At 36.5% G+C, this 144,179-nt stretch overlaps 6 protein-coding genes and 1 pseudogene across 7 annotated transcripts; 3 read left to right on the forward strand and 4 right to left on the reverse strand.

Moving 5' to 3' along the window:
- Positions 1–18,603: 18,603 nt before the first annotated feature.
- Positions 18,604–27,585, reverse strand: LOC117330312 (ras-related protein Rab-1B-like). Its single transcript, XM_033888501.1, has 4 exons — positions 27,303–27,585; positions 21,628–21,811; positions 20,726–20,871; positions 18,604–20,018 (listed from the first exon to the last, which is right to left on the reverse strand). Exons 1-4 carry the CDS (start codon positions 27,471–27,473, stop codon positions 19,902–19,904), a joined length of 618 nt encoding a protein of 205 aa, XP_033744392.1. The 5' UTR covers positions 27,474–27,585; the 3' UTR covers positions 18,604–19,901.
- A 6,698-nt stretch (positions 27,586–34,283) lies between these two features.
- Positions 34,284–47,381, reverse strand: LOC117330313 (ras-related protein Rab-43-like). Its single transcript, XM_033888502.1, has 4 exons — positions 47,090–47,381; positions 44,663–44,846; positions 42,631–42,776; positions 34,284–40,678 (listed from the first exon to the last, which is right to left on the reverse strand). The coding sequence occupies exons 1-4, from the start codon at positions 47,285–47,287 to the stop codon at positions 40,565–40,567; spliced, it is 642 nt and encodes a 213-aa protein (XP_033744393.1). The 5' UTR covers positions 47,288–47,381; the 3' UTR covers positions 34,284–40,564.
- Positions 47,382–67,393: 20,012 nt separating this feature from the next.
- On the forward strand, positions 67,394–68,458 carry LOC117331136. Its single transcript, XM_033889731.1, has one exon. It carries the CDS (start codon positions 67,394–67,396, stop codon positions 68,456–68,458), a length of 1,065 nt encoding a protein of 354 aa, XP_033745622.1.
- Positions 68,459–72,358: 3,900 nt separating this feature from the next.
- On the forward strand, positions 72,359–74,266 carry LOC117331137. Its single transcript, XM_033889732.1, has one exon. The coding sequence runs from the start codon at positions 72,359–72,361 to the stop codon at positions 74,264–74,266; it is 1,908 nt and encodes a 635-aa protein (XP_033745623.1).
- Positions 74,267–108,341: 34,075 nt separating this feature from the next.
- LOC117330314 (venom allergen 5-like) lies at positions 108,342–121,157 on the forward strand. 2 transcript variants are annotated; one of them, XM_033888504.1, is made up of 9 exons: positions 108,344–108,495; positions 110,196–110,335; positions 112,543–112,761; positions 114,986–115,086; positions 115,386–115,474; positions 116,691–116,720; positions 116,843–116,944; positions 117,371–117,490; positions 120,419–121,157. In XM_033888504.1, the coding sequence occupies exons 1-9, from the start codon at positions 108,477–108,479 to the stop codon at positions 120,481–120,483; spliced, it is 885 nt and encodes a 294-aa protein (XP_033744395.1). In that variant the 5' UTR covers positions 108,344–108,476; the 3' UTR covers positions 120,484–121,157. The 2 variants fall into 2 exon arrangements, with proteins under 2 accessions (XP_033744396.1, XP_033744395.1); XM_033888505.1 differs by lacking the exon at positions 116,691–116,720 and having other exon boundaries at positions 108,342–108,495.
- An 11,365-nt stretch (positions 121,158–132,522) lies between these two features.
- LOC117331138 (glutenin, low molecular weight subunit-like) lies at positions 132,523–134,354 on the reverse strand. Its single transcript, XM_033889733.1, has 4 exons — positions 134,298–134,354; positions 133,644–133,909; positions 133,174–133,335; positions 132,523–132,532 (listed from the first exon to the last, which is right to left on the reverse strand). The coding sequence occupies exons 1-4, from the start codon at positions 134,352–134,354 to the stop codon at positions 132,523–132,525; spliced, it is 495 nt and encodes a 164-aa protein (XP_033745624.1).
- A 64-nt stretch (positions 134,355–134,418) lies between these two features.
- LOC117331139 lies at positions 134,419–137,063 on the reverse strand (annotated as a pseudogene).
- Between the last annotated feature and the right edge of the window lie 7,116 nt (positions 137,064–144,179).

The following is a 144,179-nucleotide window of genomic DNA, read 5'->3' on the forward strand; positions in this document are numbered from 1 at the left end:
ATTGATAATGAAGACATAATATGTGTTGAAAAGGTCATTTATTAATGACAAATCAATTTCAGATATAAAGATATACCCCCAAGTTATAAATTAGAGAAATTATGACTATAACAGCAAAGATGGGGTAAAAAATAGGCATGACATAATACCCAAACAGTACATCCATAATATATTTAAATCAATATAAAGATTATATAACCTCAAGATACCATTTTCAACATGATGAAAAGTTGGTATATGCATATTAGCAAGTATAAGGAGTCTAAAATTGACAGTTCAATACCTGTTACACTGGGAGGGCATAAGGGTGGGAAATCAAAAGTGTTAAAAAACTTCCATCTGTGGAGATAAACTTTTACACTTGATTTTCCCAATGGAGGTGACGCTACTGAGGGTCAATCTCCTCTGTGATAGGTCCGGTGGCTGGGCTACGTGGCTGCTGATTGGCTGACCAATCACACGCTTATATCCCTTAAGCCAAAATGACCAGAGGTCAGTCAAGTCCTGGGAATTTTCCATCACGTGGCCCAGACATGGACCTTCTTCTTGACCCCTCAATGTTAGCCCATTTACATAAAAACCAGAAACAATGGGAGATGCGAGTGGTGCCAATGCCCCTCTCAACATATAATAAACAAACAATTACAGACTGACATAAATGTATTTATTTATACAAATATAAATAAATGTTATTTATTAATGAACTTGAAAAAAGAGATAATTTTGGTTTTTGCCGTCAAAATAATAACGTGAACGAGTAGTGCTCACTATCCTGGTGTCAAATACACATGCAACGCTAACTATGTGAGGTTTTTCAGTTTATGAAAACATGAAATGGCTGCCCGGATCTATCACAGACTCACAGAGCCAGTATCACTTCTTGCAGCAGACAAACGTTGGAAAAACTATTAATAGAGTAATGGCTCATATAAACAGCGATTTTTAAGCTCACCTGGTCCGAAGGTTTCTCATTTAATTATTTTTTTAATCCGTACATGCACAATGGACAGTCATCGCTCCATTCTAGGAGACACGTTCCATAAGTGGAAGAATAAGTTTATATCGCAACGTCCGTTGACCGTTAACATTTCCTTTTAATCCCTTCTAGTCTCGGACTCCTGAATGTATTTTGATGAAATTTGGTCTGGAGCATTATTTTGAGAGGAGATCTAATGTTGCATAAACGGAGAGCTTGGCACTCTTGGGACATGAGAGAGAGATCTAATCGCGGAAATAGAGGTATATCCTTTAAGTCACCACTTTCCTGAAAGGATTTTAATGAAATTTGGTCTGGGCATTATTGTGCAAATGAGATCTATGTTGTATAAACCGGGGATGGGCACTCTCGAGGCGGGAGAGATATAACAAACAGGGGAAATAGAGGTATATCCATTAAATCACTACTATTCCTGAAAGACTTAATGGATTTTGATGAAATGTTGTCTGGAGCATCATTCAGAAAATGATATGTGATATATAAATGGAGGATGTCGCAATCTTGGGGCGAAAGAAAGGGGGCAAATAGAAGAAATGTATTTTAGATCCTTTTTCTAAAGAATGACTGGATTTGGTCCACCTGCAGTTTGAACCATTGTAGGAAGAGAGACATCAAAAGTAGGACAATTTCTGAAATACTGTTTAGATGAGAGTATTTTTACCATAAGTCCTGAAATACATAGTACCTAAGTGAGCGATGCAGGCCCTTTGAGGATCTTGGTCTTTATTGATCCAGATTGAATCAGGTGGCTGGTCGTTACGTTGGTCCTTCGTTTTTAGATAGTACTGACCTCTATTGGATATACCTAGAGTTGCAGCCATGCGTTTTATTTTGTCTTATCGGCGCATGTCAAAATGAATATAAGTTAAGGTTACATACAATAACATAATCAATAATTTCTCGGGATATAAAGAAGATTACGGGTAACCTTTGGTATTTCAGAGTACTGTTTCAGTTGAAATCGCTATCGCCTTGAAAGTCGTCATTTTTAGATATGGCATTTAAAGTTGGGCTTTACATTCCCATTCGCTCGCATCTTTCTTTTACAGTTTGTTATACTATTTCGAATTCCGAGTTTACGTTTAGCAACATTGTTTTTCATCTTTCAAAAAAATGTTTCAGGTTTGTCCTTATAATCATTAACTTTATTGGTAATTGTGAAAGCTTGCTATATCTTCTGACTGAAACTTTCGTACTTTACAATCTCAATAGCAACATTTGAAATATATAATTATACATGTACACGGTATACTTCAAAGTACATGTACAACGTAACACACTATGTTGTGTCCATAGCAACACACAAGTGACAAATGCATTTGGCTGTTCTAACACATTTTGTCGAGATTGATTTATGATCAAGGCGAATAATACTTTATTCGGGAGAGTAGTATACATTAATTATTACAACATCAAATAAACACAATCGGACGTCGTTCGTCATTGCATTGTATTCATTATTAATTGTGTCTATGTATACCACTAGCTTGTTATCAGAAAGCTGATGATAGTTCGCTAATGAGGACAGACTGAAGCATTGTTGCACAAAAGAGACACTGTATTCCATAGTAATTAGACAACAATATATAGCACCTACCTAGTACCTGGTAAAAATGTCATTCATTCTAGACATACGACACACCTCTATGTCATGTGTCACGATACATTGTGTTTCATGTTGCGGTGATTAAGGGTGTTGTTTATGGTCAGTAAACATAACCCTTTATTGTGTTTCAAAGCATACATATTTTCAAAGACTTCATTGTTCGGTGTCCTTGTTAGACCTTATATGGCCATATATGCTGATTGGCCTTCTTAGCAATGAATACGTCACAGCTGAATGTTATTTACTCATACAATCAACCCATTATCGGCGTTGTTGGAAAATAAATGAATTGTTCATTCATAGCAAGTAATGTTTTCTGGTCTGTAGAAACCATTTTATCACATTTACACCAATTAGTTACAAGTAATACGAAAAATGTGTCGTATGATGAGTCAAATTGCAGTGATCGATTGTATACTAGGCATATCAACATCGCCAGATGAGTACTCCTTGTATTTGCATTTTCAATTTAAAATCATCAAACATTACAATCTAATTAAAATCCAGATAGTCATTCTCACTACGTTACATGAACATCTAACAACATTAGAGCCAATGAATAGTTATAAACATCACAACAATTATGAATTGGTTCGCAAATTGCCTTTATGATTGCATGATCTTTATTTATGGTTATCTAAACTTATATTTCTTGGCGAGGTGACATAACCCAACGCCTTTCTAACGGAACGAACGCTCAACGAAAGGTTAAAATTGAGGCAGTGTCAAGGGAGACATTTGGAAGAATAAAATTGCTAGAAAGAAGAGAACTGATAATATCCCAAATTTAGTCGCCTATGATAATCAACAATGAGGCTTTTTCAGTCGAAAAACGGCTATAGAATATTGTGGATATATATTTGTAGTTTTTTAAAAACTTTTTATTTGCACCACTAATTCTCAGGGCAGCCTCAACATTACATCACAATTCATTGTCCGACAGAACAGGAAAGTGGGTTCTGATAAACGCACTTAAAGTCTGTTTTTAACATGTATATGTGTGGACCATCTTAATTCTCAGGGAAGCACCGACATCAGATCACAATCATTGTCTGAAACAATAGAAAAGGAACCCATATACATGGATAAAATTAACTGTTTTTATGTCAAACGCACTTAAATTCTGTTTTCAATGTGTGTACAATGTTTAAACCAGAATATACGGTAATGTGTGAACGTAACGTTGCCAAACGCGCATTTTAGTTCATGTAAATTGTAACTGAAATAAGTGTTCATGATTACGTTTCCATCCTATCTCGCAATGAATGATAAAAATCTTATAGTAGCCGAATAAAGACAAGAGGCCCGGAGGGCCTTTAACGCTCACCTCGATGATAATGGCAAAGCATCCACATTTAAGTTATTTTAAAACTTTACCCAATATTTAAGAGGATTTCCTATATTTCTCTATGGGACATTGCTCCTCAAGTCCTAGGGATAACATTTGTACAATTTTTAATCAACACCACACAGGAATGTTTTAGTCAAATATGAGTAATATTCAGTGCATATGAGTCTTTTATATAATGTAGCCACACAAACCCCTCTTCCTTTTTGCCCCGCCCTTCAGGCCACTGCTTGGTCAGTCGCACGATTTGTACCATATTTGGATCTCTAACACCAAGGAATGCTTCCTGTTAGTAAGGTATCACATTCTTAACGGCTCATCAACACTAAAGGTCAAACGAAACAACGTCAAAATCACGATATATCTAAAACATGTTAAAATATATTTGTACACTTTGGTATATACATAGTAAAATGGGGTACTCATGTATTGTGGAACCGACCGACATCTTTCAGATAATCCAAAATGTTCGGAAGCTTTAGACTTTTTATGCTATGATAGAAACTTTATCTGTTAGACTGTCGATCAACGCAATCAAAATGCAAATCAGTGGTTAAGAGGAAGTCGTTTGAAGAATATGTTGACTTCCTGACGATATGACAGGAACAGCGTTGTTTTTCGGACCAGCTAATATATAACAATATGAAGCACAGGTATCAGGTATCCCCGTTTCTTTGATTAAATGTTCGTTTTCCATATAAACCTGACTTCTTTTAAAGACTTAGTCTTCATGAAATTTCCAATTAGGGATTAGTTACTTGCCTAATGGGATTCTTTCCGTCTGTGATGCTTTTAGTAACTGCCATACGAATTAATTCAATAAAACCAAGTTGTCTAACAGATTTGGCATAATCCAAAAATTGACCCAGTTCTTCATGTAATTAGATCTGAAGACAAGATCCAAACATACCAGTGTACAAAAATGGGCATCCCTCTTTTTCATAGCCTTGGTAAGACATCGACTTTTATTGTCATTTTCGTTTTCCAAAACAATTTATCTACGTCGTTGTTAACGAAGCAATAAGTCCACAGGGTCATATAATTTAGTCGAGCATCTCTGAGGCATCAAATGTTGAGCTTACGAATGGGGCCGACATATCGTACTAGTAGATACATACATAAATCCACACCCACACGTCTCCTGCAGCAGTAAAGATTTGATTCAGAATCAGTGGGTTTCATCACTTGATAATGTTACCTCTGCTTTACTCAGAGGTATAAAGTATCACACTGCAACTGCGGTAGTGAATAAATTGCCCTTAAGAGACATTTATATGTTGAATTGGTTTTTTCTGGTCTAGACCGTTTTTGGAGACGTTTGAAATATGTACAGTTGTGAGATCACACAACGCACCAAAACATCGTTCGCACAAAGGTATTGTACTATTATGGAAATGGGAAACGAATCATTGCATGTGACCACTAATGTTGACCATCGCGCTTCAATAAGTAATGATGCGTTATGCATACATGACCCATCCTACATGTAATATGGCCAAGGACAACCTTGAGTCAACGACTGTCTCAATAACAAGGAGACAATTCACCAACTATATTGATTACATTAATTTTGCCATAGAGATGTTAAACATTAAGTGACAAATTGTTTAAAATCGGTAAAATGAAGTTTTGAATTGGTAGGTGGAATTCATAACGCCGTTTTTGCGCCGCGATCTGGGTTTTTTTTCATGAACGGGTGGCATATACTACAAGCTGAACTACACGCTATTGGTTTGTATCACAAAACTTATAGCCATCGCCACTTTTTGCTCCCCTGCCGTTTGAAAAACGTCGGGACTTTAGGTTAACCCTCCGTCCGTCCGTCTGTCACGCAACAGTTGTCCGGACAACTCCTCCTAAAGTACTACTCCGATCTTAATGAAACTTGGTATACATGATCAGTATAACATGTAGTTGTGCATCCCACTTTTTTTTGAAAAATCTATTTTTCAAAATGGCCACCGGCTTCTCATTGGTTGAGGCTTGTCCAGACAACTCCTCCTAAAGTACTACAACTTTAACGAAACTTGGTATACATGATCAGTATAACATGAAGTTATAAAAATGGGAAATAAATAGGTGCAGTCCTAGCTCAGGCAGGGGACTTTGTATTGCTGTTGCAATACTCTCCATCCTTGTTTCATTTTAAACTATACACAAGTGAAAAAAAATGTTCATAATTCTGTTGCCATGACCCTGTAAAATAGATAGAGAATCAGGATTGCTCTACTTTTTCACAACTCCCATTATCTGAAATCGAAATGAAACTAAATTAGCAAATAAAATGGTCACAAACGGTAAACGAACAGCCCGATATTCAACCTAAAGTGGGCACAAGTAGTAAACATAGAAGAAATCGTCGAGAGGAAGTCGCCCTCTAGTCTAAATATTGCATCTAGTTATATTTGACGAAAGTAAGACCGCAACCCCCTTTCTTTCAGCCTTCTAAAGTAAAGACTTTTATGATCGAATGCACATATTTCCAACAGATTCCTGAGACCCATTATAACATTACGTCTTTGAAGTGTTTATTCGATATCAACACTGTGTCGATAACCATAAAATCCGTATGTGTTTGCAACCAGTTTGATATCTACTATCTGTTTTTTAAGTTCGTTATCGATGGTTTAAAATAAGATATGTCAGTTGAATATCATTTTGCTCTAGGTTAAGAGCTGAATTAGAAGCCGTATCCGCTTTCTCATTTTGCAGTATTCCCGACATAGCCTGAAATCCAAAACAAGATTAAGTAAAAAGTAATTAAAATGTCATGGATGAAAAAAACAAAAACAAAAACACAGTTTGTGCTAGAATATTCTTATAATTTCTTTTTGAGTACCTACACAAAGTCCTAACAGACCACTGCTTTAGAAATATTGTTTATCTATTTCATCTAAAGCCAAATCAATTGCTACGGTTTCAGCTGTAACAAGTGAAACATTATTTGGTAAACGGTAACCGGATAATACAGTTACCTTCTCCTCTATACAAGATTTATCGGTAAATACACAGGCGATGGAGGTACATGCATCTTAGAAAAAGAGCTGTTACATCTGACCAGGACAGTACTTAATGTTTGTGTCAATATATAGTGATACATTTACGTCGAATTTATCAATGGTGCAAGTGCATCTAGTTTGTCCATTTCAATAAAAACAATCTTAATCTGCATTTTCAAGTAGTAGTTTGAGTCGGATGCCAAATGGAGTGATTTTTTGTTTTCATTTTGTTGAATATAGTTTTACGACCCAACGACAATTTGAGTCACTTTGGTCCAAACAACACATGACTTGAAGGACGTTTACAAAACAATATTCATATCAAACAAACTAGTTGCAAAACGCATTAACTTTCTTTGTAAAATTCGCACGATGACTGTCAAATGTACAATTAAATATAATATTGAAATCAAAAACAATGCCTTAAAATGCTTTTGAGGTCGTCAGGATGACCTAGATGATCGTGCTTCGTACGTTGTCGTCCGCCTTAAGCCATCCGTAAACTTTTCACATTTCAAACGTCTATTTAAGTTCCAAAGGTAGGATTCAAATATTAACTTACTTGAAATGATCCTGAGATGGTCTTAATAAATAGGGGATATTGAATTCAATTTTCTTTTTATTGTATTTTATATACTTTGAAACAAAACTAAACGCATCGACAAATTTCGATAGTGTCAAAAAGTGCGATAATCAGTAACATAATTCATGACGTAATCTCTTTGTGACGTTACTCAACGTCAACTTGACAGCGCCATTTTGAAAGGACTGATCAACGCAATCTAAGCGTTTTCGGCTGTTATCGGAGCTTCTGTGCATGGATAGCTAGCGTCAAGTAAGTACTTTGTCAAAAAGGAGTCTGAATATTTCAGAAATACAGTAGAATAACTATTTTATCTTTCTTCCCTTCGATTGGAAAAATTCGCTATGATTAGTCAAAAACGAAAAACTTATATTTTTTCTGCAAAATCTTGCTCATCGCTGCAGTGAAAATATAAGTTTTATCAGTTTCACAATTTACCATATTTCACTTGAAAAAAGGCAATAAAGTGTTATTTTCTTTTTCGTGTTTGTATTGAATTTTCGAAGAATAGCAAAATAGAGATGGTCGGCAGACACAGTGGTAACACACGCTTCTCTTTTACTTCATTGCGAGAGTGGCAGTTAACCACAATACACAGTCCTATTTAGTGTAATGCGAAAAGCACCTAACGCCAGACGAAGTACTAATAAGTAATATGATAACGAGTTCGTGTCTTCTTGATACCAGATACTATTTGGTTTGGTTTGATTTGTTTAACGCCCTATAAACAGCTGGATGCTGCGAGTAAGTGAAAAATATAAACAAATTACTGAAGACAAAACATAAACAACACCTCAACAAAAACATTGCAAGCACCAAATTATTTATATTGTATAGGAGGAAACTTCTGAGCGGTTCTAAAAAGAACCTTTGTGTAATGAATACATGGTAACATTCCTTAGATAAGTCTAGTCTGACTTTTGCAAAAACAATAATTTGTCCGGATTAATTATCGGTTACTCAAAACCGGAAATATAAGAATATGAGAAAAGTCTTATCCAGAAAGGGTTTCCCGTATCAACATAATCGCTTGTGACCATCCGTTTACAGTTTCAAATATCCTGAATAGTGCAGGTTTTTAAACAGATTGTATAGCGTTACAAGAATGAAAAGTTTGTTTGGTACAATTACTCTGCAATTAACGTTAATTATCTGTGTTGACTTACCCTTTACCAAAGAGTATGATTGTAGAAAAAATCTTTAAAACAAATACTTTGTTTTTCCTGATGAGGATTTGTAAGAATTGTTTTGTCTTGTGTACTCAAGCTTTTTTTCTTGGCCATCGATGACTTCAACTGTCGACGGCCCGTCAATACAAATTGAAAAACAAAACATCTGAGTTGAATTCAAAAATTCGAAGTACACGGGGAGTGCTCAGCAAAGAGTGCTCGTGATGGTCAAACTTGTTATGCAAACTGTGGTTGAAAACACCCGGCTTATTATAGAGAATGTTATGCTTGCCGCAGGGGAAAGGAAATCCTTCGCGAAAATGACACGAACAACATAACATCACCTTTCGCCAGTCGTGTCAAGACTGGATGATTCAAGTGCAGACCTGTGATTCTGCCACACAGACATGTGATTTGGGAAGGTTTTTGTATTGTTTAACGTGATATCAACAGCAAAGGATATTAAAAGACGGCCTTCTCTGTGGAAGATGCATGCGTGTGGTGAATGTTTGTGTTTTGGGAGCCTGTGGTATTATCATGTTCGTCACAATAACTTCACACATTCATCTCGCAAAGAGGGGAGGTCGTCCATTAATGACCTCTGTTGTCAAAAGGATTTTGAATACTAAAAAACCAAACCAGAATATCGTTTAGATTCGTGGTTGTGGGGCTTTAAAGTTGTTGTTTGCATTCGTTATTGTGTAGTAGCGTGTGGGTAGCAGCAAATGGACACGGCCCCGATGATAGTGGAATCATGAGTACTTCGCGTTGTGTTTTCATTTTGATCGTTCAATTGTCTATGTCCATTTCTCACCCAGCCCACGCTACCGTGGTTCATTATCCATTCCGGCGGGATGCCACGGGAAATAATACTAAAAGTAAATTTCAACATTTAATAAACTTCTTTCAAACTTAACATGTAACAAGATTATATATATACAAAAATAGGTAAGTGCTATATCTATTACACAATATTGGCTCATATCCCTTAGCTGAGAGTTGTGAGGCTTCTGCTACACTCCCAGTTATCGCCCTTTATAATCTGATCTAAAGGCGCGTTCGATTTATCACCAGTTAATTACTGTAGTTCCTACATTGAAACTATTTACACTTTGTACAAAATATACAAGGCTAACGTCTGGTACAATATTCCTGACTTTTTGCTACGCCAATAACCTGAGTCTGGTTTCAATGTTCTCCCTTCCCAACCCACTAGGTTGGCTGGGGGACAAACTACCCTAACTTTTCTCAACTTATATTTAACTTCTGGTCTGATCTGGGCAGTTCCGTTTGGATTGTTGTCCTTACATTATATTTTCTGAAATTAGTCTCTTCTCTGGTTTACGATTTTATTCCTATAAATTTCTGTTTTATACTATGAGCATCCTAATATATTGGAGCTGACATTGTTACTTGGGCTAGTAAGTACGGTTGCGATTAGCGGGCTATGGACGAATCCGAATCTACTTTCCACACCTCGTTCATACTTCGGTAAAATGGCCGATCCGGAAACGTGCCTGGCCTATGTGTAGAACATACATCTTCGATAATGCTAATTTAACGGCTGTGGCTACTGAACACCGTCATGATTCAAGTTGGTTTCATCTCCGCTAACTAGCGGACCTCGCTTAGGAGCTGACAACTCCCGGTAAGCATGCAATCTAACTCTATTTGTCGTCAGACCTGTGACCCAGTTTCGCTTACTGTAACCCCCCCCCCCCCCCCCCCCAAATACATAGCTTAATCCCGCTCCCGCTTAAACATGTCTTACTCCTAATAAGAATAGCACAAACGCTAAATTTCTATTCTATAACTTTTATGTATCAACACTGAATTAAGCACAATAGAAGCTTATATATGTGTAAACGACATATATCTGATTCCGTTATAAGCGTCACTAATAAAACAACCATAATGGAATTAATTCCAAAAAGTATAACAACTGTAAAATCAACAATTTACAAAAACTGTTTGTTTAAAAGTCCATTGAAAACAATAAAACACCGCTTCCGGGAGCCACCTACAAATTGTCACACATAATTGAACTGGTTGAAATCGAATTCTGGTACCTTGTAGAGAACTCCGCGCTCCACGGAAGACTTTTATCTCAGTGCTTCTCTAACAATGTACCCCCACACGTAAATATCGATGGTCTCTTCCTTATTCTGTTTGAATTCCGAGTCCCTTGGCGGCCAGAAGATGGTCGGCTTGGCCCTCCTGGCGGCTGCTGACGCGTCCCGTCGTTTATATATTGCCGCCGTCGGTCCCCGCAGCGGACTGCCTTCTGTACAAGAGAAGGTCCCTTCAGGGGTCATCATTCCGTAGTAATTAGTTTCCTCCCTAAATGGCGAGGCCACCGGTGATGGTGAGGCTTCAAACACCGGTCGCCAAACGACCTCCGGCTTTGACTTCTGCTTAGGTTTAGGAAGGCCTGGTGACGCCAGCGTTGGTGGTTCCCGTATTACTTAAGGCGGGGGCGTCGGTGAACTTAGCCCACTACTACCTGCTCTTCACCTCACTTCCCATGGAGTGGCGGATTTCCCCGGGTTCCGGAACAGTCTGTTAAGCACTTTAATCTTTCCCAGCCTAACGCCGTCCAACTTCCACTGTTTGTGGGTCCGGGCGTGGGCCATGGCTCTACCTGCCCAGGCAAACTGTCGTCGGAAAAACGGGCACTCATATAACATGACAGTTGGGAGATTGAATTTCCCCCAATGTCCCCGAAATCCCCTGAAGCTTATAAACACTGTCTGCTTGTCGCATCCATTCACCGTACACGGTATTGGCGTCTACAGTGCTCGAGACGAGTTTCTTTGTCGTTACGCGTTTTGCGTTCCATTTATTCTTCTCCTGTTTTTTTTGTTTTTGTTTTTTTTATCTTTTGTAATATCACGTTTCTTCTCTAATAGACTCCTGACTAAATTGTGGATGTGTTCACAGATGTCAGGGCTGGTATCCGACCTAATTATCTCTTTAATTGTTTTAATTTCCCTGTCTAAGCTGAGTTCACGGGATGTCCAATATTCAAATAGTGTTTTCTTTAATTCAATTCCGAAGTACATGTGGCCTTCCTCCCACCGGAGGTCAAAGTTAGTATCTGTACCCTGTATTTGCGGGGTCACTCTCACCCTAAGGCCTTTAGGGATAGTGCCCTGCTTGATACATCTCTCTAAAAAGTCAATGTGGCATTTGCATCTCTCCGACTGTACAGATGTTCTCCGATATACTTTGAACAGTGCTACGATGTTAGCCGGGATGGTGACTTTTTCAGTATGGTTATCTAATCTGGGTCTCTTCTTATCTTGGTTGTTTAATAGGCACTCTGTGGTAATTTCACTGGGGGGGGGGTTGAAAATAAAGTCAGGGCTCTTCTGGCGGATCCTGGTATCGGATGCCGGGGCTCCAACAGGAACAAGTAAACTACTCAAGATGAGGGAGGAGCCAACGTCAGATGGAAATTAGTGGGTCTTCTAAGTATTTTACTTCGCGTTGAGTATGGATACCATATAGGTATGCCGGACTGTTAGAGCGGATAACCTAATTATAAATCAGGGATAATAACCGCAACATACTCAAACGTATACTGTTAAGATTAAAATTTATTTGTCGACTAGTTTCGACCAAGTCGCGTGGTTTTCATCACGACAATGTTATACATGAAAGTCCCCCTGAAGTACTCTTCAGGAGGATAACAATCAATTGTTAATTATGACGTAATGCTATTTCCGGTTATACAAGGGCGACTACTCGCATATTTGATTGTTATCTGACAGTCTTTTTATGAATGAATAAATGAAGTTATTAATTATAAAAACTTCATAAAATTATATAAAAAAAACCTTATTAAAATGATGATGATTGATTTAACAGTGTCCATTAGTTATTTGTTGATTCTTCATTCTTTCTCGTCCTGACAAATGGTGTGTGTTGAGCTGGACATATAACCAAGATTCTTGTAGTCCCTCTTCTCTGTATTCTGTAGTTCCATATCATCATCGGACGAGTCCGATGATTCACTTAAATATAGATCCTGCTTGAGCCTATCCATGGCTTTGTGGTTGATCCTTCTTTTCTGTTTCGATGTTGCTTGCGCGGGATGAACTTGCGGTTACGCGTTTTGCGTTCCATTTATTCTTCTCCTGTTTTTTTTTTTTTTTTTTTTATCTTTTGTGTAATATCACGTTTCTTCTCTAATAGACTCCTGACTAAATTGTGGATGTGTTCACAGATGTCAGGGCTGGTATCCGACCTAATTTTCTCTTTAATTGTTTCAATTTCCCTGTCTATGCTGAGTTTACGGGATGTCCAATATTCAAATAGTGTTTTCGTTAATTCAATTCCGAAGTTCATGTGGCCTTCCTCCCACCGGAGGTCAATGGGGGTCAGGACCCCCCTCCCCTTTTTCGGAGGAGGAGTTTTTTATAGCCTTAAAAATGGGGAAAAAAATCGGCTCACGCCTACGGCGCTCGCATTGCCACTAAATTACTGGACACCCCCCTTTCGATCCGCGCCTGCGATACATGCCATCTTTCGCTTTCAACAACTACCCAAATGATGCAGCTGAAGAAAAGGAAACATGCTATATAATAAGTCTGAGATCTCACAAACGACGTCCTGAACATGCAACTGTAAAATAAAGTATGTCGAGATGACCCCAAAAAGTGCACCTGGTGACAGTTGATTATATAAACTCATGACCTTTCAACCCCGTATGTATATGAAGAATCTGGACAGGCTGAGAGAGCAGTTTGAAAAATGGTGTTTTGTTGGAGGAATTCGGCGATGTTTTTGCGGATTATTGTGTTTTGGATGTAACAATTCGTATTGATTGACACGGTAGGTTAAAGATGAATGTTTCTAGATTGCGGTAGTATATAGTATGCGCCGTGTCAGTTTGAATAAATGTGTTTTTAGTCGATTGAAGTGAGATGGGGTGCCGTTTCGCTCGTGGCGGAGTTGCCAACCTTGTACTTAACAGATTACACATAGCTCTACCACTGTCATATATATATAAAAAAATGAAAATCACATTTTCTATGCAAGCGCCTGTGGACACAACGGGTGTGTTCCAAACCCCTTCATGATATCCAGTTCCGTAAATGATCAATCTTCAATCAGTTTCGCCTCTGCCTGTGTAATACGGACCCTCATTTCTCGAGTCCTAATAAGTCCCCCGTCTGCCTGACGAACCCTATTACCCCATTCCCAATCTGCAATAAATTTACTACGTTCTGTTTTATTGATATCGGTAGGCGACCTCAAATTAGCACCTCGCCCTAGTCTCCCCTCCCGGTTCCTTTCCTATCTACGCGATACCGTCTCATAACCTTCCCACATTTCTGGTACCCTCATAACATAAACTCGTCTCCCCTCTGATACCTACGGAGCGATTGAAGGAGGGACGCCTGTCGCCTTCCCTATGTTCCCAATGAAGCGGGACCTGATAATCCGAATCATCATCATCTCCACCTTCCCTTCCACTCGTCTGGCATTCTACATCTTTTTTCATTCTCCTTTCCTGCCCTGCAGGTAGGGCGTAAGAATTGTATCTGCTGCCCCCATTGCATGATCGTAAGAGGCGACTAAATTTGGGATCTTATCTTTTCTCTTCTCTCTGAACAACTTTCTTCTTCCTAATGTCTCCCTTGACAATGCCTTACTTTTGGTCTTCAGTTGAGCATTCGCCCCTGTGAGGAAGGCTTTGAGTTCTGTCCCCTAGCCAAGACATACCAAAGTCTTTAAAAATGGTAGTTGCTACTCCTGCTTAGCGCTCAGCATATTTGGAGTGGAACGACTGGTTCGCCCGTTGTCAGTATAATGTGACCGGGTGGGGTGTGCTGCTGGGTGTCTCCGGCAGTATGCTTCAGTGAGGTAGCACTATAAATCGGCAAAAGTTCCGGCCTATCACAAGGAGACTTAACACGAACATACCGCAGCCTTCCAAATCACACATACGAACTCACCACACGCATGCATGTCGCACGCACGGGAGGCCGTCCTTAAATGACCTTAGCTGTTAATAGGACGTTAAACAAAATAAACCAAACCAAACCAGTAGTCCCGATCCATTGTGAAAGGAAAAACCGGCATGATTATGCCACCGGAATCAGAAACAAGAAATGTCTTTAAAAAAGATAAATGGCATAGTTTTTTATGCTGGTTGTTATAATGTAAAACTGTCGGTGAAGTAAATTAAGGAACTAATTTGTTTCAGCAGGGACAACAAAATTATATCAGTTTGATTCATCTTTGGTGATAATAAGACTGCATTTGAATCAGGAATATAATTTTATTAATGTGTCATTTGAAAAGATACACCCACTTATTCAGCTTGCATTCAATCTTGAGGCCGTCCTTAAATGACCTTAGCTGTTAATAGGACGTTAAACAAAATAAACCAAACCAAATCGTTTTTAAACGCAATTTGCATTTACCAATACACTGACCAATCACATACTTCATCTTGACCAGTAACGCCACCTGTCGCGTCATATCCGGGACCAAAAGAATGCTATACGTCTATGCCAAAAATAGTGATGTTAAGAACTGAATAAGAATCAAAGCAGGAAAAGGCACAATGATCGTAAGTAGTGGATACAAGTGAGAATCAATTAAATGTACAAAGGTATGAAGAAGAATTCACATTTGGAAGTTGTATACATTACATACGACTATTATTCTTTTTGATAATTAGATTTCTAGCGAACATTTCAACAATAAACATAAAATTATTATTATAAATATACATAACAAAACACCTTATATATGAGTTGATACACATCATTTGTAAGCTGAATTACCTCCATAACGGTAGTAGTGTAATGTTACCCAAATGTGCTAAGTACGTATATTAACACAGCTTTGCTAGTTTGGACGTCATCAACAATTTGGTGTCGTATTCGTCTATTATAGCACAACAAAGAAAGGAACTGAATTAGCGTATCCTCATTCACATTTCATAACAATGGGATAAAATGATGTTACATCCATAACGGTAGTGGTGTAATGTTACACAAATGTGCTAAGTACGTATATTAACACAGATTTGCTAGTTTGGACGTCATCAACAATTTGGTGTCGTATTCGTTAATCATAGCACAACAAAGAAAGGAACTGAATAAGCGTATCCTCATTCACATTTCATAACAATGGGATAAAATGATGTTTCTCTAAAATCAGTATCTGCAAAATTACCGGAATGATACATTTTTTGTCTGTCTGACTTTATGGATCTTGTTCAAGTACGTCAACATCTGTCTTTTATCCTTTTGTTTTCTTTTTATCTACATTACCAACCACTTACGGGCTCTAATGGCCCTTTTCTGTGTTGATGGGCCGTTCAGAGCAGTGCAATGATCATATGAAGATCAGTATCCTAATTTTGTTTTCAATTTATGAAATGAAGTGAAAGAATACCTTTAAAACCACTAATATTGTGTTTTGTTATGTTTGCTGAACGGACCAAACACTCCCAGCAGACTCTGTCTTCGTCGACATCATATTATAAGAAAATTAGCCTTACAATATATTTATTCTAATTTTCAGTTAATAAGACAGACAAAGCAGTGGGCGTCCTTTAATGACCTTAGCTGTCGATAGGACGTTAACCAAAACTAAACCGAACTGTGAACCTAGCAACCAGTCATGAATGTATTTTCTAGTTCTTAACCAAGAAAATGATATGAAGACACCAATTTTATCATTAAAATGCCTTTACATGCCTTGGTTTTGATATTTTTTTTCTGAAAAAGATTGTTGATGGCCATAGCTTTAGCGCCATTTTTCACGGGATAGGCTAAATAAAGATGCCCCAAAACTTTTTTTCAGTATGGCATGAAAAACATGCTGTATGAATATATCATTATTACCCCCAAATAAAAAAAAAGATCCCAAAGAAAGTGTCATATAATTATGATGACGCTTATTAGTACAAAGATGGCATATAAAGTAACATCTTGCATTAATTTTAAAAGCGGATAAACAGTTCTAATCTACCACCCTTTCTTAACAACTTTCTTCTTCCTAATGTCTCCCTTGACAATGCCTCACTTTTGGCCTTTAGTTGAGCGTTCGCCCCTTTGAGGAAGGCTTTTGGTTCTGTCCCCTGGCCAAGACATACCAGAGTCTTTAAAATGGTAGTTGCTACTCCTACTTAGCGCTCAGCATATTTGGAGTGGGAAGACTGGTTCGCCAATTGTCAGTATAATGTGATCGGGCGGGGTGTCCTGCTGGGTGTCTTCGGCAGTATGCTTCAGTGATGTAGCACTATAAATCGGCAAAAGTTCCGGCCAATCACAAGGAGACTTAACATGAACATACCGCAGCCTCCCAAAACACACATACGCACTCACCACCTGCATGTATGTCCAACGCACGGGAGACCGTCTTTAAATGACCTTAGCTGTTAATAGGACGTTAAACAAAATAAACCAAACCAAACCAAACGTTTAAGCCCATCATCATCAAAATATTTGTGTGACTTAGAATTATACCATGCTTCATCTTACCACAAAAAAGCTACATGTCCCAAGCAAACATTTTTGTTTGTATTTTACATGGCTATTTTTGTGCAAATGTTCAGATATTTATCCGTGTTTGAAATTCAACATTATTCTCCTATATAGATTACCCTTAAGAGAATCATAGATAATACAGAAATTATCGGTGATAAGCGAAGTACTGTTACATGAAATTGTACGTTGCCGTTGCATGTATTATAACATCATACATGTAATAGGTAAACATTTTAAATAAAGAATACGTGTACAACAGACATGCGATCCGTAATATCTGGAATGAATCTGAATCAAGAATATTTTTCGAATACATATAAATATCCATCTAAACCGCCATTTTATAGTATACTGAAGTGACGTGTGCATTTAAGCTTCAATGTTCTACAATGTGAGAGATTAATACTATCGCCGTTTAAATCAATCCAAATATGGCATCGTGTTAAACTATATCTAGCTAATATCTAGCATACTTCAATATTACATGATTTATAATCTTTACCCTCATTATATCGCCCGTTGTCAGTATAATGTGACCGGGTGGGTTGTCCTGCTGGGTGTCTTAGGCAGTATGCGTTAGTGAGGTAGCACTATTAATCGGCAAACGTTCCGGCCTATCACAAAGAGACTTCACACAAACATATACCATGCATATTGCACGCATGGGAGGCCGTCCTTAAATGACCTTAGCTGTTGAAAGGACGTAAAACAAATCAAACCAAACGAACCCTCATTATATATATTACTGAAGCACCCATTATCATCGGAAAAGAAGAAGACTTGAATCTGATTAACAAACGAAACAAAAGCTACTAGATAGAACTATTATTTCATGTCACGATTTGGTCGTATTTTACGATAGTGTCGTGTTTGAAATTGTTCTGGGTTTGTTATATTTTGTAATATTTGTATTATTTAACATATTAACAACTATGGTCATACAAGAACGATCTCCCAGTGTTCGAGATGCATGCATGTGGTGCGTGCGAGTGTTTTTTGGCGGCTGCGATATGTTTATATTCGTCTTCTAGTGATAGCAAGGAACTGACGCCGACTTCATAGTGCTACTTCACTGAAGCCTGCTTCACAAGACACCCCGTCGGTATCATCATATTCACAACGGCGAACCAGTTGTATAATTCCGGAGATGCTGAGCGCTATGCTGGAACAAAAATCACGTTTTGTATAGACGGTTATGTTTCGGCCAGGGGAGGGTCACTGATATTGTATTTTTCGGTAGTGACTTTCATTGGATTATATAGAGGATATCTTGAAGTGTCTTCAGTAGTACCAGCTAAATTTCACGAGTGTGACCAATACTTTGATATTTTTCACGAGTGCGCGTCACGAGCGAAAAAAAAATCACAATAATAGCCAAACGACTTAAGTATATTTTGAATACTGTAAGATATTGTTTATTATATTTCTATAGCAATATATACGAGTAAGCTTCTAATTTTCACCATTGTCGTTTGTAAGAAGCGTTTTGATTGGTCAAATCAGAAAAAAGTGTTTGGTATATAATTAATTTTCCATTGTTTGTACGCAGAATGCAGCTTTCTGATTGGTTGAGATTTTTTTTCATACCACTATGAAAATAATTCCGAGAATGGGGCGAAAAATGTGACCTCACAATACGACAATTGACGTGAGAAAAAGAATACCGCAATTAAACCAGTAAAATTGTACATAAAACATGTTTTAAATTAAAAAAATATTTTCAAAAATGAATTATAAGCGTTGATGGCAATTGTTTTTTAGTTTCATACTTCTGTACAAAATAGACCAAACCAAACCATGAGGCGTATTGCCGTATTTTACGATTTCAAGATCGTATAGGAAACGTATTGCTGTTTTATTTTACGGACTGATTTTTTTAGGCGAATTGATGTTTGAGGACAGAAGTGCCGCGTTTAGGATCGTTTAAGCGGGGTACTGACGTTCTTATCGGGAACGTAAAACTGAGCTGTCTTTTTTTTGGTCTTGTGAGAATGTCGAGTTAAGGTTATGTAAACGTTATGTTGAGTTCTAGTTTAAGGTATAGCACCACGTTTCCTTTGAATGAACATTACAGTAGATATACGGATTCAAATTATTAACACCTCGGGTATTGGTGTCGGCATTGGACAAGACGTCTATTCTACACAATCTTTAAGCTACAACGAATGCAGGGAATTTGATCGTCGGCGTATGGGATAGGCAAGTTTGCAACTCTAGAGCAACGTCGTGTAAATATGGACAATAAGTCGAACCGTGTAAATCACAGCCTCACATATTTAGTAACTGTTCAGGCCTACTGCTACTATCACCTGGGCTGACCACTCGTAATATCAATATATTATATAAGTAAGTGTGTAAGAACATCTTAACAGAATACCTCAAATATGGTATAAATGTAGCAACCCTAACGGTCAGTCGCAGATCAGGTCAATGAAAGCTGTCGGTCTGTACCACAAACTATGAGCAACAATTGTCACATTCCATTTAAAGTATACCATTATATCTCTATATATCGTTTGTTTGATGTTTTATGCCAATTTTTCTCAATATTTCGGCCCTCCTGACCTCACTTATGGGCCATTAATTGTGTGAATTTATGTAATTATAATAATGATATTGATATCTAAGATATCGGCACATTCCGAAAAGTCATCGGCACAGATATCATGATAATTGGCAAGATCTATCACGTGTACCCACAGCACGACCACCACGTGGGCTCGGGAGGAGTCCGATGCAGTAATATGCTGTCTTCTTGGTTAGATGTATTGTGGAAGGAAGCGCCAGTCCCCTGCACGAGTTCCTAAAATTAACAATTGAAATTTCACCACAAACATTTTTCTGAATACTTATAAAATAAAGGTGTTATTCAAATGAGAGGTAGATATGAAAATGCAGAGTAATATTATGTGCACATTTTCTCGACTAAAGAACAATCCACATGAACCATGGAGGTCATTTGGGGAACTTGTATAGTACATGAGGAATATTCAATAAAATATTTTGAAATTAAATGGAAATTAAGATTTCGAATGTTGATAGCATTATAGCAATATGTTTACATTGTCAACATTTATTTATCTTTAGATTTGATTATATTATCTACATCTGCATTAATTCAAAGTCTCTCCTTCATTAATGTTTGATTATCGACATGGAATTGCTACCATGTTTTTAGTTTTGTGAACGTCTTTTTACATTGGTGTTTTTCTCTAAATGACTCCATCAATCGATGGACCATAAATAAATACAATATAAATAGAATTGATTGCCTCACAGGTAAAATGCACAGTAAATGTATAGTGCTAGACGAATTATAACTATGTTTAAAGAGCGAATTTTACAAAATGAAGGATTTGTGTTTACTTTTGAATTATAGTGTGTGTAAACAATTTATGATACACATTACCCAGGTTATGTAATCACATACAAGTTTTATTTTTTAAGTGCATCTGTAAATGTTTATGTTTCGGTCTATTTCTCGGACTCGTATATACAGTATTGTTATACCTGTGCCATACTGTAAAATGCTGGAGTGATATTGGCGGAAGTCTTCGCACTTGTTTCTATAGGTCCAATCATCCCATATTGTGCAGCAAATGATTGGGCGTCTTGTATAGTGACCTGTCTTCTGTCGCTCAAGTCTGATTTATTACCTAAAACAGAATAACACGAATAAAGTAGCCTAAAGCCTGAACGGTAAAACATTGAATGAGCTTATGCCATACCCTGGCGTCCGTCGTCCGTCCGTAAACAATTGACTTTTGGGTCCTTTTGGCAATATTGATATTAATGACTTCTTCTCTGGAATAAAGCAATGTATGACATTGATCATTTCAATGATAACATCCCCATTAGGCTGGGATTAAGATTTATACAAGTAATGGGGCAGACACCACCTGGGGTCTGGGGTCTTTCCCCGCCCTTGAAGACTTATTTATTTTATTTTATCCTTGAAGCCATTCAGATCCATACCCCATAATCATATATAGGCTTGCTTGGCATCAAGGGATGAACACAATCCTGATGTAAAAATAGGCCCAGGGGTCTTTCCCCACCCCAAGGGAATTTCTTTAAATACAATCATGTTGAATCTTGACTTTGTTTCTGGGGCAGTTGAGATATAATATCATAAAGATAACATAATTACAATAAAGTTATTAGCAAATGGAACATAAACATTATTTGAGGTTTGCTGAAATAAACAAGGTGAGCGCTACAGGCCCACTGGACCTCATGTTTCTTTAATATTCTTCTTTTTTTTGGGGGGGGGGGGGGGGGGGGATGCAGGTTTGCGGGAGTCTTCTTTCTAGAGCAGTCGTTATGTACAGTTTTATGACTGATTGGCGCAGTATTTGTATATTTATGGTTGAATTCTACATTCAAGCTTGAATCTTCAGGATAATACTTACCAACAAGTAAGTTAACGGGAGTGTCACCACACACTCTCTTCACGTCATTAAGCCAACGCTCGGCCACTTCAAGAGACTCCTTGTTCGTAATGTCATACACCACCATAATCCCGTGGGCATTTCGGAAGTAGCTCGTCGTAATTGATCGAAACCTCTCTTGACCAGACGTATCCCAAATCTGGAGCTATTGAAATATCAAGGTATACATGACGATACAAGATATAGGATTACAGACACGGAAAAACAAAAAACAAAAAGAAATATGTTGCTAAAAATACCAGAAGATGTAGCATTAGATCGTGACGTGACAAGAGTTCAAAAGCTCGAGCTTCACGAACCTAGATGGCTGTCAGTTTTAGTATTTATAGTATGCTTTGCGATATGCTAAAGATTAACATATTACGAATCCTAATGTGTCCAGAATCGTGATCTTGTCATCAGCTTACTAATTACAAGTTTGTTTATCCGTTGTATGAAAAATGAAACTAATTAAACAACAAGAACAATCATCTTTCAAAACGAACAACTTCGATTTCACAATGACATATTTAATACATTCGTTATCGTGAGTTCTATAAAGAGTTATTTTTGAAGATGTAATTTAGAAACCTCAAGATATCATCAAATTGCGGAGGCTTTCCTTCAGACATTGAACAATTATTATGTTACATTTAAGTTTGAATGTCGGAGATGTCACGCAAGTAATTAATCTACAGGCAAAGGAGACCGATCATTATCACATTACAAATGTCCCCAGAGAAAGTATCACATTATTAACAAGCTACGGTTATATATAGTGCACCAGATGATAAAACGTGGAGGCAACCTAAATATGTGAAATGTTACATGGGTACAGGTCTAAAGCAGGTGGACAATGCAATGTTCCCAGGCTGGTTCCTGTGCACTCGGAATCGATCTCGTGTATTCAGTGATAAACCGTTATGATAGTGATATAACCTAATAATCTGACACACTTCAAACAATTCATTTCAATGATATCCACACTTTTTGGCGATAAATTGCAGGGAAATAACCACAAAATTAGGAAACCGTATTTCTTGTTTCCATAAAAAGATGGCAAAATGCGAACAAAATAAAATAAGACCTGGTGTTTCGGATGAGTAAGCGTATTTTGATTCATGCACCGTTTATTTCCAAACGTTCGATTTTCGACCCGACGTCCTTCATGTTTCGACTGATTCCTTTGAAACTTGGCGGACTTTGTAATATGATATCAAGTTATGTTGAATGAGTTTGTGACGGCTGTATTGGCCCCTGATTATTGGTATTCCTCTTACTGCAAGAACATTTAACAATGACTTAATTTGAAGCAAAAGGTGAGAGTAAGAGATGAAAATATTGATTCAATGCAAAATAGTAATAATACTATATACTGTACATTGTATATATGGCATACTGTTCAGCCTCGCTACATACTCTTGTTACGAAAGATTACATAACCCGTTTCTGTATTTTCAGATATTAAAACACATTCGTTTAGACTGTTGTACGGGTAATGTCTGTTGTCCCCATTGCATGATCGTACGAGGCGACTTAACTTGGGATCTTATCTTTCCTTTCCTCTTAACAACTTTTTATTCCTAATTTCTCCTTTGACACTGCCTCATTTTTGGCCTTTGGTTGAGCTTCCGCCCCTGGGAGAAGACTGAGTCACACTTAATAATAAATGTTAAAAACAATAAATAATAACAATTTTATGCAGTCTTCGATATTTTAATATTGTATCAATGATACGGACCGAACCTTTTTATCAACTAAGCACTTACACTTAAACTAACTCAGAAAAAAATGTAAAATAAGGGCCATAGTTTACAAAGACTAATGATGAAAGTATGTAAGCACATTTGTATATGTAGATATAAACTATTCTAAAGTACGACTGGAAGAACGTTAAACTATGTACGTGCAACTACACTATATAAATTATAGGGTTTTAAAATCACCGTTAAGGTATGTAAAAGTACGGTCATAAAGTTTGTTAATGACAAAGATTTTTGAACATGTTTAGAAAATAAAACGTCACTCACGGCTCTCCCAATGTTTTTTTAAAAGTTATTTGGAAGTTAAGCTATGGTAAGCTATAGCAGTTAGTATATATTTAATTGCACTCGAGTAGGAACGACTGGTTCACTCGTTGTCAACCCGCTAAATGTAGGTCCCCTGGAGAGTTGGGGATTTCTTCCTTGTGTAATATTAAGGGGACATTTAGAGACCAAAATAAATTTGTCCCCATCGCAACACTTAGGGTTTTAATCTTTCTTCACTGCTGTCTTTTTTTTTTACCGATTTCTTACTCCAGGTGTCTTCTTGACATCCGTCCTCATATAACCCTGGCTGTTGCGAGGACATAAATCGCTAAAAATTCAAAAACATCACCCGTTGTCAGTATGATATGACCGGGTAGGGTGCTTATTCCGCATTGTCGCTAATGTTCTCAAACAGGAAAAGCCGTCCTTATATAAGTATAACTGTTTAAAGTCATCAAGGCTCTACGATAAAATACGAAAAATATGTCCAGTTTTCAGAGAAACGATTCTCGCGTTGAATAAATGAAATGAAGAAAATACCTTACATTTCTTTTTCAGTCATAACCGTAATTCAGGAAATGTTGGCGCTTTTTCCCAATATCATAACGAGAATCACTTCTCAATAAACAAATTCCTTTTTTTCATTGCACATTTTATAGTTATAAGTTAAAAGGGCGATGCTTGTGTGAGAAAATGTCTTAGATCCGACGCGTTTAAACTAATTGTCAAAAGTCACAGCTGTGTGTCGTCGCCAGAATGAGACACACAACAGTCGTAAATAATTCCGCAAGGCTATTTACCAGCTAAGAACAATGACAGTATATATGTACTAAAACTAGAACCACAATCCCCTGTAACATTATAGATTAATTTCCTTGGGAATCCTAATTAAATTGTATGTCATGTATTTTCTTGTCCAGGGTCGGTCAGACAACTGTATTTCAATAATCTCTCGTGATGATTTGCAACACAAAGCCAAGTGATGGCCGCCTTAAACATGTGCAATGTTGCCCTTGGGTTCTATTTTAATCATATCCCAGAGGGTGTACATCGCCCAGCTCGGAGCGTCATAACAAAGATATATAAAGAACTGTCTATTGTGTTATTCCTCGGCATTTTATGGGTTTTTTTTTTATAATCAGAAACTGATAGGGTTAATGAAAATGATTGTGTTCATTTTTCCTCTTATTTTATAAGCATATACTTCGTGTATCATTAATAATCTTCGTCACAGTTTCAAGAGGTGCGTTAATTTTTATCTGTTTTGTTGTAGATTTGATGACGGATTTGGCTGTGTTCTTCAGTGAGAATACACTGTGTGTTACCAAGTGTAGTAGAGGAGTGCGAAACCCATGAGAAAACGAAAGAAACATTTGCCTGCTTTCAAACATTATTTACACATGGGCTCTATTAAATAAACAGAATTAGAACTATTTTGGCGAGCAACCGAAAATACGTTTCCTATGTCAGAATAAATACAACTGCATGTGTCAGCTGCCAAAGACATTAACATTTCTTAACATGTTCTTTAAATTCTCGTGCAAAGTAACGCAAGCCATCAGAATTGATTAATTCCACATATACATATATAGGTACTGTATCTTATTTGGAATGATTAGTCCGACACATTACGGAAATATACATGTACAATGAGAACGTCCCCCCTCACTGAGCCGTTTGGATTAAGATGTTTTACCATAGTGGCAGGTTTCCACTTTATTATATATCAAAAATAGTACAATGACAACAACAATAGGTACAACAGTCCTAAAATTACAGTTTAAGATTCATATCAGGGCGACAGATGTTACCGACAGGAAATAAGTTAAACAGATGTTTGATGGTATTGTGAAGCTACGATTATTATTCAAAGGCAATCATGAAAACTTTAGACGTGAGTGTATCAACATATTTTTATGTTTCGTCTTGCAAGCCAAGTTGTCATTTATTCGTGGAGCAATGTTGATCAAGTATTTTACCAAATTATATAAGATTTCTTATATGTTGATGAGATACATGTATCTTATATGTTTATAAGATATCTTATTTAAAATTTATAAGATATCTCATAAAATATATGATATCTTATATATTTTAAAAGATATCTTATCATTTTTCTTTATGAGATATTTTATAAAGTATATAAGATATCTCATAAAAGATATAAGATATCTTATATAAGATATTTTATTAAAAACAGTTAATAAGATATCTTATAAAGAACGAGACTCTCGTGAGATCGGCAAAACCTAAAAGTTCGAGAATGACTGCTTCCTCTATTAGGTAACTTCCGTTTTGTTTGAAGGCACGTGGATCATACACAATCAACCCTCTGTCGCGCCCACGATCGGCTAGGTACGGAGCAAATGTCGTGTTAGAGCAAACATAAATATATGCCAATTATAAATATGTTTCAAACCATTGTATATGTAGATTCAACTTCATCTCGACTCCTTCATCGAGTTAAGGAGAGTTCATTATCTCAAATTCAAATCTCGTTCTTTATAAGATATCTTATAATCGAAATATATAACATGTCTTATATACTTTCCCTTATAAGATATCTTATATACTATATAAGATATCTCATATAATGTATAAGATATCTCATGAAATATATAAGATACTGTATCTTATTTGATTTTCTTTATAAGGTATCTTATATCTTTTATGAGATATCTTATATATTATAAAAGATATCTTATAAAGTTTATAAGATATAAGATATCTTATATAATTTGGTAAAATCCTGGATCAACGTTGCTCCGTGTATTAATAAATGACAACTTTGCTTGCCATAGTTTCGTTCGGTTTATCAGGGACGTATAATAATGTATGTACGTCACTGTTAATTTTTTAATCGTCATTTCTTTATTGACCCCAAAGGCCTTTACAGAGTTGATTGGCCATTTAAAATGTATTGAGTAGATAAATCTAAGACAAATTCTGCTGCCTTAGCTGTGAATTTTAGGAAAACAAAAAATGTTTTAATGAAGAAATATTGCGTTAGGTGAAGGCAGATTTCGATATGCATAGGAAAATTCAGATTAGTCATATTTACTTTCATTTTTAAAAGTGTATAATAATTTCAAACGCAATGTAAGTTGATAGGGAAAATTCAAATTGGTCACATTTTACTTTCGTTTTTAGAAGTGTATAATATAATGTTAAAAGCAATTTGATAAACATTTTGAATCTCTCCAAGTCAGATGTCAGATATTTTTCGTATGCAAGTTTAAAGTAAAGAATGGTCAGGTAACCACATACAAATGTACAGATGTATTGTACTTTCGTTTTGAATGTAAAATATACATGTACTTGTAAATAAAAGCATATATACTTAGTAACTAAATAACGCAACGAGAAGTGTGAAGTAAAGTAAAACGATTTTTGATAAATAAAATGTATATGAATATATTTAACTCGCCTAAATACAGATGATAAGTATTGATGTTATTGTATGTGACCCAGTTTTACTCTGATATACAAATGTACAAGATTACACTGGTTTAGACATCATCTGACGGGGCGCTTTTTCCGGTCTTTGTCAAGTATAATGACTTATATATAAGAAGACCATAGATATGAAATGGTGAAATATATCTTTATGTGAGATCATTGGGTTACCTTAGCTTGTTTGTTGTCTATTTCTAATGTCTTAATGGCGAAGTCAACTCCTATGGTGGTTCTGTACGTAGTCTCGAATGTGTCATCACGGAACCTCTTCACTATGCTGGTCTTCCCCACATTGATATCGCCGATTAGGATGATCTTATACAGATAATCACAATCCTCCATTACAAAACAAAAAGAAATTATCGTCAGTGATATTTACGTTACGAATCCGGAAGCTACATCTAATATTATGATGTAAACAAATGCGAGTTGTCTCCCATGCTATTGGTATTTATAGATATGCGTCATCGTATTGTGATATGTGTATTACGGGATTTCCAAAGTTCGGTACATGTACGTATATATAATTATAACTCATGCTGACTTCTCTCCAAAATATTTTGATTTATTTTTGTATATTGACATTCTATAATATCATCCACACACGTATATTATATATACATTGGGTATATCTCTGCAAACTTCATTTGTAGTTTGTTAATTATTATTTCGAAGACATTGTAACATTGAAAGTAGATTAATAATAAACTTGAATATAAAACACAAAAAACAACTGATGGTTTATTATTTGAATACACAATCCGGTTTTTGTGACATAACTTCATATCACATAAAAATATATTAAAAAGGTAATTCATCTAAACTAATTTACTAATCACAAAAGTTCTGTGAAAATCCCCTTTAATTAATAGACTCTTTCTCTAAGAAATAATTATGCCGCTGTATCGAATTGCTATAAATATTTAAGCTAGTGCAAATGCTTAATTGTCACATGTGCAAGCAAGATTGAATTTAATCCGAAAGTTTATTCTATTGAATTATAAAAGAATATATTTTAAAACTCCTTTACCGTTAAATGAAATGGGGGACACGTACGTGACCTGTAACAGATATGGAAACACTAAAAAGTCCGATAATTGCAGACGAAGATGCGAGCTCGCGGCAAGTTTGATGCTTTTAAACTCATTTACTGTATCGATATCAACAATTTAATAAGTGCACGGGATCCGTAACACTTAATAGTTAATAAATATACACAAAAGACATCACTATATGGTGTAGTTATTGCAAACACTTTTACACCATTTCTCACAACACGCAAGATATGGAGAATACATCGTCCATAAGCATAACAAATATCATTCAAATAGTAATATTTAGCTGGTTAACTGCAGCCTAGGTTCTCTAGAGTAATCAAAATGGTAAAATAATATTATGGTATGATGTTAGTATCAATCGACAATTAAGCATTTACACTACCTTAAATACGTATAGCCATAACGTAAGAACTGACGTATCAGTTTGTAACAAGGCGGCCGTCGTAAGATTTCCTCCCACAGTATGACCTCTCGCACACTGCCATCCGGGTAAACAACATGTTATAATAGAATCTTTCAGAGCTCGTCTGTGCTGGTAGGGCCATTCAGAATGTTCACCTAACATTACAGACAACGTGACATGAAAGGTAAGCGTCGTCTGCCTCCTCGACGATATCTAAGACCTAGAAAAATATAGGTAATTACACGTTCTCATTACCAAAAGCGGAGTTGTACCAACGAAACCCTGAAGCAGACTTCATGTCGCGAAATGAAAATGTCACGTTTTAATTGATGTTTCAGACTCAAACCATAACTGACGATTCCTGTAAGATTGAAATTCCATACAAGACATTGTATAAATACAACGGATGGGGGATGATTCCTGTGACACTGCACATAATCTCGAGGTTTCAATTGTTTGTGTACAGTAATCATTGTGGCGGGATTGGATCCCCATCTAAGACTTTTGTGTCAATACTGATTAATTAACAACCGTCGTTTACTATAATAAACGGCCATATTCAAATCAGATCTGTTGTCCGAGTTTTATTATTAGTCTTACAAGCTTGCCATGGTGGATGCCCTGTATAAATACAAATTAAAACCTGTTTTAATGCTATTTATGCAGGCAGAACTCTGTATAGGATTCCTGTTTTTATTTAGAAACTTTACAGTAATTATTGAAAGAGGCAGTAAAGGGAGGAGTGAGATGGTCAAGCTAATCACTTTGCGCATTAATATTTTGCTAAATTTAGAACGCTATAAAAGCGCATGACGTAGCTGCCTTCACTCAGAGGCTGAAGATCCAAGATGGCAGAACAAGGTGCGTAATACGGTCAAGGTCAATTTTTATCTGTTTAAGTTATCTGCCTATTTTGATCTTCTATTTCTAGACCATATTTTTACCAAAGGTTTTGCCCACCTCCATCCCCTTTCTTGCCTCCTTTTATGATTGATATGTATATAATACTAAAAGTGTGTATATTTATTGTTTTTTGTCTATATACAAAGTTTGAATGGTATAATTACAGTTACTGTTCTTATAACTTTTTTATTGATGTTATTAAACTGATACGAGTTACTTTACTACATTTAGATGTACAATTTGTAAGTTTTGTATTTTCTATATAAGATGTAGGTATTATTTTCAGTAAGAGGTATAACTTTTGTTAATTCTACCATATGTTCTGTATATAATGTCCGATGTAGGACATATGATTTAGTTTCTAAGATGGATACCCAAGTTTATGTCTTGAAATTGATTACAATGTATGTTATGTTCATGAGATGGCGGGATTGGATCCCCATCTAAGACTTTTGTGTCAATACTGATTAATTAACAACCGTCGTTTACTATAATAAACGGCCATATTCAAATCAGATCTGTTGTCCGAGTTTTATTATTAGTCTTACAAGCTTGCCATGGTGGATGCCCTGTATAAAAACAGTTTAACTCAACTTGTACTGAAGGGTATTTCTTTCTCTTTTGAAAACATGACCGCGAGCGAAATAATCAGTCTGCCGGCAGATCAAACTCTAAAGGAAGTTAAAGATTCCGAATATCTTCAGTATATTTCATCTAAGTATTGGTCTTGTGTTTAACGATAAAATGTATTGCCAATAGCCATAATATTTGCTCTAACATTTGCCTTTGCTTGAACAAAATCGAATAATTGGAGAACGATGATTTTCCTAAAGATAGGAAAGAAGTAACCGTAGTTAATAGTGCGAAAAAAATATCTTTTTGAATTTCCATGTTGTTTGAAAATCCACATTCTATCAATTCCACAATACGAATGTGATCCTGATTTACAAATACAATATAACAAGTGTATACTAAGAATGACTCTGGAAAGATTGTCCAAAGGCGCTATTGAGCAACTCGCCGATCAAAAAATGCTACGAAATAGGCTAGTCGAATGCATATTTGTGTTGTTATGGTTTGCTTCAGATGCATGCTGTGACGAAATGGTTTGCTTCGAGGACATCGACAAATTGAGAATTCCCATTGACAGTGAAATACACACATCTCAAAGGTCACCCCGACGTGACCCCTTATGGAATGTTGTTTAAGAAATAATTAACGATGATTCGTGTATTGTTGCAGGATATACAACGAGGACGAGGACATTTTGCAATTAAATTAATAACGAAGGCCGCAGGCCTGAGTTATTAATTAAAATTGCGAAATATCCGAGTTCGAGTTGCATATCCTGCAACAATACACGAGTCAAAGTTGATTATTTCTATTCTACCATGTACTGTTTAGTTCTGAGATCGACCTCTTTCTAATAGAAAAACAGCAAAGAAACCCCGGGAAAACCTTGTAATTTATTTCTTGAGTATTGCATTATTTGTTGATGAAATATACATTTCTTTACAGACACTACAGTACTACGATCAAGAGCATCTATCATATGGCATTGATTTTGAAAATTAAAAAAGGGATAAAAAAGAAAGAAAAGAAAAAAAAAGGAAGGGGCCTCGTAGGATTCGAACTCGCGTCGTGATAAAAATTGAATGAAAGACTAACCCATTAGCCCACTCGGCTATAGTAACCTTACATATCGTGTGTAAATATTAGATATCTAAAATTGTAACAGCCTTGACTCACGAGCGTGTATTATTGGCACGAACGTGTATTATTGGAAGATAATACACTGTACATGGTTTTAAACCAATCAAAACTGGCGTTGCATAGCAAACATGGTAGAATAGATGTTCATGTAACGTAGTGAGAACAACCATCTAGATTTTAATTAGATTGTAAATAAACCAAAGTACGGAGGGAGGTGTTAGTTATAGATTAAAAGGTGATATTTGAAATAAAGCAAGAAAGAAATGAATATAATGTCAACATGATTGTTGATATATATTCAAGAGTGAGGTAAGTGTTTAAAGCCAACTGGACGAAATGGTTTCACAGTCTTGATGGCCGTACAGTGTAATGGTTGAAATTGTCATGATGAACATAAGGTTTTAACCGACCTGAAGTTTCAAACAAACTTCTGCTTAAGTAGTTAAATATTTCTACTTGAGTGTTTAGAGACAACTTTTACTTGTTTAACACTTTTGCTTATTGTTTAAAGCCAGCTTCCACTTTTTTTTTCATTCATGCATGACGTTGGTTTCTACTTACAATAAAATAAACGTAAAATATTCGATTGTTAACTGGGTACTAGGCCTACTACTGACCCAATACTTGTGTGCCTATGTGGATATATTTCGTTATAATTTATAATAGGCTCTGATGTCATTCAAATCCGATGTAAAATCAAATATATTTCTTTTCTTTCTCCCCCCTAGTTTAGCATCTTCAATTTTTAGACTGGTCGTTTGTTATCGCTATTTTTTCACGAGTTTCCCCTGTATATTCCCCATGGTACCTAGTTGTGCATGTCTCATTTTGAGAGTGATCAAAAAGAAAATTTAGCTGACAGGTTCTCCTTGGTCCATTTGCTGCATGTTTAAGATTTGCAAAGCAGATTCCTCTTTGTTTTCAAATGATTAAGATTAAAAGGAGAAAAGATCAGTCTGACAGAAAAATAAAGGTCATTCGATGGCTCGCACCAAGATATCTCTGTGATTTCTTGTTTTTCCTACTGTTATAACCGTAATTAAGGAACAATTGACGACGAGTTTCCGCTACTTCTTGCTCGTAGGTATAATATTTATTTACCTATTCTCAACATACAAAATCGCCTTATTGCATAATATTCAAGGTTACAACAGGTTCGTACGTTTTTCAAATACACATATATTTACAAATTAAAAAGATGATTCCTCTTTGAGGTAATATCGTAGATCCCAACTATAAAAAAGCCAGTTTGGTAATTTCGCAAGTAGGGAACACGCACATTCAGCAGTTGAAGATAGTTCTGCACCGTAAGCACAGATGTACCAAAACATCATTCCCCTGTAACATTTAGGATTACTTATTCTTGAGAATACTATATCATGTATTCACTTTGCAAAGGTCGGTCAAACAACTATGTTTCAATGGTCTCTCGTTGTAATTTGGAGCGCATGTCAATATCGATTGCAGCCTATACACGTGGACAAGTTCAAGGTTATGCTCGGGTTCTATATTATTCATAATCCGGCGACCGCGGCCGTCATTACACAGATCTATAAAGAATTTTCAGTGTTATTCCTAGACATTTTATGTTATATTTGACAAATCAGAAACGTGTATGGTTAATGCGGGACGACATAATTGCTCTACTGTCATCTGCTGCAATTAGATCGTGTTCATTTTCATTTTATGATCAGATACTTCGTGTATCATTAATAATCTTCGCGACCGTTTCAAGGGAGATGTGTTAATACTTTGAATATGAAGTAATTTCCCTATGTTTTGCTGAGATTTGATGACGAATGTGTTTGTATTCTTCAGTGTGAACACACTGCGTGTTACCAAGTGTAGAAGCGTAGAGTGAAAGAAAATAGAAAGCAGGATATATACCACCAAACTGTTATCCCAAGCTAATAATGTTAATCAGGTTAAAATGAATTCCAGTACAAATCCAACAAATGATAGTCAAAAATGTGATTTCCCCGTATAAACTATAGTAAAGTTTACCTCCTCCCCAGGGGCAAACGGGAGACCCCGGGGTCATGAAATTCACAATTTTGGTAAAGCACTACAAGACCTTTTCATCTATGAAAAGTATTTGATTCTATATTATATGGGTATTGAGATTTGACCCTTTTTTAGCCCCGCCCATCAGCCCCTGGGGGTCAGTCAGTGGCCAACAGGTGCATACCTTCAAACTGTTATCCCACGCTGATAATGTTAACCAGATTAGAATGAGTTCCAATACAAATCCAACAAATGATAGTCAAAAATGTGATTTCCCTACATAAACTATAGTAAAGTTTACCCCCTCCCCAGGGGCAAACGTGAGACCCCAGGGTCATGAAACTCACAATTTTGGTAAAACACCATAAGACCCTTCATATATGAAATGCATTTGATTCCATCATATCTGAGAGTAGAGAAGATTTTTGACATTTCAGTTAATTTGACATTTTTAAGCCCCGCCCATCAGACCCTTGGGTTCAGTCAGGGCCAACATGTGCATGCCATCAAACTGTCATCCCATGCTGATAATGTTAACCAATTTAGAATTCAATTTAGAATTAATTCCATTTGAAATCAAACAAATAAAAGTCAAAAATGTGATTTCCCTATATAAACTATAGTAAAGTTTACCCCTCCCCAGGGACAAACATGAGACGCCTAGGTCATGAAATTCACAATTTGGTAAAACACCTTAAGACCCTTCCATCTATGAAGAGTGTTTGATTCCACCATATTTGAGAGTAGAGAAGAAGATTTTTGAAGTTTTAGTCAATTTCTTTTTAGCCCCACCCCTCAGGCCCCTCGGGGGTAGGGACCATATAATTCACAATTTTGGTTGACCTTTGGCCATAGAAGCTTTCTGCCAAATTTCATTAAATTTGGTTTAGGGGTTTTTGAGAAGAAGTCGAAAATGTAAATTGTTTACGGACGCAAGACGCACGACGCACGCCGACGGACAAAAGGCGATTAGAATAGGTCACTTGAGACTTTGTCTCAGGGGACCTAAAAATGTCAGTTGAGAAAATCAATGTACGTTCTTCCAATGGCAACAAAAACCAGCAATTCTGATTATCGTAATCTGATCATTTTAATTAATTACTAGGCCAAGAAATTGAACATAAACGGCAACAGCTAGAATAAGGAGGACCTAGACCTACATTTCCATATATTAATCTGACATACAATGTACGCATCTGTATCAAAAACAATCATTATCAAATGACGGAATATGGATGACAGGCAATCTATTACGCCCACCAGGGGTGACGTATGCTAAAAACCACAATACATAGACCATTCCTTTGCATGATTTAATGTACACCAGCTATATTACAAGTCATTGTAATGGAGACCAGCTCAATCATACAACCACAGACTTGTATTTAGTCCGCGATATAATATAATATGCGTACCAAGTATATTCACATTTTCCCTCAATATAGTTTTATGAGCAAGTAATTGTTAATCAAATATTCTATATATGTTTACCTAAACCCAATATTAAAATTACATATGGTTAACAAACAACCGCATGACCTTTTGATGACATATCAATTCCAAAAACGTGTTCCAGTATTGCTCACACGATCTGCCTAAGAATTCGCACGACACCTAAGCTGTGAATATTAAAAGTAAATGTTGCTAATTAGCACATTTAAGGAACAGGCTAGCTCTGGCAGTATTAGGCGTCTCTCACTAACTCACAGAAATGATACAACATAATACGTGTCTATCTACTATACATTCTATATAATATTGAAAACTTGACAATTTGAATGTTCTCTATAGTCTCAATAGAACAACGTAACACGTGGGTAAAATTAACTTTTTCTTACAGGTTTTCTCATAATTACGCACATGTATGAGTATAAGGGTGCCAGGCGTGCTCCGTTCAAGAACGTATACGTCCCTGTTTCTTTGTAGTTTGCTGTGCAGACAATAACTAGGGCAAACTCCAAACATAAAAACATTATCTAACACAACAAAAGGGAGGAGGAAATCACCGTGTGTAATGTAATAAGTATCTTAAATAATCAACTATAACAATAGAGTACCGAAAACTCAAAATCAATTAAAACATCTTTTTAACACGGATAAGATTGCGTGTTCTGGAAGCATCAGCATTCGCCATGTAAGAGTCAAATTAAAGCTAACCACGTTATCAAAACAGGAATATGGGTAGTACAAGAAACAAAACATCAATTTATATTGGAAGATTTTGTTCTTCACAGTTTGGAAAATAACACATTTGATATAAACACTGGTGTTGGCAAGCTGTATAATAAAAGTCTAGAATTCATTAAGAAATATAAACAAGTATTATTACTTTAAAGCTGCAAAACTATTTCAGACTTTAAATTTCGGGTGAGCAAAAAATAATGATTTACCTTTTTTTCTAGATTAACTGACAAGTTATAAAAATGACTTATGCAAATTTTCTGTTAAATATATGCAAAGGTAATGTGATCATGAAAGATAATGAAATAAAATGAAAGACTAGGAAATATGTGTAGACATGTTCTAACAAATAATGTCTTAATCATGGAGAAATAACCCCTTAAATCTTACTGCCATCTACTCATTCAAATAAAGTCTAAATAAAAAACATCTAGATAATGCTGTGTTGTCATGGCAACATAGGTCCATATAAAAAACCCAGATAATGTTGTTATAGCAACATCATTCCACATAAAAAATAACAGATAATGCTGTGTTGTCATGACGACACATCAAATGCCCAGATAGCGTTATGATGTCTTGACAACTAACATCCTCTTAAAATACCTGAATGATTTTGTGTTAATCATCATTCCAACATAAGTCCAATGCTACACCTCAAGATAGCATAATGCTGACATGACATTATGATACAATGTAAGACAACTAGATAAAATTGTGTTGACATGGCAATGCCATATTAAACATGTACTATTTAAGATAGTATGTGTAACATTATGTGGAAATGGCAAAACACTGATAATATCCAATAGCCAATAAACACCTGAATATAGTCCCATTAGTTCAATCATTTTATGATGGTTTTTCTCTAGAAACAGGATCAAGAAATTAAGAATATTTGCATAATGGACCAACTTTGAAGTGTAATATGAACCTCTTGTGTAATAGAACAATAAGAGAAATTAACTGTATTGCAAGACCAATCAGTGTACTTCACAAAAAGCAAAAAAATCAATAGGAACCATCTCACTGAAAAAGTAATATGCCATGAATCCTGCTAATAAGCATTAAAATGTTGAACATTTTGGCTGTTTTTGCATTTGTAAGTCAAAATATTGAATTAATCAACATCAATATCAAACTGACTTTGTAGAAATACATTGCAATATGATTTGTCTGTTTTGTTTGGTTTCATCAAGTTGATTCCTGTGTTTTAGTTTCATACAGGAGAAATTTAACTTCAAAATATACGAAAAACCTGGAGTATTGACGTAGTCCAACAATATCATACAGTTACAGAAGACATATCAACATGCTTGCTTATAGTTCAAAACAAGTGGAAATGGTAAGCTAAAATGTTTTGGCTAGGTCATTTATGCTGCATCAAATGTGCAATGAAACTGAAACTCCAATTTTTCATTCATGCAATAGTTAAATACGGAGGATATGTGATGAAATGGTATGTAGGTAGATTTGTATATCTTCAATTCAAATTTATTTCTGAAAACATCCATTTTATGATAGCTTTACTGGAAAAATCATCTGCAAATCGGACACGATCTGTGTAAAAAAAAAGAAAAAAAGAAAAAAAGAAAAAAAAAGACTTGCCTTGTTTATAGATAATTGTTTCAGTGTTGAGGCAAAATTGCATAAGGTTAAGTTTTCACCATCAGAGCTTGAGCATATTTGTAAACTCATCTTACCAAAATGTGTACTTTGAATAAGTTGGCACATCTAAAATTACAGATCAAATGCATGTAAGCATTATGGTTGCCTTTTTTTTTTCAAATTACCCAATTCAATGTTCATATTACAAAACTAGGACTATTATTCAGTTTAGACATGAAATAACATCAAATCTCAGCTAATTAGTCCAATAAATGGTAAATATTTTTTTTTGTAAGGGATGTTTCATTTTTTCAGGTACATGTATTGATATAAGAAAAAAGTGTCATATTTTAAGAAGCTAAATATTTAAGCATTGAACAAGATAACAAACGAGACTATCCATAAATAGCCCGCAAACCTAACAATATGTGTAATTTACAACAGCTAGATATTTCTTGAATGACACAAAGATTTCCCTAATGCCATTTGTCAGAAAGAAGCTCATTGTCAGTTCAATTCCAATGATTCAATAGAAAGTGGCATATCTTAATGTCGGGCAATACCTATGCCAGACAGTATCAGACAATTGAGTAAAAATTATCAAAATCAATGTATTTTTGCAAGTGTATAACTTCATCAAAATATAGTTTGCACTTCATTATTCGGTCTATCACTTGACAAAATCAATTTTACCAAATGAATGAAAAAACACCATGCAAGAAAATTAAATTAGCATCACAAATTCTTGAAGTAACTGAACAGTATTTTCTTTATTTAGAAATAAATAAAAGCTGGTATAGTCAAGTTCAAAAAGCTTTTAAGTCATTTTGATAGTTCAATATTTTTTTCAATAGAATACCTCTGTTGTAACATTTTGGCAAATTTGTACAGTTACAGCTATAAGTGACTGAACTACATGTACATGGCAAACCCAGCCCAATATTCCTGAATATAATGTCATGGTAACGTATGACATAAGTCATTGTAAACACCAGACATTTGTGCTATGAACAACATGGTATATCGCCATGACAGCGTGTCTATATAAAAACAGATATGATGTCATGGCAATATCAACATAAAGGTTAGCAATGAAATCTCACCTAAAACCTGACCTATTATAATTGGTGTTATTAACACAGCTTCATAATTCTAGGTATGAACATAAAAATAGATCAAGACAGTTTATCAATAACCTCCGAGTCTCCTAACACAATAAAACTCTCTAAATCATTAAATACAACACATTATACTTATTTGATGTTATTTTAATCAACAGTGCTAAGATTAAATGTACATTTGTTTTCTATTTCTGTAACAAGTTCTTTTATAGTCTTAATTATATGTACCCAGGGTAATGTATATACATCCTTAAAATACTCTCATAAACATGACCAAATTAATCTTAATATACCTCCATGAAAACTGTTCCCATTGCCTGACATATCTTATTTTCCTTCTAACTATCAATGTGTTCCTGTAAACACAGTATGTGTTATATAATTTAAATTTCATCTTAGATTTAAACATTCTGGTGAACATACCACTTGTATTCCACCACACTGGCTATATGACACATTTCATGGGCAAATAGTCATGACACAAGTGTATACAATGTTGTATCGTTTCCTGAAAACCAATACATGCGAAGCCCATACTTTACTGGTCAATGTAACACTTCTAAAAGATAAACTCTGTATGAACATGCAGTGTCCTTCCTTTCACAATCATGTAAGCAGTGATATCTGATATGTTTACATATTAAGAAATCTACTGTGAATCAACTATCTGTTACATTGATATCTACCCCAAATCATTTCAAAAGACAATACCTTTATAATACATTTTTGAGCATATCTTTAATATATATATCTAAAGTAATGATACATTTTTTTCTTTTTGTGTAAATAAATATAACATATATTATATAGTTCAGTTCTGAGCATTAACTTTGGAATGTCAAGGTCTTAGAACACTATACATGTAATGTAATAATGTGTATTATAATGTACAACAAAACTGTGCATACAAACTTCATCTACAAAGAAAGTACTTACTATATAATTGTATGTTCAGTTTTGTGATTTGTTTTATTGTTTTATTTTGTTCAATGTCCTATTAACAGCCAGGGTCATTTAAGGACGCGCCAGGTTTGGAGGTGGAGGAAAGCCAGAGTACCTAGAGAAAAACCACCAACCTACGGTCAGTACCTGACAACTGCCCCACGTAGCTTTCGAACTCGCAACCCAGAGGTGGAGGGCTAGTGTTAAAGTGTCGGGACACTGTAAACTGAAGTTTATCAATTTCATAACATTAAAGCTACATACACGTCAATCACCTTACAAATAATACTAGTAGTACTGTATTAATTAGGATTTCTGGAAAAAAAGTCCTCTTTTCCGGGAAATCTAAAACTATACAGATAACATCCCAAATTGGTTTTAATCATCTATGGTGTGCTGACATGAACACAGAATGTTTTTTATTGATTTAGAAGGTGTATAACACATTTAGTGTGCAAATAATCATATAATACATATACCACTATCAAACAAGACAGTTTGATGCCAAGAATGCACAGATGCTGAATTCATGCAGTAACTAATGTTCAAAAATTGCATTTTGCAGTATTGATGTGAATGAATTCAGGCATATAATTCATTTTAGTAGCTAGGCAATATCAGAAATATCAGATTCAACACAAGTGAGACCTGCATGCCCAAAGTTAAAAATTCCAGTGACAAGTAGTGAAGGAGTCTTATACAGCTGAATGTTTTCTTTGATGTAGGTTAAACGTCAAAATATAAGTCTGAATAACCTACTTTTGGTACATGAGCACTACCTCAATTTGATGAACCCATCAACAAGTAGTATATACCGTGTAAGATATACAGCTGGAAACAAGATCCTTAACCCAATAACATTTAACATCTCAGTTTTTTTTACAATTCAAAATTGTAAAGAAAAAGAAAAAAAATTATCATTCTCATGCGTGGTTTTTAGAAGAAAATTCTTCATTTCCTCAGGAAGTTGGTTCAATTAAAATCAGAAAGTTTCATTTCCCCCGAGGGTCAGTGGATTAAAATTACTCATTTCTTCAGCAAGTTTTGAAAACATTACTCATTCTCTGTAATAAAATGAACAATTAGCTATGTAGATAACATGTTTATGAAAAAGTACACACTAAATGGCTGGTCTACATACAAACAACAGACAAGTTAAGGATAGGTGTTCTAACAATCAAGGTATGAATAAACCGAGATGTTGATATCATGATCATGAAGAAATGAAGTCAACAAACATATTTACTACACCAAAGATATAAAATTAAATACGATCCATTCACCTGTGTTGCTATCCTAACAAAAAAAATCAATAATATTCTAACCTCATATTTAACATAATACATGAACAATTTTGTATTGAGATGATCAAACCTCATAAAATATTCAATCTGATTAAAAAATAAATGTTGCCACCTTGTATTTCTTGAAATCTTTTCCATTACATATGTAACGTATTACTGTTTTGGCACCATATTGTTTCCTTGTAACTAGGGTTATCTAGCTGCCACAACATGACCAGTTTGTGCCAATTGTCCGTGTATTTAAATTTACTCTGCCTGAATCATCATTAGAGTCAAATGCTTGATCACCTCCATATCTTTTCTTTAATTCCTGCAATTTAAAACAACATCATACTTATTGAATATACATACATTTGTGTGATACAACTTGTGTATTATTATTTAAAAACCTTTCAACTTTGTAACCTTTTGATCTTGATGATTGACTCCTCTTTATTTCCAAACAATTTTGCTTCATCATGTAACAACAAAATATTTATCAGTGAAGAGATACAAAATTTGACTTTGATTTTTGACTTTAGCAAGTATTTTTGTGAACTGAACGAATATTATGACCCTGGGTCACTTTGTTATTGAGGAAAAGCTGTTTGATGATTTTAACACATTTAAACCTTGACCATGAAAGTAGGTCCAGATCTTTCATTTTAACAAAATCTGGTAATCCTTTACTCTAACATGCTACAAGCCCAATATCAGGTCCAAGGCCTCTTGGTTATTGAGAAGATGTTTAAAGGGAAAAGCTCACTTGCCCTTCAGGTTGGTTAGTTAAAAATTTAAAACAAGAGGCCCAGAAGGCCTGGATATTTCAGTAATCATGGCAAAAATATTTAAAGCTACATTTCAATTATTTGTCTGCCTTTTTTGCTGCATCTTCCAACTATGGTTTAAATTTCTTTTTCTTTTTTCTATTTTGTAACATTTCCCCTCTCAGGCCCCATCTCAACAGCCCTAAGTGACCCATACCCTTCATTTATACATTAGATCTCCTTAGGCAAATAATACTTCAGACTAAATTTCATCAAAATCCATCTATATAGTCATTTAGGACTTAAGTAGGGATCTAAAGGATTTATTGCAATTTCCCCTATTGGGCACCGCCCCTCTGGCCCCATAGGGTCAGATTCATCATTTATGCAAAATCTGTTCACCTTCTATCAAAGATATTTCTAACCATATTGGGTTCAAATCCATTCATAACTTTTATGACTTGTAGCAATTTAAATGAATAACGTCTATTTCCCCTTCCAGGCCCCGCCCCTTCGGCCCCTTAAGCAAAATTTCTTTGGCTTTCCATAAGGATGTTTCTGACCAAATTGGGCTCAAATCCATCAATAACTTTATGACAAAGCAGCAATTTAAAGAAATTAGCTCTATTTCCCCTATGAGGCCCTGCCCCTTTAGCCCCATGTGGATTAGAATTGTCATTAATGCAAAATCTGTTCTCGTTCCCCTAAGGATCTTTCTGACCAAATTTGGTTAAAATCTATTCAAAATTTTATGACTAGCAGTGATTTAAATCAAATGTTGACTCACGCCGTCAGGCCATGCCAGATGAGCTAAAAAAGGACATTTTTGTTTGTATCCCACTCCAAGGGAGCCTAGTCACAGGCATGATAATAAATTAAACTTGTTAAGATTATTAGATAACAATGTTTAGATGCAATATTCTATATGAAGGTTGGAACAGAGGTGATCATTGAAGTATAATCAACAAACATATAGTGGATAGTCCTCTCAAATGTATAAAGTTTGCAGAAGCAATTTTAAAAGTTTTTAGAGATATGATACTGAAACTGACTCTCAGTTTCCATGGTTACCTAAGAAATACCATATCTGAAAACTCCTCTATTACAGAAGGTACTACAAGACCACTCAATCGATGTGTATGGGAAGTTTTGTGGAATTATCTAAAACAATATTGCAAATAAGCTCTGGAGATACTTCAATCAGTGATTTTGACTATCTGTTTCCATGGTAACCAGAGAAGAAATATCTTAACTAGAAACTGCTCTATAGCAAAAGGCACTGCAAGACCAATGGATTGATTTTCTAGAGTTATCTTGAACAGCTCTGGAGATTAATCCACAAATACTGGAACAAGTGATTTGATTCCTTGTTTCTGTGGCAACCATTATATAGAAACTGAAAACTACTCAATAGCAAAAGGCACTACTACATTTGATTGATGTGTGTAGATAGTTTTGTGAAGTAACCAGTATTAGGCAAGTGATAACCAGTGTTAAGTAGAATATTCTTTTATACCTTTGCCATCCTCATAAATACTTCTTCAACATTTGTATTTTCTTTAGCACTTGTCTCTATGACATCTACCATGTTGTGATGATCTGCATATGCCCTGGATTCTCCGGTCTTGACCTCTCTCAGGTGTTCCAGGTCACTTTTGGTCCCTACAACATAAATATAAAGTATGTATACTTTTCTACTAATTACATGTATGTAATCAATTAATTAGGTAGTTGTAGACAACCATTAAAAAAACCTCTTTAATACAACATCTTTACTTGAGAGTGTTTTTTTTTATTGATTTCTACTACTTTAATTTACACTTTAAACTAATACAAGAGGCCCATGGGCCTTAACGGTCACCTGAGATTTGAAATATTTCAGTTTATTTAATTGACCCTTTTTGCCCCCCCCCCCCCCCCCCCCCCCATCAGCCCCTAGGGGTCAGTCAGGGCCAACATATGCATATTATCAAACTTTCATTCCATGCTGAAAATGTTAACCAGAATGAATTCCAATAGAAATCAAAACAAATCAGTGAAAATTTTGTGATTTCCCTATATAAACTATAGTAAAATTTACCCCCTCCCCAGGGGCAAACTTGACCCCAGGATCATGAAATTTAAAATTTCAATAAAGCACCATAAGACCCTTCAAACTATAAAGAGTATTTGATTCCACCTTATTTCAGTCTTGAGAAGAAGATTTTTGAAATTTCAGTCAATTTGAACCTTTTTAGCCCCGTCCATCAGCCCCAGGGGGGTCAGTCAGGGCCAACATGTGCATGCCATCAAACTGTCATCCCACGCTGACAATGTTTACAAAATTAGAATGAATTCCAAAACCAATAAAAGTCAAAAATGTTATTTCCCTATATAAACTATAGTAAAGTTTAGCCCCGCCCCAGGGGCAAACTTGAGACCCCAGGGTCATGAAATTCACAATTTTGGTAAAGAACCTTCAAACCCAGCCATCTATGAAGTGTATTTGATTCTATCATATCTGAGAGTAGAGAAGAAGATTTATGAAATTTCAGTCAATTTGGCCCTTTTTAACCCCGCCCATCAGCCCCTGGGGGTCAGTCAGGGCCAACAGGTGCATGCCATGAAACTGTCATCCCATGCTGACAATGTTTACAAAATTAGAATGAATTCCAATAGAAATAAAACAAATTAAAGTCAAAAATGTGATTTCCCTACATAAACTATAGTAAAGTTTAGCCCCGCCCCAGGGGCAAACTTGAGACCCCAGGGTCATGAAATTCACAATTTTGGTAAAGAACTTTCAAACCCAGCCATCTATGAAGTGTATTTGATTCTATCATATCTGAGAATAGAGAAGAAGATTTGTGAAATTTCAGTCAATTTGGCCCTTTTTAGCCCCGCCCATCAGCCCCTGGGGGTCAGTCAGGGCCAACATGTGCATGCCATCAAACTGTCATCCCATGCTGACAATGTTTACAAAATTAGAATGAATTCCAATTGAAATAAAACAAATTAAAGTCAAAAATGTGATTTCCCTATATAAACTATAGTAAAGTTTAGCCCCTCCCCAGGGGCAAACGTGAAACCCCTGGGTCATGAAATTTACAATTTTGGTAAAACACCTTAAGACCCTTCCATCTATGAAGAGTGTTTGGTTCCAGCATATCTGAGAGTAGAGAAGAAGATTTTTGAAGTTTTAGTCAATTTGACCCTTTGTGGCCCCGCCCCTCAGGCCCCTGGGGGGTGGGGACCATATAATTTACAATTTTGGTTGACCTTTAGCCATAGAAGTTTCCTGCCAAATTTCATAGAATTTGGTTTAGGGGTTTTGGAGAAGAAGTCGAAAATGTAAATTGTTTACGGACGCACGACGGACGACGGACGACGCACGACGACGGACAAAAGGGGATTAGAATAGGTCACTTGAGACTTTGTCTCAGGTGACCTAATAAAACTCATGCTCCACATTATTATGTATTAACACTGGTAAAAGATGTTCAAATCAAAATGTGTACGTGTATATATGGTGGTTCTTTAGTTTTATTAGTGGTATTTTCCATTCTTACCTATTAGACATTGCACTATATTTGTACCAGCATATCTTTTAACATCTTCAATCCAGCGTGATACGTTTTCAAATGAGGTCTTTTTAGTAATGTCATATGCTAAAATTACACCATTAGCACTCCTGTAGTAGCTCTGTGTTATAGTACGGAATCTTTCTTGGCCAGCAGTATCCCAGATTTGTAACTGAAAAAAAAACATAGGACAGGTAAATGGCACAGCCACAACATAAAGAACTGTCATGCTGATTGTAACTAATAACCCCCAATGACAAGTATCAAATTGAAAATTAACTTGTGCACCAACACATGAATCTTTTATATGCAGATTTTTAACAAAATCCATCCATTTCAAACAATATTGAAATTTCAGGCAATCTGTGGCCAATGTTTATTCAGTATCCCTAATTCATCTACCTATCAATTTTAGTTGTAATAAGGCAGTATCTAAATTTTAACCAATAATAGGCCAGTAGACAAGAGACTTTAAAGCTTCAGCTTTGTTGTCATAGAATAAAAAATATATACAGTGATGTTAAAAATCTCCAAATTCCTCTGCATAACAAATTTGGTAAAAATCTAAATTTTGACCAATTAGAAGTCATGATTGTGTTGCCATGGTATATTAGCTTCAGAAACAACTAATATGCCAAATTATAGGCTTTGTTTATTTACACCATTTTACCAAGGTTGTATAAAATTGGTCAAATGACTGGAGAGTTTTGGCCCTTTATCAGAAAACCTGTTTATAGTGAAGTTACTATGGCAACCAAAGATGAAATTACCAAAGCAACCAAAATTTCTAAACAAAAAAGTTGCATGCACATCTACATATAGTCCTTTATATTTGTGTGAAGTTTCATTGAAATTGGTTCACAAGTTAGGAGATTTTCTCCCGAACAACATTTGCCGACAATAGACAAAGTGACTCCAGTACACCTCCCCAACTTTTTTGCAAGGGTTGTAATGATAAAATATAATAGTCATATTTCATTAAACAATAGATTAAAGAGAGAACAATGCAATAACTTAATTTGAGTCTTTGGGATATATAGTAATGGATGGTCCTTGTAGCTAGGGTTGTCCCAATTACTTGAATATTATAATTTTTTCTTTGATAATTAGTAGATTCAACTAGTATGATTGATGTTTGTTTAAATGCCAGGAGTCATTTTTCTTTGCAGGGAGAATGTTGCAGCCGTCAAACTTTTATCCATCACATTTAATGTGTATCGATACTTGCACTGTGTGTTATGTGTTATATGTTGGTACACGTCCCTACCTTAAATAATGTCCTATGTACATGTGTATAGCTGTCATGCAATTGGTAGGTGTTCTTCATATTCTTTCACATTATAGATGTAACTCTGGTAAATACTAGCCCAATATACTGCTCCATTGGAAACTTTTTCTCTTTAGCTTGAAGATTAGTAAGCCAGAGGTCGCGGGTTTGATCCCTAGTAGAGGCATTGATTTAATTTGATTAATTATGCGCTCTGGTTGGCCATCTTCAAAAATATTTTGGTTTGCTGTAACCCAACCAGGGGGTTTTACATATAGGTATGTAGTAGGTAGTGCTGAACTTTTTTTTATTAAGATCTGAAAACAGATTTTCAACCTTCAATACAAAAACAAGCCAAAATATAAACTGTTTTGAAATCATTATTTATTTTGTGATCTTAAACAAAAGAAACACACACTGAGCTTATTTGGGTTTGCGAGACGTATTTTCAAACTTGCAAAGTACATAACTTCTGGACATAAATATCCGGAACGGTCTAGTCATTAAAAAAAAAGTTTAATTCTTCACAATAAACTTTTCTGAGAAGGCGCATTTTTTCTGAGTCGGGCAGGTTACGCCAATCCAACTTTATATTCATTTTGGCCTTACATAAAGGCCATCCTTTAAAGCTGAGAAGGGGCTTTGCGAAGAAAAATGTCAAATTTTCATTATTTAGAAATGATTTATTTATCTTTATGAACATTTTGAAAAGCACACATTTGTATGGTACAACGAATCAAAGAAATATATAGAAAAGTATGTACATGTATGTAGTTCAGTTTGCTAAACACTGATTCCTTGAAATGTACTATGTTGCTTGATAATCAAAGGAACAATTTTGAAAAGGTTGAATGATTCCTTGAAATGTACTATGTTGCTTGATAATCAAAGGAACAATTTTGAAAACATTGAAAAATTGCTTCTATCTTCATAATCATATTTTCAATCAAGTATAAAGACACACAGACACGTAGGCATATGAGTGAGTCTACAGATTGTATCTCATTGTTCAGAGTGTTTGATTTTCAGGACATAGTTTCATTTTACGTGTCACTGTGTATAAAAGTGATACAGTATACTGGTAGAATTGTAAGCATGTATTATACGTGTGTTTATTTTCTGATAAGTATATTTGTTGAACTTATTACCTTTATTAGTTTACCATCTATCTGCATTGTTTTCATCGTGAAATCAACCCCGATTGTGCTTCCATGTTTCTCGACATACGTGCCTGACTTGAACCTCTGCACTACACAGGTTTTACCAACACCAGCATCTCCTATCAACACAATCTTGAACAGGTAGTCAAATGCGTCGTCTGAATCTGTTGTATTGAAAGAAGCCATTGAAAGTTCATTTACTTTCGAAAATTCTGTCGCATATTACAGCATACTGATGATGCGTCATTCGAAATTCAGTTCAATTATACCGGAAGTTGAACACTCGCCACAAACTCTAAGACGAAATCTAAAGGGCGCATTCGATATGGAGGAAGTTTAATATTAACTTTGAGTCTTCCAACTCATCTTTGCCCTTTCTATCAAGTGCATAGTTTAGCAAATTACCCTAAAATGCGTACGGGAAGAGATTTTGAGATGTAATTCGACGGTAACTTATTCCTGGCGTACATTTACATTTTATAAGTTTGATAGGTGGCAAATTCTCTCTAGACGTAGATGTGATTAACGTTAACTGATTTAAATATTGTCATTTTCAAAATAAGTTCACGTACAATTGAGTGTAAGCTAGTGCACTACCTTTAAACTAGTAGTGCACTACATTTAGCTACAGGTAAACTAGAATTGCACTACGTCCAGTCAGGTGTGACCACAAATCCCCCTATACAGGTAATGGACAGTGCCACTGGACACCTGTGTTAGAAACCTGTAGTTACATATACAGACCTGTGTAAATTGACTGCCATATATCTGTCATCCTGACTTTACCAGGTATATTTAAATGTTGATAATTTTTTATCTAATATCAGAGACCTATATATAGGTATCTGCTAATATTAACTCAAAATATAATTGGCTGCGGTTCTTATATTATATATTGCACAAGAGGAATTAAAACTCTATCAATTAGATTTATAGTGGGTTTTTTTTATCATTATTTTTTTTAAAAGATTTTATTATAGTGTAAAATTAAGGTTTATCCTTCCTGATTTCAAAATTTTGATGCTTTTCATTTGTTCATTTTAGATGTAATTAATATAAATTTTATATTAATGATTAATTCTACCTTAGGCCTTGATGACTATTTGTAAATTTTTATTTCTCAAGTACACTCATATATGTACATATATTTTGATATTTACTATTTCATCAGACAAAAAAAATTCAATGTTACTTCACTAATACCTGTAAATTCAACCATGCAATAATTATATAGTACATAATCAAGAATCAGAAGTTTCGTATATTCTCATTTATAATATAATATAATATCTACACAAGTTATGTACATGTAACTATGTATAATTGGTACTCTCAGGACACGCCTGTTGTCATGGCCACCTGGGCGCCAGGGCCCAAACCCCACCTTACCACAACCTTATTATGGCCTCCATAACACCTTACCTATAAATATGTTTCCGTTATCCATTGTATATAACAAGGAAACTTAGAATGTTTAAATATTGGTTTAAATTGCTCAATACTGAAAATTGTATATTGAAATCGTGTTATGAAAATATGCTCCTATTTAATGACCAATGGGTCTGTGAAATCAAAGATGATTTGAATCGCTTAGGCTTAGGTTATATTTGGGACGCCCAGAATGGAAACGATTTTACTTTTGCAATAATTAAGGAAAGATTATTTGTAATTTTTAATCAAAATGGATATAGCGCTATTATAGATATGTCGAAAGGTTTGCTATACAGGGAATTAAATGATAAAATTCTATTACAATCGTATCTAACAAAATCAGTTAATATCAGCTATACCAAAGAAATTGCTCGGCTCAGACTGTCAGCTCACAAGTTGAATATTGAATCTGGGCGATATGTTGGCATTGATAGAAGTAACAGAGTTTGTACTCTATGTAATCTTAATGATAAAGAAGACAAATTTCATTTTGTTTTAGTTTGTACTAGGTATTCTGATTTAAGACAGAAGTATTTAAAATATTATTATAGAAATAATCCAAGTGTATATAAGCTTACTCAATTACTTAATACAAATAATGTTAAAGACTTGTGTAATCTTGGGAAATATCTGTTAGCGGCAAATAAGTGCCGATCACAAGCATGATATATATATATATATATATATATATTGTAATAATAGTATTGATTGATGTTACTATTATTTTATATTATTGCTTTGTTCATTCTCCTGTGGCCAATTTAACATTTTGTATATATGTAAATATACTGTATATCATATGTTTACACTGATGAGTCGTAAGACTTAAATAATAAATGAACTTGAACTTAACAGCTCATTCCCCGAACACCAACTCTGGTAAAGACAAAGGAAGGTGTTTATGTAGGAAGTTCTTTGAAGTTTAGTTATAGTCTGTTTCAATATGAAATACCAACTCAGGTAAAAAAAATAGGGTCAGCTCAGGTATATGAATCAGATATAGTTGTATAAATTCAAAGCACTATCATATGGAATATTTTACTAGTAATATTGAAATGACAATATTAAATCAATAAATATAGACTCTATATAAAATAAATAAATAATCAATCTTTAAAGCACTATGCCTAATTATATATTTTGCTATTTATAATGACAATATCAGATATAAATAAAAAAATAAAATAAAATTAGAAATTGTTTTCTAAATTCAAAGCACTAATTTTAGATGTTAACTATTAATAACAGATATCACAAGAAATATTACAATAGTTCTGAAGTTACTGATCTATATTGTGTTATATAATAACAAATATATAAAAAAAATCCAATACAATACAAATGTACATGTATAGCTATTCTAAGTAAGATAAAATATAAACAAAAATGTTACTGCTAACTAAATATAAACATGAAACAGATATAACTTTTAAAAGAATATTACAATAATTCTTCAATAACTTAACTATTTATACAAATCTGAAAAACATAAAGTTAATCAATAGGAAAAAAATACAAAGTCTAACTAATATTGCTTTAGAGTGAAAAAGTATGAATTTAAGATTCCGTAATAATGCCAATTTAAATGCCAATTTACACTAAATCTGAAAACAAACACAAATTAAATCAATACGACACAAAATTTAACAAAATGTTAAAGTTTGATCAAGGATCCAACGATACAATTGTTTTTGATAATTCAAATATAAAAGCAAAATATGATGATTTTCCAAAGTGTGCTTTAGTTTTATACACTATTTCTTAAACAGTTTGACGATCATCAATACAATAAAATGAAATACAATAATATTTTATCAGCAGCTAATGAGTTTCTGATCACCCAACAGGTGAGTTGATTTACCTGTGTCCTGATTTACCTGTGTTCTTACACTGAGGATATTTCTGGAACAGACTATAACTACCTATCAACACATCTTAACCCCTATGTAAACACCCCACCCTAACCAGAGTTGGTGTTCAGGGAAGACCCTGTTTTAACACCTGGCTATTGTTTTGTCAAGTCCCCAATTACCCCCCAAGGGTCAATTTATAGCATGCTGTGCCAGGCTCCTCTGCCTTACCTACCTGTCATTAGCATCTAACACTACCCATATAAAATATCTATCCATGGATTTTTTTTTCAAAAATGTATATATTTTTTTTTTGCGAATCATCAAAAAATAATTAATTTTTATATACATTTTTCTTCACAATAAAGTTATTCAATAAATATAATTTATATGCTGATTTTCTTTAATTAAAAGAAGAGGTAAAATCCCCATCAGTTATACATTTTAAGGTAGAGAACAATTAATACTTTTTAATGCAATAGGGAAACATGTAAATACTGATCAAAATGTATCCCAAAATTTTGTTTTTAAACAATATTGCAAAAAACATCTTAGCGTGAACTGTAAAAAAAACCTTTGGCTTAAGGTCCACATGATCCACATGTGTATATAATATATTTGTAATTTGTAAGCAGGTAACTTTATAGAAGAAAATTATGAAATTACAAATACAAGTGTTGTATGACAAGTACAGCTCCAGATACATGAACATGTATGTGTGTTATATAAGCTTAAAACTGTGGCCCTCCCCCTCCCCAAGTTTGCCAGTACATTTGTATATGTATTTCATAACAAAAATGACATTAATTGTTCCCTCAGGCCATTATCTCATTCTGTGTTACCTGTAACGGATACATGTACCAGGAATCGGATCCAATATGTTAGATCTTCAAAGTATTTGATACCTGCACACAGGTACATGTACAGAAATTTCAACTATTTCAGTAAAGGACGATGGAAGGTGTATTACAAGTAATTGTGTAGTTGTGCAAAACTTCTTGAGTAGGTCGGGAAGATTCGACTAATCATCACTTCCTATCCCTCCCCCCTTCTTTTCGTACTATTTTCCTATAATAAAAAAAACTTAATCCAAAATGCTCCATTTATCCATATAATATAAAAATGGTTTTTCTTCTAATCGATTAAGTATATTTGAATTCATTCCAAACATTTATATGTCGTGATCTTTCCCGATGCAGTCATTTAACTTTATATGTACCTATCTCCTCCTCCTTCCCGCCCCCCCCTCTCTCTCTCTCTCTCTCTCTCTCTCTCTCTCTCTCTCTCTCTCTCTCTCTCTCTCTCATTATATTTTCGTTTCTTTATCGAATTTCTGAATATTTGTATATGCCATCATGTGACTATGTTATTGTTAATTATTTTGTTATTATTATGGGAGAAGTCGTCTATAAGTTGGAAAAACTTACTGACTAATCCCTTTGTCATTATTATATGTCAATAAAATATGTTTAAACTAAACAAGTAACATATACCTTTATAAACTTAAAATGTAGAACTGTTATGATCACTTAATTACCAGAACATTCATATAATCTCTATTTTTTTTACATGTTTAATCAATGTTTTTAAATTAATTTCTTTATATGTTCAGGTTTCTGACTTTAAGCATTGGATCTATAGACATAGAATGTACAACATATATTATGGGCTGAATTAGGTTTTAATAAGCATAATATCGCATCAAAAATTGAAATTTTGAATATGCTGCTTAATTTAATCAGAAATTAAACTACAATATAAATTAAATGTATCAAATTGAAAGTGTTCAAGTAACGATAATTGTTTTCAAATGTTTTTGTTATATACTTTCATGTAATGAAAACAAAATTACTGGAATTAAACATGTGAAATATATAACTGATTAATCAATACAAAATACAGTGTCTCTAATGCCACGGTATATAAGTGTACAACTACAGTGTTTCTTATGTCACGACATATATATTTGTATAAATACAGTGTCTCTAATATCACGTTATATATGTGTATATATATGTGTATAAATTCAGTGTCCCTTATGTCACGGTATATATGTGTACAAATACAGTGTCTCTAATGTCACGCTATATATGTGTACAAATACAGTGTCTTATATGTCACGGTATATATGTGTCCAAATACAGTGTCTCTAATGTCACGGTATATATATGTACAAATACAGTGTCTCTAATGTCACGGTATATATGTGTACAAATACAATGTCTCTAATGTCAAAGTATATATGTGTACAAATACAGTGTCTCTAATGTCACGGTATGTATCTACAAATACAGTGTCTCTAATGTCACAGTATATATCTACAAATACAGTGTCTCTAATGTCACAGTATATATGTGTACAAATACAGTGTCTCTAATGTCACAGTATATATGTGTACAAATACAGTGTCTCTAATGTCACAGTATATATGTGTACAAATACAGTGTCTCTAATGTCACAGTATATATCTACAAATACAGTGTCTCTAATGTCACGGTATATATGTGTACAAATACAGTGTCTCTAATGTCACGGTATATAAGTTTACAAATACAGTGTCTCTTATGTCACGGTATATATGTGTACAAATACAGTGCCTCTAATGTCACAGTATATATGTGTACAAATACAGTGTCTCTAATGTCACATTATATATCTACAAATACAGTTTCTCTAATGACACAGTATATATGTGTACAAATACAGTGTCTCTAATGTCACAGTATATATGTGTACAAATACAGTGTCTCTAATGTCACAGTATATATCTACAAATACAGTGTCTCTAATGTCACGGTATATATGTGTACAAATACAGTGTCTCCAATGTCACAGTATATATGTGTACAAATACAGTGTCTCTAATGTCACAGTATATATTTACAAATACAGTGTCTCTAATATCACGGTATATATGTGTACAAATACAGTGTCTCTAATGTCACGGTATATAAGTTTACAAATACAGTGTCTCTTATGTCACGGTATACAAAATGTATATGTGTACAAATACAGTGTCTCTAATGTCACAGTATATATGTGTACAAATACAGTGTCTCTAATGTCACAGTATATATGTGTACAAATACAGTGTCTCTAATGTCACAGTATATATCTACAAATACAGTTTCTCTAATGTCACAGTATATATGTGTACAAATACAGTGTCTCTAATGTCACAGTATATATGTGTACAAATACAGTGTCTCTAATGTCACAGTATATATGTGTACAAATACAGTGTCTCTAATGTCAGAGTATATATGTGTACAAATACAGTGTCTCTAATGTCACAGTATATATGTGTACAAATACAGTGTCTCTAATGTCACAGTATATATGTGTACAAATACAGTGTCTCTTATGTCACGGTATATATGTGTACAAATACAGTGTCTCTAATGTCACGGTATGTATGTGGACAAATACTGGTCTCTAATGTCACAGTATATATGTGTACAAATACAGTGTCTCTTATGTCACGGTATATATGTGTACAAATACAGTGTCTCTAATGTCATAGTATATATCTACAAATACAGTGTCTCTAATATCACAGTATATATGTGTACAAATACAGTGTCTCTAATGTCACAGTATATATGTGTACAAATACAGTGTCTCTAATGTCACGGTATGTATGTGGACAAATACTGGTCTCTAATGTCACAGTATATATGGGTACAAATACAGTGTCTCTAATATCACGGTATATATGTGTATAAATACAGTGTATCTTATGTCACGGTGCCATGCACATAATTATACCAGAAAAGAATGTTATTTTTATGTCACCGTATATGAGTGTACACATGTAGTGTATATTATGTTACGGTCCATAAGTGTATATTGAATTGTTTTTCTTGCCTATTACAATTTACCCGACATTAAGACATCCCATAAGGTATAATCGCTAGATTTTTTCTCTCATCTTTTTCTGCCTAAAAAACGCCATTTCGTATATGCGCACCTACATGTATTTGTTATATCAATAATTATTCACTGATTTTCCTCCTGATCCATCCCATCTCCCACTTAAACATGTTTATGTTATGTCTAGTATTCTCTGTATCCCCTTTTGCACAAACTATTCCCTCTCCATTGTCCACATTCCCCTACCCCTCCCCTGTCACTCTCCTCCCAGACAGCTTGCCGTTCTTATTTATATGCAGTACGTTTCCTGGTATTGTTGAACTCGTCATTCCAGCACGTTTGGTATTAATCCCAAATTCTGGTGTTACCTAGCCAATGCCTGACTGTCTTCTTATGTATCGTGCTCGGATAGGCGCGTTCAACCAACACTATCAATCTGTACATCTTAAAACATTTATCAGCGTGCTTGATATCCTTTGTATAAGCCTGATGTTGTGTATAATTTGTCCTATAGTGATGAACATATATTCTAACATTCTGTCTTTAGGTACCTTTTCAGCGAGACATTCTCCCGCGCTTTTGCTATTTGTCGATTCATTAGCATTTTCTATTTCTGTTCTCCATGTAGTACTTTATGTTATAATGAAAATATACTTGTCAGGTGATATTGAATGTAACCCTGGCCCATTAAATGATACCACTGATTCTTCTTTAGAATCAAATATAAGTGAATGTTTAGATTATAGCAAATACTCATTTGTCCATCTAAATGTTCAAAGTTTGAAGCAAAATATTGATATTCTTTATACCGAATTATTCAGCCATACAATTTTATCGTTTACTGAGACATGGTTAACACCCAGTGATATAGGCTCCCCAGATTTATGTTTTCCTGGATTTTCTGACCCTTTTACTTCTGTAAGACCCGACAGAAATGGTGGAGGTGTTTCTATTTACGTTAAAGATTATATACCGGCAATACGTGGACCTGATCTTGAGATACCAACTATTGAATGCGTGTGGCTCGAAATTACTGTTTCTGGTGAAAAAATTCTATATGACACTTTTTATCGCCCCCCTAACTCACCTGCACAATCATGGGACCATATTGCCCAGTCTATAGACCTGGCACACAGCTGCGGAATTCCAAACATTATAGTAACTGGTGACTTTAATGCAAATTTGCTTTCTAATTCTAGCCAATCTGACAAATTAAGACAACTACTCCTAACTTATAATCTCACGCAAACTGTAAGCACGACCACATTTTTTACTGAAACATCCTCCTCCCTTCTTGACATTGTCTGCGTTAGTAATAAAAACCTTATCGACAAATGTACTGTAGGTGAGAGTTTCTTAGATCAACCCATCAGGTATCACTGCCCCACTTACTTTACTCTCAGCATTTCTATTACTCAGGGACAATGTTTTCAGCGACATATATGGTTATACAAATACGGCAATTACGAGCTTTACAGACAACGACTTTCCCTAATCGATTTCGACACTTTGACGAGTACTGACGACATAGACAAATGTGTGAACGATTTCACAGATATCCTTCTTTCAACAGCTAAGTCATGTATTCCGAACAAATTTATCACTGTCAGATCGAGTGATCCACCATGGATGACCAACGAAATAAGAAAATTGATACGTAAAAGACGACGGGTACACAATAAGGCAAAAATGACAAATAGAGCAAATTACTGGACAAAATTTAGACATATCAGAAACACTTGCATAAACACCATACGTCAATCCAAGCGGAAATACTTTGAGAAGTTATGTGAACAACTTCACGTTTCCCACTTTGCAGACTCCAAACAATGGTGGAGATCTATAAAGGCCTTTTTACCAAATTCTGGAAAATGCCCTATCCCTCCTATCTCTCACAATAATTTAACATTTGACGATGACATGGACAAAGCCAATATCTTTAACGACCATTTTTGTTCCCAGGCTAACGTTGATGACTCTAATGTTCAGCTTCCACACATACCTTTCGTAAATGACAAGCGTCTAGATGACATAAACATTTCTCCTAGAGACGTCAATGACATCATAAACACTCTTGACTGTTCCAAAGCTGTTGGACCTGACCTTATTAATGCAAGGTTATTAAAAGAGGCAGTGAATATTATTAGTTCCCCATTGAGTAAAATATTCAATAAATCCTTAACTTCTTCTATTTTCCCTACACTCTGGAAACAGGCAAATGTAACACCTGTTTTTAAGAAAGGTGATAAATCATCTCCATCGAATTACAGACCAATATCCCTACTTTCTATAATTGGTAAAATTATGGAAAGATGTGTCTTCAAATACGTATACAACTTTCTTCTTGAAAATTCTCTTCTATCACCACATCAGTCTGGCTTTAGAACTGGAGACTCGCCCCAAAACCAACTTCTCTCTATCATTCATGACATTACATCAGCGTTAGATATAGGCAAAGATATCCGTATGGTCTTCTGCGATATCAGCAAGGCCTTCGATAGAGTTTGGCACCGTGGTTTAGTTTTAAAATTATCTAGTTTTGGCATTAGTGGAAATTTATTGAAATGGTTTAAACATTACCTATCACATCGTACCCAGAGAACTGTTATAAATGGTAAAAGTCAAATTGGCGTAATATATCAGCTGGTGTACCACAAGGATCAATTTTAGGCCCTTTGATGTTCTTGATTTATATTAACGATATAGTAAATGATATAGAGGCCATTATTAAACTATTCGCTGATGACACTTCACTGTACACATTTGTTGACACTCCAGCAACAAGTGCAGATCTTATCAATAGAGACCTCGTTAAAATTTATTCTTGGTCAAAAAGATGGCTAGTTGATTTTAATCCTCAAAAAACCGAAAGTGTAACAATCAGTAGAAAAGGCGTACGAGTAGCTCATCCTCCGCTCTACATGAACAACATTCCTATTAATGAAGTTAGTCTCCACAAACATCTCGGTGTATACATATCTGACAACGGCTCATGGAAAGACCATGCTCATTATGTAATTGACAAAGCATCCTCCAAGCTTAATCTCCTAAGGAAATTCAAATTTTCTCTTGACCGGCAATCACTTCAAACTCTGTATTTTTCCTTCATTCGTCCAGTTTTAGAATACGCCGACATTGTGTGGGATAATCTTACAGTAGCCCATACAAATATTTTAGAAAGCTTAAATTTAGAGGCCGCTGGAATTGTAACGGGAGGGACAAAGCTTACGAGTAGATCTATGTTGTACAACGAAACGGGCTGGGAAACTCTTGAAAAAAGACGTCAGACTCATAAACTCATACAGTTTCATAAAATGGTTCATGGTATGGTTCCCCCTTTCTTACAAGACATCCTCCCAAATAGAAATTCCGATGTGCATACTCACCCTACTAGAGACGGAGGACATTTTCGTCCTCTTCTTTGTCATACTTCTTTGTTTCAGAATTCTTTCATTCCCTCTGTCTTAAAATGTTGGAACTCTCTTCCGTCTGATGTAAAAACGAATCCGTCATTGCGAAAACTTAAGAAACACTTGCAAGGACCTTCCACCAAAGTACCATTATATTTCTCCTCTGGAAGCAGACAAGGTCAGATCCTCCATGCGAGACTAAGAATGGAATGTAGCTCCCTAAATAGCCACCTTTACTCTAAAGGCTTAGTCGATAGTCCTCTCTGTTCATGCGGACTATCGAATGAAACAAATTTCCACTACCTTTTGCGATGCCCACTATACGTAAATCTCCGAACGCCATACTTTAATCAGATCAATCAGTATCATTTAACTGAAAGGTTGTTACTATTTGGAGACGAAAACCTCTCTTTCGTAGAAAATAAGGAATTGTTTACATGTGTCCAAAAGTTTATAATTGATACTAAACGCTTTTGATTTCTTACATAATATGTTCGTTACTTTCATCACTTTGGAAATTACTACCTCAGAGAAAATCATAATCATGAAAGATTTGATGTAGTTAAATTAAGCTGGCAAGCCCACTGCACTTTCACCTAACCCCTCCTCTCTGCACACCTTCCCCTTCTAGTTTAAAATATTAAGGATAATATATGATCATATCTTCTTTCTTTTTTCTCTTTCTCTCTCTCTTTCTCAGATTTCGTTTATTGCTGTCCATCTCAATAATGTAAATTCCAATTGAAGGAAGTGGACTAGTATAAGCTTTCAAGCTTGTTTCCATATCCTGTTTCTGTTTGTTGTTGTTATTAAATGCTGTCATATACTTTACCAAAAGAAACGAAATAAAGTTTACATCAATACAAAATATAAATACCAAAAGATAAATGAAACTTGGCTTGAACAATTTAACTTAGTTAAAGGATTTATAAAGTAAATCTGTCTTAACTTAGTTACAGTGTATACTTAACAAGAATAGAAAGGTTGAAATATAACATCAAACTAAACTTCCAAAACCTGTTTAATAACTCTTTGAATATAACTTGATGTTGATGTTGCAGGTTTAAAGTCTCGATTTAGGTTACAACCTCTACTCGCGACTCTAGGTCAGAACATTAGTCCGGGGTGACTGTTAGATGTTGTCAGTTGGTGATCCCCTCCTCCTTTCTCAATGCGGGCTTGGGACCGGCTACGGCGGAGTTATTAAAGTTCAAGTTCAAGTTCAAGTTCAATTTATTCGAAGGACCTATCGGCCCATAAGTGAAAATAACAACATGGAAATGCATAGATATACAATAAAACAGTTACATGGTCGGAGAGTGTTCAACATGATATTGTAAGCGTACATCTCATTAGTTTAACGAAATAATATTTAACTATTAACTTTTTCTGCCCTTTTTCTAAAAGCTAAATGGATAAATTTACCAGTTTTATTTAGTTCTTTTACATTATTCACACTTAATAATTTGACTAATTTGAAAACACTTGGCTTTCTGTAATAATAATTCTTAATATATTTTTGACGAAGATCAGAGCAAAATGGACATTGTAGTAAAAAATGATACTCGTCTTCAATTTCCTCTAAATTACAACAAGCGCACAATCTGTTAGCCATAGAAACATTATGTTTTCTGTCATACTCTATATTTAAATTATGTGACGAAAGTCTTAATTCAGCTAGACACTTTTTATAAATACTAACAATGGGCTTGCTTAGATAAAATTGTAAAGAAAAAATATCGACTAAATGTTTATATACTACTCCTCGTGATGTAGCATTAATTCCATTAATGATTTCTTGCTGATACACACCTTAATTCTATTTTCTATAACACTATAATTATAACAATCAGTTGCAGTATCATGCCAGAGATAAGAAAGTCCTACTTTATCAAGTTCATTTACAATGTTAATTATCCATTCATCATTCGACTCAATTCTCTGTTCCAAACATGCTTTTAATATACAATTTGAAGTACTTTTCAGTTTAAGCCAATACTTAAACGTTTTTAGTTTCCTGATAATATATAATGGGAATCTGCCCAACTCCAAATACAGAAAATAAGAATAAATGTAGATTTATTAACTCCAAGTAAACTTTTACAAAAGATGGTATGTACTTTTTCTATGTCTGGTGCTTTATGATGCCCGCATATTTCACTTGCATATCCTAAAATACTATTTATATATGTATCAAACACAGAACATTGTGTCTTAATATTAAATGAGTGACTTTTCAACTTACTATTTATGGCAAAGTAAGCTTTCCTACCTTAGTTAGCATTTTTTGAACTTTCCATTATAATTGAACAACATTCCAAGATAATTAAATTCATTAACTACTTCTATATCCACACTATTATAAAACCATTTTTCATTGTCAGCAGTCTACCTCCGTTCCTAAATATCATGATTTTAGTTTTATCAACATTAAGAGTTAATTTCCATTCATTATTATATAGATACAATGCATTTAACATTTCTTGGAGTGACTGAGGTGACTCTGCTATCAGAACGGTATCATCCGCATACATAACTAAAAATAGATTGATCAAACCAATTTCAACTGATCGGCAGTTCTCTCTAATAAAACACATTTTACAATCATTTACATATAAACTGTACAAAATAGGCGACAAAATTTCTCCTTGGAATAAACCAATCGTGTTTCTATAGTATTCTGACAATACTCCATTATGTTTGATGCAAGACTTTACATTATCATATAAAGATTGTATTATTTTTAACATCTTTCCATCAATTCCCTGTTTTATAAGTTTTGACAATAAACGGCTTCTATCAATTAAATCAAAAGCTTTTTAGCTCACCTGGTCCGAAGGACCAAGGTGAGCTTATGCCATACCGTTGCGTCCGTCGTCCGTCCGTCCGTCAACAATTGACTTCTTCATCATAACCACTGATCAGAATTTGACCAAATTTTGTCAGAAGCATCCCTATGGGGTATGGACTCAAATTGTACAAATGGTGGGGCTGACCCCCCAGGGGTCTGAGGGGCGGGGCCAAAAGGGGTCAATTTGGCTCTATTAATATAAACGACTTCTTCTCTGAAACTAAGCAAAGGATATCGCTCCTATTTGCCTGGTAGCATCACTATGGGGTGAGGATTCAAAATTGTACAAATGGTGGGGCTGACCCCTGGGGGCCTGAGGGGCGGGGCCAAAATGGGTCAATATACCTTTATTGATATTAACGACTTCTTCTCTGAAACCAAGCAATGGATATCGCTCATACTTGCCTGGTAGCATCACTATGGGGTGGGGATTTAAAATTGTACAAATGATGGGGCTGACCCCCTGGGGGCCTGATGGGCGGGGCCAAATGTGGTCAATTGGGCTATATTAATATAAACGACTTCTTCTCTGAAACCGAGCAATGGATATTGCTCATATTTGCCTGGTAGCATCACTATAGGGTGGGGATTCAAAATTGTACAAATGGTGAGGCTGACCCCAAGGGGGCCTGAAGGGTTGGGGCCAAGAGGGGTCAATTTGGCTAAATTTATATGAACAACTTCTCTTCTGAATCCAAGCAATTGATATTGCTCATATTTGACTGTGAGCATCACTATGGGTGGGGATTCAAAATTGTACAAATGGTGAGGCTGACCCCAAGGGGGCCTGAGGGGTGGGGCCAAGAGGGGTCAATTTGGCTAAATTGATATGAGCAACTTCTCTTCTGAAACCAAGCAATTGATATTGCTCATATTTGACTGTGAGCATCCCTTTGGAGTCGGGATTCAAAATTGTACAAATGGTGGGGCCCAACCCCTTGGGGCTGAGGGGCGGGGCCGAAAGGGGTTAATTTAGTTAAATTGATATAAACAACTTCTCTGAAACTAATCACTCACATTTGTATGGTAGCATGGTCATGGGGTTGGGATTCAAAATTGTACAAAAATTTAGGGTTGAGCCCACCAAGGGGCTAAGGGGTGGGGCCAAAAGGGGTCAATTTGGCTAAATTGATATGAGCAACTTCTCTTCTGAAACCAAGCAATTGATATTGCTCATATTTGACTGTGAGCATCCCTTTGGAGTCGGGATTCAAAATTGTACAAATGGTGGGGCCCAACCCCTTGGGGCTGAGGGGCGGGGCCGAAAGGGGTTAATTTAGTTAAATTGATATAAACAACTTCTCTGAAACTAATCACTCACATTTGTATGGTAGCATGGTCATGGGGTTGGGATTCAAAATTGTACAAAATTTAGGGTTGAGCCCACCAAGGGACTAAGGGGTGGGGCCAAAAGGGGTCAATTTGGCTAAATTGATATGAACAACTTCTTCTCTGAAACAGCTCATATTTGACTGGTATAAAGGAAGGAACTGACCTCCCGGGTGCAGAGGGCGGGGTCAAAAGGGGTCAATTGGTTTAAACAACTTCTTTTCAGAAACTAAGCAATGGATATCACTCACATTTGTGCGGTATCATCCCTAAGGGGTTGCGCCAAAAGTCGATTTCATTTCATTTCATAAATTAATGCATTTTTTGGCATACCTCACGTACCCATATAAAATGCCTATGATATATTGACATAACAATACCAGTGACAAATATACTTAATCATCATTCTTGTTTCATATATCATGAAATCCAGGTGAGCGATACAGGCCCTCTGGGCCTCTTGTTTATAATCTATAAAGCAGCAGTATAATCTTTTTTTTATTTTTCAATGTTTTGTTAACTAAAGTTTGCAGAACAAAAATTGCATCAACTGTAGAAAAACCAGGTTTAAGTCCAAACTGAGCATCCGTTATTACATTGTACTGTTTATCCCATTTCATCATTTATAAAACTGTTTTGTGTTATTTTTACGAATTAGATCTAACATATTACCTTCATGTTTGTTATATTGTCTTTTCAACCTGTTTTCAAGTCTTTTGTACAATGTCTTTTTTTCTATAAGGATACGATAATTTTCTTCTGACTTCGAGCAATTGAAGTTTCCCAATGCATGTTTATAGTCAAAATATTTTCCCTTACATTCATTTGTAAACCATGGCTTGTCATATGACCTTTTAGAGCTATGTTGAACATTCATATTGTCATTGTTGGCACACACTTTACGCACGTCACAATAAGGTAAAACACATGTATTAACAAGTTTACAAAAATCATCAATAACACCATTTACATCATTTTGTGAACTAACAATTCTATTCCCAATATCTATAAGATTATTTACATTAACACTAAGATTATTTCTAATAATATTTACGTTTTCATTTCTCCATTTAACAGACTCACTTGCAACTCTTGTTGTAGTGTTTATTTTAGCATTCTCTGGTTTATTTGTGTATTTCAACTTAACTTGAAACGACAGTGGTGAATGATCTGAAATCGTTAAAAACTTTCCGGACTTGAACAGGCTTATATATTTAAAATTGTCTAAAGTTGTTACCAAATAATCTATAGTGCTTTTCCCATTCTTACTGTAGTAGAAAGTGAAGCTTCCATCTCTGTCTCCTTCATGTCGACCATTAACAATTCTTATACCAGAAGATTTACATAGTGAAAACAAAATGGCTCATTCCCCGAACACTAACTCTGGTAAATACAAAGGAAGGTGTTTATGTAGGAAATTTTTTGAGTTATGTTATAGTCCGTTTCAATATGAAATACCAACTCAGGTAAAACAAAAATAGGGTCAGCTCAGGTATATGAATCAGATATAGTTGTCTAAATTCAAAGCACTATCATATGGAATATTTTACTAGTAATATTGAAATGACAATATTAAATCAATAAATATAGACTCTATATAAAATGAATAAATAATCAAATTTTTAAAGCACTATCCCTAATTATATATCTTGCTATTGATAATGACATAATCAGATTAAATATAGAAATAAAAAAAATAAATAAAATTAGAAATTGTTTTCTAAATTCAAAACACTAATTTTAGATGTTAACTATTAATAATGACAATATATGTTGACAATGAAGTTATAACGTTGACCTGTGCATTCGCCATTCCGCGTATGATAAACAAAAAATATTTTTATTTACTAAACCTGGAACAGATACACACAAGAATATTGTTCTGCAAGAACTGATCTATAAAGTAATTATATGATAATCTAAACAAATCTGGAAAAAAGCAATATATGTATAACTATTTGAAGAAAACCAGTACTAATTAAACATGAAACAGATATCACAAGAATATTACAATAGTCCTGCAGGTACTGATCTATATTGTGTTATATAATAACAAATATATAAAAAAAAATCTAATACAATACAAATGTACATGTATAGCTCTTCTAAGAAAGATAAAATATAAACAAAAATGTTACTGCTAACTAAATATAAACATGAAACAGATATAACTTTTAAAAGAATATTACAATAATTCTTCAATAACTTAACTATTTATACAAATCTGAAACACATAAAGTTAATCAATAGGAAAAAAATACACTGTCTAACTAATATTGCTTTAGAGTGAAAAAGTATGAATTTAAGAATCCGTAATAGTGCCAATTTAAATGCCAATTTACACTAAATCTGAAAACAAACACAAATTAAATCAATACGACACAAAATTTAACAAAATGTTAAAGTTTGATCAAGGATCCAACGATACAATTGTTTTTGATAATTCAAATATAAAAGCAAAATATGATGATTTTCCAAAGTGTGCTTCAGTTTGTTACATTATTTCTGAAACAGTTTGACAATCATCAATGTAATGAAATACAATAATATTTTATCAGCAGCTAATGCTTTTCTGATCACCCAACAGGTGAGTTGATTTCCCCGTGTTCTGATTTACCTGTGTTCTTACATTGAGGATATTTCTGTAACAGATTATAAGTCCCTATCAACACATCCTCACCCCTATGTAAACACCCCACCCTAACCAGAGATGGTGTTCGGGGAAGACCCCTTATGAATATATTGATTGATTGATTTATTGATTGATTGATGGGGCTTAACGTCCTTGTTCCGGTTATAACCGAGCCTAGGACACTCTTATGAATATAACTGCTAGATAGTCTTATATATACAGTACGGTAAAAATCACAGGTAGCCTTGGGTACTTCCCATTACCTGTATGGGGGTTTTGCTGTTCATCACCTCTTAGGGTGTAGTGCACTACTAGTTTACCTGTAGTTTAAATGTAGTGCACTACTAGTTTATACGTAGTGCATTAGGTGTAAAGGTTAGCTTACACTCAACTGTATGTGTTCCTTTCAATTTCGAGGGTGTGTAATTACTTTAATGTATGAATTACTATAGTAGGACGGCAATATTTCTTAAACTATTGAAGTATAAATGTTTGCAGAGTCATTTTCCCCTCTGGTTTATATGGAAGTATTTACCCCAGCACTTCACCCGGTGCTTAAATTCCATTGATTATGTAAGGAAACTTGAAATAAAGTGTTGATTACTAGAAATAGAATAGTAAAATGCGTGTTGTTAATGTTGACACACACAACTAGTTAGCCAGTTTGTGTATGTATTTTTTCCACATTTTGATCTTAATTGCATTTTGATAATACATTTGTATTTAATTATTGTTCCCAGCAGCTTTCTTTCTTGTGCCCCTTAAAACCATATTGCGCAAGCATGTAATTTACATTTCCTCTTTATCTATCCCAAGAAAGGATATAAAATGGGGCTCTTTTCCAATGTATAATTACATAAGATATAATAATTATATCAATATATCACATAATACTACAAATTTTAACGTTTTTATTTATATAACCCAACGAATGCTTTCCAAAATATTTGTTTTGTGTCTTAATTACGTTATTTCTAATCAAAAGGAACTAGAAAAGCGGTTTCATTTATTTAAACATTACCGGTCTCTGGTAAGTTTACAGGTCTCTAGTATGTTTACCGGTCTCTGGTAAGTTTACAGGTCTCTGATTTATCGGCCTCTAGTAAGTTTACAAGTCTCTGATTTACCGGCCTGTAGTAAGTTTACCGGTCTCTGGCGTGTTTACAGGTCTCTAGCATGTTTACAGGTCTCTAGCGTGTTTACCGGTCTCTAGTATGTTTACCGGTCTCTAGCATGTTTACATGTCTCTAGCGGGTTTACCGGTCTCCAGTATGTTTACAGGTCTCTGATTTATCGGCCTCTAGTAAGTTTACAGGTCTCTGATTTACCGTTTACCGGTCTCTAGTATGTTTATAGGTCTCTGGCAGTTTTACCGGTCTCTAGTATGTTTACAGGTCTCTGATTTATCGGTCTCCCGTAAGTTTACAGGTCTCTGATTTATCGGCCTCTAGTAAGTTTACAGGTCTCTGATTTACCGTTTACCGGTTTCTAGTATGTTTATAGGTCTCTGGCAGTTTTACCGGTCTGTACTATGTTTACAGGTCTCTGATTTATCGGTCTCTAGTAAGTTTACAGGTCTCTGATTTACCGTTTATCGGTCTCTAGTAAGTTTACAGGTCTCTGATTTACAGGTCTCTAGTAAGTTTACAGGTCTCTAGTAAGTTTACAGGTCTCTGATTTACCGTTTATCGGTCTCCAGTAATTTTACAGGCCTCTGATTTACCGTTTACCGGTTTCTAGTATGTTTATAGGTCTCTGGCAGTTTTACCGGTCTGTACTATGTTTACAGGTCTCTGATTTATCGGTCTCTAGTAAGTTTACACGTCTCTGATTAACCGGTCTCTAGTATGTTTACAGGTCTCTGGCGTGTTTACCGGCCTCTAGTATGTTTACCGGTCTCTAGCATGTTTACAGGTCTCTAGCGGGTTTACCGGTCTCCAGTATGTTTACAGGTCTCTGATTTATCGGCCTCTAGTAAGTTTACAGGCCTCTGATTTACCGTTTACCGGTCTCTAGTATGTTTACAGGTCTCTAGCGTGTTTACCGGTCTCTAGTATGTTTACCGGTCTCTAGTATGTTTACCGGTCTCTAGTATGTTTACCGGTCTCTAGTATGTTTACCGGTCTCTAGCATGTTTACTGGTCTCTAGCGTGTTTACCGGTCTCCAGTAAGTTTACAGGTCTCTGATTTATCGGCCTCTAGTAAGTTTACAGGCCTCTGATTTACCGGTCTCTAGTATGTTTACTGGTCTCTAGCGTGTTTACCGGTCTCCAGTAAGTTTACAGGCCTCTGATTTACCGTTTACCGGTCTCTAGTATGTTTACAGGTCTCTAGCGTGTTTACCGGTCTCTAGTATGTTTACCGGTCTCTAGCGTGTTTACAGGTCTCTAGCGGGTTTACCGGTCTCTAGTATGTTTACAGGTCTCTAGCGTGTTTACCGGTCTCTAGTATGTTTACCGGTCTCTGGCGTGTTTACAGGTCTCTAGCGTGTTTACAGGTCTCTAGCGGGTTTACCGGTCTCCAGTATGCTTACAGGTCTCTGATTTATCGGCCTCTAGTAAGTTTACAGGCCTCTAGCGTGTTTACCGGTCTCTAGTATGTTTACTGGTCTCTAGTATGTTTACCAGTCTCTAGTATGTTTACCAGTCTCTAGTAAGTTTACAGGTCTCTGAATCACCGGTCTCCTCTAGTAAGTTTACATGTCTCTGATTAACCTGTCTCTAGTATGTTTACAGGTCTCTAGTATTGTTGTGAATATGGCGCTATTTCTAATGTTATGATGACGTTGTAATATTTATAACGTCATACGATTGTAGATGGGCTCAGAGTTTAAAATAAAATCGAAGAAGAGTAGGCGTGTTATTCTTAGTTGTGTTCTACCACTTATCGACATTGGTGCCGTGACCAAAGGGAAGAATGAGTTCGAAACTCAAGGCAGTACGTGCGGGACACCGAAGTACAGTAACAAAACTGTTTAAGAAAATCAACGTAGAAGATTCAACGGAAGTGAAGGATATTCAGGAAATTGAGTCCGTGATTACACTGATAAAAAAGAAACAGACAATACTGGCAGATCTGGATAAAATCATCTTGGACCAGACATCGGAGGACGATATAGAAGATGAAATAGAGGAGGCAGATCGGTATGTATTGGAAATAGAATCCAAATTAGCGAGAATTACGAAACGCTTATGTACCATAACGTCAAGTTACCATTCCCCATCGAATGTAAACGTGTCAGTGTTAAATCCTAATGCAACGGAATTCCAACATTCAAATCCGTATCAATCAAGCTTTTCATCATCTTCCACAAGTTCTAGTCAATACCACAAGTTACCCAAACTTAGTCTACCCACTTTTGACGGAAATCTATTGAACTGGCAATCGTTTTGGGACTCATTCTTTAGAGCAATACACAACAATAGCATACTTAGTGATGTGCAGAAGTTTAATTACTTGCGATCTCAACTTCATGGCGAAGCTGTTCAATCTATATCGGGTTTACAAGTTACTGAAGCAAATTATGCCCTGGCAGTTGCCATTTTAAAGAAAAGATTTGGTCAACAACATAAGATCATCAATGCCTATATGCAAGGCCTTATCAATATCCAGGCGCCGTCAAACAATTTGCACAGCATTAAGTTGTTCTATGACATCATGGAGAGTCATATTCGGGGACTAGATTCAATGGGACATTATCAAAATTCCTATGGTAGCCTTTTGATACCGATCCTCATAAACAAACTTCCTAGATTTGTAAGACAAAATATGACACGGGAACATGGAAATGACGACTGGGACCTACCGTCTATTAGAATAGGACTACAGAGAGAAATATGCATTCTGGAAGCAGGTAACTCCCTGGACACGCATGTAGACTTACTACCCCCAACAGCAGTTTTTTTCACGGGCACAAAACCTCGCAGGCAATTTAAGCAAACCCCGAAACAAGACTTGTTTAACAAACCATGTGTCTTTTGAAAGGAAATACACGCGCCCGCGAAATGTACAAAGGTTCTAAATGTCGAGGAACAAACTGTGTTTTAACTGTTTAGGAAATCATAAAGTGTCAGAATGCAAATCAAAGCAAAATTGTAGGACATGCAGTCGTCGCCATCATTCAAGTATATGTAAAAAGAGCGACGTAAACGCTTGTACTGTTACGGAGACAAGGAGCGCAGAACACAACGCACATAATGAACACAACGCAGAAAACGGGAGCATAACGGCTGATGTATCAAGCATGCACTCGTCTACTATAAATGTAAGTTCCGACGTACTGCTGAAAACTGCCGTCGCAGCCGTGACTTCGGGTAACTGTCAACACGATGCAAACATACTTTTCGATGAAGGTGCGCAAAGATCTTTCATTACGCAGGAATTAGCAGAAAAACTAAAATTAAAACCAACGGGAAAAGAAACAATAAACATTTCCGGGTTCGGTGAAAATGACAGAAACGTGCGACATCTCTACAAGGCTAACATTTTCGTGATTACGGAATACGGAGAAAATCTGCCATTGAATGTACTTATTGTACCGAAAATTGCTGTACCGCTAAAAAACTACAGACGAGCTGTAGAAGGACTTCCGTATTTGAAAGGTGTGAAGTTAGCATGTCCACTGTCAGCTGAGGACAACTTCGAAATTTCTTTGTTAGTCGGTGCTGACTATTACTGGGATATTGTGCAAAATCGGGTCGTGCGCGGACAAGGCCCAACCGCCGTTCAATCCAAGATTGGATATTTGTTGTCGGGACCGATCTCAAACTCAAATCAGACAGAACACGTCACGTTGACGCCGCGATGATGAACATCATAGCGTTACATGCACAAGAAGAATGCGACTTGGAAAAGTTTTGGAAAATAGAGTCACTGGGTGTAAACGCAAACGACAGTAATGAAAATGACGATTGGATGACAAACTATCAAAAGACAAGCATTTCTCTTTGTGATCAGAAGTATTGTGCAAAATTACCATGGAAGGAGGAGCACAAACCGCTACCCAGTAATTATGTAGTAGCAAAGAAGAGAACCGAGAGCGTGATAAGGAGACTTAGCAAGGAGCCGTCGTTGTTGCGGAAATACGGCGAGATTATTTCAGAACAGTAGAGTCGTGGATTCGTTGAACGGGTCGACGAAAAAACTTCAACGAAAAATGTGCATTACATCCGCACCATCATGTGAAGAAGGATTCGTCAACAACGCCGATAAGGATTGTATATGACTGTAGCTGTCGCAGCTCTTCGGATGAACCAAGCCTCAATGACCAGGGCATAGGCTAAACACTCGTCCTCTCGGCCTGACCGAGTGGAAATTAAAAAGGACGAGTGGTATTTATAACAGCACCCATCCCTGTGCCGAGTGAATGTTACTGGGAACGATATGCTATATATGTAGCAAACACTAGATATTATATGAGGTATACATGTAGATCTACTGTACACAATTATTTTTGCTCCAATATGACAGCTTTTTTGTTCATCGGAGATCGATGAGACGTGTCTGGGTCAATCTGCCGCGAATCCAGTGTAAACACACTTCGATCTTCCGAATCACTTGAGCGTTTGATTCGGGGAGCCAATAACATGTCGTAACTGAACTGATTGGAAGCGTGTTTTTGACGCATGACATCGAGAAGCTCGACAACCTGTGTATCTAAGCTATGGCTGACAAAAAACTGCATCCCTTTTTCACCATACACAGCGGTAATTAATATATTTCATGAATGAAAAGCTAACATATATTGAAAAGCTATATGTGATGTTGCATTATATATCATCAAGATTTAAGTAGTAACGACACCCGGAGATTATGGGAGTAATTATTACAGGAGTTTTTTGACGATGTTATAGGACTTAATAGGCGTAATATTTACGCACGTCGTCCGATAAGCTTGAAGTTAATAATACAATAAACATTACAAAATCAATTTAATATGCAAATACTAGGCCTATGCAACCGAGATACAATCTAAACCTTTTTATATAAGTTGCTAAGCCGATTTTGGCAAATGTAACTGCATACGTTGAACTAAAATGGGCCAAGTTTATTTTCCATAATATGTTCACGTTTTCTAGACTATTGATACTGAATTAACAATAATATTTTCTTAAGAAATCAAAGACAACTTGCAACATTAATACTATTTTTTCAAGTTAGTAATGTCATTTTCCAATTCATGATGAAAATAGTAATTGTGAAGTGAAGAATGACAGTACTAGTGCCACATGAAAGTTTGTGTTATTAAATTCTCAAAATTAAATTATTTATGGCAGATCTCAGTCGCCAATTTCAGAATGATGAATTGTTCATCACAGATGTTACTGTAAAACTACAAACCTGTTTGCTTCGTTTGGAGGAACTGAAACACCGACCTGGTGATTTTCTCAAGAAGCTAAAGTCAAATCTTTCTGAAGATTTTGAACTTAAGACAGGAAAGGATCTGACAAGGAGGGTCAAGATCACTAAGAAATCTCCTATGAATTTTGACAGTACCATCAAGACATTTCTTGACAATGTTATTTAGTACGTCAACAAGAGGTTTCAAGCCATTCAGTCCCCTCCTGTCAGGTGTCTGTTTTCAGTGTTTGATCACGTGTCATGGCCACACTTTCCTTCACTGGTTCAGTTTGGAACCGAGCAGGTTGAAGACTTGGTGGAGTTCTTCAGACCACTGCTCAGTGAGGAGGAAGTAGAGGCAATTCCTGACCAATGGCTGGAGTTGAAGGTGAGGCTTAATAGGCAAAGGGAAGTAAGTCCATTTGCGACATACACCTCTCTTCTGGCTGCTAGACCTGACAGCTTGGAGGCAATCCTGCTCCTAGTTGAGATACTGTTTGCTCTATCTCCAAGCACTCCGAGCGCAGTTTCTCTGTCATGAAAAGGATCAAGACTAGTCTTAGAAGCAGTCTAAATCAGGACATTTTGGTTAACCTCATGCGAGTTGCCAACATGGATACATCTGTAACCGAGTTTGATCCTTCCCCAGCAATCAACCACTGGTTGTGCAATGCCAAGTTCAGACGTGTTGTTACTGAACAGCCAGCTGTCCGTGCAGGGGTTCAGCCACCAGTCATTGAACAGCCAAATGTTCTTCATATACCAGATATTCCACAGGCTCCTCCAGGTTTACTGGAAGCATACGAGTCCGACTCTGGTGATCATGAGGATTCTGAAGTGTCGGAGTGAAGTGAAATAGTTTATTAGAAATGTGAGTGTCAGTATGACAAACGAGAACATGTGGTTTCTGATTGTGAACTTTTAGTTTTAATGACTTTCGAGTTTAAAAAAAGAATTCAAATGAATGTACATCCTATTATTATGCAAAATCATAATCAAACTGTGTTCTTTCAATAAAGCTTAACAATCAATTTACTTTATCACATAGTTTGTTTTTAGTGCAATACGCCTACCGATAGTAAACAAAGTTTGAAGTAATCCTTGTCACAATAAGGCAACGAAAAATAACAATGTAGATATTTCTAATGGGATTTATTTTGTGTTGCAAATGTCCTGCAAGTTTCCAATATGACCTCTGAACATCCTTAAAGAAAAAGTAAAATTAGTCCATGATTTTGTATCAAAATGACTAAAAAGTTGTGACATGTTCATCCATTAATTTTATTTTGTTCTAAAAACAGTGATAATTTTTGGCATTTCTGAAATGCTGTGATTTCATGAAAATATGCTCAGAATGCAGCAGCAGCCCCCTCCCGCCTCCTCGCTCCGCTCGTCGGCTGGTGCCTTCGGCACCAGTTAGGAGGTGGTGTACAGTGATTTTTTCTGGTGCCAAGTGATTTTTTTCAGGTCACTAGGCACAGTGTCCCGTGCTCCCTGATTTTTAATCTGAGCCCTGATGACTGTCTACTAAATGTACCGCCTATGTTGAATGACATTACAACTATCTTGCTACGTTTTAGACTTCACAAATTTGCCGTAGCGACAGATATAGAGAAAGCTTTTCTCCAGATCGGATTAGAGGAGCAAGACAGGGACATGACAAGATTTTTCTGGTTGAGTGATATGGATAACCCTCAAAGTGAACTGATTACCTACAGATTCAAAGCGGTTTTGTTTGGAGCTATATGTTCACCTTTCATCTTGAATGCGACGCTTTTAAAGCACATTGGAGAAAATCCCAGCAGTGCGTCAGAAACCATGATGTCGGATTTATACGTCGACAATATTCTTTCAAGCTTCTCAACAGAAACAGATCTATCGGAGTACTACAGTTCAGCCCGCGCTTTGATGTCAAAAGCAGGTTTTAACTTACGTTCATGGGCATCAAACAGCAATCGCATCAAAGTTCTGGGGTTACGATGGAATGTGGAGTCAGATACGTTAACTTTTGGAACTACGCCAAAATTGGACACGCCTAGCCATTCACTTACAAAACGGGAGATACTCAGCGATTCTTCGAAAATCTTCGACCCATTAGGATTGTTGAGTCCTATTACCGTGCGTTGCAAGATATTAATGCAAAACCTATGGAGTCAGAAATTGGATTGGGATGAAAAAGTTGCAGAGGACATCAAACTGTGTTGGAGTGAAATCTGTAACGATTTAGGAAGTGTGGTTAAAACGGAAATTCCACGTTGCTACTTTGCAGTCAATTCTCACGAATCTACGGAACTACATGTGTTTGTAGATGCCAGCAAAAAGGCATATGGCGCTTGTGCGTATCTTGTCAACGGAAATAAAACTTCATTCGTGATGGCCAAAACGAGAGTGGCGCCTTTGAAAAATTCAACAATACCGCTATTAGAGCTCATGGCAGCAGTTATACGGGCTCGCCTAGCAAGTCACATTACCAGCAGTTTCAAGTCTTATCGTGTTATTTTATGGAGCGATAGTCAAATCACTCTTAGCTGGCTATCAAGTTCAAAACAGCTGAAGACTTTCGTCGCGAATCGTGTGAAGGAGATAAAATCTCTTACAGATGGCTATTCTTGGAGGTACTACCCAACAAAGGATAATCCAGCCGACATATTATCCCGCGGAATGTCAGGACAACAATTCAAGGATAACACATTATGGTTTAACGGACCTGAATGGCTCACCACTGAAGAACAGTGGCCACAGTGGAAGGAATCGGATTTGACTACCTTGACGACCGAATGTGAAACAGCTATACCTGAATCGACGCCTAGTGTCGTGGATACATTCTTAACGAGTTCATTGCATAAACTTGTGGACATAACAAAATACAGTTCATTCATCAAACTGGTGCGCGTAACAGCCTACGTTCTAAGGTTTATACGAAACTGTAGGAAACTTCAGAACGAAAAATTGAAAGGAACTGTAAGTGTACTGGAAATTCAGAATCATCATTGTGGCTTAGGCAGCACAATTACGTTATTACGACAAAGATTCTGGATACCTGCAATTCGCCAACTCGTCAACAGTGTACTACGGAAATGTGTGATTTGTCGCAAAGTGTCCGGCAAACCTTATACCGCCCCTGATCCACCACCTCTACCTAAAGACAGAGTAACTATGGATAGACCCTTCACAGTCACGGGAGTGGACTTCTCAGGGGCCTTATACATAAAAAGCGGAAAAGGAAGTGAAACTACAAAGGTTTATATTTGTCTTTTTACATGTGCAAACACAAGGGCTGTACATTTGGAGATTGTTCCAAACATGACAGAAGAATCTTTTCTTATGGCTTTTAGACGATTCATCAGTAAAAAGTCATTACCTAGGATTATGATTCCCGATAATGACTGCACATTTGTTGCCGCCGCGGAGGATATCAAACATCTTTTTTGCATCAGAAACCTTGCATAGTTCACTTACAAATTATGGAACTACATGGAAATTCATCGCTAAACGTGCACCCTGGTATAGTGGTTTCTGGGAACGACTTATTGGATAAACAAAGAACAGTCTGAACAAAGTGTTAGGCAGATCATGTGTCGACTATGAAACTCTTCAAACAATATTATCGGAAATCAAAGCTATGCTAAACAACCGTCCCTTGACCTACATCTCTTCTGATGTCCAGAACCTCTTACGCCGCCACATCTTCTATATGGGAAACCAACAACGTTATTGTCATACTCTTCGGATATTGAGAATGCTCACAATGTGACCGGAAACGGGCATCGAAAACTGAACACAGACAACTTCTTACGGATCAGTTTTGGAAGCGATGGAGTCAGGAGTACCTAACCTATTTTCATCGGGTTACCGGAACAAACACGCAAACTATCAAAGTTGGTGACATTGTGCAAATCCATGACGATTCTCCTAGAAACACTTGGAAAGTAGCCGTTATTGAAAGTTTAACGTACGGCAAAGACGGATTAGCACGATCGGCAATAATTCGTACCAATACAGGATTGACAAATCGACCCGTTGTGAAACTCTATCCATTGGAAGTAAACGAAAATTGTGACATGGGCAAAACCGTGAACACAACAATGGACGTTTGTGAAGAAACCGATGAACATGAATCTAGTATACGTAAATCTAAGGTCAAAGCAATCGAAAAAATTAGACAATGGACCAAGTGAAATATATTTGATTTTTGTGTGTTTATATAATTGATTCGTTTTTTTAAATTGCTCTCAGACTTTTATTGACATTATATTATATCATCTCCGAACTTTATCTAGTTGCTGGTGCCCCCAGGATGTTGTGAATATGGCGCCATTTCTAATGCTATGATGAAGTTGTAATATTTATGACGTCATACGATTGTAGACGGGCTCAGTTTAAAATAAAATCTTTGGTTTGGTTTGGTTTATTTTGTTTAACGTCCTATTAACAGCTAAGGTCATTTAAGGTCGGCCTCCCGTGCGTGCGACATGCATGCGTGTGGTGTGTGCGTATGTGTGTTTTGGGAGGCTGCGGTATGTTCGTGTTAAGTCTCCTTGTGATAGGCCGGAACTTTTGCCGATTTAAAAGTGCTACCTCACTGAAGCATACTGCCGAAGACACCCAGCAGCACACCCCACCCGGTCACATTATACTGACAACGGGCGAACCAGTCGTTCCACTCCAAATATGCTGAACGCAAAGCAGGAGTAGCAACTACCATTTTTAAAGACTTCGGTATGTCTCGGCCAGGGGACAGAACCCAAAGCCTTCCTCACAGAGGCGAACGCTCAACTAAAGGCCAAAAGTGAGGCATTGTCAAGGGAGACATTAGGAAGAAAGTTGTTCAGAAAGAAGAGAAAAGATAAGATCCCAAGTTTAGTCGCCTCTTACGATCATGCAATGGGGGCAGGTACAGTTCTTACGCCCTACCTGCAGGGCAGGAACATACTAGAAACCGGTAAACACGCTAGAGACCTGTAAACATACTAGAGACCGGCGAACATACTAGAGACCGGTAACATGCTAGAGACCTGTAAACATACTAGAGACCGGTAAACATGCTAGAGACCTGTAAACATACTAGAGACTGGTCCATACGCCAGAAACCCGTGGTCTTCATCAATCTGCAGCTCTCGAAGCATTGTGTTATTTATTTCTTTGTCGGTAGTCAACATCTGTTACAGAAATCGTAAGAAGGTAGGGGATACAGGGATGTTGATATCTAGAAGTCGAAAATGAACAATTGAGAAATTGAAATCATCACGCTCATCATGGTAAAATCTCGTTGTTTGGTTTGGTGAAGTATTGTTTAACGTCCTATCAAAAGTTAAGGTCACCAATTAGTTTCGTTTTAAGTAAATATCGAGGTAAGAGGCTAATGTTGGTTTAAAGTTCTATAGGAGATAAATATGAAAACTAATTTGAACATGAATAATTATTAACTGTAAAACTTAATTTGAATCAACGTTTTGCCAGTATATCTTGTATTTCCCCATTTCCATATTCAGGTTTCCACTTCACTATAATTTTCATTAACAGAAACTATAATTTATCTTTTTTTTTTTGACAAGGAACATATTCGTAAACGTATTCCTATCCAAACACTAAACTAAAAGATACATTTTGTGACAGCATATCATTGATGGAAACATTAAAGAGGTACTTTGGTAAAAGATACCAGGTAACATCAGGCAGATCAATTTATCTTATTCTATTCTCTAGCAGATAGAATCCCATAAATTTACTGCCATCATTTTCTTGAATCAATCATAAGATTTAAATTCAGTCCCTAGTATTACTGAATGAAAGTGTATATAAAGGTATAATAAAAAGGTAATATAGCAATTTTCTGCTTTCCCTCGGCTTTGGTCGGAGCATGAGAATGGTTTCATAAATACCGACCCTTTTTCTTATTTCATTATCGTACGATGTACATTATCTTAAAATAAGTACTCTATTATGAAGGGGAAGGTCGGTAGCTCGGGACACGCACGCAGCTAAAGGTCTGTCTGCTTTCTTATTATCAGTAAAACACCAGCAGAACGCAGTAACAATAGATGCTGGGAGTACAAGGTAAGTCTCCGGTTCTCTTAACATACCCTACACAGAATATAAAGCCTTAACTACAGTTAGCATAACGAAGTTACACATTCAATGTCTTTTAATCAAATATATGTATTAATATTTAAACATCAAACAGCAAAGATTTCTGTCTGTACTTTTTATGTAGTAGTTTTAATGTTATCTATAAATGCTACTATTTATAAACACTAACGTGAACAATAATTGCCTGATGTAAAACAATGAATTAATATGACTAGCGGTGCCAATGAGTTTTTACGAGCTGACGATTTTGCAATTGCTGAAGTTTGAAAGTGATCATGTAATGTAATGATACATGTAATGTATAAAGTTATGTTCCATGAGAGACATCAGTTTTAAACGTAAGTCTATATTTCAAGGAAGACTGTATTTTGATACATTTAGGTTATGTTTCACGGGAGACATCATTTTTATACAATGACATTATGTTTCATGGGGTATAGTAAGTGGGTTTTGCTTCACGAGAGACAGTACTTTTAGGCCAGTCTAAAAGTACTGTCTCTCGTGAAGCAAAAATGCCACTGCCCTGCAGGTAGGGCGTAAGAATTGTGCCTGCCGCCCCCATTGCATGATCGTAAGAGGCGACTAAATTTGGGATCTTATCTTTTCTCTTCTTTCTTGATAACTTTCCTCTTCCTAATGTCTCCCTTGACAATGCCTCACTTTTGGCATTTAGTTGAGCGTTCGCCCCTGTGAGGAAGGCTTTGGGTTCTGTCCCCTGGCCGAGACATACCAGAGTACTTAACACGAACATACGGCAGCCTCCCAAAGCACACATACCCACTCGCCACACGCATGCATGTCGCACACACGGGAGGCCGTCCTTAAATGACCTTAGCTGCTAATAGGACGTTAAACAAAATAAACCAAATCAAACCAAACCAAACTTTTAGGCCATCTGACCCAAAGAGTCAGAGCGATACATATCCATCGTGCCTCGTCCGTCGTCTTATTGAACATGTTTACTAGTTATTTAGCTACAACTTGCCTTGAATGATTGGTTTGGTTTGGTTTATTTTGTTTAACGTCCTATTAACAGCTAAGGTGCCTTGAATGATTCCATGATGGTCCTGAACAAGTCTTGCTATTTCATCGTGTTGGTTTGAAATCCAGTATGACCACCCTGTTACTGGTGTCAATGAGCTGAGCATTGGTTGAATATCAGGAAAGGCAAGTCAACAAACTGTGAACTCGACATGTTTTGTATTAGATCCGTTGCTCAAAAGGAGGAACATTTTGTTAGGACGGCTATGTCGTTAATGTTTATATAAAAAAATCAAATACAATAACACCCAACGGGAAAATCCTATCCTGTCCTATGGAGATGGATCATGAATATATTTCCATCAGTATATCCCCATTTTTATCTATACAACAACATGAACAGACCATTAATAGAAACATTAAAGTTAAGGCGCACGTGTATAACTAATTGGAAAAAAACGTTGTTGATATTGACGTCATTAACAGTCAAATATTGTGTAGAAACTACGAGAAAGAAATCATTAATGCCATTGCCAATTTAATTTGATTAAATTGTCTGACATTCTTAACGGCCCATCAACACTCTACAGGTCACTAGGGCCAATGAATGGTGAGCAAAAGGGTTCCAAACGAAAAAACAACATTAAAAAACTCACTACCAATTGTCACTAGGGCTTCAACAAACAATGAACGAGGAAGGAGTATGATGGTAGTATAGCCACAAGCTATTTTGATCGACCAAGCAAATATAAATGCCAATAAAGAAAGCAGTTATTTGTTCCCGTTGAAAACCATTTTCGTCGCTCCGCTAATATAACACACTGGTGATTTTATTATACATTAATGGCCCTCTTGGTAGGGGGATATGAAGGTTTGCCTACCAGAAGAAGCCGTACACTATTCCCACGAGGAGGTAGCCCGAAAGAAATTTGAAATTTGACTTCCGACGATAGACAAATCTTCTTATCCTCCTACCAAGAGGGCCATAATTCTTTCATAAAACCGAAAAAGGTATGTCATGTTCCATCAACAAATTAAATAGACCATTTAATTCAGTCAGTTTTTTTTTTACAAAGCTGGGATAGTTACAGTTTCTTTAATATTTGGAGTTTCTATTGGTAGTGATCTCTTTGTTACAAACCAAACTGACAGGAACGACAACTCTTGCGAGAGGGCACGCGCTCCAGGCAGATATGATGTTTACTTTCCCGGGCTCGTGATGCGTTTCCGCTTACCACAGGCACTGTTATAAACATGAGGCATCATAATCATTATTGTTTGATTAGGCATTCTGGTATACCTGGAATTTTTTTTTCGGGATTCTTGTTTGGTTTGGTTTATTTAGTTTAACGTCCTATTAACAGCTAAGGTCATTTAAGGACGGCCTCCCGTGTGTGCGACATCTGGTATACGTGTTAACTTTAGATGCATTCTAGTATACATGTGAATTATTACGGGATTCTTGGTATACCTGTAAAGGACCCACACCACTAAATCAGCCAATCAGCTGGTGTTACACCTGAAACAAATCCCCGAGGAAAATGTGTTTCTTAGGTTTGTAGCTGTTTTCCTAAGTCAATAACATATGAAATGGATACTTTCTACATACGAGAATAAAAAGTAGGGTCTTGAGATTTGGAAAATCAAACATATACACTCCTACTGAAAATGGAATAACGCAGGATTCGAGGTGTAAAAAGGCGGGAATTCCCCAGTGTACTGTAAATGGCCACTGTCTTTCGAGTACCCGTGTGCTCTTTTATGCCATTTAACCAATACAATAACGACATTTATCCGATAGAAAATACTTCAAACTTAAATTTGATATAAATTTCACATCATTTGAACTTCAATCGAGCGAATGAAGGGATGGGGTCACTAGTAATAAAATATAGTCAATTATTTAGCTGTGCGAGTCCTACACAACATAGGCATTCTGTTAACTATTAAGGCATTCTGGTATTACTGTGAACCATTAAGGCATTCTGGTATACATATGAAATATTTCGGGATTCTGGTATACCTGTAAACAACATAGACATTCTGTGAACTATTTAGGCATTCTGGTATACATGTAAACTACAACTGCATTTTGGTATACCTGTAAACTACGAAGGCATTCTGGTATACCTGCAAACTACATAGGCATGCATTCTTATATGCATTGTACCTTTAAACTACGAAGACATTCTGGTATACGTGTAAACTACATTGGCATTCTAGTATATCTTTGAACTGTTTTGGCATTCTTGTATATCTGGAACAATATGAACGGGAACTTGCCACGTGCACTACAGGTTAACCGTCCCGATTAAATGGTATTAGAATCCTCATTCTAAGCCTAAATGTAAGTGTCTGTCGTTACACTCTGAAGTTGATGACGACCTCTGTTGTTTACTTGCTGTCTATTTATAGGAATGCGATAATAAGAACGCTATATTTGAATTGCTAATCTCCATAAGTGTTGCGATATAAAGTCAAATTTCGAAATGTAATCGTCAACAGGTTTTAAATTATGTACATCCTGCCGTAGATACCAAAATAAACAGGTTGAGATTAAATTATGATATAACTGGAACGCTAACCCTATCTTACTTTACGTGGAGACTTAAGGCGATGGAATCTGATATAGAGTCGATATGTGGGTGTTTGAATCCTCCGATAATGTTATTGGACTAGTGCTATCACATACCGTGTTGGTGTCATTTATACATATAATATCTTTCAACACAAATAACTTTGGACTCTGTACGCAAAGCAACCCACAACAGCGGATGTGTAGACAATCTTAATTGAAATCGAGATGATCATTATCACTACATTACATGAACATATATCGACATCGCATCAGGGGTCACGTCAGGATGACCTTGTTGGATTAACAGATCAAATGACTACTTACAGAATCTTGAAAGTGAATTTCGTATGTGCGAAATAGCACGACTATAGTACATAGCTTGCATAATCTGTCAATTTGTTTCAAGTCATTTTGTCAAACGAAGCATATAGCTATATACATGCTGTACCGAAATGATTCAGATACATGATGTGACGAATGGGCGAGATTTGACTATTCGACCTAGCAGTGAAATACTGAGATAACAAAGGTCACCAGAACGTGACCCCTTTTGTGATGTCGTTAGATGTTCATGAAACGTAGTGAGAATGACCATCTGTATTTTGAATTAGATTGACATAATAACAAAATTGTAATTCAAATTCTATTTGAAAAACTAGAACTGTTGCCAGGATGGCTGACTAATACCCCCGCAATCTGCATGAGTCAGAGGTGAATTGGAACTGTTAATTAGAGGCTAACTAAGATAACCCGTGCATGCCGATATATCTGAAATTTGTTGAAATCAGTCCACAGGTTTTGGAAGAGTTGTCTGGACATTAAAACCCTGTTTACAGTGACGCGTTACCATAGCAAACATAATTTTGAGAAAAATAAAGTGAGATGCACAACTACACTTGATCATTAATGTTTGTGTGAAGTTTCAGAGAATCGGTCCTTCGGTTTAGGAAGAGTTGTCCGGAAAAAACTTATGGTTATGGTTCTTATCAGAAAACCTGTTTATATTGACCAGTTGCCATAGCAACCATAATTTTCAGAAAAAGAAAACTGCATGCACATCTACACATGGTCCTCTATATTTGTGTTAAGTTTCATTGGAATCGGTCCTTCGGTTTAGGAGAAGTTGTCCGGACAAACTTTAAGTTATGGTTCTTATCGGAAAACCTGTTTATAGTGACCAGTTGCCATAGCAACCAAAATTTTGAGAATAAGAAAGTGGCATGCACATCTACACATGGTCCTTTATATTTGTGTGAAGTTTCATTTAAATCGACCCTTCGGTTTAGGAGGAGTTGTCCAGTATACCCCCCTAACTTCGTTTCGGGGGTATACAAACCAATTGGGTTAAATCCAGTACGGCACTAGGAAAATAATACGAGCAGTGAGCACATATCTTCCTTTAAAATGAGACCGGTTGGGTAACGGTATAAGGGGGCTTAATAATCCGCCAGCATAAATACTACTCAATTATCACTAGCACTGTTAAAATAAACTAGTTAAGGATACAGCACTATGTCTTATTCCGAATAACAAAAGAAAAAAAATGCATCACAAAACACTGTTTCGTCCTTCTAGGACTTAATGCAACCTCCACAAAGTCTGTTTTGTTTTATGTTATTATTTTACTATCTTATTTTAAGGAAACATGTGGGAAGCGAAGAACAAATCGGATTAAAAAAATCATTTTAAATTGGATTCATTTTCACAGCATTTGTATTGTATATTTAGACCATTAAGATGAAAAGCGAGGTTAAAATAATATGAGATAACGAATTGGTTCTGTAGACTCTCTCTCTATATATATACACATGCATATTAAGTCAGATAGCGTACTTAGTTATTAGTTCTTAACGGCCCATCAACACCATTAAGGTCATTTGGGACAAAACAATTATTGATAAAATGTGGGGAAAAAAAAAAAAAAAAAAAAAACGACGTCAAACAAATGAAACAGAAATGTAAATACATATTAGTACACTAACAAGTTTAAAAACAGTAAGTAGCTATGACTATTCAGATCTTGTAATACAGTCCAACAGCTTTTAGATAGTTCAAGATTTTGTTTTTACTAACATACCCGAAAAGAGCCTTTAGACTTGATATGTGATTGTAAAAGCTATCTCTTGTTAGCTGCAGATCAACGTACATGTAGTCCAATTAAACAATGTTTAACGGAAAATGGCTCATTGCACGCAATGCACTGAGGCTGGTCCTAACGCTTCAACAGGTAGAAATGCGGTATATATGTATGGCCCATCCTAAGACGGACAAGAACAACCTCGTCTCGGCGGTTGTCCCAGTAGCAAGGCGACCATTCACCGATATTTTCCTTGATCGAGTCTGGATAATATCTCGATTCGGAAAAATACTGGTGTTACTACATAATCTCGCCTTAAATTGCCATCTTATATTTTTTGCTGGGTTTCTGGACAAATTTTGCCCCCCCCCCCCCCCCCCCCCTGAATACCGAAACGGGTGAGTATTTCATGCATAAAATAATGACCTACCCCATAAAGTATTGATCCCCCCCCCTAACTTGTGATGAAACAGTTTATATAAAAGCAAACTTAACAGCATTATTAAATCATCTGAGCTCTTATACCCAAGTCCTACAGGTCAGTCCTGCATTTAATACATAGGGGGTCATTCTCACAGCTGATGATGGGGCCAGGGGGCTAATCATAATCAGCTGTAAAGATGAGATTATGACCAGTTCCTATATAGGTGACCAGCACACAGGTGTGGCCTTCACCAGGCCTATACAATGTATAAAATATATGGTTAAAAAAACTTAGTGTTAATAATGTAGTATCAATTATTTAATCTATGTACATATAAACATGATATACATGTATACACGTACTATTTTTTTCTGATTTAAAAAAACAAGTATATCATATCAGAATTCTATATAACTGATTACATGTATATATATATATATATTAATTGATTCTTAAACGTGTACTTCAATACACGAAATGTAATGTCATATACACATGTATTTAAAATCAATATGTCAGAAGAAAATTTTATGTGAGTTTTGGGGTAAATCATACTTAACAACTTAAAACTATATCAGTTATGATGCATTAAGTGAAGATGTTTTAAACCCTACTTAAAACCTTGTGTTTTGTAATTATAAATACACAAGTATATCAGTTTTAAACCCTACTTAAAACCTTGTGTTTTGTAATTGTAAATACACAAGTATATCTTCATTGCTTACATGATGATATATATAATATTACTTTGATATATACCTTAACAAATAAGATAAATGCCTCAAATAAAATTCAGTTATAATAAAGGTGTGATCCTATGTTCACTAAAATTATGTAAACACTCAAGGCAGAATGTTTATTTTAACAGTTGAGTAATAACTACATGTACTACAGGCACCTTACCAGAACAGGTAAATTAAGGTCCCCGTTACCTGTACAAAAAATTACATCAACAGAGATCTATATTTATCTAACGATTATTTTTATAAATCTCTTGATATATTACTGTATATTTATATTCCCACTCAATTCAGACTAAATGAACCTACCACAGTTAACTCGAGTCATTTTTCAATGAACTATATCAAGTCCGACGTAGGAATACATTTGTCGAGCATGGACTATATTTTTTTAATTCCTTATCAAAAGTGATCATATTTATATGAAATAAATTCCATTAAAACTAATATTTGTTTTAATTCGCTATTAAGTTTGTTCACGAAAGAAATCCTGAAAGTATTAACCATATGTAGACGAAGAGTGATGACGTACATTTCGGTTAGTTCCGTGGTAGACTTGCAGTCCCTATTTGTCAAAGTTTTGTTTGGTTTGGTTTATTTTGTTTAACGTCCTATTAACAGCTATGGTCATTTAAGGACGGCCTCCCGTGCGTGCGAAATGTATGCGTGTGATGAGTGCGTATGTGTGCCCTGGGAGGCTGTGGTATGTTTGTGTTAAGTCTCCTTGTGATAGGCCGGATCTTTTGCCGATTTAGAGTGCTACCTCACTGAAGCATACTGCCGAAGACGCCCAGCAGCACACCCCACCCGGTCACATTATACTGACAATGGGCGAACCAGTCGTTCCACTCCTAATTTGCTGAGCGCTAAGCAGGAGCAGCAACTACCATTTTTAAAGACTCTGGTATGTCTCGGCCAGGGGACAGAACCCAAAGCCTTCCTCACAGGGGCGAACGCTCAACTAAAGGCTAAAAGTGAGGCATTGTCAAGGTAAAAACATTAGAAAGAAAAACGTTGTTGAGAAAGAAGAGAAAAGATAAGATCCCAAGTTTAGTCGCCTCTTACGATCGTGCAATGGGGGCAGCAGGTACAATTCTTGCGCCCTACCTGCAGGGAATATTTGTCAAAGACAAAGTATCGTACAAAATATCAAAAAAATATAAATATAAGGATTGAATAAAGTTATGTTAACATAACATTATTCAATCCTTAAATGAATACCTTACATTATACATTATGACCTTAGCTGTTAATAGGACGTTAAACAAAATAAACCAAACCAAACCAATCCTCTACTCATATTTAAATCAATTGAACATGTCTGTTACTTGTTTTGACATGAAAAATCTATATAATTTTACCAATTTTACTGTTAGTTAAGATACATATGACTAACTTTTATACATACATACAATTTGTGTAGAAAAAAATACTTCACATTGGTTTGATAAATAGGATGAATAATAGGGATCCCAACTGTTAAAATTCAGACTTTCTATATAGACAGTGTTGGCAAATATTTTGGGTGGATCAATATATTCAATTTACTCTTTTTTCTAAGTGATATATTACATTAGAGATCATGTTTGTAATGTGAATAAATTCATACCATCATCATCTTTATATATGCTCCTGACAGTCCTCAACAAAGAATTACCAACCTCTATCATACATCTTTCAAAAGTAACAACCTCTATCATGCATCTTCTTACAGTATGGTGGTCAAGAATTGTTTTGGGGGGGATCAATATTTTATGCATACAATAATGACCCGGGTCAGTATTTCATGGGGATAAAAATTTTATAGGACATCGGAATACCTGACAATTCTCACCTCCACAAACAGATTTTAAACTCTATTTTACCGACTTTAAACCATTTGTAGCTACATTTTTATTATATCAGTGTCAAAATGAATGTAATCAATATGCAGACAATAAACTACACTCGATCAAAGATGGTAAGGTAGGTAAAGGACATCAGAGTCTATAGAATTGATCGATGTCTTTCAAATAACTAAAAATGCCTTGGATTCCAAAGAACTGAATAGAGTTTTCCGATTTTGGACTCGACAGCATTTATTACGAATGTGCTTAAAGTCGGAACATTCTGTTAAAATATGTTTTTTTTAGTAAATGTCTCGAAAGACTAGCTTGAATAATAGCTATACTTTTGGTTTGGTTTGATTTGATTTGTTTAACGTCTTATCAACATATAAGGTCACTAAAGGAAGGCCTCCCGTTTGTCCGATATGCATGCGTGTGGTGAATGCGTATGTGTTTTTGGAGGCTGCGGTTTGTTCGTGTTTAGTTTCTATGTGATAGTCCGGAACTTTTGTCGATTTATAGTGCTACCTCACTGAGGCATACTGCCGAAAACACCCAGGACTCCCCATCCGATCACTTTGTACTGACAACGGGCAAACCAGTCGTCCTACTCCTAATATGCTGAGCTCTAAGCAAGAGTAGCAACTACCTACTCTGGTATGTCTCGACCAGAGGACAGAACCATACACAGTACAGCAGGCTGCAGGCACTCTCTCACCTTATTTACAATAATCTGTGTAAAGTTGTGTATGAGAAGAGTTTTCCGAAAGGATGATTAATCTCGCTCATGTAACGTAAAGCTAAAATCAGTTGTTTCATGCTGCATTCAGTCAACTTCATGTTCTTGAAGAATTGAAATTAGAAAACCAAATATTTGCAGTAGTTGATAGTTTTACATGCTTATATTTGGGTATTTTGGATTGAAAACTTGGAACAGTTATCCCTTAGATACACTTTATATGTGTATGAGAGAGACTTTCGAATGTGAAATAAGGCTTAAAAATTTTGTCGTTTCGACAGCAGAGGTTTTTGTGACATCAGGTGTAAGTTTTGGGTTATTGTGTGCAGTTTTAATAGATCGCGGAGCCTTTGCCCGCTTTAAAAAAAAACCCAACAAATTACTGTAGTTTTAAGCTATTCAATTAGCGTCTTAGAGCAGTTCCCCGATTATTGCATGTTTTAAAGGATTCTTCTGTGGTAAGCTGCTCGTTGCACATGTGTTGGAATTAGACCAGGTCTGCTTTGTAAAAAATATATCGGAACATTCTTCTTCAACTCTGGGTCTTACTTCTTTTATGACATTTTGTCCAACAAGCATAAAGTAATACAACAGTATACTTTATAAACACTGCTTAGCTATAGTCACTCACATACTGAATTAAAACTAAATTTAAATTAAATTAATCACTAGAAACATACGTTGGTAAAACTTAATTTTGATACATTGTATCTGGTCTAAAGTTTCAAACTAGGTCAGAAAATCAGCTACCTGAACCCATGGTTAGGCTTATAGCTAATAATGTGTATGTCTTATTAATACACTGTAAATCTTAACACAGGGAATTGAGGTGATGGGTTTGGGAGTTAGGAAGATAAACATGTTTGTCAATAATACCATGATAGTATGGTACCTTAATTATTGCTGAATGTGTTTACACTATATGTCGTCATTCTCTATATGTGGTGAGGTCAATACCGACAGTTTCCACAGCTTTTAGCAGGCTGTCCAACTATAAGTCTCAGATTCACCAGCAACAGTAAACTATCACATATAATATTACAATCATTTTACAGTCACCGTGATGTTCAGTCATCACGCTGTATGACGTAGGCGGTGTAGGCTGATACATCATTTAGTTTACTGGTACGTGACCGTGTCTTCACGTGGTAGCCTACTGAACTACTCACAAAGAATTGGTTTGATTTCTTGACAGTATCACAAGACAATGGTGCTCTCTTTTCTATTCAAGCTAATGTATCCATTTACTTCTTCTTTCGTGTGTTATCATATGTTACGATTTAGTTTTGGTTTTATTTATTTAACGTCCTATTAACAGCTAAGGTCATTTCAGGACGGTCTCCCGTGTCTGCGATATACATGCGTGTGGTGAGTGCGTATGTGTGTTTTGGGAGGCTGTGGTATGTACGTGTTAAGTCTCCTTGTGATAGGCCAGAGCTTTTGCCAATTGATAGTGCTACCTCACTGAAGCGCATACTTCCAAGGACACCCAGCAGGATACCCCATTCGGTCACATTATACTGACAACGGGCCAACCAGTCGTCCAACGTCCAAAATGCTGAGCGCTAAGCAGGAGTAGCAACTACCATTTTAAATGACTCTGGTATGTCTCGGCCAGGGTATAGAACCCAAAGCCTTCCTCACAGGGGCGAACGCTCAACTAAAGGCCAAAAATGAGGCATGGTCAAGGGAGGCGTTAGGAAGAAGAAAGTTGTTCAGAAAGAAAAGATAAGATCCCAAATTTAGTCGCCTCTTACGATCATGCAAGGGGGGCAGCAGGTACAATTACGCCCTACCTGCAGGGCAGCGCATGTTACAATTTGGTTTGGCTTATTTTGTTTAACGTCCTATTAACAGCTAAGGTCATTTAAGGACGGCCTCCCGTGCGTGCGATATGCATGTTTGTGTTGAGTGCGTATGTGTGTTTTGGGAGGCTGCGGTATGTTCGTGTTAAGTCTCCTTGTGATAGGCCGTAACTTTTGCCGATTTATAGTGCTACCTCACTGAAGCATACTGCCGAAGACACCCAGCAGGACACCCCACCCGGTCACATTATACTGACAACGGGCGAACCAGTCGTCCCACTCCGTGTATGCTGAGCGCTAAGCAGGAGCAGCAACTACCATTTTTAAAGACTCTGGTATGTCTCCGTTTTGGTTTGGTTTGGTTTATTTAGTTTAACGTCCTATTAACAGCTAAGGTCATTTAAGGACGGCCTCCCGTGCGTGCGACATGCATGCGTGTGGTGAGTGCGTATGTGTGTTTTGGGAGGCTTGGTATGTTCGTGTTTTCTCCTTGTGATAGGCCGGAACTTTTGCCGATGTATAGTGCTACCTTACTGAAGCATACTGTAACGCAGTTGCGTTTCGCTCGTTTATTTTTGGACTCATTCCGGAAAATTGTAACATCCGGTTACGCAAGATACCCGTGCTGCTCTGGGGTCAATCACTTTTCGTCCGGGTGTCAGCAGGGTAAGTGGTGTTGACTTTTAATCTGTTAAATTAATTAGATAACCGTCGCCCATCCTTTCCTAAATTTCATATTAAGTTGTCTGCTGGATATTATTTGCCACTATCGTACATGTATTGTTATTTTCACGTGTAGTATTTCGATGTATTTTCGATGTATAGAACTTTGTTTAATTTGAGTCTCGTGTGCCGGTGTCATGTCGGAAGTCAGGTTGTTGCTTGAAGGAGTTATTCCATTTTGAGAGCACTCGCGGAGTGGCTAGAGAATATTTCCGCCTCTCGGGCTGTTTCTATGCCGGTTAAGCGAGGGATGGTTGTTGGTAACCTCGTAAGTAGATACGGGAGAAAAGACGGGTGGTTAGCAAATGTTGTATTCTGACCGGACATGCCACGTGCTTGAGACTCGGGGTAAACTACATTTATTTCATTTATATGGTTAGTTGTGATTAAACGATGGTTGGCATGTGTTTTAGGCTAGACGTATATAATTGTGAATTCCTCACTGTGCCTCACGGGTATTATTTTGGTACTTTGTTATTTTTACACATGTTAATAAATTGTTGAACTTTATATGACGAGTCTATTTTCTTTCTCACCAGTTTACTAAATATTGTCTATTACTTGAAAATTCATTTGTATTTGGAATCTGCAAGCGAAAGCGGCAGTCGAACCCTGGGCAAAAACTTGGTAGCAGTCCGACACACGTGGCACCCCTGCGGTACACGTGCTGCGCGTTACAATTGGAACCTCCGGCGGGACCGGTTTATTTTTGTGATATTGCGGTCTCCCGTTTTGTAAAGTAAAGCAGTAGTTTTTTGAAGGAATAAATTTGGATGTAATATTGAGCTTGCAGGGATAATTTTTGGTTTAAAAAAAAAAAAATTTAAAAAAAATGGTGAGAATGTTTATGGAAGGTTCTGAAAGGATGGGCGACGGATTTATCGAGGGGAAGCCACTCGTTAGTAGTAGGGGGTGGGGGTAATAGATAATCCTTTGGAACATAAGCCGGAGTTTGAATTTATTGGGATGCCCAGCCCCTCGGACCGGGGGGACGTCGTAGGTGTCCGCCAACTGGATGAGGTCTGGGGCCTATGACCTCGCCTAATTACAATTTTCACTTCCTGTAGTGTAGGATATTTATCATGTGAGAATGTTTTTTAAGTCATAATTATACAACTAATAGATTGTTTGTTATTTACTTTCATGTAAAATCCTGTGTTGCTGGCACCCCCTCTGACCTGGGGGAGGGAACCACGGAAGAGGACCCAGGCCCCTGTGACCATATGGTGCTCCAACATGACCGCGCGCGGGATAGACCTGCCCAGACATAGACACTCAGCTTCCAGAGGTACCATGATCATGACCTTAGACAGCACATGGCGTTTGATCAACTGATGGTGCATGTGAAACAAAACCACATAGGAACTGCATACAAACTTTTGCAAAATACCTTGGACGGCCGTCAGGGTTGAGCTGTATGGTGGTGGATGTGAACACAGGACATTGGGGTAGTCAACTTTGCCCCCTGGTTGACCGTGACCCCCAACCACGCAGTGCTTTCTATATATTTGTGACTGGAAGGTCCATCCGAGGATATCCGGAATAACTTTCGTTTGGTTGAGTGAAGTTGTTCGCACGGGCAGGCAATTACAACATGGGCAGGGGCCTGGAGGACACTGGAGTCGACCCCTGGAATTCCTTCCCTTCCCCATGAGGTGTGTCGGTGACATTTTAGTGACAGTGATACCGTGGACAGTGATTATAGTTGTATTAATCTGGATGTGAGGAGTATGGTAATGCATTGAAGTGAATTCTATTGTATTGTGTATTAGGGGTTGAAAGCTTAGGTTTTAAGGGTGGGGGGGGGGTGTAGACATATACTGGAGGGGGGGGGGGGGAATAATTTTTCAAAAGTTGGTGTATGGGGTCAGTTTATTTGTAGTATTCTGTGTAGGTGATCACTAAATGTATTATTTACTAGATATTGGGAATCAATCAGAGATGACAGGGGGGGGGGGGGGGTTGTTGTTGTTCAGTAAGGGTATTGTAGATTAGGTTTTTTTTTCTTAGCTGGGAGGTCACCGGTTTGGGGTTGTCCCTTCGGTGGCTAGAGTTGATATGACCAACACTGAGAGGCAAACTTAACCAAGACACTCCCTCCCCTAAATTGTTCGGGTGGGTTTTCTTTGGCACATAGGTTAGTGTAACCGTTGCAGGAGCTCTGGTCCTTGTGGCTAGAGTTGATATGACCAACACAGGGTATGGGCGATTGCATGGTTATAGATAGGTTGGGTGGATATAGTCTGCTACTGTGTCAACTCTGATCGGGCAAAATATTTAGTTCAAGGAGGAAGTTAAAATTGTTTTAGAATGTCTAAAGTGGTTAATTATATATAATGGGAGTGGCTTCCCCAAATTTAGTCGGGGGGGGGGGGGGGGGGGGGGGGGGTTAAGTGCTGACACCGGACAAAAGTCCATGTTTTTTCATTTTTGGGTTTTTATGTTTGTATTGTAGTGTGTAATGTGTTATTTGTTTGGTGTAATATTTAGTTATGGAGGTGAACTACAGCTAAATCCCTGCAAACTAACAGTTGTTGCTGGACCCCTGACAAATGTGCTTACTCTACATTTGCGAAATTTATAAATAAATTAAATCCTTGAGGTTTCTCTCCAATTAAATTTAATGTCATTAAATGTTCTATAAGGAACACCTAGTTCTCCTAAAATTGATATTTGGCCACAGGGTTCCTGTAAGATAAAGAAATTACCAGTTATACCTATAATTTGATCTCTGCTAATGAAATAAGACACTTGTCTACCTATTATTGAGTATAACCCAGCATCAACTGTGAAAGTCTAGGTTTTTTTTTATTGTGTCGAGTTTTGTTGCACAGTGGAAAGTAACATGTGCAATTTGTTAATGTAATGTGTAACTTATTTTTTTATGTGACTAGATGTTATATGGTTACTATATCCCTATTGAATGACAGGCTGGAAAATAGAAAAGAAAAGAAAATGTCAATATTCATTTTTTTTGAATTTGAAATACTTATGTGCTCAGGAGTGAATCAAAATGCTCAAGGGTCAAATATTCAATGCTCAAAATGCTCAAGGCCCAAATATTGAATCTCAAAATGCTGAAAGCCAAATGTCAATGCTCCAGGCTTAAATACTAAACATATATTTTGTTTATACTTGAATCTCAATATGCTTGAGATCCAGAACTTTAATAGAAATGCTCAAGGTCTAAATAGTCCATGCTCAGAGTGCTTGAGGCCTAATTATCAATGCGAAACACATTTATGCATTGTTTTATACTGGGCCTAAGAAATGCTGCCAGGAAAAAAAAAAACAACAACAAAAATATTGTTTGATACTAGGCATAAGAAATGCTGAATCATGTAAACTGGCAAATATAATGGGCGAGCATGTTTTATATTAGGCATAAGAAATGCTGAATCATGTAAACTGGCAACTATAATGGGCGAGCATCTCGGATGTAAAATCATAATTTGGAAGAAAATTTATGTGAAAACAAAAGGATGTTGAGTATGTCCACTATACAGAATTGTGTAATCCGAAATGACACCTTGAACTAGATTATTCCCAGGAGCTTGAAAGAAAGAAACACTGTATAAAAAGCAGCTGAACCTTTAAAATTTAACATTCTCTGAATAGACATTTTATGGAAAGTTTGTCATTTTGTACAATTTTTGATGATCATGACTTAGGGTGCTATGATCACCCCTGTACTAATTGCCTGTAAAACTAACTTTGTCCTTGTAGATTGACAATACAAAGGAAATATAGGTATAATTATTGATCATGAATTGATATTGTGTTAACTACAATGCATAAGAATCTAATTTAAATGATACAAATGTATATGTGTTGATATAACTAAAGTTGTGTGATTGTAAAACCTGATTGCAGGGAGTCGCCTCCATTTTTTTTTCAATATGTTGTACCAGTTGTTATCTGGTGTATTTTTGTGAAAAATGAAATGTATCGTGGGCCAGTGAGGTACTTCTTCTCTTGTGAACTTAATTTTGTTTTCCTGGTAGGCAGTTAGGTAACATGTTGATGTGGCAACTGATGTCCAGCATTTTCACCTATAGCTAGATTATCTCCCTTTGGCTGTTTGTAAATTATCTCCCCTTTGACTGTTACCGGCTACGGGTCGTAGCCTATTCAGGTGGTTGGGGGGTATGTAACGCAGTTGCGTTTCGCTCGTTTATTTTTGGACTCATTCCGGAAAATTGTAACATCCGGTTACGCAAGATACCCGTGCTGCTCTGGGGTCAATCACTTTTCGTCCGGGTGTCAGCAGGGTAAGTGGTGTTGACTTTTAATCTGTTAAATTAATTAGATAACCGTCGCCCATCCTTTCCTAAATTTCATATTAAGTTGTCTGCTGGATATTATTTGCCACTATCGTACATGTATTGTTATTTTCACGTGTAGTATTTCGATGTATTTTCGATGTATAGAACTTTGTTTAATTTGAGTCTCGTGTGCCGGTGTCATGTCGGAAGTCAGGTTGTTGCTTGAAGGAGTTATTCCATTTTGAGAGCACTCGCGGAGTGGCTAGAGAATATTTCCGCCTCTCGGGCTGTTTCTATACCGGTTAAGCGAGGGATGGTTGTTGGTAACCTCGTAAGTAGATACGGGAGAAAAGACGGGTGGTTAGCAAATGTTGTATTCTGACCGGACATGCCACGTGCTTGAGACTCGGGGTAAACTACATTTATTTCATTTATATGGTTAGTTGTGATTAAACGATGGTTGGCATGTGTTTTAGGCTAGACGTATATAATTGTGAATTCCTCACTGTGCCTCAGGGGTATTATTTTGGTACTTTGTTATTTTTACACATGTTAATAAATTGTTGAACTTTATATGACGAGTCTATTTTCTTTCTCACCAGTTTACTAAATATTGTCTATTACTTGAAAATTCATTTGTATTTGGAATCTGCAAGCGAAAGCGGCAGTCGAACCCTGGGCAAAAACTTGGTAGCAGTCCGACACACGTGGCACCCCTGCAGTACACGTGCTGCGCGTTACAATACTGTCGAAGACACCCAGCAGCACACCCCACCCGGTCACATTATACTGACAACGGGCGAGGTCAGGGGACAGAACCCAAAGCCTTCCTCCCGGGGCGAACGCTCGACTAAAGGCCAAAAGTGAGGCAGTGTCAAGGAAGACGTTAGGAAGAAGAAAGTTATTGAGAAAGAAGAGAAAAGATAAGTTCCCAAATTTAGTCGCCTCTTACGATCATGCAATGGGGGCAACAGGTACAATTCTTACGCCCTACCACAATACATTACCGTAAACTAAGTCATTCAAGTAACATCAACTACATTTAACAGCTGCGTAGCTCTTAAACTTTACTCAAATGCTAACAACTATCATAATTAGTCATTCTTAACAGGTTTATATTGTTTTATTCATTTTTTTGATATATAGGACAACCTTTCCCAATATCCTTATAAAATTTACGTGATTGTGGTTCCCCTGACACGTATTCGTTCACATCACAAGAAAACACCCTTATTTTATTTGTTATTATTACCTACAACTTAATTCTTCACCTTTTGCATCAATTGATTAATGGCATGGCATTACTTCTATTGAAAGTGTAGACGTTTTGTTTGCCTGCAAAAGTTTTCGATTGGCATTCTCGGTATTTTATACTGATATACTAGTACTGTATACCTTGTTTAATTCCCCGAATACTTTATATATCTAGAAACAGCAATTTCCGTAGGATATAATTGGTGTCATTTCCGTTCTCTATAAGATGTTTCGTCAGAATGTTAATACCCTCATACACAACCTTCGCATCTATGCGCACTGTTTGTTTATACCATACCGAAGGGCAAAGTCGTGTGTATAAGCGGTGAATATATCGCGAGGTTAACAATACACACATAACCTACAGGTCACCGATGCATCCGGCTTTACGCCTGTATAAATATACACAATACATTAATTACCGCTACCCCAAGGGTAGCTGCTTCCTCTTTCACACATTTGTTAAGCTCTGAAAATATGGCCAAGCTATTTACGTCTTTACAAATGTAAAACCCTTCCCTGCTGCTGACTCAATTATCAAAATGTTGCTTCTACAATAACATCCAAGTCTAAAGAGGCGTTTACTAGCACAAAAATGTTATGATATTAATATGGCTGGTGCATCATCTGACACTATTTTGTTATGTCAATTCGGCAAATGTCTCCTAGTACTGGTTGGTTATCCTCGCATACGTGATGGTTTGGTTTGGTTTGTTTTTGTTTAACGTCCTATTAACAGCCAGGGTCATTTAACGACGTGCCAGGTTTTGGACGGTGGAGGAAAGCCGGAGTACCCGGAGAAAAACCACCGGCCTACGGTCAGTACCTGGCAACTGCCCCACGTAGGTTTCGAACTCGCAACCCAGAGGTGGAGGTCAAGTGTTAAAGTGTCGGTACACCTTAATCACTCGGCCACTTATTCTGATGGTGTCAATATAGTTGGTGGCAAAATATTGGTTTGGTTTGGTTCATTCTGTTTAACGTCCCATTAACAGCTAAGGTCATTTAAGGACGGCCTCCCGTGCGTGCGACATGCATACGTTTGATGAGTGCGTATGTATGTCTGGGAGGCTGCGGTATGTTCGTGTTAAGTCATTGTACTGACAACGGGCCAACCAGTCGTCCAACTCCCAAAATGCTGAGCGCTAAGCAGGAGTAGCAACTACCATTTTTTATGACTCTGGTATGTCTCGGCCAGGGAACAGAACCCAAAGCCTTCCTCATAGGGGCGAACGCTCAACTGAAGACCAAAAGTGAGGCATTGTCAAGGGAGACATTAAGAAGAAAGTTGGTAAGAAAGAAGAGAAAAGATAGCATCCCAAATTTAGTCGCCTCTTACGATCATGCACCGGGGCCAGCAGGTACAATCCTTACGTCCTACCTGCAGGACAGCTCTTCTTTCTAAACAACTTTCTTCTTCCTATTGTATCCCTTGACAATGCCTCACTTTTGGCTTTCAGATGAGCTACTCCTGCTTAGTGCCCAGCAAATATTTTAGGGAGTCTAACGACTGCTTTGCCTATTGTCAGTATGGTGTCGCCTTGCGTATTCCATAGTTGCATGTTTTCGATAGGCTTCGTAAACCCGGAAGTACTAATCACGCGAGCACGCGCTGCACTGATTTACTGCATAAGTTAATAAACCGAGAGGTCCTGTCGATCTATCTCTGGTTCCAAACTCTGCAAGCATGCGCCAGAAGCAGGTAAGATGTGCAATTTTTGTTTTTCATGTGGAAAAAACATATTTCTGCTATTCCTTTTTATAGAAAACGATAAAAATTGAGTTTCATAAAAAAAAAGTCATCGAAATCAAGTCTGACTGCATCGTCTGCAAGCTCTGCCTTCCCAGCATCCCCCGAGGTCATGTTTTGGGTTGACGAGGTGAAGGTCAAATCAAAATAATGAGGCACAATATGGATGGTCTCTTAGCTTGTTTATTAAAAAAGCATGTATTTTAAAAATATACTTTATAAAACATAATTAGTACTTTACATAGAAATCGTGGGTATTTAGCTTATATATATATGGAGGAATAATACAATATTGATAAATACGTGTGTAGCCAGGTGTAACACACAGGTGAGCACAACCTGCGCGCGCATATCACACATTGCACGAGACGTGAAATGTGAAAATGAGTTTGAGAGAAAGACTGGTGCCCCATGATGTATCTATATATATACATATCAAATGTCATTAAAATCAGACAGACAATATATTTTAATTTGGACCAATTAAAGACCAGGAGATGACAACCATTTTGTTACAGAAGTTAAAGTGAGGTTATAAGAGTAACCGGTGACCAATAATGTACCTACATACCAAAATTGATTGCAATCGAACAATTTCTAAATTTGGACAAATATCCTCGAAAAATTGGGATTAACTCATTCAGATAGGAATATCCAGGATTTGAGGGGAATTTGCTCGCCCCAATATTAATCTGGGAGAAAATTGTTAATAAATCACACTTGCATGAGGAAAATCCCATTTTTGAATTAATTCCCCAGTGGAACATAATGATACAAATGAGAGAAGGGAAATTGTTTCTTTGTTTGAAATAGCCATTTCATTAAAATGGTATTTCGAGACTTTCCCTATAGTTCAAAGTCAGTATCAGTGTATTTGTCAGACAATGTCAGAGGTCCATGTTGAGCAGATTCGGAAATTGTTTATAACATTATTTTTTATTTGAAAATTTTGCAACTTCTTCAGTAGTGTTGGGAATCACTTTTGAGTTCATGATCGATCATCATCATATCGATAATTGATCGATCATGAATAGAACTTAAGGGAAATGTCTGGAAAAGCATTTAATTATTATGAATGATACATTATAATTAATCAAATATCAAGAACGGGTTAGCGAGTTATCTCCCTTTTTCTATCACAGATGAAAATAAGGTCATTTAGCAAGTTTTGAATCATTTTATGTGAATTTGAACAATAATTTATGTAAGCTTAACCATGCATAATAAATCATGTTTTTATTTGTCAATACCTTTTATCAGGTAGCAGTGTACACCAGTTTGCCCAGTTTCTGAAAATTAAGTGGCAATTATCTCTTACTCTTACATATATTTGCTTTGTTAGCTTGGTTTATCACCCTGTGAATAGCCAGAGTCAGTTTGAGGCTGGGTCTCCTTGTAGTAGTTAGTGACTACCTCTGAACAACATGCAGGAAGCCTGTCTGTCCACATTCCATCCAGGAAATGGAACAATAATTTCTGAAAATGAAGTTTACCAAGCAAAAAAAATCTTTCTTTTTTTTCAAATAAATGTTTTAAACTTCTTATAAGGTAGCAGTGTAGGCCAGTTTGCCTGGTTTCTGAAAAATCAGTAGCATCTCTTAGTCTGTAGCTGGGTCTCATTGTGCCCTGCAGGTAGGGCGTAAGAATTGTACCTGCTGCCCCCATTGCATGATCGTAAAAGGCGACTAAACTTGGGATCTTATCTTTTCTCTTCTTTCTTAACAACTTTCTTCTTCCTAATGTCTCCCTTGACAATGCCTCACTTTTGGCCTTTAGTTGAGCGTTCGCCCCTGTGAGGAAGGCTTTGGGTTCTGTCCCCTGGCCGAGACATACCAGAGTCTTTAAAAATTGTAGTTGCTGCTCCTGCTTAGCGCTCAGCAAATTAGGAGTGGGACGACTGGTTTGCCCGTTGTCAGTATAATGTGACCGGGTGGGGTGTGATGCTGTGTGTCTTCGGCAGTATGCTTCAGTGAGGTAGCAGTCTAAATCGGCAAAAGATCCGGCCTATCACAAGGAGACTTAACACAAACATTCCGCAGCCTCCCAAAACACACATACGCACTCATCACACGCATGCATGTCGCACGCACAGGAGGCCGTCCTTAAATGACCTTAGCTGTTAATAGGACGTTAACCAAAATAAACAAAACCAAATCAAATAGAAAGAAGATAACAGATAATATAACATATTTACTCGCCTCTTACGATCATGCAATGGATACAGCAGGTACAATTCTTTCGCCCTGCCTGCAGGGCATGGGCATTTCCCAGTCCATTGTTAACTTCCCCAGTATTGCGTAAATATCAGGGTTACTGTCTTCCAAGTACTGGTGTGTTCTGATATGCCATTAAACCTATCTAATAACATCATTATTTGTTGGGAAATCTTCGAACTTTAATAACATTTGAACTTCAAATGAGCGATTTAGGGAATGGAGTCTTTGCTTATACCAATTTGTTTGGTTTGGTTTTATTTGATTAATGTCCTATTAACATTTGAGGTCATTATAACAATATAAGTAAAATAATTGGTTGTATGAGACCTAAACGGCCTATCAGGACTGAAAAGGTCATTATAGAAAATTATTTAAAAAACTAATAAATAAAAATATAAAAATGGCAATAAAACGAAACATCAAACAAGCGAAATACATAAAATATGAAAGAATACACTCACCCATATAGCGTAAATAAATCAATGCGGTTATGATTCCTCATATCTTTTGGTACAGGCTAACATTTTTTAGATTGTTCAAAATTGTATATATGTAAACAGTTTAGTAAAGATGTTTCAGACTGGTTATACTGCTATATCAAATTCACTTGTAGCTTGTAGATCAAAACAATCCAATTAAATGTGTATCAGAATATCGTATAACAGCAGCGCTTTACACATTATTACCTTTAAATCCTTCTTAAATTCTTCACTTTCATATATCCCCATATTGCTGACTATAGAATGGCGACATTCAATTTCATATGTACTGCTGTATAAAGGTCGGGGGTCGAACACGCGTTTGGCAATAAAAAGAGTTGGAAAATCTGAATTTCATTTCTGTGTTGGGCAATTGATAACAGGCAATACATTTATTTCATTGAATTACAAAACTAATAATGTGCCGTCAAGGACTTTACCTTTGGTACGACTACTGTATACGAAACGTAACGTTACTTTGTTAAACAAAATTGTCTGGCTTATTTAAGTCCTGTCAACTGTGTTTTATTTATCTTTGACTCACCTGACTCCGAATAATTGTCTCAAAAAACTAACCATTCGCGAATTGACAGTCATTTTTAGATCAGCATTCGTGAAATCATGTATTCGCAAAATCTATGTGATTTACAGTATGGAATATATTTAACCTTGTTCACGTTCAGTTTTCAATAAGTATTTGAATATTAGTTGTGAAAATAAAAAGAAATATGCTAGGATAACATATGAAATCCAATGAATTATATGAACTATGGTACATAATTTTGTTTTACCTGTCTTTTAAACATCTTTTTTGTAATTGATTGCCTAGTAAAACGTAGACTCTGATCCTTTTCAGGATTCTAACGAACATAGGGTTAACAATAATAGGTTTTATTGATTGATTAATAAAATTTGTAACGACCAATCAACATCTTTGATCATTTAGGACTTAAAAGAATAAAAAAGGACATCAAACAAAAACGTAGACTTAAACAAGAGGCCCATGGGCCTTAACGGTCACCTGAGATTTGAAATATTTCAGTTAATTTAAATGGCCCTTTTTGGCCCCTTCCATCATCCCCTAGGGGTCAATCAGGACCAACATGTGCATACCATTAAGCTGTCATCCCATGCTGATTATTTTAACAAAGTTATAATGAATTCCAATAGAAAGTTATAGTCAAAAATGTGAGTTCCCTATATAAACTATAGTAAAATGTACACCCTCCCCAGGGGCAAACTTGTGACCCTATTGTCATGAAATTCATAATTTTAGTAAAGTACCATATATGAAGAGTATTCGAGTCTACCTTATTTGGGTCTTTGAGAAAAAAGATTTTTGAAATTTCAGTCAATTTGACCCTTTTAGCCCCGCCCATCAGCCCCTGGGGTCAGCCAGGGCCAACATGTGCATACCATCAAACTGCCATCACAAGCTAATAATGTTAACCAAGTTAGAATTAATTCCAATAGAAATCAAACAAATTATAGTCAAAAATGTGATTTCCCTATATGAACTATAGTAAAGTTTAACCCCTGCCCAGGGGCAAACGCGAGACCCCTGGGTCATGAAATTCACAATTTGGTAAAGCACCGTAAGACCTTTCCATCTATGAAGAGTATTTGATTCCATCATATCTGAGAGTATAGAGAAGATTTTTGAAATTTCAGTCAATTTGACCTTTTTTAGCCCCGCCCATCAGCCCCTGGGGGTCAGTCAGGGTCAACATGTGCATACCATTAATCTGTCAACCCATGCTGATAATGTTAACAAAATTAGATTGAATTCCATTGCAAATCCAACAAATAAAAGTTAAAGATGTGATTTCCCTATATAAACTATTGTAAGGTTAACCTCCTCCCCAGGGGCAAACTTGAGTCCCCTGGGTCATGAAATTCACAATTTTCGTTAAGCATCTTCAGACCCTTCCATCTATGAAGAGTGTTTGATTCCACCATATCTGAGAGTAGAGAAGTAGATTTTTGAAGTTTTAGTCAATTTGACCCTTTTTAGCCCCGTCCCTCAGGCCCCTGTGGGGTGGGGACCATATAATTCACAATTTTGGTTGACCTTTAGCTATAGAAGCTTCCTGCCAAATTTCCTTGAATTTGGTTTAGGGGTTTTTGGAGAAGAAGTCGAAAATGTGAATTGTTTACGGACGCACGACGACGGACAAAAGGCGACTAGAATAAAATATACACTTACAACCAGATTTGATCACACAAACCACATTCTGTAAGATACTTAAATATGATGAAAATATTTCTGTTTTCAAATAGGTTTTTTTTATATCAATTCCGTACATGTAGAATATATTCCACGGAAATGCTAAAAATCAATACAATCTATCTCGAAGTGCATACATGAAATGGATGAAATGGTTTCCACATGTAACGCAATCATGTTGATATTCTCCCTTTAACAGGATTTATCTCAGATATGAGCGACCCAGTTTAACGCGGGCGAGAACGACATCATCTCGCCTGATTTCGTTGTAATCAGGACATGTGCCATTTAGAAATGGTATTGTTGAAAAAGATGTCATTAATTCTCAGGACATGTATTTCATTCTTCTTGCCATGATTTTCTTTTAAATAAGATACAACAATTAGTACGTTGAATGACACAGTCCTTCCCTACTGTTTCCTAAATAGTAAATTCTACAATTAGAGTAAAGGTAAACATCCACCGGGTTTTTCAGTTTGTACACAAGTGTGATATTCAATAGCATGCGTGTTTCAAGGACGCAGTTTAAGTCATGAAACGATTGATTTACGCCAAAACATTTCTTTGACATGTTTTAGACTCGCTGTCGTTGTTAGTGATCATGTACTTATAGAAATACGACTAAATGTCTTAACAAAGCAGTTCGTTTATTCAGAAATGTGGTTGTATTTAGAATAAACTCTTTAACAGTGACATTTGCCCTGCTGATCCATTTCCATTGAAAAATTTAAAGGGTTATCTAGACTGCCTGAGCGATCATCGGTATGAATGGCAGTAAACCACTCGAGTTTATGTCCCGAGGACTGATAACCGGCATAGTTCAGTACAGAAAGGTGAACATAATCTCATTGGTGCTTGCTATCGAACACTTAACCTTCACTTGACAAATAAAAACACCATCCCGTATTAATATAGCCACATTTGGTTGTTCGGACCCTCAGAGTAGCTGTGTCATCACTGGATTTTACTAAAGGTAAGTTTACAGTTTCATGCGCGTATAAATGAATGATTATGAAGATGTTTACGTAGTTACATGTATATATGAAATGTATAATGCATCGCATGAAGTAAGCTTATACTGAATCACTTTATTTTAAACTATGTCATTTCTAACAAACTGTTTGCGTTTTTACAACAAATCTTACGATGATTCAGACAATAGTATGAATAGCTTTTGATGAAGTAGATACGAATGTACCGTATAATAAAACGAGAGATGCCTGGTAGCGACATCAATTTCCTGTTTGCCGTATTGCCTCACTAGGGGCTAAAACTAATTGTGAAACCGTTATAAATCAAGCATCTTCTTATTAGCCTCCTGCTGAGGTTGTCATTATGTTATCAAGTAGTAGCATTACTTGACCTGCATTAAAATAAGACAAGTATACGTTATTCTGTTATCCGTTTACTCATTTTGTGTGGTCATGCCGACATAGTGCTTTTACGATGATCAAAATGCAAAAATATAAAGCGAGATACTCATCTGTATTTTGACAGTAAAATAAGTGTGTATCCGGTGAAACAGTTTTTTTTCTACACTAGAAAGGGACATGAACACTTCCGGTCAAGAACAGCATTGATATAATTTCTTTTAAATCTTCGGTGAAGTGGTGTCAGTTAAAATATCTAATCACCGGTTAAACATATCAGTTGATAAGTTCTGATGTGAAATTGATCTTTTATGATATGTATGATAAAAATACGCTTAACTTTATTACAGGTTTCTGAATAATTCAAGATGAGATTCCGCCTGATAGCCATAATTGCATTAATGTTGACAATGGCAGCAGGATGCAGACGGCGTCCAATGAGGGAGATTATTCACCGAGAAAACTGTCAACCAAAGTCGGTATTGGATTTCGTTTGTGACGGAAGCTGTCCCGGTGAGGACCATGGCATTTGTAATGTTATTAGAACAGTGGAAAGCCGTATTAGATTACGGTGTTACAACGAAAACAGCGATAGCTGGGTATCGCATCATGTGACGAAAACTGTTCCAACATCATGTTCATGCAGACAGACACAAGGATATAGTCTACCATCACTTCATCACTCTAACTATCGACGACATCGTGGAAGCATCGATAGTAACAGACGTCTTAGACTAGTTGAAAGACTTCGTTCGAGACGGCCTTCACACGCTGTTAATGATGAGCACAGCTGAACTATATGATATAGACACACTGTAATAATATTATTACATGTCATATATACTTATCTACCTCAATAGATAACAAACACGCGTTCGAACTCGCGAATTCCATCGGCAACAAATTTGCTGATGCGTTGCTATGAAGAAGAAACCGTGTGATATTCAAAAGAAACAGCAGGCATGCAATAAACACATTTTGGAAACAGTTTAGCCGCGGCAGATTGACAAGACGAATCAAAATTTGTTTTAGAACAATTACACACAAACCTGATATTCCGAAATTTTGTATTGGAAATTGGAACCAGACAGCATACGCAAGCAATATTTGTGCTGCCTGCTGTACCACCTGTAAAGTTGAATATTTTCACAAAACACGTCAATACTCAAATGCAACTTAACGAGTTCATGGTGTACACTAGGAGTAATTTGACATAACTGGATACATTTGTATCATGAGAAATCAGACAAAATGTGTTTCAGCTGTACCATGTGAACAATTTAACAGACCTTTCTCCTAATGTGAAAAAATGACACGGTTCATGTTGTAATGCATTTATATGCGAATTATTTTTCTCTCTTGTAGAGTGCTTACTGTTTTTGTGATTGTGCACTTCTTCCTACGTATTGTGTAGCCAGAAGACGGACTCTGTGCATAACCAAATTGTTAATTAGGGTACTCAAACTTATATCATCTGTAAATCATATTCACTGCTATTGTATACAATATAAGCCGGGACGTTTTGTACTCAATGTGTTTAATATGTAAATGTAACATTTAAATATATATTTTGAATTCATTATAAGGGATAAACAGGAATCTCATCGCTAGGTGTCTACATTAGGCCCCAGATCGTTTCCACTGCCCTTAACAGGTTGTCGACAAAGTTTACAAGTGTTCAAATAGTATTCGATTGCTAAATAATAGTAGGAAGTCCTTTAATTATTTGGTTATATATTCATAAATATACATATGATTTAAATTGTATCAAATGTCAATATGCAACCGTAAATCTCTTTGCAAATGATAATAAAAATGTAAAATGTAACATATCATCATTGTGTTCTTGTAAAACAAGCGTTACGATATCCCCATCTTGTATTTTACCTTTTCAACCTGTCGATGTGTCTATAGTACAATAGCTATACGTCACTGCAAACAAGCGAATGGTTCATGCTAAAATATCCATATCCTGTAAATGTAACTTCGATGCTGCAATAGAATCAGCTGTTGTGAAAAAACCCTTGTGACGAATAATAATCGAAAACAAGCGAGTAAATAGAAAGTGCTCAACAACCTTACAAGACCAAAATCTCAAAGGATTAGTCAGGTATTTGTTTGTCTGCCCTGCAGGTAGGGCGTAAGAATTGTACCTGCTGCCCCCATTGCATGATCGTAAGAGGCGAATAAATTTGGGATCTTATCTTTTCTCTTCTTTCTTAACAACTTTCTTCTTCCTAATGTCTCCCTTGACAATGCCTCACTTTTGGCCTTTAGTTGAGCGTTCGCCCCTGTGAGGAAGGCTTTGGGTTCTGTCCCCTAGACGAGACATACCAGAGTCTTTAAAAATGGTAGTTGCTACTCCTGCTTAGCGCTCAGCATATTTGGAGTGGGACGACTGGTTCGCCCGTTGTCAGTATAATGTGACCGGGTGGGGTGTGCTGCTGGGTGTCTTCGGCAGTATGCTTCAGTGAGGTAGCACTATAAATCGGCAAAAGTTCCGGCCTATCACAAGGAGACTTAACACGAACATACCGCAGCCTTCCAAAACACACATACGCACTCACCACACGCATGCATGTCGCACGCCTTAAATGACCTTATCTGTTATGTATAATTTAGTATAAATTTAATTTTATAATGTGGAACAATGATTACCTCCCCTTGGGAGCTCTTCTTGTACTCGCGTGCTTGACAGCACCATGGCGGCATCGCGTAGCCATCAGGCTCTACTATTTTAATATGTACAGCTTACGACCGAGAAAATTAATTCCTCAATCAAGAAGGCTTGGTTCTCCAAAATTGACTGTTTATCCATATAGAAGAATGGCTACGGTAGACGAGGCATCTTTGGATGAAATGGATACTACGGGCCACACTGAAGGGCAGGGGCCTGAAAGGCTTGGTTTTCCCGCCACGAGAAGCACAACACCCAGATCTATACCGCGCCCACCAAGGACAGTTACAGATATACCACAGCTGGAACATGAATTGTTACAATTACAAGAGGAACAAAGGAGACTCGAGCTGCTGTCACAGATTAAAAAGACAAAAGAAAATATCGTCAGTCTACAAACGGAGAGTTTTGCCGCCGAGACGACCCCCGAATATACACCGGAAAGATCACGTGGCCAAGCTGGGGGAAATGTAAACATCTTGTCCGATCTAAAAGGTCTGTTCGGCACACCAGCACCCACGAAAGATAAGCCATATCATCTTAACGATTTCGTGTGGGAGGAACCTTCTATTGAGAAAAGAGACACTGTCACGATTGATTCTGATGGCATTAAGTTCAATAAAGTACGCACCGATGTTTACAACCTGTCAATCGAGCAATGGGGGTATTCGAGTTTGGCTATTTTACTCAAGTTTATGGATCAACAAGACATAGACATGGAGGGTATAAAGGACTATCTTCGCTATACTCAGGATGTATTTCGCTTCTTTCATCGAAATATTAAAGGCAGTGTTATTCTGTACGACAAGGAATACCGTGAACTCCAACACAAGGAGAAATTTCGTTGGGGGTCGTCTCGGCGTGACTTGCAAGATTTTCAGCTTATTCCAAAACCCAATAGCCATACGTCCCAGATTCTGTCGGACAACGGTAAAAACAAATCAACTAATGCCTCGTTTGACAATACCCGTCGTCGAAGGGGTCCCTTCCTTCCTAATGGTAAGGAAATATGTAAATATGTAGACGTTATAATGCAGAAAACTGTGATGTCCTATCATGCAGATTAGCTCACAATTGTAGCTTATGCTTTTCACCTGACCACCCAGCAAACAAACATGCGGTCCCAAAAAAGGTGGCTCTCATTCCTCAGGACATTTAATGGTACACGATTGATACAAGATCCTAGACCAATCACATCAATTCAGACTGACGCGTGCAACACAGGGGCAGGTGGTTATTATGAAGGTGACTGTTTCTATATAAATTGGAAGATTGACAACACCCTCATTCGCATGTTTACACATCAATGTAAAGGAACTTCTAGCAGTTTATTTCTCTGTCTGCCGTTGGTGTTCAATATTGACAGATAGGCAAATCATCATATATACTGACAATAAATCAACAGCAGCATGGGTAAACAAAGGATGTTTTCGAGATAAATTTGCTATGATGATACTACGTGTACTATTCTGGATATGTGCTTTCTTCAATGTTTCCTTAAAAGCTATTTACTTGCCAGGAACTCGTAACCTTATTGCGGATACTTGTTCTAGACTCCAGGAACCAGAGAAGTTAAGCCTATTGTATAACCTCATACCTTCTTTGTCATGTGAACCTTTTGCATTACGGAACTTGAATTATCATATGTCACGAACTTTCATATCTTCCAGATGGGGATACAGAGACTCGTCTTATGTCCACTGTGGGGGAATTCAAGCGACAGCCGTGGGCTAAGTCTACCTCAGCTACCTATGCATCACACTTGAAGTGTTACACCCATTTTTGTGCAAAATTGAACTACGCGGCAGTACCAGCTTCATCTCAATTAATACAACTGTACGTTGCCTACTTGGCATCGGTTAGGAGTTATCATTACAGTACAGTTCGTCAGTATCTCACCATTATAAGTCATCTTCATAAACTCGGTGGCTACCCAGACCCAGTTAAGGATGATTACAGTTTAACTCTCATGCTGCGAGGGGTTAAAAGGGTGTTAGGCACAGCCCAAACCCCGGTCGATGCTATCACCCCAGAAGTGCTCATAAAAATGTATAATGAGTTGAACCTTTCCCAAATAAGTGTACGTTCATTTTGGTGTGCTTGTCTCGTGACTTTCTATGGCTTACTACGTCCAGGCAATGTAGTAGTGCACACAGTCTTCGACAAATCTCGTGACTTGCGTCGTATTGATATATCCCCATGTTCCTGGGGTTTTCTTCTCTGTTTTCGCTGGTCTTAAACTATTCAGTACAGAGAGAAAGTAATGGAGGTGTTTTTGCCGAGATTATCCACAAATCATGTACTGTGCCCTATTAGTCCACATTGTTCATTGTTAGCCTAGAGCTTCATTTGCCAGTTTGCCAGCATTACTTATAAACATACATATATATGCATACCTGCTATTATTGTAGCAATTTTCTATCCATTCAGTAATTTTTTTATTTTTATTTTATATTTTTTTCCCACAACACCTTTCTATTACTGGCCTGGGGAAGTTATCCTCCTTATAATTTGATATTATTGTGTTCTTATGTCAATAAATGTTTTGCCCAGTCAGTGACTGTCATTGTTATTACAGTTAAATTGATAATTTAGTACAAAATTTTATAATGTGGAACAATGATTACCTCCCCTTGGGAGCTCTTCTTGTACTCGCGTGCTTGACAGCACCATGGCGGCATCGCGCAGCCATCAGGCTCTACTATTTTAAATCCACCCTTGCCCACCCTCAATAATTTTCATAGAGGGTTGCTCTCATGCTATAGTCATACTATAAGTAGCATTTCTTGGTATTTACTATCAATACACTGCCTTATGGGCCCTGCATGGGTCCCCTACTATTAATTGTATGTATTTATTGTTTTGTTGTGTGGGGAAGTTATCCTCCTTATAATTTGATATTATTGTGTTCTTATGTCAATAAACGTTTTGCCCAGTCAGTGACTGTTATTGTTCTTACAGTTAAAATAGGACGTTAAAAAAAATAAACCTAACAAAATCTGTCTCAAATATTTTGTATGCCCCATAGAGACATGTCTGATACATTCACTTTGTAAGAAATAAATCTATAAACCAGTTTATTGATATTTGAAATGTAATACATTGATGCCCTTATTGAAATTTCATCATGATTTCACTTGATACCTATTATTACTTTGATGTTCAGCTTGTACACATGAGAAACAACGACGTGTGATTCGTCATCGAGGTTTCTCCCGACACGCTGCTAATTGGGCAGCAATGATGGATATAGAACTCGCGTCCACTTGCGCTTTGAATGACTAGTGTGCTCAGCGATACCTAGCCACCCACGTAAATTGTTACCGCTGTTTCCCATATAAATGGCAAGCCATAAAGGCCGAGTTCTAGAAAACTTGTTTAATCAAGCTGAGGTTATTTGGTGACATCATCGCCATTTTGATACAGGGATTAAACCAGAATGAACGTGTTTAGATCAGGTAAGACACAGATGCATTTTGCTACTTTAGTAAACCCTAAATAGGAAAACAACTGACATGTATACAAATACGGCATAAGATAGCATACTTATGCAAACACCTGATCGTTCTTTAACACTATTTGATCGATCGTGTTGTTAATTCTTTTTTTGTATCTAACAAAGATATTCCAAATCATGCATGCATTCTCCTATAATTCTTTATTAATCTTTTTGACATGACATTGTTTTAATGATAATGAAAATACTTCTAAATTATTTCATTAGTGAAATAGAATAAATAAATGTATATTTCCTATCTGTTCGCCATCCATCATTGTATAACAAGACGTGATTATTTTAGATGTCTAATTAACCAATATTTGGTAAGTATCACAATACCCGAATTATGTGTTTTTCAGCTTTTAAAATAACGTATTCTTTCCTTGTTTCCTTTCCATTCAGGGAAATCAAATATTTAAGCTATAAGCATCCCCGATGAGTCGTGAACTAGAGAGCAACTGCATCAATTCCCTATTCGGCATATGCTATATATCGTATGTCAAGTCGTTACTTTCTTGTCTGTCGTACAATCGTTTTGACTGAAGGACATTTTTTATCTTCAATTAGTATTATTACATTCTTAACGGCCCATCAACGCTGAAAAAGTGGATAATATGATGGTATTACCGGTGATAAAAATATAACCTTAAAATATAAAATTATTGATACGTTTATTTGAGATACTAGTACCCAATATAAAAAAAATATTTATTTAATAATGAAATTAGCTAACACTTTAGTATTATAATAGATACAAATTACGACTTGAGAAGCATCAATAAGATATAACATACATAATTATGTTACATAAGTCAGTTGGTTAAAATAAAATAGTACATGTAACAGTCTGATTATTGAAATATGGATTTATTTGATTTTCATATTGTTTTGCGACAAATCGAAATTAAGTCATTTAGGGCCAAACAAAAAACAAAATGAAATTGTAAAATATACTTTTAAAATACTGGGTTAAGTAACAAAGGTGCATTATTCAGTCGTCTACTGCGATCCTTACTTACTGCGTCAGCCTGCAGTTATGAAAACCAGTACACATATGGAAAACTTAATTATCTACATGTAAAGTAATAACCTACGGTTAGATGTTAAATACTACAGAAAGCTATTGTTATAAATGTTGAAATTATGTTATATATTTTTTTTAAATACATGAATACTTATGGACCTAACATGTGCGTTAAGCCTCGACGCTTAATTATGCAACTGTCTAGACGAATTTCGACGTTTTGTACTAAGGATATTTATATCATTATTGCGTATATACAATTGGATGGGTACATTTGCGGGGCTATGGAATGCACACGGTATTTACGATATAGATATTGATGATATATAGACGATATAGATATTGATGATATATAGATATAGGATTTTCGTGTATGCAATATGCAAATACACTGGTGTCCTAGCCTATATGAATTTCCAGAGTCAATGCTATGGGTAATTGATATCATTTTTCAGATATGTTCTGGCATTCACGTACACTTACGGACCGAACATATGCGTACGATCTTGACGCTACGAACATTTGTATAATTTCAAGTTATCTAAGGGTATATCTTCCTGAAATAATGCTAACGAACACTGAATATTTTGGTAAATTAATGTTATCAATTGGTGTATAAATATTTTTCATTTCAGTATACATACTCACAAGCTTAACATATGCCTATGGTCTCGATGCTATGGACATTGATATAATTTTGCAAACGCACAATGACTTCAGACGGAATTTTGCAAATGGATTATATGGCTCATTTGCAGCAAACATGAAGAAGTTGGTAAGTGTTTTCTTATTTCTCCTTTTTGCAATCATGCTTTGACTCACTAACTCACATAAAAAATGTCCAATATATTGTATTTTATCAATGGCTATTATATGAACTCGAACAAAAATCTGTGTTTCTCGTTAAATAATTACTGTTTCAAATTTTTGCTCGAGCCGATTATGAGTTTCCATTGGTTACAGATGGTAAATAAACTGTGCGATGTTCAACTAATTTGGACACATGTGATAAAAGAGGAACAAATCATTGTTTGTGCTCTTGAGTTTGCCCATTGGCCATACATATATAACCCACTATTATATGATATATTTTGGCATACTTGGAACCATCCTCTTACTGTCAATTAGTTCCCTTTGCATTGCCCGCGAGCTAAACGTTTTTAAACATTTTAAAATGCCTTCTATGGGCTTTTTCACAAAATGTCTTCCAGAAATCGTCAAAAAACTGTTGACTATAGAATACTTGTCCAATACATGTTATCTTTTTTGTTTCCTATACTATCGGCTACCGACATTTTATACATCAAACTGTGCGTGAATATATATATCAAGTAAGCGGTAGATTGCCCTGATAGTGGGAACTTGTACTCTTTTATGTAGTAGAAAACTCGCAGACAATGCACCGGAACGGGATTACTGCAGACGTTTTAAAATGACTATTTTGCCTTATGCGGACAATTTACAGGAAATAGCAGCAAGTATGGCATCTTGTCTTTTCTCTTCTTTAAAATGGTAGTTGTTACTTCTGCTTAGCACAAAGCATTTTGGGAGTGAGACGACTGATTTTCCCGTTATCATAATGTGCTAGGGAGAGGTGTCGGGCTGGTTGTGTTTGGCAGTATGCTTCATTCAGATAGCACTAAAACCGGCAAAACTTCCGGACTGTCACAAGCAGACTTAACAAGTTATCGCAGACTCCCAAAACACACCCTCTCACCACACGCACGGGAGACCATCATCAAATGATCTTAGCTGTTGGTAGTACGTTAAACAATTATAAAGCAAATCTTTCTTTCTCATGTCTCCGTTCATACTTCCCAACGTTTAGCCTTTAGTTGCGCGTTCGCCTCTGTTAGAAAGATTTCGGTCATGTTCGTTGGCCAAGACATATCAAAATCTGAGGATGTTTGTTAGTGGGACGGCTGATTCATCCGTTGTCGGTATACCATGACCGGATGGGGTATTCTTCTGGGTGGCTTAGGTATAATGATTCAGTAACGTAACACTATAAATTCGGAATCAGTTCCACATTACAATAAAGAGACAAACACATACACCATACGCGTGCATTTCGCACGCACGGAATGCCGCCCTCAATTGCCCGAGATGTTAACAATACTTAACCGAACCGAACATATTTTATGAGACTTTTTTTAAAGGTTATGTCTGAACTCTTTGTTCAAAACAATTTCTTTTTCATTAGTTATATTTGCTTATTTACATGCAATGAAACTATATCATAAACTATGTTTTACCAACGGTTGGTTTGAAAGCAGTCATTTTCTATTTTTATCCTTTAACATTTTAGCATTAGTTTGAGTTTGATATGTTTCTGTTAATGAACGTCCTTCTAGTCTGGTGTTTGGCCCTGAATGACTCTGAATTGTGGATGGGTTGGTTTGGCTTTATTTGCTTAACGTCCCATCAACAGCTAAGGTCATTTATGTATGAGTGTGGTGAGTGCGAATTTGTGTTTTAGGAGGCTGCGATAAATTCGTTTTGAGTCTCCTTGTGATAGTCCGGATTTTTGCCGATTTATAGTGCTATCGCACTGAAGCATACTGCCGAAGACACCCAGCATGACACCCAATCCGCTCACATTATACTAACAACGGGCGGACCAGTTGTACCTCTCCTAATATGCTTATCACTAAGCAGGAGTAGCAACTACTATTTTTTAAAGACACTTGTATGTCTCAGCTAGGAAACAGAACTCAAAGTTTTCCTCACAGGAGCGAACACTGAAAAAAAGGCCAAAAGTTTGGCATTGTCAAGGGAGACATTACAAAGAGGAAAGTAAGTAAGAAATGAAAAGATAAGATTCCAAATCAAATCGCCTCTTACGATCATGTAATGGAGGCAGCAGGTTCAATTTTACGCCCTACCTGCAGGGCAGGAATTATGGATTGTTCGTAAACACTACAATGCATACATATTGAAGCGAACCATATTGGAATAATGCATATTTATATTTTGTTTAAGGACTGGTCAACAGATCTACAGCTTCAGGCTCTACTCTCACTGGAATGTGCGTTAGCTATCACCCAGCCATCTGGGCCATTCAATACCCATACTAATATCGGCGTTAGCTCTAAAGGAAATATCACAAATATGATGAGGTCATGGATGTTAGAAAGTCGATACTTCAACCCACAGATCAACAGTTGCAATAATATTCAACATTGCAAGAATTTCTTGACGGTGAGCATACCCATTTCTTCCTGTATAAGAACATCTGGATAGTACGGTTCGAAACATTGACAAACATATGTACTGACGTTAGATGTCGCCCATAAGATTTAAAACGTTTAGATGATTTTCATTCATGTGAGCTATAATTCTTTATATGGCTAGGTTTAGAAAATTTGGAACTATAAGAATATATTTTATCTTTTATCGAGCAAAGTTTCCCGTCATAATTTTGATTCCCGGTCACTGTGGGACATTGAAACGTAAACGTCAATAAGGCTGCTAAGACACGAGAAATAACTGTATAGTAGGGTTTTTATTTCCGCTATATTCGCATTTCCATTAAAATCCGCAAATCTAAACATCAACAAAAGATTTAGCCAAACACAATCTAATTAAAATCTAGATGGTCATTCTCACTACGTAACATGAACGTTCATGTAACGTAGTAATAATGACCATCTAGATTTTAATTAGATTGAGCCAAACACTGACTCTATGGAAATGTGTCATAGTACCGTATCGGTAAATATAACTCAGCAAACATAACATATCTTTAAAGTACATGTTAATCAAACATAGAAATAAAAATGGGATGTGTAATATATTCCCATACTGAATACATGATATCCCTGACCTGCTCACAGTTGCCCTTTTCACAATAGATCCGTATTTTTGTCGTGCGTCAAGAGACACGATGTAATTGCAGTTCCGAATACTACATACATCTGTCCAGTAAAAACAACATAATCATCCATGTTCTAATTATTGGCTAGAAAAAATATTGAAACCAGACTAATGTTATTTATTGCAACTCACTACTGTTATGTATGTTGCATCTTACAAGGTACATGTGATTTTTTTTAAGTGAAATCACTAGTGCATGACGGCAGGCGGGACGGTGTATACTTAGCATAGGATTTTCATGCACATCGATGAGTTGTGTAGCCATGTCAAACGATTATACAAAAATCCATTGCAAATAGATAGGAAGCGGTGTACAGCGAAATTTAACCCCCGCTAATATGTTCCGAAAACGAAACCGAAAGGTATTCACCAGCGATTTGAAAGCGCTATACAGATTATGATGTGCACCTCAACCAGTCATTTAATACAAATAACGGGCGAACCTGTCGTCCCACTGCCAAAGTACTACCACTTTTATGAATTCTGGTATGTCTGGTAAGAGGCGTATAATCAGTTAGACAAGAAAAACATACATATAAGAAATAGGGACCAACCAACCAATTGTTTTTCCATAGACTTTAGTGCTAACGTTTTGGAGTATATCATTAAAATTCAATATGGCAATTATGGTTTATAACAAAAGTTAAGGGTCTCATATAACACGTAATAAAAAAAAAGTTTGGTCCTTCAGCTCGAATTTTTTCCAGGGTAGCCATTTTGAAAATGGGTGAATTTCGCAGTAGAAATTCTCAAAATTCTGAAATGTTTACCTGTTAAATATTATGATCTGAACTTTTGGGAAAAAAATCAATCGGACTTACGAAATTTATTTCAACATTTTTTATGGACAGTGACCTATCAGGCCACATATCTATTTTGTTACTTACATACTGGCCAATCAGTGACTGCCAGACATTTACACTGAGGTAACGTGAGGGAAACCAAACTACATCCAGTCCACGTTACATTTACTCCCTTCTTCAGTAATGAGCAATTTATCGTTAAACGCATTTCATTGAATTGCATTGACCTGCAACCTTAAAGAGATTTTAAAACAATATAACAAGTCTAAAACGTCCAATCTGTTAACATATACAAAATTCTGAACTTTTCCAAAGCTGTCGGTCTGTACCACAAGAAACAATATCGACATTTTTCTTTTTGGTTATTTACTAAACATTTTATAACCTATTTAATTTGTTTGATGTTGTTTCGGTTAATACACTTTTTCTGGCCCTAATAACCTTTTCAGTATTGACTGGCCGAAAAGAATGTAAAGCTAAGCATGATTTCAACCACCGTTTTGTCAGTGTTACTTACATATATCTTAACTCTGATAATTTACCGCCTCGTACCTGTTATTTATATATTGTACGATCGTCACTAATGATCTGAAACGCTGAGGTAGCAGTCGATTTAACACTATTTAAATACAGTAAATTTTCAATCAAAATGCAGAACCATTTTCTAAGAATATACACGATATAAGATTACTATGGCGACAAGTCTAGTCCCTGTCTAATCATATCATTATAACGAAATCTTCTAGATGGTGCACGGTCAGCACAGAACCGTTGGATGTGCATTCACGGACCGCTGTCGTTTCAGTAATGCTCGTGTGAATTTGCTCGTTTGCAAGTATGGCGGAAGGTTTGTATTCTTGATTGAGATGACAATTTCTACTTCTACTATTAATTCAAACTTATCGATAGATAATAATCTACCCTTTAATCTTATCTTAAATCTACTTCAATGACATGTTGGCATATCGATTTTGTATGGTGACAACCCATTTTGTCATGCCGAGCGATTCTTACTTCACTTAAACAATATAGAATATTAAATTGATTGACGAAGACGGGTACGATATTCTAAAATAAATATATATCAATAATAGTTTGTACGTCGGTAGGCAATTGCTAATGAAATCTAATTGAAATTTGTGTCAGCGAGGATGCGATGGTGCCTTTCTTTAAACCCGGACTCCCATGTACAAAATGTAATGGCGACACATCATTTTGTGACCATGGTCTTTGTGGTAAGTTATTTGAATACTATCATTTGTATACATTAAAGCTAAAGCGGTTATGGCATTTTATTTTAAATCTTCACATATGTTGTAGAAAAATATATGACGCTTTCAATTAAATTAACACGTGTATAAAGAAAGAGACAAAGAATGTATTAAAAACATGATTTACAATAGGTAGGGTATACTATTTTTTTAACATATCCTGGAAACTTGCATTGATATAAACGTTACTGTGTTGTACCTTCTCAATTAAAATGGAGCGCTATATGTGACCTTTTGTGAAAAAGTTCGCTTTTGTGTAGACGTAGATGGCGGTGATTGTGTTATCAATTTTATCATGGCGGCATTGCCAGGGCATTTTTCTGGTGTGTAATTCTATAAGTCATTCAAGGGCAATGTCAACGGATATTTTTCTACATAAGGAGAAAGGTTCTGAAAAACTTTGAGATCATTTTTAACATCCCAGTTTGATTATATTACTTTTAAATGAAAGATGAAATTAGTTGACAATGTATATACTCTAAAAAAAAACGAATTTCGGCTAATCATCCAATTGATTTGTTTCCTGTTTTATTAGCTTTCTAAAACGCTAACCTTCAAAATCAGAACGAGAAAAAGATAATTCGAATCTGGTCGTCACTTCTCTGTAGTGGCGTGCTAAAATGATACCAACTAGAATTGTCATCCTGATGATAGGTTATACCCCCGCATATTCTGGTTATATATCAACTGTTTTACTTTGCGAGTGGATTCAATATGTTATGCATGACCTTGAATTTCCCTAAACATGTACCATTTCCACCAACTAGAACTATCACCCTGAGGATAGGTTTTACCCCACATAAAACCTATTTGCAGTGACCATGGCAACGAAAATTTTGTAGAAAAGATATTGCATGCACATCTACATATGATCCTTTATATTTGTGTGGACTTTCATTGAAATAGGTTCTTAAGTTAGGGAGGAAGGATTTCGAGACAATATTTGCGGACGACAGACCGACATGAAACTGTGTTGAGGGGGTATAATGATTAGTATTGCTTTATTGATAAAGACCCAGGTATAGAAGCGCGAAGTATTTATAATATTGGAAGTCGAACTATTAAACTTTTAGTCTGTTTAATGGTTTGGCAATAGGTTTCGTAGAAGAAGATAAAGTTTTCCTTTACTTTTCCGAAATTCTGTCCTGAACTTATCTCTTGTTTATGTCTTTTAATGCAGTTCCCTGCACAAAAACACCTTCTGAATGCGGTAAGTACAATTCTGTAATAAAATTAATATTAGTTAAACTGTTTCGTTTCATTACAAATTGGGATACTTTTTACCAATTTGAAAAAAGGACAATATTTCATTGTTTAAATCTATCCTTTTAGACTGTCGAAAGACGTGTAACAAACCCAACATTGGTGTTGGTTCTCTTGACAACATAACATGTTCCTGCTCCTGTTCATATGGATTGGGACCTAACTGCGATGGTATGTATATTTATTTACATATCATGAATATTTTTACATGGTACTACTTTTCAAAATACGCATCCTCGTTTTCCATGTACCAATTAATTCTATTCTATTCAATCAAAATGACGTCGTCAATATTCATCACATTTTCATTTCTTTGATATTGTGCTGCTAGCCCAATGTAAAAAAACAAACTCAGACATTATAAGAAACGTGTAATTATAACTCGACATAGAACGGAAAACACACATACACACGCGTTAACGTATGGAAACCCTTTAAAATGCCAGATATTCCAGAATGGCAAGAGTCTTCTGGTAAATAAAATGAATTACGCCCCGATCTTAGAAATAATACTCGTTTTAGGTGTATTAGCATGATTTTTTTTTCGCATATTGTACATCTTCTCCCATAACAAATAAGTTGTTTTCAAATAAACAGAGGATTGTGTGAACCCCGAAATGTACGAGGACTGGGACATATGCTCTGAAATCACGGAGCAAGATTGCCGAATTGATAGGGCTATGCTCGAGGAGATGTGTCCCGTACAGTGCGCATGCAGTACGTATAAAACATATTATGGATATATAAAGTTTGCATATATACATGAATCAACAAAAATGTGACTCTGAGTTCTATATTTACATGTTTTATAATTTCGATAACCATGATTATATTCAAATGTTTTCTAAGGTTTATTTAAACTACAAATAAGACCTTTCAAAAACACGCATTTGAAAGCTCTGGTTCCAATACGTCCCCTTACTACGAAAGCCGGTTGGGACCATTTTCGTAGAAGAAAATAAAAAAAAAATTCGCGTTATTACGCGAAACTAACGCGTTATATCGCGAAACTTACGCGTAATTACGCGAAACTAACGCGTTATATCGCGAAACTTTCGCGTAATTACGCGAAACTAACGCGTTATTACGCGAAACTAACGCGATATATCGCGAAACTTTCGCGTAATTACGCGAAACTAACGCGTTATATCGCGAAACTTTCGCGTAATTACGCGAAACTAACGCGTATTAGGCTATGATATGACTGTGATATTCCCCCTTTCCTGATTAGCCAATTCTAAACATTCTCACTTTGCACAAATATTATTATCAACCCCGAAGCCGTGCTACAGTGTAGGACAAAACACCCCGACCCCAACCCCCGGACTTTAGCCCCCCAATCACGGACAAAAGCCCCGTCTATATAAATTTAGTTGGTATACTTTATATACTATTAGTAAATCTGTATTTTTAATAGTAAATAGTGATGTTATAATACAAGTAGTATTTCATCAATAATCGCCGATTACATGGTGCCAACAGGTTCCTAAAACATCTCCTTTTTCAGTATCTGTGTCTCAAATTATAATATAATTATTGTAATTTTAGGAAATCATAGAAATAATATAAAAATAAATTAATACAACAGTTCAATAAGTTGTTGTTTGGAGCGGTTGTTTATATTGCAGAAGCCACTGGTGACTGAAGTCACTTTTACATATTGGTATATATAACACTTAATTTAACTCAATATAACCATTGCTAAAATCAGACAATGAATATTTTTTTCAAATCAATAAAAAATATTTATTTTTATAAAGGGGCTTTTGTCTACTTTTTGATTAGTGTGAAGGGGCTTTTGTCCTAGAGGCTAATGTCCACGGGGGCTTTTGTCCGTGACCCCTCACCAAATAGTAAAGTACGTACCCAAATATAATAACAGGGCCTATTTCGCAATCCTTGACGTCAAATCCAGGGTGACATAACAATCCAACAACTCGATTACGCACCCAGATATAGTAACAAGGGAATTTCCAACTATCCATGTCGTCAAAAATGTATGCTTACATGTACATGTAGGTACGTGCTCCCGGACAGAGTTTAATAGACTGAATTCTTAAATGTTTTAGTTTTTACATTTTGTTGAATTTTAAGTAACAATAAACAATATAGTTAAAATTCATTGTTGACTTTGACTTATTTATTGTCATTTTGAACTTTTCTCCGGTCGATCACTATTATTTTTTCAATCCTATGACAGGTAATGATAATCATTCTGTAATATGAAAATGTATCAGTTTTGTCATATAATAAAGCAGTCACGACCTGTTTTCAGGTGAACACGATGACCTTCGGCCTCGGGAAATATCATTTTCTCGAGTTTATCAATCATAATATTCACCTGAAAACAGGTCGATAATTGTATAATATCACGAAAGTTTTGCTTTATTATGCGCAGCAGGTTCTTTAAGACTATGAAATGGTTTCAGAGAATCAGATAATGACTCTAAAGATGGAGGGCGAGAACGAAGTTGTTTTTCTGTCCAGAATTTTGTAATTCATTGAGAATGAATAATGCAACATCGGATATATCCGAGAACTAATTTCCCTATTGTTAAACACTATCGTTTCAAATATCGTTTAAGTGTTGAATTGCTGAAAACAACACTATCCACTTTTGTTAAAAAAACTCAAAATTTAAGCTTGGGATAGGCCAAGCTCAAAATAAAACCTCACTAAACTGTCGTGCCTCATGTCAATACTCTTCAAAAGTAGTCGATACTTCTTATAGCTATCTATATATATTCGTGATATAACACGTAAGTGTCGCGATATAACGCGTTAGTTTCGCGTTATTACGCGATACTTTCGCGTAATAACGCGAAAGTTTCGCGATATAACGCACGCGAAAGTTTCGCGATATAACGCGTTAGTTTCGCGTAATAACGCGAAAGTTTCGCGATATAACGCGTTAGTTTCGCGTAATAACGCGAACAAATTTTTATTTTCTTCTACGAAAATGGTCTCAACCGGCTTTCGTACCTTACTGATATTACTTATATTAACACTGATTTTATTTTGACCTTGAAATACAAATGGCGGATGCGAGTAATATCACACAATTATGGTATACAAGAAGGTATTTGAAACGTCAAAAATGCTCTTATTATATACTATAAAGAACTTTTAGACATTCTTACTATAATCAGATGTCTTAAAAGTATGATATAAAAGCATTTTTAATGGCTGAAAAGCCTCCCTTTATGCCATATTTGTGTAATATCATCCACAGCCGCCATTTGCATTTCAAGGTCAAAACAAAATATTTGTTTATACCTACATCAAGTCAAATCCGGTCAAACAAATGCTCCTACCCTGTGCTATAGAGCATGACAGCTGGGCTATTTTTCAGCTTTGGTTATTTTTGTGACTAAGAATTATTCCATGCTACAACTTACCACAAAGTAACTCTATAGAAGAAACTGTAAGCATTTAATATCAAATTATTTGTAATTTTAAGACACTACATGTCCAAACAAACATTTTGGTATATTACATGACTATTTTTGTGCAAATCTTAAGATATGTATTAGTGTTTGAAATTCAACATTATTCTGCTATATTGCGACAAATATTATGACAATTACATTTCAATACCTGTTTGTACATCTCTTAATTATCTTCCGCCACGTTATTTTAAATCAGGACGCCATCCCAACGCAGGTGTGGCTGATATGGACTCTACCTCCCCTTCCGAAAATGATGTGTGATTTCTAAATCAAGAGTTGATATTTTCTGGCGTGGTTTTAGGGGGACGACTGAACATCAACGAAGGATAACCCCAATTGTACAACAAAACAAGTAAAAATGATATCGGCGTGTGATTGCATAATTTAAGTAGTATGATCTGTCGGATATGAAGTTCATGAACACGAACAAAGAAACTGTGATAACGGAAGGTAAATAGTTTTTAATATCGTTTCACTTCATGTGTGAGTTCAGATTCCAGCTTTATTGTAAATGTTGTGCATGGTGCTTATTGTAGGAGAAACAGTTATGGCAAGCATTTTGTAAACCCTAATGATCAACTGTTATGGGTTCTTGTAGATAGAATATGGTATAAACAAGCCATACCTTTTTAAATGTCTTTTTAGAGAGTTACAAATATATTTTTGAACATTTGTATTTCAACAAGAGATCTATTATATGACGTGCATATTTTCTTGATTGACAACGTTCAGAAGCGTGCCAGGATGTTTAGACTGCACATTTGAGTTAACAATACTACATTCTGTATCTAGTTGTAGTTTCACACCGACAAGCGGTCTACCAGACCACATGGAACTTTCGTAAATAACCGCCAGGTTGTTAGTATTTGATTATTGAATATTTGCTTTTATGAAATTGACCATTTCCACACGTGTAATAAAGCTTATTAACTGTCTAATCAGTGTTTGTTCTGATATCAATTCTCTAATTTGTCGGCAAGTAGATATTATAATATGACTCGTATGTAACCAAATGACGTCATTGGTCTACCGTCTTCATTGCTGATACAATTGTCCTGAAAAGTCACTATAACGCCTCACGTGTACCTTTTTTGTACGACTTTTTATTTAAATCACCTAGGTCAAAATAGAGTCACTGTTACTATAAATGGATATTAAATGTCTTTGCCCTACCGACTTAAAACCTCAATACAAAATTGGTAATTTCACTACACTATCTTGTCTCAAAATTTAATATTATATTTTACTAGGTTCCTGGACATACCAAAATACCCGGCAATGAGAAGCAAATCACGCCGCAAAAGCGTCATTTTCACTTCCATTTGATTTTAAACTTTATTTAACTTATGTTAAACCATTTGTCTAAAGTTTTAGTATCAAAATGGCAAAGCGAATGCGAATATGGATGAATAGTCTCCTTTCTACAGAAAATCGCCACGACAAGACTACTTGCCCGTCTTAGGATGAGCTATATATATAACGGATTTAAGCGCGAGGGCCAGCTTCAGTGCATCGCACTGATCTGCATCCTACAAGAGAAAGATTTTGTAACAACAAAGCAAGTCCATTTTGTTTTTTTAACTGTTAACGTATACATAATTTAGATATATATATATTGGCTAAATGACCTTTATAGTATTGATGGACCGTTAAGAATCAATAACAAACTCAACCGACTTCATTAATGATCCTACTCACAACCATCTTTTGTTCTATACTGACAGGAATGAAGGCGATTATCAATATGATATTCTTCACGGCCCATCGATAGGCGTTTTACATACAAAACATGGCGGCGATTTCCGTCGTTGAACGTCGTCATTTTTAGGACATTTTTTGTGGAAATCAAACATCATTAATGGGAAAACTACTCAGATATTATGTTCTACATATTGAGTCGTTTGCAGTTGAAATACTACATTTCAATCACTAGTAACATCAAAAGTTAATACCGCGACAATTCCACCCGTGAAATGTTTACAAACGCATACGGAAAAAGTTAACGAAACGTCAACGAACTGAAAGTTCCTGGTATTGTATATATGCATATCATCAGCAGCACTTTCGTTGAAATTATAATATATATACATGTTAATATCGTTGTAAGTAATACAAAGAGAAAATGTCCAGACCCGTCGGAAGCAAATTTAGCTAATGGCGTTGGTCCTCGCATCTTATATTCAAACATATCACCAGCAGTATAGCTATATTAAGAGGAAAATGCTTCGTGTGCAGTTGATTAACCCCACAGGCACAGGTATAAGCTTAGGTTTTAAATATTTCAATAAACACATTTCACATTTCTACATCCCTTAAATGCACACAGGTTCTAGTATCCAGAATTCCTCTGCAATGCAATTAATCCAATTTTGACCTATGGTCATCCAAAAGCAGCCCGAGATCCTCTGGCTCTGACACCATGTCTTGTGTAGGTACGGTGTCAAGGCCAGAGGAAACTTCGACTACTCCAAAGGTAAACAACAAGAGCGGTGTCCTGTAAACTCGTATTACCTTCTTTGAAATATCTCCTGAATTTGCAAAAGAAAAAAGAAAAAAAAAATACATGTCAAAATAAAAAAAATAAACAGAAATAATGCATTTAGTCTCATTTGTACCCTTCTCACCCACTCCCAACTGATCTCTTGATCCACAACCTGCCAAAAGTTTTATGTCACATATTATATAACATGAAAGTCCTTGTTTATATTACTTATCAAATATGAATATGATAGAATAGAATACTTTTATAAATACATGATAATAAGTTAATTTACAACTGATATTGAACTAAAAGTGTTTATCAAAAGTTTCTGCTAATACCTCATATTTAAACTGTTTATGGCTGGTATGTGGATATGTTCCCCATGATAACAACAAATTAAAATGTAAAAAAGCTATATTTATCAAATCTAACATAATTATTATATGACAAAGCACAACAATATACAGTAGGAAGAGAACATATATTCAAAGTGTTACAAAGGAGGCAGTTACACATGTGTTGTACAGTAAAGTAAAGCTCATAGTTATTGAACTGCGGATCACTACCATTATGGTGAAGTGAACCCCTATTTGGTGAAATTAAATTGCCTTATGTATTTTTTGTTTTCAGCTGATTTTTCTTTCCTTATTTTTATCCACTTATTTTCTTCTTCATTGGCCTCTTGTTTTAACTTATCTTTTAACCAACCCATAATCTAAAGATTGATGAACAAAGTTTCTCAGCAAGAAAAAAGAGAAATTTTGCCATTGATGCCCAGCCTAAACTGCCAGACCCTAGACATATTTTTGCTGTTTTTGTGTTCAAAGGAGGGAATCGTGTGTGACGTAGAAAATTTTTGGTGAAAAAAAAGTTAATTTGTAAGAAAAACCAGTAGACAGGAAAGAAAGGGAAAATATGCCACAAATCTCGATATGCAAATTTGATGGTAACTAGATTTCTCTATGACAAATTAAAGATTTTAGTCCTGATTTGACTCCTGGTAGGGGATTTGTTTGCTTGCATGATTTATTGCCCTGTCAACAGCCAGGGTCATTTTAACAGGGGGGGGGGTGTCTCCTTGTTGTAGTTGGTGACTACCTTACTAAACAACATACAGAACAGTTAAAGTGAAGTGTCTTCCCCAAGGGCACAACCACGACTGGTTACTTGGCTGGCACTCTAACCAACTGAGCTATCGCAGCATCTGGTAATTGTAAGGGAAGAAAACTCATTCTTTACACATACAAAATTTTCAATTACTAGGTATATACCTTTCACTTCAATTCCACATTAGTTTGCATGTTGATGAAACAAATTACAATACAACTGTTGTAGAACACATGTCAGTCTCCTTATCATTAATTTATCATTAATTAAGCAAATACATATCAGTGATGATTACAAATTATGTATAATTTCTTTCATAAACTAGATTTTACGTATGTTTTCTAATGAATTTCACTGAATTCTACCCCAAAATAGGCAATGGCTTGTTCAATAATATTCCAATCCTCATTTTCCATCATTTGCATAGAACTATCTCTGTCACTGAGCAGAAATAAAGTATCAATATTTGGGGAAGGTATTTAGATTGTCAAAATACAGACATGTGAGAAATAAAGTTATATCTTCAGATGGTTCTGTACATGTATATTATGGTTTTGGGGGAAAGGCTATTGATTTTAATGAACATCCTTCTCAAACAAGCACAGCAGGAAAAGACAAATACAACTTAGACTTGAACTTGAACAGGACCTCTGAACTTGAGCTGCATGATGCCTGCTTTGCAGATTTCAAGATCTTATAGGTCATTCAGAGTCTGGAACACAATAACAGCAATATATATTTTCACATGAAGGATTCAAATCTGATCTATCTATACAAGTTTTTCTAAAAACTTAGAAAATGAACAATACACAAAAAATAAGACCTTTTATTTTTGTACTACTAGGATAATGTACAGGATAATTTATTTTGAATGTATAATATTGACGAATTTGGCACATATATTAATGCATACAAATAAATAATGATACTGGTACGTTGCATGCTAATACCTCGGAATACATTGAAAGGATGTTTATTTTTGCTATCATTTAATTTGAGAAAGTGTTCTTAAAGTTAAAAATAAGATTGAAAAAAATGAGTATGGTATGATAATGGAATGCTTTTAAAGGACAAAATATGTATCAATATAAATGAGTCTGTTTTCGAATAAAATTTTATTAGCACTTTTAATTACAAATGTAATTTGATGGTGAATAATGAACAGAAATAACAAAAATAATGTATACATAGGTAAACATTATATACTTAACCTACATATTCTATCAGAACTGGACAGCTTCCAAACGGCTGATGAACGATGACATTGTAAAAAGATGTTAGTATGATGACAAACAGAAATATTTAGGCATGTAAAACTAAGTGTCATATTTTTAATCGGAGAAAACAGTGCTAAAACTATCGCCTCCGTAGTGTTTCAGTGTTGTTTCGGGGAAAAGGTTAACCGCTTGACCTTTGACCTGCAACAAATGACCCGGATCAAAGATGGCGGAGGGGGAATTATGCAAAACGTCTATACTTAACAGGTGATTAGAGTAAATAAATGGTTAGCAAAATACAATCTAATTAAAATCCATAAAGTCATTCTCACTGCGTTACATGAACATCTAGCAACATCCCATAATCGCTACTTGTATAATGAAATAGCTGAGATTCCCACCTATATACATATGTATCAATGCACGGCATTTGGTGAAAAAATTGTTGCATGCATAAATTAATCGGCCTACCGGTTAAGGGGGAGTTGTCCGGACAAGATGTGTCTACAGACAGACGGACGGACGGCAAGGGTCGACTAATGGGGTGTAGTGTTTTGTCTGAAACTTGTGGGGTGCACCGTGCAAGTCGATCAGAATTTCAAAATATGTTTTTATTTCCGTTCGAAAAATACTTTAAATTTCGTCTCCAATAGGCGATGAAGATATTTTGACGCAATTAATCGGTGAATGCAGCCAACAAGGATGTTGAGTGAGTACGGCAAGACGGACGGACAGACAGATAACCCGATTCCAGAATACCCCCTTATTTCGTTGACAGTTCAAGTACGAGTTTTTTTTAATGTTTTATTACATTTTTACCTGCGAAAACTTGACAAGAGGCCCAGAGGGCCTGTATTGCTCTCCTGGTTTTTAACTTGCTACAGTTGTTAACACAATCCGATTATAATACAGACCCTCACCTTATACTATTTTGTCAACACAGGGACAAAAAAATATTTATTCACAAAGGCCTAGCTCTGTGACATTGCAAGTTAGCTGCATAATATAGTACCTTTTAAAGACTTGTCTATGTACAAAATTTAATCCATCAAACTTGGTAAACATTTACGGAAATTTTTGAGTGTATAAAATTCAAACAATACTTTTTTCTGAGGGGCATTAATTCTGTGAATGTACACCTAGTTACATATGGAATGGTTCGCACATTCAAAACTTTTGTTAAATAGTTTCATGAGATTCAATAATGATATTTGTTACAAAGGGCAATTTCGGTAACATTACAAGGGGAAAAAACTCTGTTAATAACTCTCCAAAGGTTTCCATTTCTGAAATTTGTGAGCTCTTGTTGATTATTGGCTTTCATCAAACTTACTCTAGTTATCGTGTTCACAAGGTTTAGTAAGAAAATTATTGCAAAGGGTAAAAACTCTGTAAATGACCACATGTTTGGCAGCAAAGGTAAAATTTCACAAAGTTTTTTGTGTGACTTTGCTTGTTTGACTCCTGCAATATGAGAAAGTGTGACCACTGGATATAGTTTGCACCTGTGAGCACATGTTTAGCAGCTACAGGATACCTATCAAATATATGATGGGGAAGCAATTTAAACTAAACGGAAGGGACAACATATTTCATATTTATATATGTTTATAATTCATCTGTTCTACATTATTTGCACTTCTCGCGATCATGTGTGTGACCTAAAGTGATTAAAATCAATACAGTACTTTATAACTATTTAGAGCTCATACTGCAGCCACCCAAAACACACATACGCACTCATCACACGCACGCATGTCGCACGCACGGGAGACCGTCCTTAAATGACCGTAGCTGTTAATAGAACTTTAAACAAAATAAACTTAACCAAACCAAACCCAATGGATATTCCTGACCAAATTGGTAAAAATCCATTTAGAACTTTATGACTAGTAGCAATTTAAAAGATTCAACTATATTTTCCCTATCGGGCCCCGCCCATCAGACCCCTTGTGGGTTCCGAGTAAATATGTATACAAACTCGGTTCTCCTTCCCCCAAGGATGTTCCTGACTAAATTTGGTTAAAATCCATTCATAGCTGTATGACTAGTAGCAATTTAAAGGATTCACCTCGATTTCCCCTATCGGGCCCCGCCCCTCAGGCCACTGGGGGTTCAGAGTTAAAGTTTATACAAAATCTGTTCCCCTTCCTCCAAGGATGTTCCTGACCAAATTTGGTTAAAATCCATTCGAAACATTATAACTATTAGCAATTAAAAGGATTTAACTCTATTTCCCCTTTCGGCCGCCCCTCAGGCCCCTGAGGGTTCCGAATAAAAATGTATACAAACTCTGTTCCCTTTCATCCAATGAAGTTCCTGTCCAAATTTGGTTAAAATCCATTTAGAACTTCATGACAAGTAGCGATTTAAAGACTATTATCTATTTCCCCTATTTGGCCCCACCCTTCAGGCCCCTTTGGGGTCAGAGTCAATATTTATACAAACTCTTTCCCCCAATGGATATTCCTGACAAAATTCGGTTAAAATCCATTCGTAACGTTATGACTAGTAGCAATTAAAAGGATTTAACTCTATTTCCCCTATCGGGCCCGCCCCTCAGGCCCCTTAGGGTTCCGAATAAAAATGTATACAAACTCTGTTCCCCTTCCTCCAATGAAGTTCCTGTCCAAATTTGGTTAAAATCCATTTAGAACTTCATGACAAGTAGCGATTTAAAGACTAATCTCTATTTCCCCATTTTGGCCCCGCCCTTCAGGCCCCTTGGAGGTCAGAGTCAATATTGATACAAACTCTTTCCCCCTTCCCCAATGGATAATCCAGACCAAATCTGGTTAAAATCCATTCATAACTTTATGACTAGTAGCAATTTAAAGGATTAAACTCTATTTCCCCTATCGGGACTCGCCCCGCAGACCCCTTTAGGGTTCCGAGTAAAAAATATACAAACTCGGTTCCTCTTCCCCCAAGGTTGCTCCCGGCCAAATTTGGTTGAAATCCATTAAGAACTAGTAGCGATTTAAAGAGTAATCTCTATTTCCCCTTTTTGGCCCCGCCCTTAAGGCCCCTTGAGAGTCAATATTTATACAAACTTTTTCCACCTTCCCCAATTGGTAATCCAGACCAAATTTAGAATTTTATGACTAGTAGCAATTTAAAGGATTCACCTCTATTTCCCCTATCGGGCCCCGCCCCTCAGACCCCTCGGGGGTTCCAGGGAAAAATTATACAAACTCGGTTCCTCTTCCCCCGAGGAAGTTCCTGACCATATTTGGTTAAAAATCAATTCATAACTTTATGACTAGTAGCAATTTAAAAACTAATATCTATTTCCCCTATTTGTCCCCGCCCCTCAGGTCCCTGGGGGTTCAGGGTAAAAATGTATACAAACTCTGTTTCCCTTTCCCCAAGGATGTTCCTGACCAAATTTGGTAAAAACCCATTCACTACTTTAGGACTAGTAGCAATTTAAAAAAATGTTGACGGACGACGGACGCACCTTCGGGCCAGGTGATCTAAAAAATATATAATCAAACTTTTAAAACTGATGCAGTGATGAACATTGAAAATATAAGGTATTGTCGGAACTTCTTCCCAGTTGCTTCGGCATGGGCGCAGTAATACCAGACGGTCTATGTTTTATTTTGATAAAAAAAAATATATCCAACTTCACTGTGTTCAGAAATAGTGGATACAATATTGTGCTAGAAATCTATACATAAAGTGTCGTTTATTATTCTTAATATATATTTTAAAATAAAACTATTTTTTAGCGTATCAATATTTTGAAATGGGCACTTAACCCGATCAGCTCACTCGATCGATTGTTATTTCGACGGATCGGTCTAGCTAAAAAGGTGATAAAAGCAGTTTAAGGCCTTATTCGAAATGTAATAAAAAAAATTGTTTTCTGCATTTTATCAAATATATTTCACTCGTATGACAGATTCGAAAAAAATATTTTCACTCTTGCTACGCACTCGTTAAACTTAAAATAATAATCTGCCATAATCGTACAATATATTCTCTATATACTGTTCACTTTAATGTGCCCAATGGTTGATTTACAAAACGTATAGCAATAAACTAAAATGAAGGAAAGCAAAAGATAGTCGTAAACCGTATTATTCATTCGTATCTATTCTATAGACTCCAATGTCCCTTTACCTACCATATCTCTTTGACATTACATATAGCACATAGCCCACACCATCTTTTCTACATATCTTTTATCATTATAACCTAAATTTTCATAATGGTTTAAATCTGCAATACGTATGCTTTGAATTTTGTTTTTTTTTCTGATTTTGTCTCTGATACCATTTTTTTTTGTTTATAGTAAGATACTAAATGAATAACCATTACCCTAATGACCACAGACGCCGATGGGCAGTTAAACCAAAACACAAGCCATCAATCGCAAATACCCTTTCGTGGGAGATTATATATAATCAGCATCACTTACGCCGGCGGCAAGTACACGACTCACTGACAATGACTTAATGTGATTAGATGGTTATGATAATATCATATCTCGCCAAATAAGGATTCATATAGCACAGCAGGTAAATTAATATGTACTTGTTATAAGCCGTCGCCAAATCACAATCCCACTAGCAGGGATCAATTGGAAATCGTGACAATGTTACAGAGAATAGGTATTGTAGTGCAGCTGATAACAAGTTATCTAAGTCCTTTATGGTCGACATCAATGCCGTTGCATGTATTCTGGAAACATCGATGTGTTAAAGTATAAAGACCAAGCCCACGTAACTTTAATATTAATTAGTACATTCTGATAGGACAATATCCAGTTGTACTCAATACCCTGAGTATGTCGCTACAAATTAATTGAATCCTATAATTAATATCTTACGCTGTAAAGTTGTTGTCCCCGGCGAAAGTTGGCCCCTTTTCTTCAATGGGACAGATAAAATAAGGTGCATTTAAATGATGTATCGAATCCAAACAGGATATAGAAATCTATAGATCTATGACATGCGATGCCTACATGTGGAATACACGTCATCCTTACTAACTCTCCAATGGGTGTTTATAAATATTCATCTGTTCTTTGCTATTTCGATCATATTCGAATGACATCAGAATAAAACGATATCCGTGATCAAAAAGACATGTATATTGATATAGTCTGGTTTATCCGCACACGTTTTGAAATCAGGTTTAAAGGAACAATATCGGTTTAATTTTCTACTACAAGTTAGTTAATTAGCTATTAATGTTTAACGGCCCATCAACTCTCAATAAAGGCCATTTGGGCCGAAAAAATCGGCATCAAAAATATCAACAAACGAAATATGTAAAATAGATATATAAATTAGCACAATTGCGTATTTAATTAAATGTGGATATGGTAACCCATTTCTTGTGATAGACAGCTTTTAGATTGTTCGAATTTTGATCGAATTTTAAGTCAGCAGGTACATTATATCGTCAACATTAGCCTACCATAGACATTCTTTAATGTAACACAACGATTTCCTGCCACAAACATATTGCTTTATTTTTTAAGTTATTCTTAATCATGTGTACAGTTAAAATTAGTGTAATCAAATCCTTTTACAGATCGTGCGTCTTGCCTCCGTTCTATCACCGCCAGGCTCCGGTGGCCAAAATGTAATTGACTGCTCATTCCTGTACGGTTTGGTTTTGTTTTGTATTGTTTGAATGTGTGTGAGTATTGTGGGGCTGCAGCATGTTTGTGTTTGTCTCCTTGTGATAGCACGAACATGATATCGACCTATAGTGGTACCTCACTGGAACACACTGCCAAAGACACCCAGCAAAACACCCCATTTGATCAAGTATACTGATAATGGGCGAACCAGTCGTCTCACTCCAGGAATACAAAGCGTTAATCAGAAGAAGCAACAACCTTTTTTTGGTTATCTGAACCGAAGGCGTCAACAGTGTACGTAAGCTGGTTTGGTTTATTTTGTTTAAAGTCCTATTAGGGAACAACCAACCAATTGAAAAAATATATTTTTGAAACAGTCCCTGTGTATAGAAAGTTGAGCCAAGGATAAAATGTCTGGCAGCCACTGATTGGCCAGTATGTTATGAAGTGAGAAAATAGATATGTAGCCTGATAGGTAACTATCAATAAGAAATGTTGATATACATTTCGTAAGTCCGATTGATTGTTTTCCCAAAAGTTCAGGTAATAATATTTAACAGGTAAACATTTAAGATTTTTGAGAATTTTTTCTGCGAAATTCACCCATTTTCAAAATGGCTACCCTGGGGAAAATTTGAGCTGAAGGACCTAAGTTTTTTTTTATTAGGTGTTATATCAGACCCTAAACTTTTGTTATAAATCATAATTGTCATATTGAATTCAAGAATTTGAATGAAATACTCCAAAACATTAACACTAAAGTCTTTGGGAAAACAATTGGTTGGTTGGTCCCTATTAACAGCTATGGTCATTTAAGGACGGCCTCCCGTGCATGGGACATGCATGCGTGTGGTGATTGCGTATGTGTGTTTTGGGAGGCTGCGGTATGTTCGTGTTAAGTCTCCTTGTGATAGGCCGGAACGTTTGCCGATTTATAGTGCTACCTCACTGAAGCATACTGCCGAAGACAACCAGCAGCACACCCCACCCGGTCACATTATACTGACAACGGGCGAACCGGTCGTCCCACTCCTAATATGCTGAGCGCTAAGCAGGAGTAGCAACTACCATTTTTAAAGACTCTGGTATGTCTCGGCTAGGGGACAGAACCTAAAGGCCAAAAGTGAGGCATTGTCAAGGGAGACATTAGGAAGAAGAAAGCTGTTAAGAAAGAGAAAAGATAAGATCCCAAAGTTAGTCGCCTCTTACGATCATGCAATGGGGGCAGCAGGTACAATTCTGCCGAAGACACCTAGCAGCACACCCCACCCGCTCACATTATCACCAGGTCACCTCCTACCCATTGGCATGACGAAGTCTTCTTTTTTTATGAGACGTTCTTGAAAAACTGCACAAAGGGCCATTTGTCGACCTAAAGAGAAGATCGCTTCAGATGTAATTACATGTACATTTTCAAGTTTAAGATTCATTACCAAGTCTCAATCAACTTCTAAATCTACATTAAGTAAATCCTTTTGCAAGTTAGTCAATCATTAAATATGAATAAATTTTCAATAACCTGATATAGATAAAGCCTTGCATTTAGTTTAAAACTTCTACTTTTGCAACATATGTCAAACATGATGTCACTTGAAATAAGAACAGGTTTGAAAGGAAAATTCATCAGACAGCAGTACTATTTTTATTTAAAAATTATGTTTAATTTATTTACATGACTTTTTTCAACGACACAACTCTATCTTTCTTGCTTCCGTAAAAGTTAAAATATATCTTGAGTGGTAATCTTATTTTGGCACTCTTAACACTGAAAGGACTATGTTGAGAGCCGATTTTACAGGTATTAATGTGGATGTGTGAATTTATCGTGGCTCCTATTTAAAACCAAAAGTGGTACAATGTAATGTGCTAAAATTTGATAGTACTTGGCAATTGATTTAAGTATACCTGCAGAAATAAGAAAGCCACATGTTAGAAACCATGGATCAACAAAAAACTTAACAAAAAATGACAATGGTTTGTAGCAGATGATGTAATGCATGCCAGAAGTGGTCCAATACATCTACTGAGACACTACAGGTACCATTGACAAATTTGGGTTATGGTTATTCTAGTTAAACATCTACCTACCCCAAGTTTCTTCAAGGGTTTGTTCATAAAATTTATTTAAATTGATTATTCAATAGAGAGTAATTGATAAATCTTCACCATTGGTTTGAAGACGTTTGAATCTAGATTCATGGGGTTGAGTAGATGTTTCATTAAAATAACATTTTATCAATTACATAACAAGTAATTGAAATGAATCCGGAATTAACTGGCCAACTTACAACCGCTGGTAAAGTCATATTTCCATGCTTAATAGGAAGATAAGACCCTGTTTGAAACCTGCAATGTTGAACATGGATGTTCAAATGTAGGATGGATGCATTATAAAGGTTTAACTTTGATGATTTGATCTGTAGACTAAACTAAAGATTCTGCGCATTTAAACTTGAAACTGAGGCACACTAATTTTGTCATACTATACAAGTATTGATCTCCATAAGTGATACTGGCTGTTAAAGTATAAAAAGTTATAAATGTACCTTGCTTGTGACTGGTTCTCCTGTATAGATGGGGACTGGTTCTCCTGTATAGATGGGGACTGGTTCTCCTGTGTAGATGGGGACTGGTTCTCCTGTTTAGATGGTGACTGGTTCCCCTGGGTAGATGGGGGAGCGTTCTCCTCTGAAGACCCTGTTTGAAACCTGAAATGTTGAACATGGACATTCAAATGTTTGACGGATGCATTATAAATAAAAGTTTTAACATTGATCCAAGACTAAACTTCAGAGCATTTTTATTTGTAAATGGGGCACACTGATTTTTATCATACTATACTATTGATCTCCCACACACACGCACTCACCACACGCATGCATGTCGCACGCACGGGAGGCCGTCCTTAAATGACCTTAGCTGTTAATAGGTCGTTAAACAAAATAAACCAAACCAAACTATTGATCTCCCTAAAATGTACCTTGCTTGTGACTAGTTCTCCTGAAAAGATAGAAACGGGTTCCCCTCAGAGGATGAGGACTGGTTCTCCTGTGTAGATGGGGACTGGTTCTCTTGTGTATATGGGGATTGGTTCTCCTGTGTATATGGGGATTGGTTCTCCTGTGTATATGGGGACTGGTTCTCCTGTGTATATGGGGACTGGTTCTCCTGTGTATATGGGGACTGGTTCTCCTGTGTAGATGGGGACTGGTTCTCCAGGGAAGATGCGGGCTGGTCCTCCTCGGAATATGGGAGCTGGTCATTCGGGAACAATGATGGGACCTGGTTAGATAGGGTTGCAGCTTATCATATATATCCACTTATGTATGTACATATCATAACTTTCTACATAATATCCGAAAAGTGCATCAAATCAGATATGAAGTCCCAAAGGGCCATAACTCTAGTAAATATTGTCAAATCGAACTGCCATTCAGGAAAACACAACTTCATGTCATAATGATTAGGCTTAACAAGTTTGAAAGATATTGGGTGAAAACTGTAGGAGGGGGATCTCTGGACAAATAAAAGTTCACGACGGACGGATGGAAGAACAACACTATACCATAATATGCCCCGTCATTTTTGACGGGCGTATAAAAAGCATACATGGGATGAAGATTATCAGCAAAAATAAAGAATAAAAAATATATTGATTAATCAATCTTACCTCATCAGCATTGTCGTCAAGTCCTTGAAGAATAGTATTAACAAGACTGCTGTCCATGAAAGAGTCTTGGGCATCCTCATCATCAACGTTAAATGCATATATAGGGGATAGTGCTTCATCGTCACATGTGGAGTGTTTCATCGTCGTCAAGCTGTGAATGGGGCATATTGGTCTTCAAAAGAGGCACAAAGTGATTTGGATGCCAGTCTTTTTCTGATATGTTACTACCACGTACATTGCTCCACATAATGTAGACTTCTTTGGCAGTCATTACGCTCTCATTGGATTTGTGCTGAAGAAACCTTCGGTGACAGTCCTTTTTTAATTGTTCTTCCACCATAAAGAGGGTAAACCGATACGACAACACATTGAAGAACATTAGACAAGGCAGCAATCTGCCACATGCTCATGTATCTCCCACTTCTGCAAAGACCAAGCTCTTCAGCACGAAAAATTCGTTGGATTGTCAGATCTGTCAGCTTTTCAGCAGCATACTGTTCGAAGAACATGGCAAACTGTACCGCTACATTTCCATGGCCACATGGATTTGAACCTTCCTTCAAATAATTGTCATCCAGGTAAATTTCTTCGTTTCTGACCAGCTCTTCTATAATTCTAGCTCGCATTTCAAAGTGGTTCTCTTCATGACCATATAGGAGAAGACTTGCACATCTTGGTAAACAATTACCATCACCGTATACAATGGAAAGAAATAAACCTTTGTCTTTCTGTTCTTCGGGCATCAGACCAAGTACACTTTCATCAATCACTCTTCTGTGTGAAACAAATGTTACATCTGGCAGTTGAGGTAAAGTGGGTAGTTTGGTTTCAACCACAATTTGCTGCAAGTCATCATAGGTCTGACAAGTATTGAATTTCTCCCAAAGCTCAATACCAGATTTCTGATTTACTGTTGGGTGTCTTTTGGACCGGTTGTGTTGATTTGCATGGCGGAATAGTTGAGCTAGCCTTAGAAGTTTTCCCTCTTGTTAACTTTTTCAATGTTTTGTGCTGATTTTGTCCCGTGTACTCCTTATTTGGACAGTCTTCTGTCTTGCCACTTCTGCAGTTTTCACAGTAACACGATAGCTTCTTGACCATCAACTCATAGGGTGATGAAGGGGCGTTTATTATCTGATGGAGTTTTCTGCAACCTTGTAGAGTTGTGATGTTAGTTGGCTCCGTGTCCCTGTCGATGTCTTTTGTATCCACCAGGAAGAATCTGCGCTTAGATCCAGCTTCATGCAAGCAGATATTACTTGTAGAACACCAGGCATACATATCTCCTGAACCAGCTATACAGACATTCCTTCCCAGTATTGCCATATCCACAGCTCTGTTGATACATCCTAGTTCTCCGTCACTCTCTGACTTTCTATGGTCAGATCCAAAGTAGTTCCTCTCTATCTGAATGCTCTTAAGGCTAAGGTCAGCAAATGACCCCTTCCCCTTGTACTGGGCCGCACACCCATCTGAGAAAACAATAAGTTTGGAAAATGGAATTTCTGTTTCCTTCAGGTACTGTACAGATCTCTCAAGAAAATGGTCCACGGCATGATAGTCATGATTAATGTCATCACTAAGAAAGATAAGAGAGTTTCGAACAATCAACTGTGGAACATCAGGAGAGTGGTAAAACACCACTATAGGATGGATAGTGATCTGCTTTGCTGTGAAAATACCGACTTTGGTTCATCTTGATATCAGTTCGGTTCTTTCCGAAATCCATAACAAGTAAAACAGAGTCTTGGGGCAGGTTTCTTTTCAGTTCTGAGAACTGCCGCTGTTGCCATTGACCAACAAACAAGTGTTCTGAAAAACTGGTACTTTGCACAGGCCTATCAATATCTGACGCAAGTTCCTCAAGCATAGTAGTAACTGTTATCGCTTGCTTTCCAGGACTCTTCTCATCTTCCCGTCCATTTTCTTTTTTTCCCAGTGATTCCAAGTCACTAAGTCATTACTTGGTTTGTTTTTCTTTTTGGCTCCACAAGAGAAGTAAGCAGATAATAAGGTGGTGGTGTCTAATTTGGTACATTTCTTGCAGGTTCTGTAGATACAAGCTGGAAAATGAAACCGCTGCCCATCATTCTTCTTGCAGAGTACAACATTCAGAAGTTGACTAGGTAGTTATAATGCATAAAAAGCTAGATTTGTAGCTGCCAATGCAGAATTTAACTTGGATTTTGGTCGATCGCTAGAATCTGCTAGTTCACACAAAAAATCAACAAGTCCAGCAGAATCTAAATGGCTGAACTCTACACCTATTTTATCACAAAATGTAAAACATTGTAACAAATATCCATTGTACAATCGTAGGGTAGAAGGTGCTAAACACATAGAAAATTGTCTGATAGCACGTGGAGACCACCCTTTCTTAGTCAAAGTTTCTTGCCACAAACTCTCCATGCATATGTTCTCCATTTTTGATTTCGTAGTGGTTCCGCCTTCTTTCCGAGACTGATTATTGCGGTGTTTGGAATTTTGAATGGTTGACATATTGATGCCACACGAAGTCTCTGAAACCACGGTTGAGCTGGCCAGTAAGGTGCTATCACTGTAGCCTGTGCCTTTTGAGATTGAAGAACGTCCAAAATTTGTGTTATTAGGCGGAATGGCGGATTCACAATTTTTTTTTCCACAGCCCAGTTTTGCTGGGCAAGCGCGTCCACTCCTTCTGAGAGGGGGTGATAAAATCTGCTGTTGAATCTTGCTAAATGTGCAGTCTGTAGCGAAGCGAAGCGGTCCACTGTATGTGGGCCCCATATTTTGTCTATGGTATTGAATATTGCGGGGTGTAGTTTCCACTCGAAATGGCTTTGCATGCGACTCAATTGATCGGCAGTTGTATTGTCGATTCCCGGAATATGTCGGCACACTAACATCACATGATTGTCTATTGCCTCGGCCCATATAGCTTCCGCTAATTTTGTCAAGTCTTTGCTTGGGCCCCCCATATGATTCAAATATGCCACGGTTGAGATATTGTCTGATAATACTTTAATTGTCTTTCCCGTTATGTCTGTACGAAATGACACTATTGCCATTAACACCGCTCACATTTCCCTGTGGTTTGATGAAAGATTGCTTATTTCTGTGTTCCAAAATCCTTGAGCATCCTTGTTGAGGTAAGTTGCCCCCCATCCACTTTGGGATGCATCGGTAGTTATCTACCCTTGGACCACTGGAGTGATTATTGTACAACCGTTCCATGTCTCTAACGCATCAAGCCACCAGTTCAGGTCCTTGATAGTTGACTCATCTAACACGAGAACAGATCGCCAAGATGTACGACTACCTAGTAATCGGTACACTGAACGCAGTTTTAGTTTTCCTAGAAATATGGCTTTTGCGGTAGAAATACACTGTCCAGCTATTCTAGCCAAAATGCTAGCTTTCACATTTTGTTGTTTCAATAGTCTTTTAATGTCACAATGGATTTTTCTAATCCTTGGTTTAGGTACCTTTAGTACAACTTCATTACCGGAAGTGTCTATAATATAACCAAGGAACTGTTTTGTAGTCTCTGGTAACAAATTTGATTTTTCAAAATTAACCACAGATCCTAATCGTTTGAACACATTAAGTACACAATCAGACCGCGACTGTATCTCATCACTTGCTCCAGCAATCAAAACATCATCTACATATATGGTAAGTCTTATACCGAGGCTACGCAAATAAACAATGACTGGTCTCAATACTTTACATTGTTAACCAAATGGAAGCACATTCCATACATAATATTGCTCATTCCAAAAAATGCCTAAAAATATTCTACATGAATCGGCTATTGGCACATGAAAAAATCCATCTTTCAAATCTAAAGTAACTAGATGATCTTTTACTTTTACAATCTCTGGTAGAATTTTAATATCCTCATATCTACACTTAGGTGTGTTACAATATGAATTTACATATCGTAAATCTGTTATAAGCCTGTATTTCCCATTCTTTTTCTGAACACATCCTATCGGGCTTACACAGTGAGGTACATATTCTACTTTAGATATATATCCCCTTTTCAAGCAATGAATAAATTTCTTCCGATATGAATTTTTTCTGATTATCAGGTAAGTTGTGATTTTGGGAAAACTGTTGGTCAGGTTGTTCTATAAACGAATTTTTATGCCATCACGTATCCATTCAATAACCTGGTTTGGAGCATCTATTTCAGCCCATTCCTCTAAACATGATTTAAGAAAAGATATTTAAAGGAGATGCATATATAGGGTGCATACTACACACACTGTAGATATATCTGTATACCTGAACATTTTAACCTAAAATACACAATGTTTAGTTATAACGTAAACAAGTACTACTAGTACCATGTAACCAACATATTTCCATCGACTACATTTGTAAACAATAACAGTGACACGTGTGTACTGAGTACCAATGCACCTAACTGCCACTCAGTGCTGCGCATGCTTCTCCCGACGACTGTCTAGACATGACGTCACGATTCCCGAACGACCTGAAGCTATTACCGTACGCGTGACCTCGACTTCTGTAGCTCTGACCACGAGTGCTGAAATTGCCTCGTCCGCGGTAGCTGAATGTACCACGATTCTGTACACTCCGAAAAGTTGCAGCTGAAATTGTCGTCGCTTTTTCCAATAAATTCAACGTATTTTGTGAAAATCCAAATGTGTTCTTCTGCATGGTCCGGAATAATCGCGACACGTCCGGGTTGAACTGACCCTGTACCACTAACGCTGAATGTTCCTCCTGGAGGTAACGTATCTGGGCTACCTGTGTATGCCACAGTTTCTCAAGTATAGCACCCACTTCTGTTCCACTTTCAATAGATAACAATAGTTTCAATGTAGTTTCACTGAATTTCCCACATTTCTGTATAACATTGCCGAATGGCTGATCCTGCCTTTTTATGCTCCTGAATGAGTCGGGTACTCGTAATTCTGTCGGTAATTTCACTTTTAAAACAGAGACTTTTATGACAGCAAACTCACCTTGCAGATCATCAGCTGTATGCAATTGCAATTCATTTGGTGAGTCTCCACCCTCATGGGTGTTAAAGTTAGTGCAAGCTCCTTCCTGGTAAGATCCCAAACCACGTGGTTGTGGTTCGCCCCGAAAGTTGAGTGACGAGGGCTGGTTAAAATCAAACGATGGTGGTGTCTGTGCCCTCTCTAGAGTTTCCACTCGTTCACAAAATTTGTCCGTAGTTATTTTGACATGTTCCAGTGTTTCTTGTAAATGATTCAATACTTGCGTATTTTTTTTCCTCTTCACCCAAGACACAGTGCGAGGAGAGCGATGCTGGCGGATGTAGCGCTAAGCAAGAACTGATTATAAGGTGGTGTGTAGCACGCCGCCTAGCGTACACAGATAGCTAAGGTTATCTCCCTTGACTACACACCAATGTTAGTGTACATTTTTTTCCGTTTTTTATGCATAACATATACAGTAGTAATTTGAATAACAAAAACAATCGCCCATGGCCAAGCTGTCCTACTGTAGTGTGCTACCTTATACATCATTTTTTAAGGCAAAGACCTCTTCAGAGGTCTGTCGCCTTATGTCATCACCTTTCTGTTCAATCGTTCTCAATCAGACTTCTATTTCTGCCTCCTACTTGTTAGCATATACGTCAAACGCTATTTGTGACCCTATGTAAGTTTACTCCTACCCCATCTAGCGTCGGAATTTATTTTTGTATGAAAAGGACAACAAATCAATTAATATAAACTAACAATCAAACCATTATAGGCAGATTATGTATTTCCGTTTGTGAAGGAATGAAATCTGCATCAAAAACATGTACGGATTACCGTTGTTCGAAGTTTCATTCTTCGAGGCGGTCAAAAAAAGTGGATGTGTGAAAAATATACGTAACTGTATGCTGGTAATATAACTATAGCTAAAATACGCTACCACAATAGAGAAATATTGAACTAATTTTATCAAGAGACCTGTTATTTACAATAGTGAAGTTTGCATACAACATCATAATCCATAGTTTCTCAAAATACGCCCGTTGTTTGAAGTTTCATTATCGAGACGGTCAAAATGGCGGGTGTGTGAAAAATATACGTAACTGTATTAATATATAGGCTAGTAACATAACTATAGCTATAATACGCATTACAATGGAGAAATGTTTACTAGTTTTAATCAAGAGACCCGTTGTTTACAATATTAAAGTAGAGATACAACATTTATAATCCATAGTTTCTCAAAATACGCTTTACAGAATCAATCCTTTGTGTGTATGCGTGTCGATCGGAACATCCGGCTTGGGCTGTCTACGTAGGTTTCGTAGGAATTTACGAGGAGTTCCGATCGTAGGAAAATGTGCAACTTGATATATCGGAGTTACATCCCTTTGGCCGAGAAAGCAGTGTGCATGGACACATGACAACAATGCTTGACGTTTTTTGATCGATAGCTAACATATTTCTTTTCATGATGCAGATCTAGTGTTTAACCTTTGTCGTGAAGGCTTGAGCATTGAATAATATAACTGCGATAGCGTAGCTCTGGAAGATGGACGAACGATTTATGACAGGTCAGACTAGCCTAGTGTAGTGGTCATCAGAGCTCTTGCCGGAGCAGGCATATTCGTTCTCAGTATTATCCAAGAAGCGAGTACCGTAATCCCTGAGCGCGGATACAGTAGACTATTGTAGGTTTGGATTTGGTTTGGATTATTTTGTTTAACGTCCTATTAACAGCTAAGGTCATTTAAGGACGGCCTCCCGTGCGTGCGACATGTATGCGTGTGATGAGTGCGTATGTGTGTTTTGGGAGGCTACGGTATGTTTGTGTTAAGTCTCCTTGTGATAGGCCGGAACTTTTGCCGATTTATAGTGCTACCTCACCGAAGCATACTGCCGAGGACACCCAGCATGACACCCCACTCGGTCACATTATCCTGACAGCGGGCGAACCAGTCGTCCCACTCCAAATATGCTGAGCCCTAAGCAGGAGTAGCAACTACCATTTTTAAAGATTCTGGTATGTCTGAACCAGGGGACAGAACCCAAAGCCTTCTTCAATAGGGCGAACGCTCAACTAAAGGCTAAAAGTGAGGCATTGTCAATGGAGACAATAGGAAGAAGAAAGTTGGAAAGAAAGAGAAAAGATAAGATCCCAAATTTAGTCGCCTCTTACGATCATGCAATGGGGGCAGCAGGTACAATTCTTACGCCCTACCTGCAGGGCAGAGGTGTTTTGGACAAGTCTTGAAATGTACGTGGTATATATTCAAAGAATTCACTGCAGCTAGAACTTGGCCATATCAACTGCAGAACCTGTACATCAACACTAGATTTTTGTACAAATGCATGAACTTTTTGTTTATTTTTGATTGATCATCATAGAAAGTAAAGAAGGCTTTATAATTGTAATTGGCGGAAATTAGATGTTGTCATATTTTGTCTCGTCTCAAAACTATTTACGAATGTTGTTACTTTTTCGACAGCGTTATCAACATTTCACCTCAAAGTTTTATTTTGTAAGTCCAACTTTAACCAAACTTGGTATATAGTTAGATCACATAGTGGACATCTCAACCAAATCTCTTCGCTAATTGAACAACATAGCCATAGTAACATATATGACTTTTAGACCATCTGACCAAAAGGGTCAGGATGACCTATAGCCATCGTGCTTCGTCTGTCGTAGTCCGCCGTCCATAAACATTTCCCATTTTAAGCTTATTCTCAAGGGATTCAGCTAAAACTTGCCACAAATAATTTTCAGATGGTCCTGACCAAGTAGTGTTATTTTTTGGGTCCGTCCATAATTCAAGATGGCCGCCATAGCAGCAGCCAATTTGAAAACACAGTATAATGCGACTGGGTGGGGTGTTCTGCTTGGTGTCTTCGGCAGTATGCTTCAGTGAGGTAGCACTCTAAATCGGCAAATGGTTCCGGCCTATCACAAAGAGACATAACACAAACATACCGCAGCCTCCCAAAACACGCATACGCACTCATCACACGCATGCATATCGCACGCACGGGAGGCCGTCCTTAAATTACCTTAGCTGCTAATAGGACGTTAAACAAATGAAACCAAACCAAACCATTTTAAACTTCTTGTCCAGTTCCACTGGTGCCATTTAACTGGCAATTGGTGAGGATGTCACCAAAGCCAACAAAGTGTCGTTATTTTTAGGCTTCGTAAAAACTTTGACATGGAACCACTGTGGCCATTTTGTAACATGATTGCGCAATCAAGGTTTTCCCAAACAACAACCATTTGAAATTTCTTCTCAAGTTTCACCACCGGGATTCAGCTCAAACTTACCAGAGATGATCCCGATGGTTCTGATCAAAGGTTGTTATTATTTGGGTTGATCCAAAATCAAAGATGGCCACCATGGCCGACAGTGCCACTATACTCGCTACAGAGAATGCATACTACAATAGTATATGGGTCTTTATAGTCAGATGACCGTTATGGCCCTTGGGCCTCTTGTTATTTGGACAGCACAGGCACTATAAGAGCAGCAACTACCAAACAAGCAGAAGGACCGAAAGCCAAGAAAGGTAGCGCTGCAGTCAATTTAAGGAAAAAACACGTTTTAGTTGTGTATTTCATGCCAGTATCAATCATGTGCGACCATGCGATACCTCTTTTCGAAGGGATTGGTAGAAAAATGCAGTAGGAGATATGCAGACAAACAAACTTTAACTCCGGAGGGGCGTCGCAATACCATAATAACACTCAAATTTGACGGAGATCGACCGACGCAGTCTGCATATTTTATGGTTATTTTATATCTCCTGCTATATATTAAAGTGCAGACGCACAGCGACAGCATGTTAACGTTATATACGGATCTGCTGCACAAATATGATATTTAGTCAAACGCAGGTAGTCCAAAATGCGAATGTAAGCATATTCTATAAATAAAATTGATACTTACCGTGCAACTCATCTGCCTCTCGAACGAAGGAATGCCCCTTTAAATTTATTTTTATGTGTTGCTTCTAACTTTTAATATGTATGGAAACATGTCCACTTGATGTCTTTTTTATTATCCAAATTATATTAAACTGACGACCATAAAATATTCAATAGTCCATAAATCCATATCTGAAAATGTACAGGGAACATGAAGCAATGATTATACACCTTACTAGCAATACTTCCTTATGTTTATTTTTTGTTTTTTTTTTCTAATTAAATGCAAAAAAACAAAACAAAAAACGACGAAGTTCTGTCGTGTATTCATTTCGTTCAGCTTATGATTCCTAAAACTGTCAGTTGGACATTAATGGATTCCAAATATTATTGTTCAGGAAGTCTAACAGACATTTGTCGCTGTAGAAGAGTCTGGTAATTGCTTGCCATTCGTGGTTGGAATCTGACGGATTTTCATTTCCGATTGTTGTATGATTTATGACAGTTGCGTTGAAAATTAAAACCTTCGTATATGTAGTGCTTGCTTTTCTACGCTTTGTTAAAATAGCATCCCTCAAAAAATCTACATTAGCGGCAGTTGCATTGATCCAGTATAAGATGAGCGTTTGCCACTTGGACGAAGGCTTTAGTTTAATCTATCCCCTGGCTGAGACATACCATACTCTATGTAAACAGTAGTTCCTTCTCCTGCCAAACCCTCAGCATATCAAGTTAGATGACTGATTTGCTCGTTGTCATTTAAATGTGACTCTATGAGTATTCCTGCTGAGTGTTTCGGCAGTATGCTTAAGTAGTAAGGTAACACTATGAAGTCGGCATAGTTGGCGGAACTTGGCGCTATCACAATTATACAGAACACGATCTTACTCCCCGACAAACACACACAGGGGAGGCCTAGACTTAGCTGTTAATATGACGTTAAGCAATTCTAAACCAAACCAATCATAATCTAATTAAAATCTAGATGGCCATTATCACTAC

This window comes from Pecten maximus, chromosome 7 (genome assembly GCF_902652985.1).
Source record: "Pecten maximus chromosome 7, xPecMax1.1, whole genome shotgun sequence".
Classification (NCBI taxonomy): Eukaryota; Metazoa; Mollusca; class Bivalvia; order Pectinida; family Pectinidae; genus Pecten; species Pecten maximus.

Excerpts from the sequence above, each read along its gene's own strand:
- LOC117330312 (XM_033888501.1), bottom strand. The coding sequence starts at position 27,473 with ATGGAGGATTGTGATTATCTGTATAAGATCATCCTAATCGGCGATATC. Across the intron at positions 20,872-21,627 it reads TCCCGTTAACTTACTTGTTG|GTAATAAATCAGACTTGAGC; the intron begins GTAAGTATTATC and ends ATTCTGTTTTAG. Across the intron at positions 20,019-20,725 it reads CATTTTACAGTATGGCACAG|GAACTCGTGCAGGGGACTGG; the intron begins GTATAACAATAC and ends TGTTAATTTTAG.
- LOC117330313 (XM_033888502.1), bottom strand. The coding sequence starts at position 47,287 with ATGGCTTCTTTCAATACAACAGATTCAGACGACGCATTTGACTACCTG. Across the intron at positions 44,847-47,089 it reads TAGATGGTAAACTAATAAAG|TTACAAATCTGGGATACTGC; the intron begins GTAATAAGTTCA and ends TTTTTTTTTCAG. Across the intron at positions 40,679-42,630 it reads TATTTATGAGGATGGCAAAG|GAATTAAAGAAAAGATATGG; the intron begins GTATAAAAGAAT and ends TTTAAATTGCAG.
- LOC117331136 (XM_033889731.1), top strand. The coding sequence starts at position 67,394 with ATGAGTTCGAAACTCAAGGCAGTACGTGCGGGACACCGAAGTACAGTA.
- LOC117331137 (XM_033889732.1), top strand. The coding sequence starts at position 72,359 with ATGTTGAATGACATTACAACTATCTTGCTACGTTTTAGACTTCACAAA.
- LOC117330314 (XM_033888504.1), top strand. Across the intron at positions 110,336-112,542 it reads CAGCAAACATGAAGAAGTTG|GACTGGTCAACAGATCTACA; the intron begins GTAAGTGTTTTC and ends ATTTTGTTTAAG. Across the intron at positions 116,945-117,370 it reads ATTGGGACCTAACTGCGATG|AGGATTGTGTGAACCCCGAA; the intron begins GTATGTATATTT and ends TCAAATAAACAG.
- LOC117331138 (XM_033889733.1), bottom strand. The coding sequence starts at position 134,354 with ATGGACAGCAGTCTTGTTAATACTATTCTTCAAGGACTTGACGACAAT. Across the intron at positions 133,910-134,297 it reads TTGACGACAATGCTGATGAG|GTCCCATCATTGTTCCCGAA; the intron begins GTAAGATTGATT and ends CTATCTAACCAG. Across the intron at positions 133,336-133,643 it reads TCATCCTCTGAGGGGAACCC|GTTTCAAACAGGGTCTTCAG; the intron begins GTTTCTATCTTT and ends TCAACATTTCAG.